The 101,443-nt window shown below is 45.8% G+C and overlaps 4 protein-coding genes across 4 annotated transcripts; 3 read left to right on the plus strand and 1 right to left on the minus strand.

The window, feature by feature from the left end:
• Positions 1–521: 521 nt before the first annotated feature.
• Positions 522–4,000, plus strand: DUSP12 (dual specificity phosphatase 12; the record flags this gene model as incomplete). Its single annotated transcript, XM_084279056.1, has 6 exons — positions 522–805; positions 894–1,007; positions 1,097–1,215; positions 2,114–2,210; positions 2,735–2,921; positions 3,408–4,000. The coding sequence occupies 6 exons, from the start codon at positions 522–524 to the stop codon at positions 3,567–3,569; spliced, it is 963 nt and encodes a 320-aa protein (XP_084135182.1). The 3' UTR covers positions 3,570–4,000.
• A 1,332-nt stretch (positions 4,001–5,332) lies between these two features.
• ATP6V1A (ATPase H+ transporting V1 subunit A) lies at positions 5,333–37,324 on the minus strand. The gene is made up of 15 exons (XM_084272842.1): positions 37,277–37,324; positions 23,732–23,826; positions 21,950–22,078; positions 20,864–21,078; positions 20,003–20,140; positions 19,354–19,505; positions 18,391–18,553; positions 17,101–17,209; positions 16,170–16,292; positions 15,967–16,081; positions 14,807–14,870; positions 12,732–12,935; positions 10,833–10,927; positions 9,463–9,634; positions 5,333–7,542 (listed from the first exon to the last, which is right to left on the minus strand). Exons 2-15 carry the CDS (start codon positions 23,811–23,813, stop codon positions 7,450–7,452), a joined length of 1,854 nt encoding a protein of 617 aa, XP_084128968.1. The 5' UTR covers positions 23,814–23,826; positions 37,277–37,324; the 3' UTR covers positions 5,333–7,449.
• A 486-nt stretch (positions 37,325–37,810) lies between these two features.
• NAA50 (N-alpha-acetyltransferase 50, NatE catalytic subunit) lies at positions 37,811–59,271 on the plus strand. Its single transcript, XM_084270291.1, has 5 exons — positions 37,811–37,951; positions 50,734–50,870; positions 51,345–51,464; positions 52,384–52,450; positions 55,352–59,271. The coding sequence occupies exons 1-5, from the start codon at positions 37,944–37,946 to the stop codon at positions 55,530–55,532; spliced, it is 513 nt and encodes a 170-aa protein (XP_084126417.1). The 5' UTR covers positions 37,811–37,943; the 3' UTR covers positions 55,533–59,271.
• Positions 59,272–63,454: 4,183 nt separating this feature from the next.
• Positions 63,455–100,980, plus strand: USF3 (upstream transcription factor family member 3; the record flags this gene model as incomplete). The annotated part of the gene is made up of 7 exons (XM_084272058.1): positions 63,455–63,502; positions 81,003–81,067; positions 83,420–83,448; positions 85,494–85,576; positions 87,131–87,227; positions 88,369–94,928; positions 100,965–100,980. The coding sequence occupies 6 exons, from the start codon at positions 63,455–63,457 to the stop codon at positions 94,809–94,811; spliced, it is 6,765 nt and encodes a 2,254-aa protein (XP_084128184.1). The 3' UTR covers positions 94,812–94,928; positions 100,965–100,980.
• Between the last annotated feature and the right edge of the window lie 463 nt (positions 100,981–101,443).

Raw genomic sequence — 101,443 nt, forward strand, 5'->3', positions numbered from 1 at the left:
TTAACACGGGTTTGTTTGCCGGGCGGCGTCTGTAAGGAGGAGGGGCAAGGCGCGGGGGAGACCCCTCGATTTTAATAAGGGCAAGGGGAGGCAGACGCCCGTGGGTGCCGGGAGAACTGCAGCGGCGTTCTCAGATGTGAGTGGGCTGTGACGGAAATTATTCCTAAGCGACTGTTGTGGAGGGAAGAAAAAGCAGCGCCCTGGCGACAGCAAGCCCGTCACTCAGCATCGTTCCCCGTGCCTGCCAAGGCTGGTTCCAGCGCGGCCCTGCCCAGCGCCACGGCTGCAGCGCGGCCCCCTCCCTGCGCCCTCCCCAGGCGGATCCCGGCTGGCCCCTGCCGGCGGGACCGGGGCCGGGGCCGCGCCCGTGCCCGCGGGGGGCCGGGGAGGCCGGGCCCAGCGCGTCAGCGCCGGGCGACGACGCGGCTCCCGCCGTCTCCATGGCAACACGCCCCCCGCCGCCAGGCCCTCGGCGCCATGTTGGGGGCGGTGCCCCGCTCAGTCGCGGCGGGTCCGTCGCCATGTCGGTGGCTTCGGGCTGTCGGGGCGGCGGGATGGTGTTGGTGGTGCCGGGGCTCTATGTGGGCGGCGCGGAGTCGTGCTCGTCCCCGGAGTCGCTGGCGGCGGCGGGGGTGGTGGCGGTGCTGACAGTGGACGCGGAGGAGCCGCCGGCGGTGCCGGGGGTGCGGGCCCTGCACGTCCGGGCGCGGGACGAGCCCGGCGCCGACCTGCTGAGCCGCCTGGACGACTGCGCCGCCTTCATCGACGCGGCCCGGGCGGGCGGCGGGGCGGCCCTCGTCCGCTGGTGAGGGCCGGGGCGGCGGGGGCGACGAGGGGCCGGGGTGCTCGGGCGGCGCACCTCACGGCCCAACCGTCTTGTCCTTCCCTTGCAGCCATGCCGGGGTGAGCCGCAGCGTGGCCGTGGTGACCGCCTACCTCATGAAGACACAGGGACTCCCCTGGGAGGAGGCCTACGCCGCCGTCAGGGCCGCCAAACCCGATGCCGAGTGGGTCCCCGTCCCCCTTAAGCCCCCCTCCGCCCCCGCCCGCGGGACGCCCCCTCACCCCGCTCTCCTCTCGCCCACCTCCCCCGCAGGGTGAACCCGGGTTTCCAGGGGCAGCTGAAGCTCTACGAGGCCATGGGCTGCGCCGTGGACAGCAGCAGCGCCCTCTACAAGCGGTACCGGCTGCAGATGCTCACGGAGAGGTACCCCGGTGAGTGGCGGGACCGGCGGCGGGGCGGCCGGGCTGCGGTCGGTGCTTAGAGTCAGGCCTGGGGCAGTCTCCTGGGGAGGGTGGGACCAGCCTGGCCAGAAATTAGCGCAGAAGACGCTGAAAGTAGTGGGGGCCCGAGTTGCTCAGGCGAGCATTCAGATCAGATGGTTCTAGAGCATTGTAGCTCATCGGTGGGGAAAAGAAAAATGGTTCTGAGAAATAAGATCTATAAGGAGCTGTCATCTTTAGCAAAATGCAGAAATGGTAGAAGTCAATTTGGTATGGTTCCTGGTTTATAGGTACCTGGCTAGGCAAACCTATCCTCTAAAAGGAATTCAATGAAACAAACAAAGGCGCTACATGCAAAACTGAAATGAAAGTTGAAATCAAGGTATGGAGTTAACTTTCATACCTTAATTTGCAGAAGGGTGACTGTAGTAGATATGTGTGCATATCTGAAGTTTTATAATAATAACCCATCACTGTTTTGCAGGGCCTCAGTGTTGCATATTCAGCGTGATGGTGCTCTCTCCCTTTATGTGCCATTCTCCTTAGCAGCTCCCATTTGTAAGCTGACTTCGTGTACATGCACTAAAAGATTGGCAGACCTGTTCTAACTCCTCCTCTGCCTTTCTGTTTAAGTAAGAGCATAAAGCAAAACGCGGCTGTTTTACCATGGCCCCGTTCCTTGCATTAAGGGAATCCAAATCTTAGGGGTGGGGTGAGGCTCTTTCATTTTCAGCTTATACAGTGAAACTGGTGAGTGGACAAAGGAATGTGAAGAAGGTGGCTTCTGCATGCTGTGACTGGGGCGGAGACACGGTGTTGTCTTGTCCAGTGGAAATCCAGCATTTGCTGCATTGATCTGATTCACAGCTTCATACTGATCCCTCTGCAGAACTTCAGGACTTGCCTCGAGAAGTCTTTGCTGTCGATCCAACCAATATAAGTCAAACTCAGAGCGCGGAGGTTCTCTACAAGTGCAGGAAATGCAGGTACTGAAACTTTTCTATTTCTCCATAAAATGTCGTTTTGAAATCGACTCAAGAGAAAAACAGCCTGTGTAAATCAATGGGCGTGTCATTATTGCCAGGACAGGGATAAACTCCTGCCTAAGTTTCCATACAGTGTACACTATAAAAAAATTAGGTGTTATCTTATGAAATACAACTTCTTTGTTCCTTGAAGTTGTGCAGCACTTGTGCAGCCTAACCTAGTTGCACTTTGCTCTGTGAAGCTGCTTGCTGTGAAACTATTTGGCTTTGACAATCAGTTTCTCCAGAAGAAACTTGTTGTCGATTCTGGGGGCTACTGCGTTTTTAACTGCCTCTTGTGGCTTGCTTAACGTGAAGCTGAATAGTCCTGCCGTTTCCTTGGTGTAGGTTTCGTCTGGCACATGAGTGTAGCGAGTTCTGAAGTTTCAGTTGGCAGAAGTGGTTTAAAAATAGATCTACGTACGAGCATACCTGGTTTTCCCTGGAGGGGAGTGGTAAATCCCACTGAACTCCTTTCCCGGCAGGCGCGCTCTGTTCCGTAGCTCCAGCATCCTGTCCCACACGGAAGGGAGCGGACCGGCAGCCTTCGCCCACAAGAGGATAACGGACTCTGCTCAGCTGGCTGGCGACGGCCGGGAGAAGTGCACCTCGTACTTCACCGAGCCTGTGCAGTGGATGGAGCCTTCGCTGCTGGGAGTGATGGAAGGACAGGTGAAGGGGAACATGAGCTTTAGGTTTTGGATTTATTTTTTTTTTCTCCTGTGTGGATTTTGCAGCTTATGAACAGACTCTTAAACACTAAATATCCTTTTATAAGGAGACAAGCTGGTGAACTTCTTGGAGAGAGCACAGGCCAGGGTGTTGGATGGGGTTAATCTGCTGTTTGTTTTAAGAATGAGAAAGAGTCTGTGTGACTTACAAAACCTGTTGTGGTCTCAGGCTGATCAAGGCTTTCTGGTGTGAGGAAAAAACCACAGCAGGTCCAAGCAGTGCCTGCTTACCCCTCAGGGTACAACAGACACCAGACATGGCAATTTGGCTGTTGTTGCTGGTTTTTCAGCCCCTTCTGTGAAGTGTTAGACAGGAAGGAGCTGGCTCAGCACAGGCTGCCATAATGTGATGTACTGTAGAGGTATGTTTTGAATAGGGCTACGTTTGCCTGCGCCTCAGAATGGACCATGTGCCTTTTTCTTGCAGCTGCTGTGTCCCAAATGTGCATCCAAGCTGGGCTCCTTCAGCTGGCGGGGTGAGCAGTGTTCCTGTGGCCGCTGGGTGACACCTGCCTTCCAGATCCACAAAAGTCGAGTGGATGAAGTGAGGACGCTGAACGTTGGTAACTTCCAGGCTGCCAAAACGTGAACTCATCCCTTCCCCTCAATGGATTTCCTAACATCCAGAGAGAACTGCTGGCTAGTCTGCGGTTCTGAGGGGTGAGCTTGTGACGCTCGCCCCTTTGGAATGCAGTGAAATTACCGGAGCATTTGCCCTATTTGAGCTTTCTGTATCTTTAATATATAAAGCAGCAACTACTTCCTTAAAAAGAGGTGTTACAGAGTGGCCAAGTAAGTACAAAAAGCCTGAACGTGAGGGGCTTTGTATCTCTTGCTATGTACAGATGATCTCAACTCCTTATTTAAAAAGATTGCTGACAAGTTATGGCCAGCAGTGCTGCTTGTGTCCCGATCCAGAAGTTCAGATCAGTTTGTTTGAAACACGCAGCTCAGATTTTAGGAGGTATATTCTATAACATAAGGTATCTGAGAGGCAAATATTTCAAGGCTTGGCAAAGTGACGTGAAACGGTACAATTAAAATCATTGCATGGCAGCTGCTAGTGATGAAAACCAAGTTCACACTTAAATTACAATAAAAGTAGTCCTAAAAATCTCTACCCTGAGAATATTTGCTACACTGACTCTTCATAGAATTGGTTCAGTTGGAAAGAACTTAAAGAACTTCCACTCCCCTGGCTATGGGCAGGGACACCCTCCACTATGCCAAGGTTGCCTAAAGCCCCATCCAACCTGGCCTTGGACAGTGCGGGGGAGGGGGCAGCCACAGCTTTTCTTGGCAGCCTGTGCCAGGGCCTCACCACCCTCACAGGGAAGGATTTCTTCCTAAGGTCTAGTCTGAATCTACCTTCTTTCAGTTTAAACCCATTGCCCCTTGTCCTACCACCACGCTCCCTGACAAAATGTCCCTCTCCAGCTTCCCTGTAGGCCCTTTTAGGTAGTTGAAAGCTGCAGCAAGATCTCACTTCTTTTTGAGGCTGAATAAGCCCTGCCCTCTGAGCCTGTCTTCACAGGAGAGGTGCTCCAGCTCTGACCATCTTTGTGGCCCTCCTCTGGACTCCCTCAACCAGCTCCATGTCTGTCTTGTACTGCGGACCCTAGAGCTGGACGCAGCACTCCAGGTGATGTCTTGCCAGAGCAGAGGGACAGAATCACCTCCCTTGGCCTGCTGGTCACACAGTTTGTGATGGATTGAGTTGGCTTTCTGGGCTGCAAGCACACATTACCAGCTCACGTTGAGCTCCTCATCCACCATCTCACTTCCTTCTCAGGGCTGCTCTCAATCAATTCTCTGCCCAACATATGGTTGTGCTTGGGAATGTGCTGACCCATGTGCAGGACCTTGCACTTTGCCTTCTTGAACTCCACGCAGTTCATGCAGGCCCACCTCTGAAGGCTGTCATGGTCCCTCTGGCTGGCAATCCCTGGTGCTCCAGCAACACAGTTTGGTGGTGTCCACAAACATGCTGGGGGTGCAGTTGATACCCCTGTCCATGTTGCCGTCAAAGATTTTAAGCAGCACCAATCCCAACGCTGACAACCGTGGAATACCACGTGTCATTGCTCTCCACTTAAATGTGCACTATCCCATTCCTTATACACCAGGCAGTCCATCTATCAAATCCATGCCTCTCCAAACTGCAGAGGATGCTGTGCGTGTGCCAGGTCAAATGCTTTGCACAAGCCCATTCAGGTAATAACTGAGGAGATGACACAAGCTGTACTGGAATGGGAGAACTGAGGTAAAAGTCTGCCCCATTGCTGCTTACAAATGGAGTGAGATTTTAAGGAAGCACTGTATCTTTGCACCAGAGAACAGGACAGACAGACCTACTTTAAACCCATTTTATTCTCATTGACTTCAACTTTTTTTTTTAAATTTTCTTTTACACAATTTCCAGCAACATACATTATGAAATATACAAGATAAAGTAGGTGGTGGGGTTCTGCCCATCTTGTAATTCCTCCCACAGCTGTGGAGGGAAGACTTGAAGGACACAGTGAACATCAGAATCTCAACACTGAAAACAGACACAAAACAAAAAGACAAAAATATATATGAAACTGTTTGAACTGGTCACACTTCAGGGCCAGGTACAGCACAATAAATATTAGAACTGCATTATCTTAGACATCTTCTGTAAAGTTTATAACATCCTCTATTTAAAGAGATAAGAACATCTGGTTTCTAGCATGAAATGCTACATAGTACAGTGGTGAAGGGTACGAACAATGAGGAATCCAGCAAGGGCTTGGATGGTGACTACTCATTCACACGTGCTCATTGGTAAAACAAGCAGCATACACCAGAACTTGAGAGAGCTGTAAACTTAACCATCACTACGAGAACATCAGCTGGAGGAGCAGCTTCTTTCGGGAGAGCCACAAATAGTCAATCCCTTTAAGTTTCTCCCTGACAGACAGCAAGTTGATACCATAGTAGGTGGCAGCGTTTGGTCCATAGCACAAGATCCCTTTGCATCACTACTGCTAGAGGCTGGCAGCTGGTGGAAAGACACAAGCACAGTTACACAGCTTAGGTAGCCATGCTGCTGCCACAGTGTCACTACAATGGCTACTGTTTCATCACCGCTGGGCACCAGTGCTGCAAAAAGAGACAGCCCTGGGTGCCACCTGCCACGAGCGAGAGGGAGAGACTGGAGAGGACGCCAGCACTTTCCCTCTCTCCCTCTGCAGTGCTGGGCTCTGGGGCTTTGACAGAAAGGCTGCTCCGTGCGCATCTCATGCTGGTTTTGCCAATACACAAGCCCAAGAGACAGCAGTTTCAGCTGCTTGACAAGAGTGCTTCCAGAGGACAAGACCAGAGCCACTGGTTTCTCTTGCATTGTAATCAAGGAGGCAGGATTAAAGATGCTGTACTCATCAGCCTCCCCCCTGCTCATCCCCCACCCCCACAAGTGTAGCATCATACATTCCTCTTATGTGAGAGCTGGGGACCTTCTGTGCTGCCGCCAACCAGGCCACGTGCGCACAGGGGGGGAGGAAGGTCAAGCACAGGCTTTCCTTTCCTTAGCGTGACCCAGGCATCGCACTGGCAGGCAGAGCACCACCGAGGAAGGACGGTCTTCCTGGTCCATACACGTAGCATCACTGTAACAGCGATGTCACAGCAGCAGTTGTCACAAGCTCCACAAACTAAAGCAGCCGAGCATCATGGAATTTTATGGGGTGAGTGGGAGGCAAAGAAGGTAAAGCTGCTGGAAGCTGAGCACCTATGGCTTTGATTTTAGCTGATGCCAAGTCCAACAGTCCCATCTGTATTAAGTAGGAAAATAAAATTCTGTTTCTCCAGTGTACAAAAGCATACTGGCTGCTTGTACATGCTCATCTTCTAGTTATCCCCTTCTTGGGGAGATCCAGAACTACCACCTTTCTATACCAACAAACTCAGCTGAGGGTTGCGGAAGGGAGAGTAGTGAAGAATTTTTGGTTGTATCAACATGTCATCAGAATATGGTCAAACATCCTGTTTGAGAACAGGGAGTTCTACGCGTGATAGTCACTTAGCTGAGTGCCAGATCTAAATGCCCTTATCACTGCCAGCTCAGAACGTACCATGTGACTGCATTAAGGTCTGCACCTTCTCTGCCAGTACAGCTCAACTGGTTACACCTCCAGGTGAAAGACAGGTTACCAAGAGAGCTGGGAGAGGCAAGGTGACATTCTTCCCACCCTAGAAGTGTACAACAGCATTTCCTCACTCAGCCAGGCCCATTCACACGCCACGCACCATTTCAGACACACAAAGCAATGCCAAACACAAACTAAGAGGAATGTTTTTTTAAGGACACTCTCAGAGTATGAACAGGGAAACATGGGGCTATTTATCAACTCAAGTACTGTTGCATCATTCTTGTAAGGTAGGGAAGCAGAGGAGTTGAGATGAGGAATTGAGAGGACAAACTGGAGTGGTCACAAAGGTTGAGTCTAGTCTTCCAGACTGCGAAATGCATTCTGCATATCCTCAAAGAGCTGAGCATAGTCCGCCTTGATTTTTGTTTCACCATCTTTGACCGGGTCCTGAAAGATAACACAGCAGATGAGCCCCAGGCCCTTCAGACAGCCCTGCTTTGCCAGTGCTGTAATTTTTTGACCTCAGGGTTAGCACTTGCTAACTGCAGAGCAGGCATCATAGCTCCATCCCCACTTCCTATCTGTCTTGCCAAGAGCCACAAGGTTTAACTCTCATCCTCCTTCCACATCCAGGAGCAGGGAGAACGGATACTGGACAGAGAAGTTGTGTGCATGTGTGTCGTGTCCCATGTGTGGTGTTCTCCCACCCTCCCTCGTGAGCAGTGGTTACTTTATTGAAAAGCAACTGATGTGGAGAGGATTCAGTAATACTGAGGGTCTTAGTTAATGTTGTGTGAAGCCAGAGCTGCAGCAATTAATACCAACTCCCATCCCCACATCAAATGGAGTAGGGATCTTTGACTCAGAAATGCTCTGCTGTACTTCTTGGGGTGCAACTCCAATAAATGCAAGAGTTACTCTGCCATCACTCAGAGGTTTTTCATTCCAATTAAAATTATAACAAGCTCAAGGACATCTTTGCACAGCTTCATTTTCTCAGAATACTTTTCATAGAAGACAAGAGAAAAAAACAAACAAAAAAGTAACAACCAGCTTTGCTGTGAAACTGCAAGGCATTCCCTGCAAGCAGCATGAACTGCCAGGCTGTGAAATCTGTTTTGCATCTTACCCATTCCCCTTGGCACCATGTTCCTCTGGATCACTGTGGCTCTGGGGAAACACAGAGCCCCCAACACATGTGGATGCACTACTACTATGTTGTCTCTCCAAAGTACGCAGACCGCAGGGTGCAGGACATGCAAATTCTCATGCCTTTTAGACTGTTACCCAGGAAACAAGATTTTCCTTTCATAACTATTACTTTATTAGAGGGCTGGCTCCGCTTCACATCCCTCTGCACTACCCTTCTCAGCCGTGCTGCCCACTGCTGCGCTGTATGCCAGATGTCTTCTGGTGGCTAGGGTCTGTAAGAAGTGTGCTACTTCCCTCATCTCTACATAACCAGCTCTCAAAGACACTCATGTCCCCAAGTCTCCTCATGTTCGCGATGCTTTGAGAATATAAACGAGGGATCTGCTTGCTGCAGAAACAAGCCAGTATCCTGCAGTAGCAGAATACCCTGGCACACCAGAACTCAACTTTAGGTGTAATTTCATCTTACGGTTCTTGTTCTTGAAAAATTTGCAGTATTGGCTTATAAAAGTTGCAACAGAACAAGCATACTTGAGAGAATGTTCCTTAGCTACTTTAACGATCAGCCAACACCACACATTACTATCCTAGCAGTAATTGCTAGGCTAGCATACTTCAGATGAGCTTTAGGAAAGCTGTACCCTAAAAGTTGGCTACTGAAGTTACTCAGAGTAGGTGCTCCAAGCCACTTGTTTTCCCTTTAGCTCATGTTGAAGTTACTCCTCCCTCCCCCTCCAACTTACCTGCTCTAGGTCCTAATGCCAACCACAGAGGACATCCCACATTACCGCAGAAGACTCATTTCTTTCCTTAACTTCTATTTAAATACCTTCATCAACTTTTCTATTGGTTTTTAGCACATTGCTGAATCTAAACTTAGGGCTCCTTTTATCTGCTAAAATAGTCTCCTTAGAATGCATTATAACTTTTTTTTTTTAAACAGAATTTTCTTACAAAAATACCAAAGCAAACAAATCCCAAACGTAAGAGATTACTGAAGGTGGAGCTCCCAAGGCTCTGCAGCCAGGTTCACCCAACTAGATTTCTGTACTGACCACTCCTGTGCTCAAAATAAAACCAGCTCTTCAGACTATTCAAAATCAGTTATAAAAAGTCTCTGTTCATAGACCTTTATCTAAGGCAATTGATGGCCACCTCTGAGTAACAGCCTTCCAGCCTCACTGTCAGCTCACAAAAAGCTCCTTGGAAGCATACCTTGAATTTCATGGAGGTAAGTCTGTAGAGGATTTCGCTCATGTTCTCTCGGATGATGGCCCACGTGATCTTGTTGTCGCTCTGGGCCGTGGTTTCTACGGCGCGGCGTGCCATGTCGTAGAACGCTATCATGTTGGAGAGCATCCCCACCGTCTTATAGAAAGGGCAGAACCTGAGGGAACAGAAGAGGATCTCTCTGGCATTTTGGAAGAGATAAGCCTTTGCTCCTGACAATCACCACAACTCTGAATGCTCACTGGAAAGAGTACCTGCTTTACTCTGAGTATTTCTGACACATGCTGCCAAAGGAGAGAGACTGCCTCTAACAGGTCCCACAATTTTAAATAGGTGAATTATAGGTTAAGACAATCCTCCTGAAGTGAGGTTTCTGAATCACCACCAAAGCTCTGGGCAAAACATGAGAGAACAGGAACCACTGCTGTACAAGTCTCACATTTCAATCTGTGCCAGATCGACAAAGGGAAATTAATGACAAAGGGAAAACACCAAGAGCAGCCAACAGAATTCCTCCTTCCTGTTTTGTCCATCATGGGAGCAGCCTGGGATGACCTGACAGCTCTGCAAGTTCCTTTGCTCACAGCAAAGGGAGCATTACCATGACAAAGCCACTCTACACACAAAAAGCTTCACTGTTAACTGGAGGATAAATGCCAGGGAAGGTACCTCATTATTATTTATGCATGATATTATTCTACATTCTGTGCTTTCCTACTGCCTACAATCACACCTGACCTTGTAACCTCACCAAGGGCACACCATTACAGAATGATGTATGCCTAAGCTTCTGGTGGTGAAGTATTTCAAGACCACCTGATCTATCTGGGCTGGGAAGGAGGGCAAAGTACAAAAGGCCCTTGTCAGGCTGATAAACACAAAGATAGCATGGAAAGTAGCAAAGCAGACAGGTATAAGAAGCACTGCACTACGGAAAAGATCCAGAAAGGTATTTTTTTTTCTGGATCCAATGTACTTAAGAATTAAGAAACAGTAACTCAAAGCAGACTCTTGCAGTCCCCAACACATTGCTAGAATAAGCAGGAAGACTTTGGACCACAATACAGTGGTCCTCTCCTTCTCAGGAGGACAAGTGGACATGCTACTGCAGAAATAGTGACTGAGCAATAGATGGGGGCCTAAGAAACTCACAGGGTGTAACTGTGTTTGGAAGAGGTCTGCACACCTTAGGCAAGACAATGTGAATACAGAGTCTGATGGCCTGCCTAAGCACAGTTCTTCCAGTTGTTCATGGTGAGTAAAATTAACTTCTGCACTGATGGGTTTCCAGGTAAAACAGCTTTGTCAATCCAGACTACACAGAACCAAAAGGGCAGTGGCGAGTCAGATCTTACCTGTCATAAGGTGTATAACCATTCTGTTGCAAGAAGTCATCTTTTATCAGCTTAGCAACCTCCAAGGTAATTTTATCTGTTTCTGCCAAGGATGCCTAGAAAGGTAGGGTACACTGTTAGTTTAGTACTCAAGTCCACCATAACACTGTGTGCCCTGGCCAACAACTGTTAGCTCTGAGTACCTGTTTCCTTCCCACCCTCTTAAGATGGCTTCCAGCAGAATTCTGTCTTTTGGGTATGTCCCACTACCTGCTATAGAGCAGCCAATTTAATCCATAGCCAAATTAAGATGGTCCAAACAGTCAGTAAGTCTCCTTTACGTTCAGCTGATGATAAACAATGGAAAGGAAACTCTTTAAAAACATGTGGCTCTGCTGTGAGGCACACTGAACCATTGCCTTCCTACATAAAGGGGTAAACTCATTTTTATCTTCCTCAACCCTCATGTCCATGGAAGAATGACTAGACATCAGCATGGCAGATCAATCTTAAGGATTTGCTACTAGCCTCCACAGCTACCCATGGGCCTTCCCTGTCTGGCATTCCAGAAAGGTAAAGGAGTTGGTGGCAATGCAGTCATACTATACAGGACAGCTACAAACAACCCTGGTGCACGCTGCTGTTGTTGGCACCACAGTTCTACCTTTGTTGTCCTTTTGCTAAAGGGGGCAGACTGAGTTTTAGGTACTCCCACTTGCTTTCTAGACAGGAAGTTTGTTTGGACCTTCTCTCAAGGACACAAACTGCATTCAACCCAACTCATTGGTTTTCCACAATTCCCCTTTTCTAAAGGTTTGCTGAACTTGCTAGCCAAGCCCAGACTGAAAGAAACTTAACACCTCTGAGAACAAGTTCACAACTGGGTTACCAAAATCCCTTCCACACTATGGAACCAAGTCTACCCTGCTCTGTAAAGTAGTCTTTTAGAACATTCTTGCAAAGACAAACCTGCAGAGGACCCTTTTCTTTGAAGGCATATCTAGAGGAGAGCTCTGCTAGGCAAGATGTGGTTGGTGAAAGGCCCCATCTCAGCTAAGCTAGGACACCAGTGAATAGGCAGAGCACCAGGACCAAACTTTCTCCAAATAGCTGTAGTTAGTATATGTCAACACACACCACCACCAGGTAAATTAGCACAGCTCATCTGAACACCACGGGATTAAGTTACTCTCCATTATGTGCTAGGCACCTGTCAGCCACCATATCTGCTAAGCTGAAACATGGGTCCCTTTTCAGAGCTCCCTGGGGAAATTTTCCTGTCCAGGTTCAGCCTTCTCTCCGAAACAGTGCAGTGAATGAAGGTAGGAAATGAGAGAATGCTTGTCAAACGAGCTGTGTGCCATTCACAGAGCTCCACAGAAAAACTGGGCAATCCTAAATCCTTAGGAAAAGCAGACATAATTCCTGTTTCTACCAGACAGCCTGTAAATGCAACAATTCTGTTCTGCAGCTGGCAGCACCATTTCTAATAACCTGTAACCCTTCAGGTCACTTCAACAGCAAAGATCAATTTGCATCATTTCCCTTACAAAGATTACACCTAAAGGAATCCTACTGTAAGCTGCAGCAAAGGGCATTTTCAGCAGGACTAGAACACCGAAGCAAGTGAAGTCTCTGAACTCCAGCACTAGATGCCTGGCAATCTAGTTTGCATGAGAACAGTAGCATCAAGCCAGGGTTGGAAAATACTAAAAATGTGTTTGCTATTAGAAGTTAATCAACATGTAAGAAAGTTGGAGTACAGCAGAGTTGGGTGCAGGAGAGTCTGATGTCTCCCAGTGACCATTTGCCTTTTTTACATGTTTTTTGCACAATGCAGCACCTGTCGAGTCTGTTCTATGGCACCAGCAGTGAGGAAATGGAAGATGACACCCTGCTTCCTCACAGCTGGTCACTCACCTTCCCCACAAGCTGCACAATCTCTGCAAGGTCCTCTTCCTCCTGTAGGATCTCTTTGGCCTTTGTCCTTAGAGGGACAAACTCTGTGAAATGCTTATCGTAGTACTCATCCAGAGCACGCGTGTATTTGCTGTAGCTGATCAGCCAGTTGACAGAGGGGAAGTGCTTGCGCTGTGCCAGCTTCTTATCCAGACCCCAGAAAACCTGTCAGAAGCCAGAAAGGTCCATCACTGTTCCAAATCAAATCCAAACCAAAATAATTGAAGGCAATTAAAAAAAACCCCACACCACCACCAATACTGAAAGCAAATCTGAAAGCAAATAGCATAAGGCAAAGGCCATCACAAACCAAAGCCTAGACAAGAAAGATAAACCCTGCCTGATGTTAACAATAGCAGTGACTTTCACAAATACATTTCTCAACAAGTGATGCAACCTAAGATGAGTTCAGATTTACTCAGCTTGAGACTCCTCATGAGGGAAAAGTCAGCTGAAGTCTAATTAAGTGTTGACCTAAGATATAATCATACAACTGTTTAGGTTGGAGAAGACCCTTAGGATCATGAAGTCCAACCCTTAACCTTGCACTGCCAAGTCCACCATTAAACCCTGTCCCTAAGCACCACATTGTGGGTTGGACCCGACGATGTCCCGAGGTCCCTTCCAACCCCTACAATTCTGTGATCTACATGTCTTTTAAACACCTCCAGGGATGGTGACAACCACTTCGTTGGGCAGCCTATTCCAGGGCTTGACAACCCGTTCAGTGAAGACAATTTTTCCCAATACTCAATCTAAACCTCCCCTGGTGCTATTTGAGGCCATTCCCTCTTGTCATATTGTTCGTTATTTGGGAGAAGAGACCCCCACACACCTGGCTACAACCTCCTTTCAAGTAGTTGTAGAGAGCAATAAAGTCTCCTCCATCAGAGTCCTTTTCTCCAGGCTGAACCACCCCATTTGCCTCAGCTGCTCCTCATAAAACCTGTGCTCCAGACCCTTTACCAGCTTTGTTGCCCTTCTTCAGACACACTCCAGCACCTCAATGTCTTTCTGATAGTGAGGGGCCCAAAACTGAACACGGCACTCAAGGTGCAGCCTCACCAGTGCCGAGCACAGGGTGATGATCACTTCCCTAGTCCTGCTGGCCACACTATTCCTGATACAGGCCAGGATGGTGTTGGCTTTCCTGGCCACACTGCTGGCTCATTCACCTGGCTGTTGACCAACACCCCCAGGTCCTTTCCACTGGGCAGCTTTCCAGCCACCCTTCCCCAAGCCTGTAGTGTTGCACAGGGTTGCTGTGACCCAAGCACAGGACCTGACACTTGGCCTTGTTGAACCTTCTACAGTTGGCCCATCAGATCAATCCAGTCCATCCAGACACCTCTGTAGACCCTTCCTACCCTCAAGTAGATCAACCACTCCTTTGTTGTCTGCAAACTGACTGAGGGTGCACTTGATCCTCTCATCCAGATCATTGATAAAGATATTACGGAGAACTGGCCCCAGCACTGAGCCCTGGGGAACACCACTTGTGACCAGCCACCACTCCATTCACCACAACCCTTTAGGCCCAGTCATCCAGACAGGTTTTTTACCAAGCAAAGCATACACCAGTCCAAGCCATGAGCAGCCAGTTTCTCTTAGGAGACTGATGTAATTCCTTTACCCAAAACAGGGCTACAACCAGTTGCAAGACATTCTTCTCCTAATCAGCTGCCCTAGGGATTATTCTGTGGTTTTACTGCACCCATTAAGAGCAGTTTACTGAGCTGAGAGTGGCCCTATTTGAAACACAGCTCAAAGGGCAGCAATTTGGAAGCATGGGGACATTCCTAAAAAGTCAGGAGTGGAAGGAATTACTACCTTCACTGTCTCTTCGAAAGGGATCTCAAACACATCAGTTCAGAGACCATCTCATAAAGTCACCTTTTGCAACGCTGGAACATCTTCCAGAGCACCCTACAAAGCTGCCTGTGTCAAAGCTCTCACACCCCAACCACCAGCACAAGTGCACTGAAGCACAATCGTTTCAGGTCTACCAAAGGCAACAGCAGCGTTGTGGGACGTACCTGAACAATGCCCAGAGTAGCAGATGTGACAGGATCAGAGAAGTCACCACCTGGGGGAGAGACACTGAGCAGGAAGAGATAAGGAGAAGTTATCAGAATTGCTTTCACAGATTTAACTGAAGTAGTGAACATATGACTGCACAGCTCTGATCAAAGAAACCTGAAAAATAACACAACTTTAAGTAACAGATTGCAAGCTTCTACTACAGGCAGCATTTGATGCATACCCACACAGGTGTAGTACCAAGCATAACCACAAAGTAGTTATAGGTATGACTGATTGACAGTAGGAAGGTATGATTTCAGCCCAATTTGGATTATCAAGCCTATCTCAACCAGAACAGATTGAGCAAGTGTGCTGCTAGGACACCACGAAAGATGGTGCAGTGATTATTTTACAGAAAACACTATCCCAATTTGGAATTAATGCAGATATTCACCTATACAATAACCACTAACTTCATTTGGGGCTGACACCATAACACATGCTTTCTCAGAAACTAAAATAAAAAAAAAAAATCTCCCAACCTCAAAAGCACAATGCATTTGTGTATGCATATTGTGGACAGAAGAACCAAGCAGAGCCAAGAATGGACTCTAGGTGTTCTTGCAGATGCCAGAGGTTCCCCTGACGGCACAGTGGGGAGAGGGGAAATTCACTTTGCCCACAGTATGATATACAAATCAATATAGCCTAGAACATCATGTGGGGACCAACAGCATGCTCTGCACAGCCCATTTCAGCCCGAGATATGCTGTAGCTCTATCAAAGCAAGGGAATCACTATTCATTATGCCCCCAAGCACACACACTGCTGCTCTAGCTGCATCTTCTTTCATGCTGAGTATTGTTTGACATACTTTTCAGTGACAGCTCTTAACAACATTCTTCCCTGAGCCATTTGCTCTGCGGCAAGTGACTGCGATTCCGCCCCTCACAGAACTACCTGTCCACATTCATTCTTTCTGCCCTCACACACAATCTCACAGCAGCTCTGGGTGAACAGAGATGAAATATCTACCTCCTCATTCACATAGTTTTAGTTCTGCAGCTGTACAGAGCAACCAGACCTTCTTTTTGTCTGAAAAACAGGTACTTTGATAGACAAAAGCAGAGGAAGAGCTGCAGCCAACACAAAGCAAGAGAAATGCAGCACTCACGCTCCGACAATGCTGACGCTGCCTTCCCTCTCAGGATTCCCCAGACACTTCACTCTGCCAGCCCGCTCGTAGAAAGAGGCCAGACGGGCACCAAGGTAGGCTGGGTAACCACTGTCTGCAAGCACCAAGACACAGAAATCCAGTCAAAGGCTCAGAGTTTAAAGGGTGCATTGACAGGACTGGACTGAGAAAAGGCTACTCACCAGCTGGCATTTCAGCCAGTCGCCCTGAAATCTCTCGGAGGGCCTCGGCCCATCGGGAGGTGGAGTCTGCCATCATACTGACATGGTAGCCCATGTCCCGGAAGTACTCGGACAGGGTGATTCCTAAAACAAAGAGAACAGCGTGCTGCAGGGTACAGTTCAGGCAGGAATTCTACACTTGTGTCTTGTCACTGCGGTGCAAAGAAGCCAAATGGTTTAAGCTTACATTTTGACAGAAATAGACACCAGAAGTTGATCTTTCCCCCCACCAGATCACGTCCTTGCTGTCTTTTTAAAAAATTTCTTCTTATCCTCCCCATTTTTGCTTATGAAGCACTAACTCATCTTACATTCCCATGTATTTCTTTAAAGAGGCACAGCAATATCACTGATGCTGCTCTCTGACTCACTGAAGCCATGAACCATGCCGCCTCTTACTGGGAAAGATCTCCTACCCTTTCCAACTGAATATAAGTGAGAAAAGGTCATATTTTATCTTAATTACCTGACAGCTTTTCATAAAAGAGAGTTAAGAAAAATCAAACCAACCTCTAAAAGGCTGCAAAGAAAAGAAGACCAGCCTGCCAACTTAGAGTACTATTCCTGCCCATTAAGTGCCTCTGTTTGTCAGCAAAATATCTATTCACAAACAGAAGCATACATAATTAACACACTGAGAAAAACTACATGAGAGCTGCTGCAGCAAGTTCACCTTGTAAGCAAAATTTATTCAATATTCAGGAACTGTAATTATATACAAGCAAGCCAAGTTCACTTAAGATACTAGGACTTCATGCAGGCAAGGCCCAGAAGAGTTGACTTCTGAAACTGCGCAGGTTTATTGGCACTGACCATCTCAGGAACTGAAAATACTGGAGCTTGATGGCTTGATCTACACACATGGCCTTTCCCAGCCTCCTAGAAATCTTACCAGTATAGATAGAGGCTTCTCTGGCAGCCACAGGCATGTTGGAGGTATTTGCTACCAGAGCTGTTCTCTTCATGATGCTTTCTACCTTGCCATCAACTTCCATTGTTAACTAAAAAGCAAGAAAAGAAGAAAAAAGGTAACTAGCAAGGGGCGCTTTTTGTTGTTTTTGTTTGTTTATTGCATTATTTGCCGTGTATCAGGATAGTCTCACAGCTCCTGTACCAAGAGCAGAGAGTCGATCTGAGATTTCAGGCTACATGCTGGTTTGTCTTCCAGACTGCACACAGCTTAACTCTAACGTACGTGTCTCAGCCCCATCTCATCATCTGCAACTGGCAATTCCCTGATAATTCCATTCAAATGAGTAATAACAAACCCACTGGGCCAAGAAGTACATTATCCTCTCTCAGCTTAATAGGCTGGAAGAGCCAAAAAAACCTTAACATCCTGTCATACAACCATCAGGAATCAGAAAGAGCTTCACCCCTACCCCACCGTCTACACCAATCCAAGTTCATTTTTGACAACTGGACATAAAACCACATACATAACCCCAGAGAAGCCACACAAGCACCTGAACAACAGAGTCCTGACATTTGTGCAGAACTCGATTTACAAATACCCTGGGATTCACCATTTCCATGGCCACCTCAGCTTGGTTTTCTCATCTTGTGATCAATCAATACACCCAAGCTTTTTACTACCCCTTATTTTTGACAGAAGAATTTCAACTTAACAGGCCAGACTATCTGGCTTCTTTTCCATATTTTACAGAGGCTGTGCCACAACCAAACCACTAACATATAACATCAGGTAGAAGGATTAGTAAACCTGTTGCACTTTGTTGTTTGGGTTTTATACAGGCATTTTCTCATTCCTTCAGAGGGTATCACAATGTCTAGCTTGGCAAATTAATGTCTGGTACCTGTTTGTATCAGCACCCTGCAAATATAGATTTGCAATGCATGGTTAAGTTAGAAAAGTTAGAGATGCTACCAGTGAGAGGTAAGGTGATTATAACTGTACTAAATACACACCCTGGCATTCATTTTTATTTTAAACAAATTAGAAGGCACACCCAAAAACTAGTCCAAACAGTTACTGAGGGGCCACTGAAATTATTCCTGAATGAGCCAAAAGGGATTTCTATTGCTACAGCCAGAACTTACAGCAGGGAAGCAAGAAAATTTCAGGTCGCTCTACCAACATGATATTTTATTCAGTTACACCACCAGTACAATAGCAAGTCTTCCCAAGAAGGTTTATTCTCCAGGATTTCTCCATACTAACCTCAGGGAAGTCTCTCAGTACTTCAGACATTTCATTTCCTCGTTCTCCACAGCCTACATAAATGATGACATCACTGTTGGAGTATTTTGAGAGAGACTGCGAGATCACAGTCTTCCCACAACCGAATGCCCCAGGAATCGCTGTTGTACCCCCTTGTACACACCTGAGTAAAGAAAAAGGACTCTGATTTGCAAGGAATTCAAAACCAGCTCTTTCCCATCCTCAAGTATGTTTTGCAATAAAACTCCTCAAATGCAGAGCAACAAGAGTCACGTTCAGCTCTGGACGAGAAGCACAGAGCTATTTCATTAAACCAAAAGGCTGAGGGAATAAACTATCCTTTTCTTCTACTGCCCCTGAAGCACATGAGTTATGCTTGTACAACAGCTACATATACAGTCTTTAAAGACAGCAGTTTTCAAGTTTTCACACCTGGAAGTAAAGATGGAATGCAAGTGCTTAGAAAAGAACAACTGCACTATGCATTATAAGAATAAGCAGTATAATATTTTAGGACTGATGTTACTCCTTAAATAAGCACTTTGTTTTATAGGTAGGTGCAACAGTTTTTGTAAGTGGTGACCCCAAAATCATTTTGAACCATATACCCTCAAGAACATGAAAAGATACTCCACTTGTGTGTTGAAATGGAGGTATCAAATGGGAATATTCTAGCCTTTCTTCAGATTTGGCATGATTCTGTTAAATTTATGCTTGTCCATCCTCTTCTAAATTAATGCACAGAAGGTATCTTATTAAACTAATCTTCCTTTTTCTACTCCAGCCAAGTACAGAAATATGGGGAATTCAACTAAATATTTTTGGAGATTGCACTGTGAAAAGATTGGGTCTTTTTGTTTTGCCCTTATTTTTTAAAAAAATGTAATAATTAAGGCCTCATCCTTCCACTTCCCTCCAAAGAGGGAGACTTTCACATACTAGAAAATAAGAGGTAGTACTTACGGGAAGAGGGCATCCAGGACCCGCTGGCCAGTTAGTAAAGGATGATTGGCTGGTAACTTCTCAGTAACAGGACGGACTTGACGCACAGGCCAGACCTGAACCATAGTGAACTTCTCCTTCACACCTTCAAACTCCAGCTCCAAGACAACATCCTAACAGACAGCACAACTGAAGTAAGCAAACAGCTGCACGCTGGACCAGCGTGCGCATTCTCATCTCAACTGCTCTGCACAGGTCGGTCTTCGACACCACCAGAGATTTCTCAGAACTTCAACACACTATCACCCCCTATCAAGGGAGGCTCTTTCCCACACTTACTATACTAGTGGGGAAAAAAAGTGCAAGGTGAAGCTTCAACTAAAAACATGCTTTTGAAGAGCAATTGAATTTTTACATAGTCGTAAGATACTGTAAATCCCCACAGAACTCAGCAAACATGGCACACAAGTGCCATTGGGAAGCCATATACTTAGAAAGTAACTGCACAAGATAATCACGTAAACCCTGCAGGCAGGGTAGCAGAAGTCACCATTACCTCAAACTGTTACTAGCAAAACTTTTTAGCTGGCACCATGCAGAACAGAAAGAGTACATCAGCCTCCTGACACAGGCATGGAATACAACAGCAGCTACTCTTTGGGAGACTTACTGAAGTGTCATAGTTCCCCGGCGGAGCAATGTATGTAACTGTACCCCTGTTCCGTGGAGGCAGCATGATTTTGTGTTTGATAAGAGAGTTTTCATTCACCACACCATAAATATCTCCACCAGTGATGTGGCTCCCAACCTAAAATCAGAACACATCTATTAGTCATAAGTGAGAACTCCAGTTTTTAAAAAGCACCCCAACAAAGAACAGTGTAAAATAACTATAGCTATTAAGTCTAGCAATGTGATAACTCCCTTTCTAAATGCGTGGTTACAGCACAGTGGCCCATTTACATAAATCATTACACTAAGAGCATGTCTCTAGCAACACTATCTGAGTTCAGATGCCTTTCAGAGCACAGACAGTAGCAATTACTGACTGATGCAGGGAATTTTCCTCATTTCTTTTATGCCTCTCAGCTTAACATGCGAAGTAGAAAGGATAGCATATATTAAAACCTGCAGGGCTGGAAAAAGAGGTGACGCCAAGGGCTAAAGCAGTGACATTTTCCAGTTCTGAGGCTATCCTCACCATTAGCAAAATGTGTGCTGTAGCTATTCTTTTTGCTCATGTGACATCTGCTAATGCTTAGTTCGATTCCACTAAGCTCTTCACAGTTTTGTAAATACATTAAAGCTTTGCAAGTTTCTCATATGCAGCAACACACAGTAAGTCACACAAGTAAGTTTTGGTGATCCCCATCCTGTCTCATACACCACTACTGCTTCCTAGCACCCCTTTTCACAAACTTAATACAGGATTTACCATTGCTCCCAGCAGTTACAGCCTTGGCACTCTGCTGCAGCTCCAGGCTGTGGGGGTGGAGGAGCAAGAGGGGAGAACAGGTTTGCCAGAACCTACCCGCAGATTTTTAGAAGGTGTGAAGTCCCATTTCACATCTCGGCTTAGAGCTGACACATTGACACCTCTAGGAATATAGATACTTTTGGTCAGAGTGCTGATGTCTGAGAGGGGCCTCTGGATACCATCAAAAATAGCCCCCATAATGCCAGGCCCCAGTTCCACTGATAGGGGTTTGCCGGTACGGAGCACAGGATCTCCTACAGAGACACCAGCTGAAGATTTGCTGAGGAAATGTTTATTCAGAAAAAGGGAAAGAAATAGGGCAGCAGGCATCTCATTCATAACATGACAGCTCTAAAGCACCTTTCTGTCTTTAAGGTAATATTTTTATTACTATGTTACACATAATTGTTTAAGAAGCAGGCAGGCTTTATACTAAACTCAAGCTGAAACTCCTAAAGCAACAAAGTTACTCATCCTCCAGAGGCTAAGTAGTAGTAAATAAATTAATGATTATAAAGCAGAGTAAGTAAACTGCGTGGCTGAGTTTACTGGGGTGCCAGGCATTTCTAAATCTTCAAACCTAGAAAAACAGGCTTGATTGTTAAAGTCAGTCAGTGTATGAAACATAACGTTTTTCACTTCAGAGTTTAAGAGTGCACAACTGTTCTGACCTTGAGCCTTGCACAGCCTTTATAACAGCATTCTAATATTAAAGGGAGTTTGCCTAAGACCAGTATTTTTCTCCCCCTCTCCAATATAAAGTTGCCCAGTCTATGCACTGTTATACCAACACAGTTTTCAAAAGTGAAGGGGAAAAAAAGAAAGAAAAAAAAGAGACAGACAAATACTGCTCAGTAGTTGACAGTTGTCAATATTTTAAGTTAACTTAAATTCTAAGATACACATTATTTTATTTCCACAGAAAATAAGTTATGCTCAGTACAGAGCCAAGCAAGATAAGATTCACCACAAAACCATCAGAATTCACAGATGATGTACCTCTGATGCTGGCAGGCAGAAACATCTGTTCTGCACCAAGCACCAGGCCCAATCAGCTCTGTCTATCTCCTCCACCCTAATCACCACCATTTTCTGGACCACGCAGTCTGGCAGGCCCAGAGGGATCAGCAAAAAGGATACAGGTTTCTTCATACACCTGGACAGTTGCCAAATCACCTTCCAGCCGGATAATCTCCCCCACCAGTTCGCTGTGGCCTACTCGTACCAGCTCATACATAGCAGCACCTGCCATGTTGCACGCCGTGACCACTGCAGAAGACAGACACGTGGGTGAGTATTTTGCCTGCAGCTCAGAAGATTCACTCATCAGAAGCTGTAAGGACTTGCACAGCACAAGCCTGGTATTCACCCACATCAGAAATACACTGCTGATTTCACAAAGGGCCTGACTCGGCCGCCACAAATCCTGACATTCCCAGTTTAAAAGCCTAAAGTTTCCCTACACTTCTCACACTGCCCCTTCATGCTCAATAAGAGGACACTATCAGAATGCAGTTGTTCAGACACTTCACCCCGTAATTTCTCTTATCTATCTTGACAGATGGTGTATGTTTAAGATTCTAAGAGACACAGTGAACTTTGGCAGACATGTTACATAGGGACTTCTTTCTTTCAGTTAGCTTGGCCACATTCCCACATGACTAAATTAAAAACATTCAAGAAAATGGCAAAAGCTCACCTGATACTTAAATAAACCTGTGGTTGTGGACCAGCATTTTCAAGCTGCTCAGACTTCAGTTTACCTTGGTAGCATCCAAGCTAAGCTAATAAACTATTTCCATGTATAGATCAAGCCAAGGTGTCTGCTGAAGGCAATATATACCACCCTTGTATCTACAGTAGCAGATGCTTACAAAGCCTTTACGGAAACACTATTTTGATGTTATACTTTGTAGAAAAGTGATGTATACCTTAGGGCACTTAAATTAACCTTCAACAGATGAAGACTGTTCTATAGCATGTTATGAGTTAGATTTCAGCAGGACATACATGAGACTTAGCTGCTTTAGGACGAAGCGTGTCATGTCTTACATTCTAACATCAATCTTACGCACAGGGTTCGTATATTTACACCCCAAAATAATTTTCTGCTTCTTATGAAATAAACCTGTATCAGTTAAAAATTGCTTTTAAGCATCACTTTTGGAGTTAAGGAATCAGCAGTTAAAGAACAGGCATTTATTTAGGCAGACATGAGCCAAGGGAGATTCTTATTCATCAGATAAGCAACGCTAACAAAAACACGTGCTAGTCTTCTATTCTCACATTCCCATCCCTTCCTCATCTCTTGAAGAGAATGGGAGGGGGAGGGGAAACACAACAGGACAGAAAAGGCAGCACAGTCCACATGCACTGAAAAGCTGTTAGAGCCTAAAGGAACTACTGAAGCTGATGATGAAGGTGGAAGAGCCCCCCTCCCCCTTCTAGTTGCACTGCCACCTTCCCCGGCCCTTACAGCTCCTTGCTGAACTCCAGCCCACGGTGCAATAACACAGAACGGACTGACACTGGCCAGGGAATGAGTGTTCTGGAGAGCACAGAGTCAAACTGCATCACAACAAGAATGGACTATGCATCTCACACCCTTTTAGAGAAGGTGTGGGCCTACAGCTTTCTGACCAAGCAGTTTTCCAGGTTTACTACCTTTTTATTTATTTTAGTCAGACTGCTTCTGCTCATTGCATCTTTAAATAAGATTGATTAGCAGAAACATCATTTGTGTATTTCTTAACATTTATCAGACCAAGTCAGTGATCCTTCTTAAAGTCTTCCTCCCCAATAAAGAGAAAAAGCCCCACCCAGAGCTCTACTGTACCTCTCTGCTTGGCTTCCAAGTGAACATGATTAACAAGTCAGTAGATGAAACAGAACCTATTATTTACTTTACAAAAGAATACTTACCAGGTCCTGAGACTCCATGGACATAGCCAACAAAAGCTTCTCTGTCTTCATCACGAATTTTGGGTAACTTGGAGAAGTCCATTTTGCCTGTTCAACTGTAAAGAATGAAAAAAATAACGAGCTTTGAAGAATACACACATTTAATAAATACTTCTCTTCCTCCCCTCTGCTCTCTACTTCTTTCCAGTTAGAATTCTGAAGAATTCTGAACTCTATAGCCTGAAGCACCTTAACCACACTGACTTCTAAAACTATAAAATGTTAGGTAGTAACTCATTTAAAGAAACAAAAGAACTAACATCTCCTACTGCAGAAACACAGGGGTGGAACATCACTCTAATACCTCCACAGAACACCACTAAATGCAACAGTTACACTCCAAACAAGCCGTAACACAACTGGACTAATTCCAGTCAAAATAACAGAATACTTAAATTATGGAGAATCTCTTCTGTCTCCCAAATGTGCCTACCTTCCTTCAAAACATGGAGTTTTCCATGATTCTGAGTGATTTGCTGGCTACTAAAAGTCAGAGGATGAGAATGTTCTGGGGCTGCTTTACTGCCACCAGTTTCCAAAATGCAATACTACATACACTAATGGTGAACATTCTATTTTTGTTCTCAAGCTGCTGAAGCAGAGCATTCAGAAGAAGAACCATACATTTCGACAAGCAGCAAACAAACACTTGAGTCCTCTTTATAAGCCTCACAGATAGGGATTATGCACGTTTTGCTGCCTAAAACCTGGGACCTGTGAATGAAACCTGTGAGGCATTATAGAATTGTGCTGAATAATGGCCAAAAAAAAAAATCCAACCTGCAACACTGACATATCTTGCCAGTGAGTGCTAAAGAATATAAACAGGCATGGGAAAAGCTGTATAAGAAACACACCTCCTCGATCCCCATTTGACCTGTAATCCAACAGTTGGGCTGTCCTGCTACCCATAAGAGTATTTAATGGTTTTGCATCGTCAGCCCTTACCGTGCTTTGCGTTACCTTGGAAACCGATCAGTGTTAGAGAACTGTAAGGCAACTCTGTACCCATTTCTACTGTATTGACACACTTAGGACACAGCGCTGGTGAAAGGAGCGGTATATGGCAGCCCCAGCATACAGTGCTCCCTGCATGCCAAGGGGGCCCATCCAGCTGAAGCCTGTGGTTCGGTGACAGGGACCGTGTGAGGCATCTGTCGACACCCAAGTCCTTCCAAGCAGCTTAACATAACCCAGCACGTTCCGAACGGCAGCAGACACAGACAGGTACTCAGGCGTGAAAAGCTGCCCCCTGTACAACTACACTGCCAACCCTCTGACGGCTGTTGCAGGATGCTTTCCTGCCTCTTGTTCAGGAGCAGTAGGTAGCTGACATTTGCTGTTCCTAAAAGCCTTGTGACTCTTTCCCAGCTTTCTAACACTACACTGCAAATCCTTCCCTCCCCCCCCTCCCCCCAGTCTCTTTAACAATCGAAATGCTTTAGATCTGCGTTTCTGTTCTGTATGAAGAGGATCTCGAGTGACTCCAAACTGCTATCCATCCTGAATGGATAGTGTCTTCCAGGCTCCATGTCCTGCTGGAGTGGATTGTGTAACATGGCTACCACTGATTCATTTCACAACAGCCACCCCGACAGTTGATCGTGACTCAGTCACCACCAGCCCGGAGTGGAACTGCCAGCCTTCCAGCTCGAGAGCAGTTAAGTCAGGTATCAGTTAGATCCCTCTATTCTCCACAACAATAGCTTATCCTTTAACCAGCTTGTTGTTGAGGCCCAGAAGAGAATTTTAATTTCACTGCTTATCTCTTGCAAGTCTCCTCTGACAAATGGCATTGGGAGGCCCTTGCAAGGCAATCTGCAGTTGGTAAGAGCTGGTTCTGATCAGAATAACATAACTACCTCATCTTTTCTTTTTTTTTCTTTTTTTCTTTTTTTTTTTTGCTTTTAACAAGTAAAACATTGCAAAACTCAAGCACAATTACTGTTCAAATTGAAAAAAAGCAGCTGGTCACATAAATCTTACTCCAGAGACCTACTGTCAAAGTCTTCCATAGAAGCACAAAAAAGAAAGAGCTAAACCAAATTACCACAGCTGAATTAATGATGCTGTTTGGCAATTAGTACAGGGCCCTGTATGAAAGGGTCAATTTATGAAGGCAAGGAAAAGCAGGGAGAACACCAGTCACTTTCAATTCAAATTAACTTTTCTACATATCCAAAACCTACAGGTCAGCTGACTGCCACCTGAAGCAACTGTTTGATGTTCAGGGAGGCAAATAACCTCAGTCATTCTGCAATTAAAACTGCAACATCTTGGTGCCTAGCACCTGTCCCTCTTGTTCCTGTGGCTGCTCTGCTTCCTCTCTTCCCACAGTCACCTTCCCCACCTACTGGCCAAGCCAACTAGGACAGAATGGGATTTCTCCACTAGACCACCTAGGCATAACGCCAATAAACCCTTGTCTTTGTCCTGGTCTTTAGCATCTGCACCAACTGCTTTTAGACACACACCTAATAACTATTTCAAGTGTAAAAGATGCAATGAACTCTTCCTCAACATTCTTTGTTCCACCTCCTATACATCTCTCAACAAAGTACAGTCTAAAAAGCCAGTGCTCACCCAGTCAAGCTGGCTTTTTTGCATAGAATCATCGAATCTTTAAGGTTGGAAAAGACCACTAGGATCATCAAGTCCAACCATGTGTCCAATACCATGTCAACTAAACCATGTCCTGGAGGGCCACATCTAAATGTTTTTTGAACACCTCCAAGCACGGTGACTCCACCACCTCTCCAGGCAGCCTGTTCCAATGCCTGAACAAAGGGTTGCATATCTATTAACAATGAACACAAATTATTGGGGGAGTGGAAGCTATTATTTACCTCTGCATAGTTTCCTTATGCTTTTGTATTAGCCCTTCAGATTTTCATTTTAGACAGAAAAGCCCCTGAGGGCAGAAATGTTGATTTACCTACCTACACTGTTAGACATCTTCACTTTTAGTGCTTGGAAAGAATGAAATTCCCTAAAGCACATCAGGATTTGCTAAACACAGCGTCACATGGGTGCAGAGGGTACGTACTTACCCCAGAAGCCATGGTGGCTAGCCATTTAGAAATCTAACGAGTTCCTGCTGTCTTTCATAGGCCTCTTGCCAGTACAGGCACTACATGCAATCTGCTCCTCCAAAAATCCATTAGCACACCTACACAGGTTATTAGCTTAATTTTAATTCCCTTATGAGCAAAGATGCATCTTTTATCCTTCACAACGTATAATCAGGAATCTTCCTCATTTTTACAATCAATTGTTGAACTGTTTAACATGCTTTTAAGCTCCAGCATGGCTATACTCTGCATAACAGCGCCAGAAATCAAAGTATTACCTGCTGCAGAACCACCTCTGAGTGAAAGGTGATTTATTAGCGTAATTTTATAGACATAATTAAACAAGGAAGAGCCAATGACCTGAGTTTTCTATCTTTATTTCTCCCCAGCACAGTAATTTGGCTACACAGTACCCCCAAAAAATATAACTATCCTGCTCTCAATGCTGAAGAAACCTGTTTTCTATTATAGTTCCTTGTTTTTGCTTCAAACGTTTTTATCAGTCCCAGAACTTAGACTATGAACTGCCTTACCACAAACATCTCTTAAAAGCTGAGATGTTTAGAAGAAGCCTTCTTAGAGCAAGGAAGAAAATCCACAGCTATTTTATCACATAAATACAGATTCTTACCTTATTTTGCAGAAACAGGGAGGATCAAAAATCCACAGGCCCAATGAAGCAAAGCCAGAATTCAGCAGTCAGGCACCACCACTTACAAAATAATTGTCCTTCTAGTGCCCCTACACAGAGGGATGAGAAAGCCTGCTGCAGAGGGGAAAGAAATTTCTGACACACAGCAGAGGCATAACCACCTGACTTGATGAGTCATCAGTCTCTCTCTCTCTCCCACCAGCACCGAGGAATGCCGCAATAGCAAAGCAAGCTACCTAGAGCCCAGCTGAACTCCCCATCTGTGCCCTCCTTACTGCACAGGACCAAGCAGAATAAATCAAAAGAAGCCTTCAGCATGCATATTAAGGACATCCTACAAAGCCAGTTATCATGATGTCCCAAGTGGTACATGCTACTACACAAAAATCCTTGAGAGATACATGCTTTCTGCTGGAATCAGTTTACATACCAGAGTAATACATCAGTGTCAGTGCCTACTCTGCTTAAGAAGAGCTTAACAGAACAACCGCTTAACAGCCAACTGCACAGGGGCCACGCTGAAGACACCGCAATACTAATTGCTTGCCTGTGTATAACAGGTATTGATTCTTGTCAGAACAGTCTTATGGGCTCACTTCTGCTACTTGAGAATCCCTTCACTGATGGGGAGTCCGACTGCACAACATCCAACTGAGAAGCAGACTGATGCACCCACCACCTTGAGTGACAGCCACTAGAATCGTTTGTCCTGTACGTTGTATGCAAGACAAGCAGCTATGTGGGTCCTCCCTCAAGAAGCCACGTGAGTTGAGTTCCCTGCAGCCTTCACAACTCCTCAAGAATATCTCTGCAAGTTCTAGGACTAGAAACACATCAAATTGGCACAAAAACTTAAATACACCCTAACCAAAATTGGAATACATAGCACGATTAAAGCAAATCAGAAGCAGCAGCATTGCATTCATAAGTCACCAGTGCTAGGATTCATACTGCTGAAGTAACTTTAGTTTGAAGTCATAGATTTTACTCTAACTGAAATAGACTAATGTGCTTTGACTTCCCAAGGCAGAAAAATGGAGTAAAAACATAAGCCCTTACATTCAATGTCCAGGAAAGCTTAACAGGCATACACAGTTTTCCAAAGAAAATCCCTCCTCCACTTCTTAGTAAAAACCTAGAAATTCCAGGATAGCAAAGGTCACAACCCGCACTGGACACATTTTAAACCTTATTTTAAATCCACACGCATTTTAAACCTTACTTTAGAATCAAAACTACCAACATTTACTGTGTTCACCTGAGCAGACTTTGATGCAGTGACAAGTCCCATCCTCCAGCTATATGAGGATGTGTTGTAAAAACCTCAAAGGATAATCACTGCCATACACTTCCTGCAACTTGGACAGTTTATACTTCCCCTTCCAGCAGAAGATAATTTTAAGAGGAAGTATTTAAAAAAAAAAAAAAAAAAAAGAGACTGTGCCTGTTACTAGACAAATGCAGAAGTTACCCAGTATTTCCACATATAGAATCTGAGATACTGTCCCAGAAGGAACAGCACATCTATCAATCTACACAGGTCACTTGGAAGGGAAGCCAAGTAGTATGGTCAGGAAATCTGCTCCCGTACACTACAGAGAGTTACAGTTTTACCGTAATACAGCAGGGAAAATTACACCAGATTTCTCAGTCACTGAACAGCAGAATCACTGAGACTGGAAGGCACCTCTGGAGATGATCCAGTTCCAAACCCCTGCTCAAAGCAAGCTAGAGCAGGCTGCTCAGAGCTGTGTCCAGATAGGTTTTGATTGCCTCCAAGGATCTCCACAACTCTGGCAAACTTGTTCCAATGTTCAGTCCCCCTTACAGTAAAATGTGTTTTCTTATATTTAAAGGCAATTCCCTGTATTTCAGTTTATGCCCAATGCTTCCTGTTATTTCAGCAGACACCACTGAAAGAGTCTGACTCCATCTACTTCGATCCCTCCCACTAGGTATGTATATACTTCAGAAAAGAATTCTCGGAGCCTTCTCTTCCCAAGGCTCCGTACTCCAAATGCCAGCTCTCTCGGCCTCTCCTTGCATGAAAGATGCTCCAAACCTTTAACAGTCTGTGTGACCTGCTCCATTATGTCCACATCTTCCTTCTAATGAAGGGCCCATAACCAGACACAGCACTCCAGATGCGGTTTCCCCAGAGCTTCCTCACCCTGCTGGCAGCATTCTTCCTAATGCAGCCCAGGACAGTGCTAACCAGCTTTGCCAGAAGGGCATCACCAGCTCATGTTCAACTTGGCATCCACCTGGACCTCTAGTCCTTTTCTGCAAAAGCTACTTTACAGCCAGTCAGCCCCCAGCCTGTAGCAGGGCGTATGGTTATTCCTTCCCAGGTGCAGGACTTGGCATTTCCCTTTGTCAGTCTCCATGAGATTCCTGTCAGACCGTATTTCCAGTCTGTTGATGCGACTGTACAGCAGCACAGCTCTCTACTGTATCATCTTTCAATTTTGAATCATCTGGACTCTAAAGAAACCAGGCAGGAGTCACCTCTGTGCTCAATACCGTGATGTGGCTTAGTCTTCTCTTCACACAGGCATTGAGAAGCTAGTAATACCAATCTTTTTACCATAAGCTCCGAGTTAGAAGTATCACTGTTTCTTAAACTCATTCTTCTGTTTAATTATTCATACAATTCCAGATGCCACAGGGCACTTTGTGGCCACCTCTGCTCTCAATGGGTCAGGAATTGTCCAGAGAAGGGCAACCAGGCTGGTGAAGGGGCTGGAGGGCAAATAATACGAGGAACAGCTGAGGGAGCTGGGGATGTTTAGCCTGGAGAAGAGGAGGCTGAGGGAGGACCTTATCACTGCCTACAACCACCTGAAAGGAGGTTGTAGAGAGGTGGGAGATGGTCTCTTCAGCCAGGTGACAGGAGATAGGACAAGAGGAAATGGCACTAAGCTGTGCCAGGGCAGGTTCAGATTAGATGTTAGGAGAAAGTCCTTCACTGAAAGAGTTGTCAGGGCCTGGAACAGGCTGCCCAGCGAGGGGGCTGAGTCACCTTCCCTGGATGTGTTTAAAAAAAGGGTGGATGAGGTACTTAGGGATATGGTTTAGCACAGGACAGGAACAGTTGGACTCAGGGATTTTAAAGGTCTTTTCAACCCTGTGATTCTTGCTTAAGTGATGCTCAGCTACACACTGTGGATCCATCTGCAACCGTACAAGAAAACTCATCTTTCATGGAACTTCTTTCTTGGGTACTATAAAGCCCCTCCCTCTCACATGAGGCTTGCTACTCCGCACATGTACAGGTAAATCCAGGTGTATTCAAGAAGGTAGGAAACAGAATTATGTTGCCACTGTCAGCCCAGCACACAATGGCTGCAAAATACAATATGGTAATTCTGAAGTCTGTCACAAGCACCTTCTGCCTTCTTATTCAAAACACATAGGAACTTACCTGTAGGCATGCCAATACAAGCCTGCTACTTCAAGCAACCAGCACTAGATATCTATATTTATAGCTATTTATATAGTTATAAATATTTATATTTATATTTATTTTTATTTATAGCTATTTATATAGTTATAAATATTTATATTTAAACAGACTCTCCCCTATCACAAAGATGGTGTGTGAAGTCCACTCATGCAAAAAGTACCACCACCACAAACTGCTGTTCAAGCAGCCAAGCTTTTATTCAGAAGTTTGGGAGATTCCTTCAGTTAGCCCAGAACAGGGCTAGAAAAAAGGCTGTGTTGGAACATGACTGAGAAGTTAGCAGCAGCAATGCAACTGGATAGAAAGGCTGGCAAGGCATTCACTGCATAAGTGGTTTGATCCACTGAAGATTTGATCAGCTCAGTAGATAACTGGTCTCCTGACTTCACACACACTTCTCATGCTCTATCCAGAATTACTAAGATGCTAGTTCCATCAACTAAAATACTCCTGTTACTAGAGAAAAAAAACACGCTGTTCACATGATAAAAAAGTCTTTATCAGCTGACTGGTTATATGCTACAGTTTTCCATAATAGGGTTTTCTACACTGATTTTTTCCTCTGGGCAGGCTTCTCCACAGGATGTCTAGAGGTGGAAATGGAGGAGCCTCCCCCTTATTTCTTATCTGCAACAGTTCTTCACAAGTGTCCTACTGCAAAAAGAGACATTCCTTTCAGCCTGCCCCTTTTCTTTGGCTTGATAAGACTTTTACACAAAAGAAAGATCTAATGCAACCAAGATCCAAACTATAACACAGAACATTGATACCATATTAATTTCTGTGTTCCACAGTGGCCTGCTTTTCTTACCCTGATCCTGTCACCTAGCTGCTACAGCTGAAAAGTTCTGCAGCCATCTGCTTAGTGCAATGCTCAGTCATTTCCTCTGGGTGAGCAACTTTTTCATTAACCTTGCTAATATTTTGCTATGGAAAGTTAAAATCCACCCTTGCCTGCTGTTACTGAATCAAAGTCACTCTACTTTTTGTGGTATTTGGCATTGTTACTTGATACACTTCTTGTTGCTGTAACCTTTAAGATGACAATCATCAAGATGAGACGAATGCAAAGCCGTGAGCAGTTGTAGCAGCAAACTTTACAACAGCTTGGTAGAGCCACTTCTGAACAGCTGAAGATTCTTACCTCAACAGACACCAGGTGTGCAATTTCATAACCCACCCATCACTAGATGTTTAAGTCAGGCTCAGTTTTACATGCAAAAACCACAGTAGTAATCTGGACTCATTAAAACACATCAGCTCCTCCATGAGCCTCACCACTGCCTAACCTCTTGTCCCTAAACGCCACAGCTAAAATGAAATGCTTATTCCAAACTTGTGCTCAGTATTATTACATTTAACTTTCAGAGCAGCCTTTAAAGTTGGGACATTACGGAATTTTCAGTTTTACTATGTGACGTGTTTCACAACTAGCTTGAAGAGCTGACCCAGGAGTAAGTTTGCATGAAAGTCTTTGGGAAAGATCTAATAACCCCAGCAGATAGGAGTACATTTTTAGAACACTTCAGTATAATGAAACACCTGGTTGGAATCACAACATACACATTGGCATTGGATTCCAGTAAAAGGAAATTAAGTTGAGGTTGACTTTTCCTGTAATGGAAAACTTCATCTTTATGTTTTAAAGCAAGTTAAGCCACGTTTGGAGATTTTTATGTTCAATTACCTGAAGTATTTACAGCTTGTTTAGAACAGCCTGAGCCCCTCAAACATTAAATTTAACATTGCTTAAACTACATAGTGTGGTAGTTGTCTGAGTATCTAGCAGGCGATTTATTGCACAGTATTAAAATTTATCTCACAATAACAAAACCCTCAAGATTTCAATGATCTAGAGGAAATTCACATAATAGAATTGCCTTTTTAGAAGGCCTCAATGTTATCTGCATTTAGCCAGAAATACCATTTTAATTTTTTTTCCTGAAGAGACACTTTTTAAGGTATTACTTTCATAGTTATAAACAAAATAATGGCACAGAGCAATATTGAGAAGAACCAGTTGATTGTCCCACTAACTGAACTTGGAAGATGCTGTTTCTTTGATAGAATATTTAAAAAAACCCAGCCAAGTCATTCTTCAGGCTGTTAAAAAGGAAGTCTGCATACCTGAAATCTTTTGTCCAGCTATAAGCAGCAATTCTAATAAAGGCAGTTTTCTCTCTGTAAAACTAATGCCTTCTCCCATAACCATGCTATCTCCCATCACAACCCACAGCAGGACTTAGGGCATGGAATGCAGATCCCTATTATAGACATTCAGACCTCCCAGCTTTTACATAGTCTCAAGCAACAACCACATCCTTAACTGAGCACAGCTTACAGCACCCTAAAGACAGGACACAGCAAGGGTAACATGGCACCTTCATAGCGTAGATTTTGGCATTTTTCTTGGGATGGTATCTGGCAGGAGCAGTTAGTTGGATAGGCTGGTCAGCTGAAACTCTGCAGCCTGCCAGCATTTCAACTTGGCCATAACAATACTTACAATATGAACCCTCTTCAACTGATTAAGAAGGACAAAGATAAGACTATTCCATTACAGAGATACTTTCCAGAAACTCTGCTTCTCTCAAACATTTGCACCTGCAATGAGTCTGTATTTGGCAGACAGTTCATTTAACTGTTCAGGGTGAGTCTTGGCCCACCAGGGTAGCAGAGGTCTTCAAAATTATTGTTCTCATAACTAAATAGACATCAGGCAGCTAATTCAAAGCCCAGTGCTATAAAAACATGGCCATGGTGGCTGCATGCCTTACTAGTTTTAGTACTTCCTGATTACTTCTGATTTGAACATTTTAAGACACCCACAAGAGACTCTCCAAAATGCTGCAAATTACGACAACGATACAGAACCGCAGGCATTAGGTCACCATCAGACAAGACATTTCTGAAGAGAGCAGTGACACTGAAATTTAGTGTTACACATGCTCAGAAGACTAATCAAGCTGATGAACCAAGAAAATAAATTCAGAAGCCAAAACTGATCTTCATCTGCCATTTGCTTAAGTGATAGCAACAAACATGTTAGACTAGGCCTTTCAGGGTCTATCCTTGTACATCTGACTGGTTTTCCAAGTAAGTGAATTCTTTCAGTAAAGACAGACATTTTAAGGCAAAGGTTGTTATAGCTGCTGTATAACAGAAGTCTAAAACACTAGCAGCGAATGGTCAGTCTTTCTAAGAAGAGGGGGGGGTGTGTGTGTGTTCAGCTTTGGGATAATTTGACAAACACAGGAAAAATAAATGCATTGATAAAATAAAGTAACCAAACAAAAAATATTTACAAGACTGTAGAATTTATCCACAGGAGATTTGACCTAAGCCAAAAAATTTAGCGTAAGCTTAGCTGTCGACTTTCAAAGGTGAGGAAGGAGCAAACACAACAAGAACAAAAACACCTTTTCAGAACATAAAAGAAAGTATAAGAGTGACAACCAGAAGATCCAGTCTAAGCAAGTTTTGCACACTGAACCTTTAGGTGATTACTGGCTTAATCGGTACAGGAAAAAGGTTGAGAAGTTTAGATTTATTCCACTTCCTCTGCTGGAGCAGGTTCCTATTTCTCTCTGTCCAGCTAGATGTCTAAAGAAATCACATGCTTTGAGATAGTGAGTAAGAGTGAACAAGCATTATATTCCAGTTGACTATATTCTGTTTTCCTTGGTACTGTTCCATTAAAAAAAAATAAAATCATGTGGGTGCCACTGTTCAACAGTACCTCAATATTTCCAAGTCTAAAATCACCCACTTTTCTTTGTAACCAATGATAAAAGCATGGAGGAAAGAAAATCCACTTCAGTTACAGGCAATGGAGGTTTAATAAATAAATAAAATGGAGACCAGAAGAAAGGGTGACTATTACTTGGCTAGCAATAGCACACAACATTTTCTGGTCAGTGTCAGAGTAATCAAAGATATCAATTAGGCTATTCTGTAATCCTTTTACTGTTTTTAAGTGGACAGGTATGTGCATTTAGGAACAGACATTTAGTTCATAAACAAGCAGCTTAGAAGCACGAGGGGACAACATTGGTAGGAATTTTCAGAGCTCAGGAACTCAGAGATGCAGTATTAGATCAAAACTGAAGGGGTGAAGCACACTGCCTCTACACTTATCTCCAGCAGTATCACCTAGCGATCTGCTGGTCTATAGTGACTTTGGATGACAACGTTTAACACCAGCACCCACGTGTGCCTAGAAGATAAATGCACCAAGTCATACTGGGGGAAAAATTTAAACAGAAGCACAACGAAGGCTGCAAACTTTAACTCAGGATTACTAAATTATACAGCAGTTACTATATGCTTAGATCCAGATAACAGCTAAATTTAAGCTAACGTATCGATGTAACACTAATTGAGGTTGAACTTTTATATTAGCACTATACATAAAAAAAGCTCTTGATTTAGAAAATGGAAAGGGTGCATTTACAGGAAACAGAGATCTTGTGTTACTATTGCAACACAAGACTTCAACCCCCATTTGAACAGTCAGCAGACACCAGCAGTAATTTTCCAGCATTGCCTTAATTTCTCCTTCCTCATCCTCTCAAGTTAATGTCCATCGTGGTTTATAATGTTTGAATGCCATGCTTTGTCCCCGAATACAAAACACTAGGGAGTTTTTTCCACCATGTAAGTACTGAAAACTGTTTTCAAGACTTGACATAATAAACTTACAAGCACAGCAAAAATAACCCGCAAAGTTTTTGGTAGTTCAAAGACCTGTAGACACCAATATCACTTCATGTGTTCATGAGCAGAAAAATTAAATGTAGATGCTATTAATTATTTATGCTTGCTACACATTGAAAAGTCCTTTAAAAGTACTGTACTGAGAAGCCAACATTGAGTCGTTGCAGACCTGCAGAGTGCCAAAGTCAGCACAAACACAGCATCTTTGGCAGGGGGGTTGGACCTGATGATCTCTCGAGGTCCCTTCCAACCCCTACAGTTCTGTGATTCTATGATATACTGAGGACCTGCCTCAATTATACAAACTTCCACTTGCACATGCCAGCCTACTCTGCACATTCTCGCTGAAGTGCTACAAAAGGGTGGGCTAATAAGCCACCTCAAACATGCTTTCATCAGGGTTTCCTCCTTTTCCACATCATCAAGCGGTATTAGCATTTGAAATACCGTGCCAGATCAAATAGCCAGTGTACTTTGCTGAAGTATTGCCTTACAATGAATAAAACTATCACCAAATTGATTTTATTCCCAACTGAAGCACAAATTCTAAGAGGGAAACCAGTAAAACCTTAGGAGAAAAATCATTTCGGGCAACTGCACTGAATGGACAGAACTTGACACGTATCATATTCCTCCAAGTCACAGCTGTACGTAACACGTACAATACCACCCAGAACCCAGACACGTAAAATTTCTTTCTTGCCCTTCAGTGAACGCCAAGCGTGGCGCTTGGAGCACCTCACCAGGATTTTGTCGCGGGCAATAGGAAGAGGAACCACACTTGATTTGCCATCAGTATTTTCAGCCGTGAAACAACAGGGGGGCCCTTTTACACAAGGGTATCGCAGCCAGGAGCCCGGAGCGGCGTTCCCGTTCCACAACCTCGCTGCGGGCTCGCTCGCCGCGGGGCTGCGGCCAAGGCACGGAAAGATTCGGTTCCATCCAAGATGGTGGGGAGACCCAGCACGGGAACCAGTCACGGCCACAACTGCTCCTTACAGCGCCCGGGACGCCTTCCCGGGCGCCTGTCAGGGCGCCCAGGAGGTTTCTTAGTCGGGAAAGCCCTACTCAGGGGGCTGCTCTGCTCTCCGGGCCTTTTCCCCCCTACGAAAGGGGAGCTGGGAGAGCACAGCCGCCGGCAGCCGCCTCTCCCGCCGGGGAACGGCCCCGTGCGGGCACGGCACACGCGGCGCTACGCGCTTGGGCCGGAGCCCAAGAGGCGGCAGGCTCGGCCCTGTGCCCTTCCCGCGCCCCGGGCAGGCGTGGCGGCAGGTGAAGGTCGGCCGCCCAGGAGACACCCGCTGCGCGGGGCGCTCTGCGGGCCCCACCGCACCCTCCCCCAAAGCCGAGCCCCCTCCTGGAGAGAGGGAAGGGAGGGAGGACGGGGTGGGCGGGCGACCGCGGGGGCCCGCGCAAGCGCCCCCTGAGGGGGGCGGCTCCGCGGGGAGACCACCAGCCCTCCCGGGCAGGTAGCGGCCGAGGCGCCGCTTCCCCCCGCCCACCCCCTCGCATGCCGGCGCGGAGGGAAGAGCAGCTGCCGAACTCGCCTCGGGAGAGAAGGGAGCGAGACGGGCAGGGGCGAGGACGCCCGGACACCTCACCTGCGGCCGCTGCGCCCGACACCCCGCTCCGTCCGGCGGCACCAGCGCTGGATCAGCTGATGCCGGCGCGCTTGCGCATGCGCCGCGGGCCACGCCGGAAGCGCCCGGCGTAAACCGGCGTCCCCACGCCTCGTTCCGGGCAGGGCTTCACCCTACCCCTACCTCCCCCCCGCCCTCCCGGGCTGCTTCCTGCCGCCCACGCCAGCAGGCAAAAGCGAGCGGCGCGATTGGCCACCTCTGCACCACGTGACGAGGGCGTGACCACCTCGTGCCGCGCCGCCTCCCCGCCTTCCAAGCCACGCGGGGAGTGCCGCGCGGCGGCGGCGCTCCGCCCTCCGCCCTCCCCCCTCCCCTTTCCTCCCGGCCTCTTCCCGCGGGGGGCGGGTATGGCGCATGCGCGGCGGGAAGGCGGGGGTGCGGGGGTCATGCCGGCGCGGCGGCGGGCGGGGGCGCGCGCGGCGTGAGGTGAGGGGTCACGGGGGCGGGGCCGCAGGCAGGCGGGCGGTCGGGCAGTCGGACGGACGGAGGCCCATGTGGAGCGGGCGCGGGAGCAGGAGGAGGCTGAGCCGCCCGCGCTGCCCGGGCCGAGGAGGGGGAGGCCGGAGCCGCACCCGCACCTGCACGCAGCCAGCACGGACGCCGGTGCCGGCCAGGCCGCGGCCGCGCCATGAAGGGGTGAGTGCGGGCCCAGCGCGTCCCGCGGGGGTTCGGCGCGGCTGTGACAGGGCGGCGGAGCCCGCCTGGGCCCGTCTCGGCCGCGCCGCCTCGCCCGCCGCCGGGTGGCGCGGGGCGCGGAGCGGGGCGGGCCGCGGGCGGCGCGGCCCAGGCGGCGCGGCGGGCTGAGCGCGGGGCGGGCGGCGCCGCGCCTCGGCGGGAAGCGGAGAAGGCTGAGCGGTGCCGCCGGCGCTGCCGCCCGCGCTGCTCCCGGCAGCCGCCGTCGCCTCGGCGAGGGGTGGGGAGGTGGCTGGCGGCGTCTCTCCTGCCCTCTGGGAGAGGGGCCGCGGGGGGCTGGCGTCAAGGGAGCCCCTTTTGAGGCAGCCAAGCCGGCGGTACCCCCGCTGCTGAGGCAGAGCGCTCTGCGGGAGCCCCCCTCGCTTTAAGGTGTGTTCTGCTGCCAGAGTGAAAGCTCTCCCCGCTCAGCCCTGCTCTGCCGAGCCGGGGGAGCGCAGCGGCTCATCCCGCTTCCAGGCAGTTTCGGCTCCTGGACGCTACCTGCCTGCAGAGCCATGGGGGGAAGGAGCCAGCCAGACGCGGGAAGCTTGCTGCTGGCTCTCTCCTGCTCGTCTGGCGGCAGCGGAGGATCGCGGCTGGGTCTGTGAGAGAAAGCTGTCGGCCTCGGACAAGTAGTTTCTGCGGCGCTGTCGTTGGTGCCGTACCCCTAGCAAGCGCGGATGGGCGAAAGCGAGCTGCGTGCCGTGTCCGAGCTGTGCAGCGCCCTGCTCGGGGCCTGGCTTCGCTTCTCAGCCGCCCTGGGAAACTCCGCGATTTCAGATGCTGAAACGCTCCAATTCCCGCTCGGTGGAGGCAGCGAGGTGCGGCGGTGCAGGGCTTGGCGTCGTGAGGCTGGAGGCCTTTAGACTCGCTGCTCTGCTCTGGAGGCAGATGACCTACCTGACCTTGCACAGGTCACTTTGGGACAGGTTTTTCGGTGTTGGTTAGGTCACCTGATGTTTATTGATTTCAGCATCACCTGTGCTCCACAAAACGCGATTCTTCCACCCTGTACCTCAGTTTCCTCATACACACCAGGGAAGCTTTCCACAGCTGTTTCTCTAAGGAGTATTAAACCCATCCCCTTGAAACTGGTGTTATGCAATGCTGGGTATTATTATTCCAGTTTGGCAGCTTAAGACCGGGTGAATGGAAGCTGAAGCGCTTAAGCTTTTACTAAGAAATGGTAAGGGGTTTAGCTTATTACCAATTGGGGTGAGGTCACACAACAAGACTGCTTGATAACAGGTACTTAGCTACTTCTTACAGCATATAAGCAGCTTCAAACATCGTGAGGGGCTGGCAGGTATCTGTAGAAAGAAGTTCAGTGGTGATTTCAAATAAACTGACTCTCATCTGACATGAAATAGGTGTGTTTGGGATGTCGGGAAATCCTTTATTCACCTGCACCACCCTACATGAAACAGGGCATCCTGCTTCTTAGTCATCTTATAATGAGGATGACAGAGAATAGGAGAAGAGCAACAGCACTGATCAGCCAAGTTGAAGTGACAGTTGACGCAGTCATTGTTCAGCAGCACTCCTGACAAAACTGGTTTTCCTTTTATCATCCATTGACTGTTCTGCTGGTTTTTTCCAGCTTAGCCATGCTTGGGCTGTATGTCATTTGTGAGTTGAGGGGCAGGGTTACCAAGGCCTGGATGTGTGACATGGGTAGTGATCCATCCAGGCATGTCAGGTCAGAGCTGTGGAGGTCTTCTGGCAGGTTGTAGCCAGAGCTGTCCACCATGCAGTGGCGCTCCCCACGGGCTTGATGCCTGGCTTGTGCTGCTCAATAGTTCTCATTTTGGGGACCTTTGTGCTTTTTGTAACTTCTTTTTTTTTTTTAAATAAAAAAAGCCACGCAGAACAAAACCACACACCCTCCTCTTCTGCTTCCAGACTACCAAACTTCTGTTACTTTACTTTCACTTACAGGTGGCTTTATCACCGATTCAAGTTTAGAACTTACATTTTGGGTTTTATACTTGCATATTTCTGTTTTTCTGGTACTGCACCTCACCAAAGAGCAACATGTTCCTGTCTTGTCAAAACACTGTTAGCAGCACGCAATAAGTTCTTGTGCAGAATCAAAAATCTTCATATTGAATCCAGGTGTTCTCTAAAAATTCAGAATAAGGCAAATAGGACAGTAGAATTCAAAGTGAAAAAACCCACCAAAACTCAATTTAAGTACAATGAGCTAATCATTGTATTTTCATCAGACCGAGAGTTCTGAAGGAATATACTAAATTACATAAGAATGCTCTGGACAAAACCAAATTCTTAGTCAAGTTACAAAGATCAGAGCAGGTCCCTAAAAAGCAAGTGCTGTCAGAAGATGGATCCAAAAATAGATCTAAAGCTTCAACTTCCAACATACAGAAACTAATGTGGTGTTTGAAAGGATCTGATCTGTCTTCAGTATTGAATCCAAAATTGTGGATCAGTTCTTCTGGACATACTGACTCCATCTGAGAACTTTTCCTAGGAGTGTGCGTGTGTTGCATAGTAACCCACACCACAAAGACCCATAAAATCAGCTGTAATTATGAACAGTCTGCTTTGGCAGAGAAAGCACTGAAAAAAAGAAACTAGCAAGTTCACTGATGTTTTGAAATTTCAGATCTAAGAGAGATTGTGTAGTCAGCATGTGTTGCGTGCAGCCCTCTTTCTTAGCTCTCCGAATTCAAAATAGCACGTAGCAGTGTGTTAATAATGCATGGGTGCTTGTAGTGTCCCTGTCATCAGGGCACTTGAGATTAGGTGACTTCTTTTACAGAGGGCGTCTGGTTTCAGAGATTGTGAAAGATTTTTTTTGTTGTTTTCTGAGCTGCTTGTGTGTCTTCTCTTATTTGAGGAGTTAAACACTGACTGTTGAGCTCACGTTGCTATTACTCTTACTTCCCACTTCCATGCTTGGTTTTTATATTCACTCTACCTTCATCTTCTGAACTATTTTAGTAGTTTAGATACTTCTTACGTTTCTTTTTTTGCTTTTTTTTTTTGTTTGCTTTAACATCAGCTGAAAAACTGAGGTAATTCACTGTTCTGTCAGTGAGCTTCATGATTCTCTAGAGATTCATTTCTTTTTTCATTTATTGTATTCCTAAATGTTTTTATTGTTAGTTCTGGAATTTGAAAATCTATTTTAGAACTGGATTTGCACAAGGAAAAATACCAGTGGGAGGGACGTGGATTCTACTCACTGTAGTAATTTGGCCAGTTTTTGTAGAGCAGATATAAATAATACTCCCTGCACTTTACTGCTTTAGCAGTTGTTGATTCACTTGCTGCTCAGTGTTTTTATACTTTCACTGCAGTTGTTGTGGTGCTGGTTTTGAGGAATGAAAACTGAAAATCTTGCATCGTTTATTGAGCATTTGCCGGTCGCTGTTTGTGGCCTTTTGGTGTCAATAAGGGTGCTTCCCCGACCTGGTTCAGGTGAAGCTTGTGAGAAGAAGTCATCCGGCCTTTCCCCTCTGCCCTTACCAAAAAACCACATTGTGCAAGGGGTGGGGTGCAGGACATGCACGCTCCCTTTTATGCTTGTACCTGATGTGTGGTCAGTGTCAGCTCGTGTGTGGAGCGTGTAGCACGCACGCTACAAGCGGGGCCTGGTTGATGCCTGTGCTCCTGTGTATGTGGGTTATTGTGTCACACTGACCAAACTGCTTTCTGGTTTTGAAGGGAAACACCTCTGGGACTGTAATTTGGCAGCATACACTTAGCCACGTGATGCAAAACTGATCGAAGCAGGGAGCAGAGTGCTGCTGTGTGTTGTGCTGCTGTCTTAGGAGGTAACATAGGTGGTTTGGGTTAGAAGGGACCTCAAAGCCCATCCAGTTCCAACCCCCCTGCCTTGGGCAGGGACACACTCTGCTAGACCAGGTTGCCTGGTGCCCCATCCCACCTGGCCCTGAACACTGCCAGGGAGGGGGCAGCCACAACATGCATTGCTTTTCTGTGAATAAATAAACCCCCTCTAGGAGCCTGCCTCTAAACTTGTGTGTGTTGCAGTTAATTCTTGGGCTTTGTAGTTCCCGCGGGTCCTGCCCTGCTGCGGAGGAGCGCGTTGCGCTAGATGAGACACAAAAGGTGTCTGCTGCCACGGAGAGCAGCTGTAACCCAGTGGCTCTGCAGGGCAGTGCTATTTGTGCTGCCTTTGTAGAAGGGACATCGCAGCTGGGGAATACTGACCCTAACGGAATAGCAACAATACGTGTATTTAAAGTACGGTGAGTAGTTACGGGTGAGCTCTGATACCTCTGCTTAGTTTGCCTGGATTCACAAAGTAGACCCTTCAAGGTCCTGAAGCTGTCTGTGTGTTTCTCATGAGGACAGGGAGGTGGTTTTTTTGGGGTTTTTCTTTTTTACTAACTCTTCTGAGTTAGTATTCCAGAGTTCGTGCAGAACTGTTGGTTTGTTTCCACTTGCAAGGCACAGTGCTAAAGTTAACCTGGAACTTCCTCCCATATATGTTTATGAAAGAACTGCTGAATTGTCATATGCACTGGAGGCAGGACAAAAAAAGGTAATCGAGCTTGAAAATCATTGTTTAGCTTTAGGATTTTTCTGAGCCTAGAAATGTCGACGTGTGAGCTATACTCTCTGCATTTAATTTCATGGATGGTAAATTTAGACTTTGCCTATGTACAAGCTTACAAATAGCTTAATATCTTCAAAGCTAAGCTTGTAAAAACTCAGTGCAGTTTATTATAGGTACTTGAACTAATTTATAGCTCTTACACTTGTTTAATTCAATAACCAGCTTAAGACATTCCATGAAGTAGTAAGGATTGTGAGGACAGGAAAGTAGCATAGGGATCTTCGCCGCTATCAAAGCAGTTTAGAACCTGGCCTTGGCTTTTGAGTGGTGCTGACCATTCTCTTCTTCGTGTATACGTGGCTTGTTAGTATATGGATTTGCTTGCTAGGTTGGGACATTTCTTCTGTGAAAAATGTAGCACCTTTAGTTGATCAGCAAATGCCATAGACTCTGCTGCCATCTCCTGAGGACAAGAGAAATGATGCGTCCTCCTTTGCCACACTAAATCGCTTCTAAAATGGGGAATAATGGGTGATGGTTGAGCCAGAAAAATACTTTTATCCAAGTGGAAATGATTCAGAACTTGAAGAGCCTGCCCATCTGGCAAGCATTACAAGTGTTCAGACCAATAATCTGAGAAGGCGCTAGATATTTTTACCCGAAAGAGGAGGAAAGGGCAGGAGAAGTCAGATCTTTATATTTGTTTGGGAACTGATAAGAGCGAAGTACAGCACCTCCTTGCATCTCATCTGCTCTGAGGCAGGCAATGTCAGGGTTATTTTCTGCTTCATGCTAAAAGGGAAAGGCAAGAAGTGACCCATGTGGGGGCTTTAGAGCAGCAAAAGTTTGTCAGAAGGGAGGTTGGAGGTGAGGAAGCCAGGTGGGTGGAAGAGAGAAGCAGTCTGTGCATAGAAGAATTGCTGGTTCTTTGAAGACTCTTGGACCTGAAGACCTGAGAGCAGAGAAGCACGGCACTGAAATGGGGTAACTCTGTGTTTGTGTCAAAGCATATTGAATTAATTCATTATGGGAAGGAAATGAAATGAGGCTTTGTAAAGAGTAGAGCCAAAACTATTTCCACAACACTGTCACTAGGTGACTAAGAGTAAGATATTTGAATTTTCCTGGGGGCAGAGTAATTTATTATTTTTTTAAATGAATCGAAAATACCATGCTGCATGGTAAGATCTTGATGCATGAAGTGCTTCCTGCCTTCCTCCTCCCTTTCCTCATTCTTTTCCAGGCTCCGTGTGATTTTTGGCCTTTAGCAGACAAGAATATTGAACTCTGAAAAAACTCCACATTTCTACCATCTGACCATTGTGTTTATCTTCTCTTGAGAGTACGGGGTGAGACCCGGGGCAGCAATTTAAGGCCTGTAAAAGTTTTCTCTGTGTGGCACTTGGATTTCTTGTCAGTAAAGATCACAAATTAGGTTGGAACTTGCAATTAAAGGAGGTTGCTTATTTTTAATAAATTGGTCTTCATCACAAATTTTCATTTGAAAACAATTCATTCATATGCAAAACTTGGAAAAGTAAAGGTGGGGGAATAGATTGTTGTGCTTGGTAAGTTAGGGGATTGCACTGATTGTTGCATTGGAAGTATTTGAAGGTAGGTGCATAAAACTAATAACACCCTTTGTTAATTATTAACTGTATATTCTTTATATAATGCATGGTTTGAACACCTCAAAAACACCAACCCTGGAACTGAAATCCAAAGCATAGGCAGGAGACTCATAATAACCCTCCATTTGTTTATTAATCTAATGGACACAGGCAGTTGTAGGGGAAGGTGTTTCAGTGACTTACAGGAATAGTCGGTGTGAAGCAGAAAACGCCTTTCTCCTAGTATGTCAATTCTATAGTTTCTTACCTAGTAAAAGTACAAGTAGTGCCTTTAAGAGATACAGACTTATGTAAATAAGGCACTTTGTGAACCCAGCATCCTTCTGTTTGAATTTGAAGGTAAGCCTCTGTTCTCACCTGAGAATTGTCAGGTACTTCATGAACATTAGTTAGCAAAGGATCATGATCTCCTGGGAGGCAAGTAAGGGTTATAATTGTTACATCCAGGACACTGAGGGTATGAAGAGGGGCAGTAACTTGTGAGATGTCTCTGGGTATTGGTAATGGAGACACAAAGATAATTTTGAGCCAAGTTGTTTCAAACTGGTAAAGTACTTCTGTTTTGCAATCATGGTTCAAAATCTGAGTGTTCTTGTGAGCTTACTTGAGTAATAAGGAGAAGTGATTAGACCAGCAATGGAGAGTTAGGATTTCTGGCAGCTCTTTATCTACTGAATGATTGCAAACAAGTTGTTTCCTCTTTTTACCTGACTTTGCACCTGGGACTGCCAGATATAATGTAGAACCTTTTACCTCAGGAGGTGCTCTGGAGCAGCAAAGTGTTGCAGGCTACTGAGTGATGTATTGTGGCTGCTTTTCTCTTCTAGACCAATTACATGCAATTCTGGTATTTTGGAGTTTGAAAATCATGTCAGCTGGGCATGGTGAGTCCTGCTCTTTGTATCCAGCTGCAGCAATGAGATAGCTTTCCGTTTTCTTGGGAAAGTTTATTTTCATTTGACGCGTGTGGAAATTACCTCACTGTCTCCCCCTTGCACTTGCCTAATCAGACAGCCGGGATGCTTCTTGGTTGTACTGCTGCTTTAGCTTTAGGGTTGGGTGGGGGGTTTTTGTTTGTTTGTTTTGAGAGATCAGAGGTCTAGTGCAACTCTCAAAGAACATGTTTCAGCTGGGAGAACTATGATGCTATTGTAACATAACTGTTTCTTGTATGCAAAGCCAGTGGTCAGATTTTCTCTGTTGAAGCAGACTGAACTCTCCAAATACAATGAAGATACCTTGACTGTAGCATGATGTGTTGTGGGTTTTTTCTTGTTGTTGTTATGAAAGAGAGACATGAGGAGGGTCTGAAGGATGTCTTGGGAAATTGCAATTCATGCCAGTGAAACCTGTTTGCACTGAAATCCATTTGAAACTCAAGTTGTGAGTGATGTCTTCTGTTAATTCTGATTCTAAAATTGCTTAGCTAGCTTTCTTCAGTACATCAGTGTGCCCTTCTACAGTCCAGCACACAGCTAGGGGTAACTTCCAGCAGCGTATCGAGTGTCGTGCAAATACATGTTTTCAGTAGTAAGTGTGGCTAAAGAAGATCAGGGGAGCTCAGAAGCAAATCAGTAAGACTTCTTGCATGCTAGGTTTGTACTTATCCTTCAGGTTTTCTGACAAGTGAAGCAGAGTAGATTTACAGTCCACAGATCTAGATAATTGAAAACATACCCGTCTGCCTACAAGAACTAGACTAACTTGTGTGCCTAGCAATACAACTCAAATTGTTAAAAAAAAGATAAAAATAAATACACACACACACACACACACCCCAACCAAAAAGCAAAACCAGGACTATGCCTGCCAAGAACCAACCAAAAAAAATACCCAAACCAAAACCCCCGTAGAACACTAGAGAGGCCCGATTGGTGCTGGAGTTGAATCTAAGCAAAGACACACCCTTCAGGTCTATAGCTTTCATAGCTCTGGTTTGGTTTTATTTTATGAGTGGATTATCCTGTCTAGACTCCTGCTTTGACTTGGAAGCCAAAATAGAAGCAATAAAGCTAGTTGGCCGCTTAGAGGGTGACAAACCTTCCTGAAGTCCTCTAATTTGTTAGGGCCCTTTTCTCCCCTGTGCTCCCTCTCCTGACTGACGATACCTCGGTAAGTTTTGTGAGTTGCAGATGCAGCTCTGCTAAATTTAGCATGCCAGATGCCTTCAATAAGCCTGAGCCCAGCTATCAGTTACACCGAGATCTGTTTCAGTCAGGCACATCCCTCTGGGGAGAGGCTTGCACTATTTAAAGTTGAATGAGACTGAGATTCTTACTGCATTAAGAAACTTGGAATTCCCCCTTTTTCTTCCTGATACTGGTTCTAAACCAGTGTTCAGCACTTGCTATTCCCTGGGACTGAATCTGTGTTTCCTCTTGAACTCTTAACTCTGTAAATCAGCTTTATCTTGAGCTATCATTTTGTATAGCAGTTCTCCTTTGGTATACATCACAAAACAAAAGGCAGCCTTAGCATAAACAAACACCAACGTCCCCTTTAGCCTGTGTTACTTCCATTCTGAATTTAAGACCTCACAGGGAAAGGTGTTCAAATCACAGCCCCGTAGTAGGCTGCAGATAAAGGAACGTAGCTGCAGTAGGACTAATTGGGTTGCATTTGGTCCTACAAAATGTGTGAGGCTTTTTTCTAGCAAGTGCTTGAAGGATATTAGGGCTCTGGCATGCAGGAGCATTAATGCTGGTGTTCTGGGTGTGTATCCAGTTTCAGTAACCGCTCCATGTCACCTCACTGAAGTCCCACTTCCTTTGGGATTTTTGGATCGCTCTTTACTTCTGCTCTTACATCGCTGGGCGGCATCGCTGTGTGCTTTTAAGTAACAGCAGCCTTATGCACTAGAAACTGGTTCCCTTCACTAGTGAAGCCTCAGTAATCAAGTCACAGTATGTCACAGTGGTGAGAAATGCAAGCATCATCCTAAAATACCTCAGGAAAATCCTTCTGGTAGAAATGGGAAGCACTGCTGTTGTATAAAGCAATAGTAAGTATTTGGGGTGCTGTAAGCCGTTTTGGTTAGCCAAGTTGGAGGAAAATTAACTTTAATGTGAAAGAATGGAAAGCAGAGCTAGTATGACAATAGAAGGAATTAAGAGTCAGTCTTAAAAGCAGAGGCCAGGACGTTTGTTTTAGTTACAAGAATAAAAGCATAAAGAGGTCATAGTAGCTCTCTGGAAAGGCATGTGGGATAGGGTGCATTGGTACCCATCAACTACTAAGCCTAACGAGCAAGGAGAGACAACATATGGGTACCTCTAAAGAACATTTTGAATGGGACTTGGAAGAAAGCTTAAATGTAAAAATGGTGGGAACAGCCTTGCAACAGAGGACGTTTTAAGTAGTGTCAGAGAGCAGATATTCCATCTAGGAAAGGGTGTGGATTTCAAGAGCACTGTAGTAATAAGAGGCCTGATGTGATGAGCCAAGTGTCCATCATTCCTTCATAGAAAAAATGGTTGCATGGGATGGGGTGACTGACTTTGGTCCAGAACATTTGACACCCAAGGTAAGTGTAGTTGACTGTTGTGTGCTCTGTGGAGTGCTATTTGACATGTGGGGTGGCAGAGATAGCTGTGTATCTCCTTAGGAATATTACTGGGATAATAGAATAAAATAATCTGTTAACACATGTGCCTTCTGGGTGCTCCAGCCCTTTGCACATCTTTGTTTTCTATAATCAAACCATAGCTGATTCACTAAACATACAAGAGGTAACTTGAAGTAGGTCTGCTTGTGGATAGCTATTAAAACCCCACCAAACAACAAACCAAACCCAAAGCTATTTGGGGAGGAGTGGCCTTCTCCTGTCCTTGTTGCAGGTGCTTTGCCTTGGATCTTTTGAGGCTGGGGTAGTTTTAAGTCCTTGGGTTCAAAGTGCATGTTGTTCAGTAAGTGGTGAGGTGTGGTACAAAATCACTCAGACGCTGAATGAACCCTGTGCTCTTGCACAGTGCTTCCACTTTAAACTGGGGTAGGGTTGGCACTTCTGTTGGTGAACCAGTCAGTTCTGCCTCTGGCGATCTTTCTCGTCTCTATTTTATGCTGGCAGAACACTTGTGTAGTGAACCTGGGGGCTGAGGTAGGTTACAACTAAATTTTCCCTCTTTTGGTTAGGTTAGATTTAATTGAGGTTGGCTACCCATTGCTGCACAGATGTCTGTGCCAGCAAGAGGATGGGAATGAATGGCTTGGGGGCAGCAAGGCTGCTGCTTCCAGCGGCAGTGCCAGCCTTCCCACGTTTTTACTCAAGGCCCCAGTGGCACTTCTGCCACGTGGTCCTCAGGTAAAGTGATGACCTCCCATGATGTAGATCTTCTTTCCATGTCCTCATCTGATTTTAATAGTATGTTCTCAAACAATAAATTGCTTCCATGTATAGCATTAGCTGATTAAATCAGCACCACATCTATAACACACAAGAACATATAATAATTAAATAGATGTATTTAGCATATTGATTTACACTTCCTGCAGTGTTTCTCAAACTTTTTTCATAATATCCTCCAGGATAAATTACTGGCCCAGGTGCAGCTCTCGACCAACAAGGGAACAGCTAGTGACAGAGCACAGGAGGCAGGCAGAAGGAGATGGCAGGAGGCAGCACGAATGTGGCAAGCGGTGAGAGATAGAGGGGGCAGCCCAAGGGCTCTAGTAGATCTGTCAGCAGCACCTTTTAGCCACCTGCTACTGGAACTTGTTTCTCTGGGCTGATGCCAGCCTCAGAGATGATGTCTTGGTTCAGCGATGCTCGATGTCATGCTTTTTAACCTCTTTGGCAACTGTGTGATGAAATGTTAGACTTCAGAGTCAGTAAAGTTCAATATTTAATACCATCTATTAATTCTGAGTAGTTAGATTAATTAAGGGAAGGCTATTAATCTGATGGAGAATTACAAAATCATCAACAATCCATTTGTTAATGCTAGATGGTTCTATAAAAAGTAGGCCCTATGTACAAACTGTCTAGCTTCTGTGGGGCTCGCCTGGGTGATTGTCTGATCTTTGTCATACCGGAGTGTGGGCAGTGGTAATCTTGATATGTGAGGCTGAAATAGCTTTGCAGAACGAAGGCTACGTTCTTTGCTGAAACGAGAAGGAAAAAGTGGGTGTGAGGGCAAGTGGTACTTCTTGTTTCTGCTCTCTTCAAGGCTCTAGCTTTTTCTGATAGCTTTTCAGGCTGCAGTACAATGCCTAGAAAGCATTGTAAATTTATCACCCATCATTGTTAACAACAATTAAAACTAATATGATATCTGGAATAATGATTAAAGGATTTTGATGTGTAATCAAAGTCAGTTAATAAACCAGACAGTACTCCACATTGTTTAGTGCAGTGCTTGAATAAAAAAGCAGTTGGTTATTGCCTCTTATTTGTTTCACTGTATTATGTAAGTTTTTCTGTGCTGTTGTGCCCTAGGCATCAACCTATGGGGGGAAAAAAGCAAGTTGCATGGGGGAAAAAAAAAGGCGGTGGGGGGGTGGGGTGGAAAGCAGGTACTAGGATGAACTTTGAATCCTGGCATACAAGGATCTTGGATCCCTTTTGAAAACAGAATTTGACCTTTTTCTTTTTTTTTAAGTCAAATAGTGTCTTTACTAATGTTTGGACAGAATGCAATCTGGTGGCCTGGATTCGGTAAAACCAGTCTGAGATGAACCTGGAATTGTGTTTCTAATTTGCCATGCATTGGCTTTGTACCTGCCTAGGTATTCTGGTGACCATGTGGGAAAAGATTTTGATTATCTTGGGGGTTTATTTTTTTATTCCTGTAGTCCTCATTAAAACTCTCTACCTGCACCTAAGAAATTGGCTTGGGCAATGTGAACTCCTAATTATATTATTTTGTTCAGTATGTGTAGTGTTTCTGTCAGGAAGTTAGAAAAGGGAGAAGCTTGGTCTGTTTCTTTTCAGTATAATTTAGTGCAGTACTGGTGCTTCAAGGTGGTAAATCTGCTCTTGGTCAGCAGGAAGAATGACTTCAGTGGTGATCACAATAGAGGCGTGTATCACCTTGAGAGTGGTGCATGGCCTTAATATGAGTTTGCTGCACATAGTACTGTTGCTCTTTAGAGACAGATGTCTTATAATGACTTTGTCTAAGCATAAGCTTTATATTGATAGATGGTAAAATTAATGCTGTCTTTGAAGCATGGGTAAGGACTTCATTCTCTTGGTTTCTTGTTTTTCTCCTTATGATCTTGATGATCAGTGAGGAAATTAATGGGATAAAGTTAAAGCTAATAATTGCACAGAGATTAGCCTTCTCCTGTCTTCCACCCAATAAAATCACACATACCATGATCTGTCAGTGTTAAGTGTGGCGTGAGAAACTGCTGACTGTATGGTACAGACTGAAATTGGGTTTGGGAGTTAAATCAGTCACCAACAGAAGACCTAATTGCATGGGCTGAACATTGCAGTTCAGGCATGCATTTGAACTGGTGATTACACGGGACAGTCTTGTAAGCATAAATGAAATAATTTCTTTTCAGTGTCCTTAGGAATTTTGCACTGTGTCAGATGTTAAGCATGTTTTGATTTGTTCCAGTAGCCGGATCGAGCTGGGAGATGTGACGCCACACAACATTAAGCAGCTGAAGAGGCTAAACCAGGTCATTTTTCCTGTCAGCTACAATGACAAGTTCTACAAGGACGTACTGGAGGTTGGCGAACTAGCCAAATTAGGTACAAATGTTCTTGCCAGTAATTGTGGGCTATGGTGGCAGAAGTGCTCATCACTGCTATCCATAATGGTTTTGAATAGCAGATCCTTATATTTTGTTGTTTTATGTAATGAAAAATAACTGTTTGGGTAGCTCAAAAAGCCACATTCCCAACCTCAGAGGGTTTGTGTTCTTAGTAGATTCCATTTTCCTGGGAATAGGCGTATTTTCTGTTACAGCAGAATACTTGCAATATGTGTGCTGCCAGCTTACCTCCTGATGTCAGTGCAAGTGGGCTTGGACTACAATAAGCCCCACAGTGTGTCAGAGCACCACTGGTAACTTCATTCCGAGTGTTAAGCCATGCTGTAAGATGTTTTATCAGGTTGGGAGAATTAGCAGGAGGGAAGGAAGGAAAACAGAGGGTGTAAATGAGGGAGCTGCATGTACAGTTTGAAACTTGAGACTGACAACAGTTTGTTTCCCTCCCTGGCAGCCTATTTCAATGATATTGCAGTGGGAGCAGTGTGCTGTAGGGTGGATCACTCCCAGAACCAGAAGAGACTGTACATCATGACACTTGGATGCCTGGCACCCTACCGAAGGCTAGGAATAGGTAAGGAGGATCATCTTTTGTATCCGAGTCCTCAAAGAAGCCAGGTTGCTGTGCAGCCTCCTAAATGTTCTCTTCAGATTTTCAACCAAGTGCACTTTCAGTCCACGAGTACGATTTATGATCTGCTCTTTTTTCGTGCCTTTCAGAAATTGACTTTTGGTAGAACTTTTCTAATTCAGTGTTTCACATTATTTTAATCTTAATTATGTTATCACACTGTGATACAAACGCTGTGCTTCTACAGATGTGAAAATGGATGCACAGAGTTAGGAAATAATTTCAGAGTTATGCAGCCAGTATGCAAGAACTCAATGTTCCTTCATTGGTTTCTGTCTTCCCTCTTCTAAATGAAGGGATTTTGTCTGTTTATTTTGTCTTCTTCACTACTGATTATTGCTGCTCACAGGTAGTATCAGCTTTCTGTCTGCAATTAGTTCTTTTCTCCTTGTTGCAAATCGGTTGATCAGATTAATCAAGACCTTAGAGTAACCCATTTGCTTTGACAAATTGGAATGAAAAGATAACTTTATTTTACTAGGTCTTTTATTGGAAAAAAAATAACCAATGCTTTCACTGCTTTATACGTTGTTTTGACCATATTTTCAGGTGTGTTTGAGACCTTGAAGCTAGTATTTGAATAAGCTGCTGTGTGTATATATGCTCTGGGCTGTTGGTTGTTTTGGTTTGGGGTTTGTTGGTTTTTTTGATCCAAAGAAAGAACTAATTAAATTTTGTGAGCAGTCAGAAAGATAGGTAGATACTTATACACCATGTTTTATTTGCCTTTCCTAGTTCTCACCAGCTCTGTCATTTTAGCCTACCTTCAGTTAAGCTGCCTCTCTTCAAGAAAGCCCTTAGCTAAGTACTGACTTGATTGTGCACTTCAGTTTTTCTTAATTATCTCTTTACCTTTTGGCAGGAACGAAAATGTTGAATCATGTCTTAAACATCTGTGAAAAAGATGGCACTTTTGACAACATCTATCTGTAAGTAAATGAGTTGAGCTCATGAGTTTTTGGAGGGATGATGGAGATATATATGGGCTCATAGGGAGGGGGACCCAAGGGCATTTTCAGTCTATTTCAGTGGGACCATTAGACATCTTGGGAGAAGTAGCAAGAAAGCCATGGGTCATATGCTGGGCTTGTTGAGTGATGCTGAGAAAACCAAGAACTTGCTTGTTGTAGAAAGACTCCTGCAAATTTGCTGAGTTTGAAAGTAGTTTCATTGCAAAATTATGTTATATTGCAGACTTACAATGCATGACTGAACATTTTTGAGAGACTACTTTTTTTACCATACAGTGTCAGCCTCAGAATGGAAAATACTGCAAATCTTGCAATTTGATGCATTTGCTGTCTGTATTTTATGACAGTACCGTATGGGTTAGAATGTCAGATCAGAGCTGCTGCAGGCACTCTATGTTAACATTGAGTAGCAAGGCCCAACTACTCACTCCCATTCTTGCAGTGTATCAGGTCAGATATTTGTGCAGCAAGGCAGTAAAGTAGGGCAATGACCTGACCAAGCTGGGGAAACTGCGTTCTGGGTTTTTTTCCTGGGTGTTTGGTTTGGGTTGGGGGTGGTGGTTTTGTGTGTGGTAATGGGGGTTTTTTTGGTTTTGTTTGGGGTTTTTTGTGGGGTGTTTTGTTTGGTTTGTTGTTTTGTTGTTTGGTGTGGGTTTTTTTTTTAAACCAGCTGCATGTATACATAAGGGCTTGACATAATGCAGGCATGAGAACAGGCACTGGGGTAGAGGACAAGGCTGCTTAAAAGAGCACCCCCATCTTAATGGATTCCCATGGAATTAGAGCCTGAAATCCACAGATGCCAAAGCTTTGCTTCCCCTTTGCTGTTAGCTGCATACTTCTGCTTCTTCCTCTGCATTGGTGTCTGTAAATACCCAGTTTGCTGATGCCAGTTCTGGCCAGATTGCTTCTCTGAGCCAGCGTCTTCCTTGTCTGTCACTGCTTATAACTGTACAAGTACAGTGCACTGGTGGGATGCAGGTACAGCTTGGGTGGGCTTAATGCCACCACAGAACTGCACCCTGAACTCTTGCCAGGACCACTGTAGACGCTTAGTGAGGAGTGTTTCATACACTGGTATCACTCGGTACAAATGGAGAGGCTTTCTTCTCAAGCTTGGCCCACCTCTGCCAAGGAGGAGCAAAGTCTTCCAGGTTCTTTACTGTTGCAGTTTTGTTTGCTCTTTGTACAAGGAACAGGGTTTTTCAAGAGGAGTCTGAATAAAGCTGCCTGTGGCTTGTATTCCTGCTGTCCCACCTCAGAAGTAATGAAGTCTCTCCGATGTAGCAATGCATTTTGAGAGGAGTGGGTTTTGTGGCCCACCCAGATTTATTCCTGACCCCCATGTAATCAGGCCTGGGGGAAGGCAGCAGCGACGTGTCAGTATGCAGTAACAGGAGAGCAGATGTCCGTGAGAACAGGAGCTTGCAAGAAAATCCACGAGATAACAAGCTGCAGGAATGTTAACAACTGCCTTAGAAAGGAACAATGTGACTGTGTAGCCTCAACCAATTATTAGCAATAGTGAGAGACACATGTAAGACAGGTGAATGGGGCGTCTAACCAATAGCAATGTAATGCAACTCGTGTACTGATATAGAAACCTACATAAGCTCTGTGTGTGCTTCAGTAAACGAGCTCAGCGTTGATCACATTGGTCCGAGTTGAGTCCGCAAAACTTCAGCTCCACACACTCCGAGATGCCTGCTAGTTGGCACAGGCTTTCCTTTTTGCATGTCACTGTGTGCAAATTGAAGAAACTGCTTGCTGGTTTTAATGCAAAAAGCCAATTCCTTCATAATCTTCTTTCCACTTTCCAGAGGAGAGTTCTGAGATGACGACAAATAGTCCCCAAAGTTGGGCATAACAGAATTCTTCCAGTGGCCTACTGATTTTATTACTGTGTGTTGCTTGTGCATCTTGTATCTGAACATATTATGCAGCTTAGCACCCACTTTGATCTCAATGGCTAAATTTGTCGTAATTATGAAGTTTTCTTTTAGCTATTTGACATTTATGGGGCTCAACGCGAACATTTTTGTTTTGTTGTGCTGTTGCTTCCAGAGTTGCTTTGGTTCTGTGGCTATGCAGCATGTTGTCATGACAATGATTCATGACTTTGTGCGGTGTCCCCTAAATCTGGGGAGTGTTTAATGAATGCTTTTTGCTGAGCCAAATGTCATTTATTTATTTTTTAACAGAACTTCTTCAAATAGCTATCCTAGTCACTTAGGAGGAAGGGCTGGTGGCTGTTTCTTTTGGAGGCCTTGAAACTTGTGGAGTATATACTAGCATCATCTGTTGAACTGGAGGGGGGTGGGGAGGGAGATAGATAAGAGGAGAAAGGACTTTTTAAGTCCATAGGGCTTTTTTGTGCCACCGTAGCTTTTTGTGATGAGAGAAGGGTAGTGTGCAAGGAGTTAAAATCTTACCAAACACCATTGCCAGTTTTGTGTTGGAGTGTGTAGGGATCATCACTCAGGCAACTGTTTTGGTCATCTGAGAAGTGTCACTATAGGAAGTTAAAATTGGATCTAGAATGAAACTTTGCTATGTATTCCCACAGAGTATCTGTCACAGAAGAATTGAAATTGCTGAGTTAGTAAAGCTTCAGAGTCTCTCTGCTATTTGTGTTCCTTTACTGAGGGGAAACATTTGCCACTTCTCAGAATGATTGCCACAGGCAGTGCCGGAGCTGTGTGTTCGCTCAGGATTAATTAGGGCAGACCAATATTCCTGAACTCACACCATCGTTCCTGTCTCTGTAGCTCCTTTTCTTGTCTGTTCTGGGTGTGGAGGTGGAATGCTGTACCGCAGAAAGCTGTGATACCAGTCTCTCTGTCCTCCTTTCTGCCCCAGGCATGTCCAGATCAGCAACGAGTCCGCAATTGACTTCTACAGGAAGTTTGGCTTTGAGATCATCGAGACGAAGAAGAACTACTACAAGAGGATAGAGCCCGCCGATGCTCACGTGCTGCAGAAGAACCTCAAAGCCCCTTGTCTTGGCCAGAATGCAGATGTGCAAAAGACCGACAACTGAACAAACCCCCAACGAACACTTTCTTGCACTTGCTTGTCGCCAAATAAGAAAAGAGAGGCCTCTTGAGTTCTATTTTTTTTTTTAACTCCACCCCTTTGTCCTTTTTTTTTTTTTTCTTGACCTCTCTCCAACAAAATGTAATGCTTCTTCCAAGGATTGTCCAATCATGTTTGGGGTTGTGTTTGGATTCTGGGGGCTTTTTTTGAGGGCTTTTGGGTTTTTTTCTTTTTTTGAAGGGGGGTGGGGTTTTTCGTTTGGCTTTTTGGTTTTTTTTGGGGGGTGGGAAAAGGTGTGCAGATCTCTTAAGTTTGAGGTGTGGAGGGCTTGAGCAGGTTATCCTGATGACAAGTTTCCTTCAGAATTTTCTCTTTCAGTAAGCAGAATGTAAATCCAATGGGGGGAAAAAAGGAAAAGCAATATCTTGTCCTTTGACTCCTACATTATTGTGTTTTTTTATAACCTACAGGGTACTTTACTTCCCCCCCCTCCAACCTTTGAATGTTACTTCATTACTTCCCACTCTTCCTCTTAATTCCTCCGCCTCAAAAAGTATGTTTAGTTCTTCCCAGTATTTTTGAGCGTGGCTTTTTTCCTCCATCTTTTGCTGAGAAGGGCAGGCTCCTTTACCATACCTTTTCACTCTGCCTGGGATGATCTTTTTGAATGCTTTCTTTAAATACTCCTCACCCAAGCTGGTGCTACACTTCTTAACTGACTGAGAGGAGGGTTTAGAGTGGTCTTTGTTTTATTTCATATTTTCATTTACCCAGCTCCCAGCAGACTTCTGCTAGAGTAAGCTAGGTCTGGTGTTGGCAAGAGTAACCTTGTTAAAATATCAATCTTGAAACAAGATCCTTGCTTTAAAAATGGGTGAAATGTTGTAGGGCCTATTGAGTTAGTTTTATCTGTGTTGTTGGGATGGGAAAAGTGACTGCAACCACTTTAAGCAGCTCTGATCACATAAGGCAAGCACCCGTCTCCGGATGAATTTGTTCCAGCTTCTAAAGCTGCGGTGACAAATCTGAGATGAGGCAAGGGTTGAGAAAACCAGGCAGCAGGGCTGAGAAGGGAAACACGAATCTGACCTGTTTCACTTAGGTTTGCAGGGTTCTCCTGGATTTGCTTGGGATTGGCTTGGCTTGCTGTGTTTCTGTGCTCCTCTGGGAGGAGGTGTTCAAGAACTGCACAGTCTGCTCCGTTGAAGGTTCTTTTCCTCTTTGCCCATTGAGTGGTAATAACACAGTTCTCTTGTGAGAAGGTGTTCATGGAGCACCAGAGAAAGCAGCGTATATTAGAGCATTTTATGGGTTTGGAAAATAGGCTGACTGGCTTCTTTCTAGTACTGTAATCTCAAAGCTACAGTGAACTCAAGCAAGCTCTGCTTTGCATCCTTTCATGCTGTGTTCCTTTCTATGCACTGCTGCCAGCGATTTCATGTATGCCAATACAAATACCAACTTGAGCTTGGACTCTTCTCCAGGCACCTGGGAAAGTGCACTGAGCTGAGACAACACCAACCTGCCCCATCCCCCAAGGAGATACTGAGCTGCATTCCTTTCCTGTTTGTTTTTTAAAGTTTAAATTCGTATCTTGGATTCACCCACTTTGAAAAGCCTCCAACCTATAATGCTCATTGCAGCATATATCTGGTTAATAGATGCTGTCTGGTCGTTCAAGGGTGACTTGGGAACCAAGGATTTCAAGGTGGGAGTTGTGGTGAGGCCAGGGACGGCACGCCTCGTTGCACATCTTGGATACTGAAGGCGTGATTGTACAAACTGCTCCCGAATTACTCCTCCTTTCCCAGAGGTGTGTGGTGCTTGTTGGTGTGCATCTTGACAGACCTATGCTGGAAAATGGGTACTCTGTTTGCTGGGTTTGCACTAGCTGAGTCTTTGGGAGATTGCTAACAACAAAAGCCCCTCTGCATGGCCTGAGCACCTGTGTTTGCGACTCTCGGTGGCAGGCTCTGGCTAAAATGACATAAACGGTTTCCTTGGCCAGAGGCAGCCTAGTTTGGACAAAATCTTATTTTCAGTACTGCTAGGACCTGCTCACGCTGGCTACATTGGTAGTTCCAACATCTCTCTATAAGAGGGGGATGTATTGAAGCACAATTAGCTTGTCATATGCCAACAGTTTCCCTGGCCATACTTAGACCAAGCCAAGAGAAGTATGTGGAGGGAGAGAGATAGTATTGTATGTGAGGATGTTTGTGCAGCACAGCTGTAACTCAGACCATAGCTGCCTCTGGTGCCAAGCAAAGTGCTCTTCATTCTTCTAGAACTAAGTGGTAAGTGTTTGGGTTGGGTAGATGGGTGTGGGGATATGAACTCTTAGGATTTGCTGTTGTTGTAGGCTTCCACAAATCAGTGTGTTTCACAGACAGTTTTCCTTCAGGTTTAAAAGTACAAGTCTGATGTCTGAACTTACTTGGATTAACCTTTGTTTCTGTCTCTTTTTTGCTTTGGGCTGCCATCATTCTATGAATGTATCCCTGAAAACAATTCTTAAAGCTCCTATTCCACAGCAAACCTGCCTCATTGTAACTTGTGATAAAGTGTTTTGTAGGATGTGGAAGAGAGAGTAACCACAAATCTAAGACTCCTTTTCCCAGGCTATTGATCCTGGAAGACGGTTGTTGAATCTTGAATACAAGGTTTAACCTGAACCTCGGAGTGAGCTGTGTTCCCTGTGCGTGGATAAGGGCCAGTGAGGGTCAGTAGCTGCGCATGACAAACAGTTGCATTTTATTAGTGCACCAGCCGTGTTGAGTGTGGGAGGAGAGCGCTGTGGCTTAGTGCTGTTACCCAGAGACAGTGAAATTGTGAAGCGTGAGTTCACTGCAGAGAACTTCACTTAATTTGGTTGTTGCTGCAGTAGAACTTCCTCTTCGTTGTTTATAAGCTGTTGTTTGCAAACTAACTGTTTTTTAAAAAGTTGGGAGTTTCAGTGTGTGTGTAGGGAAAGTGCCAGTGCTTCCTCTTCTGGATGAAGATCTAGCAAGAAAAATACACACCACTAACAGTTTCAGAGTGGAAATTCTGTATATATGCGCTACTCCTGAATCTCTGCAACTGGTTTTGTCATACATCGGTTGAAGCATGAAGATATCAACAAGAAGACTCCTACTAGAGGAAACCACGGTACGGGGAAAAAAAAGAATCATCCAGGAGAGAGATCCCTCATTTTTGGGAGGGGGAAGGGAAAGATTTTATTTTGTGTATACAGAAACTGGCTGAGTTTACATGATGCAGCTAATGGTTAAACCTGCCAACTAAATATTACATACTGTTACAATTGAAACAAACTTATGTGATATTTTGTTAAATCTTGATGGTGCCCTGTGTCCAGTAAAAATTTGATCCCCCAAATTGTTTTATCCTCCCTGATGTTGTAATCCAGGGTCAGCTGCTATGCACAAAGTCTGTGTTTTTGTAAAGTGTTTGCTGACTTGGATCTTTCTTTTGAATCTGCAACTGCTTCCTGATTGATTTGGCTAAGACCACCCCTGGTCTCTTGAGTTAAGGTTTAGTCAGAAGTATGCCCTATGTAACTTACAGGCGCATTCTCAAGGTTGCAAGTTCAGTTGCAGGGGGAGCAAATTCTTTACAATGAGACGGTCCATTTTTAATCTATATCATTGCCCTTGTTGTACATCAGGAGCATGTTTTTGGGTTTTTCTCAAACTCTTTAGAAATACCGTTCAAAATAAACGTGCACTATTTGAGTTACGTCATTTACCTCGTCACGTGCATTTCTTCGCGGTCCAGCTGTTTCTCTCTGAAATGTGGTAAAGATGTTTCATAAACTGTGGGACTTGGAAGGTCTCTAACATGAAGTGTGAGTGGGGCTGCCGTGCTGAATGCTGTGGGTGTCTAACTACTGAGGAGAGTGGGCTCTGTCTGTTTTCCTTGGAGTTACCAGCTTTTTCTCAGAAATCCTCTGCCTTGTCAGTTGAGTGGGGGGAAGGAGGAAGGGGAGCTGTCCTGGAATATTTTTGTGTTGACTAGTGAGTGGTCTTGAAATAAATAGAGCAGGCATCAAGAGGTGTGTTTTGGGCTTTGAAGGTTAAATATTTTGAAGTATTCAGATTAATTGCTAGCTATTGCAAATCTTGACAACAATCTTTGGAAAACTATGGTTTGTACCAGTAAAAGGAACAGGTCTTACAAAGTAGTGAGCGCTCCTTCATACTGACTTTTCTCAGGTATTTAAGTAAAACTCATATCCTTAACTGTTCCATTTTATTAAAGCCATTTCCGTTCCTTTCTTGCTTTGAAGTGCCATTTACAAAGTGGTAAAGTTGTATTATGGTATAGTTTCTGGAGAAAAAGAAATACTACTTTAAAAATGCCACAGCATATTCAATACTCCACTCATAAATTATTCTACCTGCTTATTTAAGTTCCTCTGGAAGCCACTTTGTCAGTAGATGGAGTTGCTGCATTCCTTAGAACAGCTTGCAAAAGCAAAGCTCAGGCTCTAAAACTTGACTGTGGTGTGGTCTTGAGCTGCTGCTACCAGCTGTCTTCCCTGACCTCTGCTGGAGGTCCTGGAAGGCACAGCTGCGGATGAACTGCCACCAGGAGTGCAGCTTTCATCACTCCGGTCTCATCAACAGTGGCAGAGGCTGGAAAAGTTTTGCTGTACTCCAACTGTTGCAACTGTTCTCCAAACTGTTTAGCCTTTGGTGGTCTCTGGCATGTTTGTTTCCTCCTCTGCCCTCAGTCACCTCTTTAACAGCCTGTTTGGTTTTAGACAGTTACTCTCTACAAGGAAACCAGCTGATAGGCCTGGTAGTTTGTGCTGCCCTTCCCCAAAGCAGTTCTGTTCCACTCACTCTATTCAAAACCTTGGGTATTTATGGGGTTATTGTAATAACTTTTTATGTCCTGTTATCTCTTAGTTGTAACAGTATGGGTTTTTTTTTTTTGGGGGGGGGGGGGTTGTTTGTTTGTTTACAAAGAGGATACATTTAAAGAGCAGTTACAATGCCAGGATTCGGTAAGCGAGTGGGGCAAGTCAAGTCACTCACTTCACAGGATCTCTATCCCTGTGAGGACCCTGTAGTAGCTCAGAGCTTTGGGCCACGAATCTTTTATTTGAATTCCTTTAGAATGTCTACCAAACCAGTCTGTCAGCTGTGTGCTGTAATTTCTTTCTGGCAATAGTATTTTGGGGTTCTACTAATCTATTCAACCCTTCTAGTCCAGATGCTTTGTATGGCACACATGGCTGTTGCCCTACGTCCTTTATCCTGCCTTCATTCCTCCTCCCCGATGCTTCAGTACTGTGAAAGCATTCAGTTTTACTACCATTTTGCCTAAAGGCTTTGTGGCAACACCATCTCAAGCTTCCCAGGCCGTTCAGTGAGCTGCCAGCTTTCTCTGTCACTCCACTTGCGTTTATATGGCCGGTAGTCAGAGAAGCACCAGCGCCTGGGGAAAGAGGTCTTCTGATCGCCTTTCTGTCAGCTGCTGTAGCACATCATGCAGACTTAGACCACTACTGTTCACTAGGTCACTGAATCCACACCTGCACTAGCAGCCAAGTATTAACACCTTCATTCCTAAAAACACATTCAAGTTCTTGTTGGTTAAGACTATTTACAATAAAGCTGCAGCAGCTCTTCACCTGTCACACGAATGGCAGATCATCTCATCTGCTGAACATAAAGCTCTTCCAAATATTTGTGCGAAATCCATTTTGTTCAGGGTGGGGATTTTTTTAAGCTATATTGCCTTATAATTGATATTCCCTACCAGAAATGGATGCTGCTGCTCACAGATTTCCTGTTACATACGATTTCACCAGTGGAGTTTTTCCTCCTGCTGGGTTTCTGATACTGTGTTTCAGTTATCTAACACTGCACTGGTAATATGAAGATTTATGAGCTGAAACACCCCAGGGCACAAAAGGGTGGCAGAAGGTAAACTTTGGTTTGCTGCTTTGGACAGGGTGTACCTTTTTAGCAAAAATCTTCACTGAAAAAGCACGCTACCCTTTAAAAGGGGGGTGGTGCGTGTAGCTTGGTTTGTACTGGAATAAATCAATGGAGCACTGGCATCTCATTTCATTTCTACTTTGTGTCATGTCAGAACTAAAAAAATACGAAAACTGAAAAAGTATTTACACTGTGAAGTTGCCATTTATGCTAACTTTCAAATTTCTCTGCAAAACCAGATAGAGCTTTACATTTTTTCACAGCTGGCAAATGAATCTTCCACTTACTGTCAGCTTTGAGTAGCTGCTGCTTGCCAAATAATCTTAAAATTAAGTGTTGGGGGTTTTTTTCCACATGTAATTGCTACTATGACTCATTTCAGCAACAGAAAAAGTCCTTGGATGCTGCTTCAGAAGCTTGTCCCTGCTCTGTATTATGTTTTAGGATGGTATGAGGATAAAAGAGGATTTCTGGGAAAAGGGCATCTACGTTTTCCATAAAGCCTAAACATCACAGTTTGTTCTTAAGCAACCTAAAAAGGCAGAAGCGGCTTTGCGGCTCCAGTTACCAACTACAGGTGAGCAGAGAGATACGATCATAGAATCGTAGGGGTTGGAAGGGACCTCGAGAGATCATCGGGTCCAACCCCCCTGCCAAAGCAGCTCCCTAGAACATATCACTCAGATAGGCATCCAGGCGGGTCTTGAATATCTCCAGAGAAGGAGACTCCACCACCTCCCTGGGCAGCCTGTCCCAGGGCTCTGTCACCCTCACTGGGAAAAAGTTCTTCCCCATGTTGGTGCGGAACTTCCTGTGCTCCAACTTGCAGCCATTGCCCCTTGTCCTGTCCCCACAGACCACTGAAAAGGGGCTGGCTGATTCCCCCTGCATCAGATAATTATAGACTTTAATTAGGTCCCCCCTTAGTTTTCTTTTCTCAAGGCTGAACAGTCCCAACTTACTCAGCCTTTCCTCATAGGGAGATGCTCCAGGCCCTTAATCATCTTTGCAGCCCTTCTCTGGACTCTTTCCAGGAGATCCCCGTCCTTTTTATACAATGTACTTGTAAATGGTAGCTCCCACTTGTAAAATACATTTGAAAAGAGTTCTAGGAAGTACCTGCTGCAGAACACCGAAGCGGCGACGGAGCTTCGCTGGGGCGCGTCCGGGCAGCCGGGCCCAGCGCTCAGCCTGCGCCAAGCGCGGCTGCGCGGGGCGCTCTCCCGGAGCGCCGCGGCGCTGCCGCTCCGGCGGGACGCGGCCGTGAGGCGCCGGGAGAAACGCTCTGCGGCCGCGGTTACCTGTGACCGCCCGGAGCTGCCCCGGCGCCGCGGCCCTTCCCTCTTCCAGCTCTTCAGCGGCAGGCGCGGGGCTTCCAACAGCCGCCGGCGCGTCGTGCTGCGGCCCCGGGGTAGGAGCGAGCGACGGCCACCCCGAAAGCGGGGGCGGCAGGGCGGGGCGGAAGTGCGACTGGCCGGTGGGGACGGGGGGAGCGGGCGGGTTCTAAACCGGCCGGGGAGGGGGAGTTTTGAGCCCGCGCTGAGGGAGCGCTGAGGCGACGCGGAGCGCCGGTGCCTCCGCTTCCCCTTTAAGGCTTTCCGCCCGCCTCTCGCCTCTTCCGGCGCCCCCTTGCCTCGCCTCTCATTGGTCGGCTGGGATGCCGGTCTCCTACAGTTCCTGTTTCGGCCACCTTAACTTGTTGACGGCTCGCACGCCAATCTCAATCTCTCCGGGTTTTGATTGGGTCGCCTCGCCAATGTTTGTGGCGGCGATTGGCCTGTGCCCGCTCCGCCCCGCCCCATTGAGGCGGGCAACGCCTCCCTCGTCCGGGCCTTCTTGATTGGCCTAGGGCGCTCAACCCGTGTGCTCTGATTGGTCGTATGGGCTGCGCGTGTAAGTAGCAGGGTGCGCTGCGCGGGAGGGGATTGGAGTGGAGGCAGCGGCAGCGCGCTGACACGGGGTGTCCGCTCGGAGGATGGTCCCCGCGGTGGGGCTGCCGCTGCTCAGCCCGCCCAGCCCCCCTGTGAGTGCCGGGCGCTGCCGCGGGGGTGGGCCCGCTGCCTGCGCTCAGAGCGGAGCCTGGTGAGCGGGAGGGGGGGGAGGAGGAGGAAGAGGAGGAGGGGGAGGAGGGGCGGGACGGGGAAGCGGCAGCGGAGACGGGGCTGAGGGGGTGCGGGACGGGGCTGCCGGTGGCCGCTGCTCGCCCCTCCCCCGTGGCGGCCGCCGCCGTGACGAGGCGGTTGGCACAGGGCGCGCCCTCCGCGCGCGCGGGGCTTCGGCCCTGTCGCCGTGGCGACGGCGGGGCCGCGGGCCCTCTGCCCCATCCCCGGCAGCCGCCTTGGGCCTCCCCCAGCCTCCGCCGCGGGGAGGGGGGAAAGGACGGGGCGCTGGGCTGGGCTGGGCCGGGGGCCGCTCCCCGCCCTTCTCTCCCCGGGACGCTGGTGGCGGCACCGCCGTGGGGGCGGCCAGGACACCCCTTTGTCTGCCGGTGCCGGTCCGTGTGCCCGGGTGCGCCCGGCCCGGCCTGCCCGCGGGCACGGCTTGGGTAGGGGCTGCGGGGCCGGAGCAGGCCGGGGCTGTGCAGCCCCCCGCGGGGAAGCGGCCGGAGAGTGCGGGCGGCTCTTTGTGGTGCGGCTGGTTGCTGCCCCTCGGGCGCTCCGGCAGGCACGGTGGCTACGGCCGGGCTTTGCTCCCGGGGTTCTCTCTCTTCGGCTGCCAGAGTTGGCCGGCTCCCTGCCCCGCGCCCGGGGGGGTCTCTCGGCGCTGGTGCCTATAGCCGGGGAAAGGGTAACGGCGCCCGCTCACGGGGTTTGGAGAGGGAAGCGCTTGGAGCTTTCGTCGCCTTGAAACCTCGCTGACCCGAGACAGTCGGCTGCGCGTAGCTGCTGTTCAGAAATGCCCTCTTCTTCGCAGAGTGAAGCGCGGGCACCGTTTCTCACCCATAGACTCTTTTCGGAATAGCCCGGGATAGAGAACGTGCTGTGCATCTCCTCTGCGTGCTTCCCTTGTCGTGACATCCCCACCTGGAAGCCTGTCAGCTCCAGAGCGCAGAGTGAAAGTTAGGCTTTTTTCACTCAGAACTCGGTCCCTGTAAACTTTGCCTGTTGGTTGCGTCTTCAGCTTGGCCTCCGAAGGCAAGGCACCGTATGGACACGCTCTGCCTGTTCCTCCTTCACCGGCTGATTGTAGCGCTCTGGCCAACTTCGATCAGATTTGCCACTGGCAGAGGTCTTTAACGAGATTGAAGCCCTTCAGTTTGTGGGGATCGACATCTGACAGACCTCAGAAGATCGGGGGTCGTTTCTCATGCTAAGGATAGGGCACCTGGAACCCAGCTCCTTGTGACGGACAGCACAGGTGAAGCGAGTCCGTCCACGGGCATGTGGCTGAACCCAGCTGGGTGTCCAGGGGAGCCTGTAGGAAAAAGGTAGAAGTCGGGAAGAGTAGAAGGAGGGGGTAATGATGTGTTGAGTCACTGGCCGTGAGTACATGGAAAATCACATGTCTTTATTTTTACTTTTCACGTAATAGCTTGGCCTTCTATTAGACTCCACCCAGGCATATGATTATTAAATACTTTAGGGAAAGATAAGTTAATGGCTGCACGGTTAGCATTTGGAAGTCAGGTAACGTAATTGCTTGGTTTGAAGCATGATTTTAATTTTGCTTTTGCATACACATGGCACGGGGACAATCTTAATTATGTGATTATATTGCACAGCACTTTAACAAACTGCTGTGTGTAGTTTCTCAGTTGTCAGTGGTGTGCAGTAATGAGACAAATAGGAAGGAAGAAATTTCTAATGGGGAAATGGTTATTATAAGGGTTTAGAATTTTTAGTTCTGACTTTGATTCAGTGCTGTGATAATAATCCACAGGCATCTCTTGAGGTGAAATAGATTTGACAACTGAAAATGGAAAATAAGATTTTTAAAATGCTTGTGTGGCCATGATTTTAAAGGGCATGTATTAAAAATAACATATCAGGTGTGTGAAGCAGTAAGAGAATAGTTGCAAACTTTGAAGTATTTGGATATCACTTATACCCTCAGAGACTTACTTATCTCCTTGGGTTGTAGAAACATGGGAAGGTTTCACAGAGTAAGGTGAACAATGGTGATGGGTCCTGGAGGGGTCTGACAGCTGCAAAGAAATCATTAGGCTTTAAGTGCTTGATGGTGGCTCTGCTACTCTGATTCCTGGTTTTCCAAGTAGTGTTTCAAAGAGCTGACCAGGGATAGACTGGAGAGACTGGCGCTCAAGTGGCACTGTGATGCATGCCTGACACCTGCCTGCTGAGCACATAGCGGACTTGATGTGTGTAGCTGAAGTTTAGTTTTAGTCTGAAATTCCAAAGGCATCTTCTGAACAAGGCAGCCAAAATTCAGTGAATGTGTTCTGCTGGCTGAGCACCTCCAGCTGCTTTTCACCTTGTCTCTTCTGGCGTGAACCTTGGGAAGGTTTCTGTTTGTTTCTTTAATTCATCCCTTTAAAAGAAACACAGAGCTACTTTTTGTGGTGGGTTTTGGTTGGGGTTTTTTCTTTTGGTATTTTTTTTTTCACTCCATATGTGGAAATCAGAACACCTGTGGCTTGGAGGTAGTGAAGTATAACAAATCTGCAACAATTTGGGATAGTGCTCTACTCAAGTATCCTTTCACTGTGCAAAGTACTTTGGTGTGTGACATTATAACTGATCACATCAAGCTCAGATGTGAATGAATACAATGTATGGGTTGAGGATACTATGTAGGGTAGGAGAAATAAATATGGAGAGAAGCCAAGAGCTGGAAGGTGCCATATTTGACAAGAACCATCCAGGAATTTAAGTTTCGTACGGCGGTGCTTGTGTTTTTGTAATGAGCTTTTGGATCTGAGGTGGTCTTAGGAATAACTTTGTAAATGACATGTGGCTGGCTTGAGGGATAAGTAGAGCAGCATTTGATATGAAGGGATTCTCAGTGAATCATAGTTGTTTTGCCTCGTAAGAACTTCTGAAAACTGTGGTGAAGTCTGTGCCGCTTCAGAGGGCAGTATCACAGCTCAGTGCTTCAGCTGAGGCAGCTTTCAGTTAAATAAAAGTATTGACCATGGCCCCCAAAACAGCCAGCGTGGTGCCTCGCTGTGTGTACAAACCAGGTGTTTCGATGAATGTGGGTATACGAAACTTGTGCGTGCGTGGCATCTGACAGCTTCAAAGGTCCTAAATGTTTCATGATGGGTCTAGTTGTAATCCTCAGGCTTCTGAAGAAGCCTTATACTTGTCTCCAGCCTACTTGCCCTTAGCATTGCCAGTCGCTTCCTGTGCTGGCATTCTTCATCTCCGTGTTTGTGACTCCTTTATTCAAGCCGAGTCCCTCGGGAACGCATTTGCCTGTTCCAAAGGCTATCGGTCTTAACGCGAGTTCTCTGCGTGTGTGTTCTGGGAAGTCAAGTGAAAACAGATTGAGTGGTCGGGCTTCCTCTCTTTCAGGCTGTAGCAAACCATGAAAGTCACAACTCCCTGACTCAGAAATGTCGTGCAGCGCCCGCTTCGTGTAACGCTAACCTGACTTGCTGGTTAAAATACAATTCCAGGTTTTACACGTGCGTATCATGTGTCTCAAGTGTACTTTGGTTTGACCTTACAAGCGCAGCGCTGCTGTTGTGCTCCAAGAAAGCACAGGAGTGATTCTGCACTTCTGAGTGAGTGTGCATAGGATTGACACATTGTGTGTAAACCAAGTCTGTTATCTGCATGAAAAGCCGTGGCATTAGTCTTTTAAGGTGAATGAGTTACTTTTACAACCATGGCATATGATAGCAGTCTTTTGCGTTGACTGTGCTGTTGTGATACAGATAAGAAGAAAAGTAGCAGGCTGATAAAAATGTTTCATGCTTCATCTTAAGAAGCGCCTTGTTCACTCAGTTATCTGAACTTCTGTCAGGTTAATTGACCACGAGGAAGGCCGTGAAATGAGATCAATGCTCCCTGAAAGGGCATCTCAGTCATACCAGTAGTCTTGACATCAAAGTAAGTCCTTTGTGGTCCATCCCTTGTGAGACTGGAATTATCACAGAGTGGATCTACTAAGTTTAAGGTCCAGGTGTGGCTTTCTCCTGTCTTGTGATCTGGAAGTCATCGGTGTGATGTGCAGTGCTATGAAAAGATTATTGAAAGCATTGTTCTCTAGGTTGCTGACACTATTAAAGGAAGTGTAAAGGCGTTATGGGAAGAGAAGATCTTGAAGAGGAAACATTTTTTTTTTTTTTTTACATTTAAGTAGCTGAAGTTTTAAGCAGTGGAAAAAAGTTGCCCATTTGGGACACCTGCCTGCTCTTGTAGTCTGTAACGAAAGGGTGGCTTACAGGGCAATTAATTCATGCCAGCCTTTAACCTTTGAAGTTGGACTCCGCATTGCTTTCATGCACCAGTGAAGGTGTTAGCTAGAAATTGAATGCAAATCTTGCACTGGTTGGAAATTACCTTTTGCTCCCTACTACAGTTCTTCACTTTCTACAATAATAAAATGGTGCTGGCCCAACACCGAGCAACCCCAAATCAGCAAAATGATAAGGAACACCATTTCATTTTTTCCACCACTGGAGAATCCATAATATTCAGAGATGGTGTTTAAATATTATTTATTTATAGTAAAAAATGTTTGGTTCTTCTACTTGTCTCTCACTTGTAAGTTCTGAGGATTCCTGTATAATTGGAGAAGTTTAACTAGTGTTGGCATCATCTTGTGTCATAGTTCCACAAACATTAAGCCAGCTCTTAAGCTGTTCCAGTGTCCTTGTTTGGGAGTGGGGAGCTTCTTTGCTGTCTTCTTGCAGACTGGATTTTTAAGTTGAACAAAGGGTCTTGTGTGAGTGCCACTGGAGCCAGGTAGAGGCTGCACCTCTTGGCATTATTTTGGAGCAGGAAGGACAATAGGGAAGGTAACCATCTTATTGATTTTTCCTATTGCCACTGTAAAGGCAATTTGCTAACTAAGGAAAGTCAGGCAGCTGGTTTAGTGTAAGTCAGTGACTTCATTAGCATTCAGGTTCTGATACACACACGAAAATTGTTATTGTACAGCGCATGGAGTTTCAACTGTAGGTTGCCTTGCAGAGCTTTGTGTAGCTTAGATCTCTGCCAAATTTCAGTTGTGTTGAAGCCAGGCTGAATGGCTGGGCCTGGAGAGTGGTGATCGGCAGTGAAATGTCTATTTGGAGAACAGTGACTAGTGACCTATTCCAGTGGTTGATTCTGGGTCTAGTCCTGTTCAACATCTTCATCAATAATCTGCATGATGAGGGTATGCCCTCATCAGGTTTGCTGGTGATACCAAATTGGAAGGAGTGGCTGATACACCAGAGGGTTGTGCTGCCATCAAGAAGGGCTCTCACCAAGCTGGAGAAGTGGGCTGACAGGAGGCATATGAAGTTCAACAAAAGGAAATGCAAAGTTCTGTACCTGAGGAGGAACAACCCCATGATCAGGCCACACAGGTGCAAAGCTGTGTGGCAGAAAGCAACCTGAGCATGTTAGTGAACACCAAGTTGAACATGAGCCCATAGTGTGCCCTGGGTGCAAAGAAGATGAATGGTATCCTGGGCTGCATTAAGTAGAGTATTGCCAGGAGGTCAAGGGACATGCTCCTTCCCCTCTGTTCTGCACTGATGTGGCCAAACCTGGAGTCCTGTGTCCAGCTCTGGGCTCGCCAGTGCAAGAGAGACATGCACATACTGGCGAGACCCCAGTGAAGGGACACAAAAGTAATGGAGGAACTGCAGCATCTCAGCTGAGGAAAGGCTGAGGGAGCTGCGACTGTTCAGCCTGGAGCCGAGAGGGCTCAGGGGGCTCTCATTAAGATACACAAATATCTAAAGGGAGGGTGCAAATGGGATGTAGGCAGGTGTTTTTCTAGCAGCTTTCAGAGACAAGACAAGAATTGATGTGCACAAACTGGAATGCAGGAGACTCCATCTGAACATCAGGAAACACTTTTTTTTTTCCCGAGAGGGGGTCTCCATCATTGAAGATACTCAAAAGCCATCTGGACATGGTCAGGGGCAGCAGGCTCTAGGTGGCCCTACTTGAGCAGATGGGTTGGACCAGATGACCTCTGGAAGTCCTAACCTCATCTGTTCTGTGATTCTGTAACACTCTAACCTGCTTCAGAATCTAAGAAGCCTGCAGAAGAGTGCATACCGAAAAAGTCAGTATTTATAGTGCTGTAGTCGCATCTTGCTTATGTGACCTGTCCTTGCTGTGTTTAGTTACAACTGCAGCAGTTGGCATTTGCATCCAAACTATAAAAAACCCCAAACTGTGACACTTTCTATGTGGTAGTCACCTGTATTTGGTTGGCACCCGTGAGCTCTCTACTTCCAAGGTGCAGTTTCCTTGCTGTGCGGTATTAGCTGGGGGCTGCAGCTCTGCCTTGGAGCTTCTAACCAGTCGTGCACCTAACACTTGCACACCCTTTCTTCTGTCTCGCTCTCTCCACGGCTCAAGGTGAAAACCTCTTCCATTGGAGGCAGTTGCCAGGTTCTTTGCTGGTGTCTGTGGTCATTTAAGTGAAATTGGGGCAGAGCTGAGGGCTTCTTGGGCTTGTTTCTTTCTAAGTCTGTGACCAAAAGTGATGCTCAGTCTGAACAGCTGATCATTTGGATGATTAAGTATTGTCTTTATCTGAAGCAGGAGTGTCTGTCACAGTCATGTTTAATATTCTCTGTGGTTGGCCAGTTATGCAGAGTTTCTAATGAGGCAAAATTTGCAGGATCGTGAGCCTTTACCCATTCCTTTCAGAACTCTGCAAATTAATAATTTGGAAATCTTGGTTTCATTTCTGCACTATTGTCAGTGCCAAACTTCTACAGTAGGCTTATTTGGTTTTTTTTAGTGCTTTCAGAAATATTTATTTACCCCTTGATAGTTCATGCATAGTGATTCTCCTACATAAAGAGTTCCTAAAGCAGTGGAATTAATAAATCCAGGTTTCCTGTGGATTTGCACCTAGTGGTTCCATTTTCTGGTGTCTAACATACATTGATGTTGCTTTTACATTTCTTCTTTGTAAGTGGTTGCTAACAAAGTGCATCTGCTTTCCCTGGTCACCTGGGCTCAGATAGCTTCAGTCTGGACCTCTCCGTTAAATCTAGCGAAAATAGTTTGCAGCTTTATCCCCACCAGTACTATTGAAATCTGTCTGTCAGACATCCAGATCTTGAGATGAGCCCTTTATTCCTGGGACTGGAGCAATTGTCCAGTGAAGCCACTTTCTATATAGAAAAAGCTCTGAAGAGCAAAGGTGCGAGATGGCATTGAGGTTGTGAAGGAGAATGAGACATCTTCTGTCTGCCAAAACATTTTGTGAGTAGCCTGGAATGAAATGACCATTGCAAGGCTGTGGGGGTTTTTGGTTTTGTTTTGATCCAGGAAGATCTTCAGGAAAAGAGGGAAAAATACGAGCTTTGGAAGAAGGGGCAGGTGTCTTGGGCCGACTTTGGGAATTTAGTAAGATCATGTAGGGAGAAAGTCAGAAGGGCTAAAGCTGAACTGGAACTCAGACTGGCCAGTTCTGTAAAAGATAATAAAAAGTCCTTCTATAGGTATATTAACAGTAAGAGGAGGGTCAAGGAGAATCTCCAGCCCTTATTGGATGCTGAGGGAACATTAGTGACAAGGGATGAGGACAAGGCTGAGGTCCTTAATTCCTTCTTTACCTCAGTCTATAATAGTAAAGATGGATATTCTCTGAGTACTCATCCTCAGGAACTGACTGACAGAGAGGGGAGGAGTAACAAAGTTCCCATGGTTAAGGAGGAAATGATTAGCGACCTGCTTGGCCAGTTAGATACTAACAAGACAATGGGGCCAGATGGGATTCACCCAAGGGTGCTGAGACAACTGTCAGATGTGCCTGCCAAACCCCTTTCCATCACCCATCAGCAATCCTGGCAGACTGGGGAAGTTCCACTCGACTGGAGGCTGGGAGATGTGACACCCATATACAAGAACGACTGGAAGGAGGATCCGGGGAACTACAGGCCTGTCAGTCTGACCTCAGTGCCGGGGAAGATCATGGAGAGGGTCATCTTGGGAGCTATTGTGCAGCACATGCCTGATGGCCAGGGGATCAGGCCTAGTCAACGTGGGTTTACAAAAGGTAGATCCTGTCAAACTAACCTGATCACCTTCTATGACAAGGTGACCCACTTAATGGATGAGGGGAAGGCTGTGGATGTGTTCTACCTGGACTTCAGCAAAGCCTTTGACACTTTCTCACAGCATTCTGACTGAGAAACTGGCTGCCACTGGCCTTGACAGGTGAACCCTCAGCTGGGTTAAAAACTGGCTGGATGTCCAGGCCCAAAGGGTGGTGGTAAATGGAACCAAATCCAGCTGGAGGCTGGTCACAAGTGGCATCCCCCAGGGCTCAGTCCTGGGTCCAGTTCTGGTCAACATCTTTATCGATGACCTCGATGAAGGGATTGAATGTTCCCTCAGTAAGTTTGCAGATGACACTAAGATGGGAGGAAGTTTTGATCTGCCTGAGGGTAGGGAGGCTCGTCAGAGGGATCTGAACAGACTGGACCAATGGGCTGAGACCAAAGGGATGAAGTTTAACATGGCCAAGTGTAGAGTGCTGCCCACGGGACATAACAACCCCATGTAGCACTACAGGCTTGGGGGAGGTTGGCTGGAGGGCTGTCAGGAAGAGAAGGACTTGTTGGTGTTGGCTGACTGCAGGCTGAATATGAGCCAGCAGTGTGCCCGGGCAGCCAAGAAGGCCAATGGCATCCTGGCTTGTATCAAAAACAGTGTGGCCAGTAGGTCTGGGGAGGTGATTGTGCCCCTGTACTCAGCATTGGTGAGGCCACACCTCGAGTACTGAGTGCAGTTCTGGGCTCCTCACCATGAGAAGGACATCGAGGTCCTTGAGCGAGTCCAGAGGAGGGCAGCCAGGCTGATGAAGGGGCTGGAGGTCAAATCCTATGAGGAGCAGCTGACGGAGCTGGGGATCTTTAACCTGGAGAAGAGGAGGCTGAGGGGAGACCTTATCACCACCTACAACTACCTGAAAGGAGGTTGTAGAGAGGTGGGCGATGGTCTCTTCAGCCAGGTGACAGGAGCTAGGACAAGGGGAAATGGCACAAAGCTGTGCCAGGGCAGGGTCAGGTTAGATGTTAGGAAAAAAATTTTCACTGAAAGAGCTGTCAGGGCCTGGAACAGGCTGCCCAGGGAGGGGGTTGAGTCACCTTCCCTGGATGTGTTTAAAAAAGGGTGGATGAGGTACTTAGGGATGTGGTTTAGCATAGGACAGGAACGGTTGGACTCAGGGATCTTAAAGGTCTTTTCAACCTTGTGATTCTGTGATTCTGTTTGGGGGCAGAGTGCATGTGTGGTTGGTTTTTAAAGCTCTTTACAGCTGGTAATAACGAAAGCACTTCTGGAATAATGTGCTGGCCTTTTCTGAAGGACATGGTAACATGCTGTCTGGGCAGGTGCTATGGAACTGTTTTCATATGTTTTGCAAGTTTTGATGCTTCTGAAAGTTGAAGGCAAGTTTCATTAATTTTTCAAAGATCAACATGGTTAGAATTATGTGTCTTAACAGTGGAGTTGGGGGGTAAATTTGGTCAGCTTATATATTAAAACTGAAATAGTGTTTTATAGTAGCTATTACCTTGGCCATTTTTGCCTTTAGCCCCATTAAGATTCACAGGGAAATCCTTTGCTCTGGAAGGTCCATGTTTGTAACCAAATCTCAGGGTGGATTTCTTCTGCACATTGTAAAGGAGTTTTATAGTGAAGATTCATACAATATTGCTTCCTCTGTCGTGAACCCTTGACAAGTTCTTATTTATGCCAGATTTCTCAAACCTGAAGCCTATAAAATGTTCCAAGAACTTGACTGTGTAATGCTTTGTACTTAATTGCAAAGAAAAGATATTTTTTTAAAAAAATGACACGATAACTATCTGGATGTCCTGCACATTTAGGTTCTATATTTTGCACTGCTTGTTAATTAGGGTCTTCAAGAGCAGCGAGTTGGTTTAGCATGTGTCTGCCTTAGCTAGTGGAGAATCAGTTGATACCTCAGATGATACTTCACAGAGTTTTATAAACAGATAAGGTGAGGAGCCTTTGGAGTCACACAACATAAATGAGCTCAGGTTAAAACAGAAAAATGAAGCAGAGAATAATATTCTGATTATATCAGTGTGACCAAAATGGAAGTTTTTGTTTTGGTTTTAAATTGGTCATCAAGCCCCGTGACTAAGCACAGTTCTTTGAATAGAGATTTCATCTGGAGGTAAGGTGACATCAGAAAGCAGAATTAGACTGGCTCTTGCTGAAGCTGTAGTTTCTGCATTTGTCCAGCTGGTCTTTGGTGTTTCAAATAGAGCTTTCATAAGCACGTGGCTTCCTCAATTCTAAGTAATCATCTTGGTTCAGAGCCCATGATGACTTGCATGGTGCAGCTTTTTTGGCTTTTTTTTTTTTTTTTTCCTCCCTTCAGGAAAGGGAATTATTTGTTCTTTAAGCAAGGCATTGCCAGCAAGGTGTGTGTTCCAAGCAGGTCCTGAGTGTGCTCCCACTCATCCTCAGCCACAGTACAGGCAGTCTCTGTCACCTAATACAGGTAACCTCACCCGCGTGGAGATTGCTCGCCTGTTACAGAAGGAAGTTATCTGCAATCCGTTTTGTATCCTCTTAGCCTTCGCCATCAAAACAGCCTTCTTGGCTTCGTCAGGTGTAGCTTAATTAGGTGTCTTCTGTTTGAAAAGAGTTTTCTATTTCTAAGGGTGTTGCAGGTCACTGTACACTGAACACCAAGGAGATCAGCACTCTTGCAGTGTAGTGACAGTCCTCGTATTTTCCTCACTTCCTTCATGAAACTGGTATGTGGCAAAGTAGTGTGAATCTTAGTTAAATGTATAAAGAACATGGAGATCATGAGGATTCCCCTCACCATTGCTTTCTGATTTCCCAGAGGACCCTTTGATCTGAAGATGTTCTTTAAGGTGACAGCTCTGGTCTTTGTGAGTCTAGCTTGTGCGTTACCCATTTGCAGCTCTTTACCTGCCACATACCTGCTTCCATATAACAATTTACCCAGAGCGTGGGCAATAGTTTGCATAGGCATCTTCCTTTATTACCACTCTGTGCCACTTTATTGTGTAGTACCAGGGTTGGCCATGCAACATGTGAGAGGAGCAGCAGCTCACACCTGGATGCAAAATATCCAGAGATACCTCTCCTTAAATAGTTTTTGTAACATCATCAGCAATTAAGGGACTTGGTTGAGTAGCTGTGATATTTTTGTCTCTGCCCCTACCCTATGATTTAAAAATAAATGAGGTTGTACTAACCTACGAAGATTTGAGGGACAGCAGTTGTATAACAAAAAGAATAAACTCAAGAGGTGGATCTTCAGGTGATGAATAGGAAAGTTCATATTTTCTGAAGCAGATCTGCTCGGGATTTCTTAGAGGAATGACCCTACAACTATGCTGTCCTGAAGCTGCATGTTAGTAAAGGGGTCATGAGCAATAATGACTTTAGTATTATAAAAATGATAAATAAACCCAAAAATTAATGTAGCTATTAGGGAATGTCACTTGAATGATAACCCTGCTTCTTCCTCCAATGTTGTTATTAAAAAGAGGAAGTTTACTATCCAGTTCTCTTGCTGTTCTTATAGAATAGACTTACTGAAACTTTTCTGCTTTAAGTCAGCAGGTGGGAGAATACCATTGTATTTGAGTTTAGAGTGTACAAACAAAAAGAGGCAAAGAAAATCTCTAAAGAAATGTTTTTCCGTCTGTTTTGTTGGGGTTTTTTTCAGACAACTTTTTTAAAAAAAGGAAAATAAGCTGATTTTATGACAAATTTTGGCTTATTGGCACTGTTTTTCTGTTTTTTTAACTAGCAGAAGCTCTGGAACAGTCTGGTTGCTCTAGGAAACTGTCAGCTGGTTTGCATCAGGAATGTGCTTTCTGTGAGAAGTCCAGGTATCTCTCTCCTGCCCTTTAATCCCTCATGCATCCCTCAGAAGAAGTTGGTGTGTGTTGTAACCGGTCTGACACCAGATGGTCAGCCAGCACGTCTGTGCAACAGAGCTGATCATAGACCTGAGCAGTATCCAGTCAATTACCTGTAGTATCAGCCCTGACCTCACTCCTCCTCCTCTACCCAGCCTCAGGTTTTTGTAAACATCTGGCACCTTCCTATCCTTGAGGGGTTTCATTTAGGTTGGTTAGTGGGCCTGGCTCTTTTTGTGAGCGGGAGGATGAAGAGACACAATGCAGAACCAAGAAAAACTTGGTTTCCGCAGAAACCAAACTGAAAGATATCAAAGGTTTTGGGGTTGTTTTGGGTTTTTTTTCTGGCTCTTACCAGGAAAAAAACAGTCCTCTTCAATTTCCTGCACACTAGTCTCAACAGGTTACTTTTACTGGCAGAGGCAGTTGGTACGTGCAGGTAACAATCACAAAGGTAAGCTTTTGAGTTTAATTTCCTGTAACCATTTTATTAGGTAAGTGCAAAATTAGAATTCAGGGGGAATAAAAAAACAGCATTAAGTGGTGCCTTTTTGTCTTAAGGGCACCTTGCTTGTGCTTAAAAGCTTGGATTAAGGCCCTGGTTGAAGCACACCTTGTTTTAAAACACATGAACAATCAGAAGAAAGCTCCAGCAGTCACTTGAATGAGGAGGACACTGTCTTGCAGGGAAGAAAACAGCATTTGAGTAGTTATTATCCAGGCATTAGAATTTATCTCAGCTGTAAATCATGGCTGACTGTGAGGTGTACAAAACTAGTAAGAACTGTGAGACTGTAGCAGTGTAACAGCATAAGCTTGCTGAAGTACTCTAAGAGGAGGGGAGATTTGGACTGCTCGTAGCTTTACAGAGAATGTATAGTTTCGCATTAAAAAGATACTTTTTTTCTGCCTTATACAGAAGAATGGAGTAGCTTTACTAATTTGATTTGTAGAGCCAAAGATAACAGATTTGAAGAATTATTTTGTTATAGAAATAAAGGTTGGAAATGCTTCCTAAATAACAAGATAAAAGGTAATGTAAAATAAAATAATCTAGACTAAAGTTTCTCTTGAAAAGCTGAATCTGACGAGTGTGTTTGTTATGAAGAAAAGATTTCCTAAAGTAAGTTGCCAAATACAACAATTTGGTTTTGAGTTTTCTGTCCTTTTTCAGAACTGTAGAAGAGATTAAATTACATCAAACTGCAATCTCCAGAAAAGAAAATATCTTCTTATTTCTGGGAATGGTGTTGCATTTACATTAAAGATGATATCAACCTGAACTATTAAAAGAGCTATAAACTCCATGAAGCTTGAGGGAACCCTGCTACTAAATAAATATAAATGTTGAATTGCATTGCTTCTTCATCTGGCTAAAGAATGTAGAATATGCTACCTTCTTGCTGCAGAAGGCATTCAGCTGAGTCAAGTGAGCACGTTTGGTGAGTGAACTTAAAGTGCACCTGTCCTAGAGCTTACAAAGCAAATAACACGTTTTCTGCTTTAGACAATCAGTGAAGGAGTCTCTCCATGAAGAAGTATTACTTAAGATGGAAGAAGTAAAGAGAAAACCCACTGTCAAAGCTCTGGTGATAGAACAGCTGCAAGGAAGAGTTGGAGATGAGATAAATGTTATTCTTCGACCTGCAGAAGTCTCCACATAGACAATTTTAAAATTTTTTGGCTTTATTCTGCAGAGCCCATATTTTCCACACCCCCTGGTGTTGCCAGCTCTCACTGCTCTGAGGAAAACACAAAGGGTTTTGACCTTACTGAGTAAGAATAGGAGAAAACTTGAGGCCACCGTGTTTCTTACAGTACAATTTAGCAATAGAAACCCCAGAGGTCCATGCAGTTGCTCTTTAACAAACTTAACTGCCTGGTAGAACATCAGAACTTGAAATAAACCAACAGGTTAATTAGATCATGTGTACAGCCTTGTTTTTTTCATATCAATCCCACAAAACTGCTTTGAAACTTTTTTTGAGAAACATTGGTTTGATGATAAACTGGACTTAAAGCAATTCCACAGTTAAGTGAAGTTAGAATGATGTTTCCCCGCACTGTCTTCTGTATGAAGTGGGCTGTAGATCCCAGTAGAACTGAATTATATCAAATACAAATTCAAAGTTATTTGTGTTTGATAGTTTGAGTTCTATATGCTCCATGTATATTGAGTAGCATCTGGCTTGAAATGTGCAGGGAATGGCATCAGTTGGACATAATTTTTAAAAAAACATGCAGGGGAGGAAGAAAGAAACAGGGAGTATATTTAACACTTTTGTAATAAGGGGTTTACATGTTTTCAGGACCAAAAACTGGCTACAAACTTAGCTGAAATAAATTTCAGCACAGACTGCCTATCTCCCCAGTTATTATATACAGTGTATTGCTGAGTCATGTAAGGCAATCTGCTCAGGAGGAAGGAATAAGGTGATCAGAAAACTGTAGATCCTGACTTTGAGAGGTAGGGGTGGTGCTCTTAGGGATAAGCATTGAGCTGAGGGGACACAGACCCTAGACAGAAGAATACAGGAATATGGAGACGGGGAAGTGAGTGCTCTGACCTGGGGCAGGGGAGGATGGGGTTGTGGATGTGATCTGGCCTGTGTGGAGGGAGAAGTGGGTGCAGTCAGAAGGGCTGTGTCTTTTCTAGGGGTAGGTGGGTAATTGTGGGTGGGTGCTTTTTTACACCCTTTGTCTTCACACAGTTGTGCTTTGTCTGGAGCCCTGTCTCTGGCCACCTAAGTTCATGTTAATGCTTTTTGTGTTAAATATTCCTTTGGTTCTGAGGTTGTATAAATTTGGATGATTTTTTTTTTTAAAGGTTGCCTGGTGACTATATTAATTAGTCTTTCAGAAATGTTAAGTTCACTAAAACTAAGACATTTTTCATATTTTTGCTCTGATTTCCAGTGTATTTGCTGTGATTTAGTAATGCCCAATAACAGATACATCACATCTGTCCTTGCAGATGGTGCAGAAAAGTAAAGGAACTGGGTATATGACTGTCACACTGTGCAGTCCAGCATGTTCCTTTTTTTAAGTGTAATGTTTGTGAGCTTTGCTGTACCAGAACTGTGTCCAGACACTCTTGTGTTCACACCCTAACCCTGCACAATATACAGTACTGCATACACACTAAATTAAATGACCCCTTTGCCCTCTTGAGTAGCTATTTTACCTGAACCACAAGGCATTGTCTTAATGATGAATATATAAGAGTGTAGCATGGCCAGCCAGGTACTCTGCTTCTAGTGTCTTTGCTGGTGGTAGCCTTAATGGGTGTCAGTTCTGCTGGACTGGTTTGGCACAACTGGAAGAAAAACCCAACAACAAACAACCCAGTGAATCAAGCTGTGCTGACCTCAGTCTCTCAGTGTACGTGCAAACATTGCTCTGGTTGCCAGCAGTATAAAAGATGCCTGGGCTCTAACCAGATGTACTTTTTTTCTTAATAATCAGAACTGTATGCCTGCTCAGCTCTCCTAGGTAACCCTTTCAGCATTCAGTCCAGCCACCCTGAATATGATGAAGAATAAGTAAGCACCGATAACCATCAGCAGCCGTGCACAGGAAGGATAAGTTATGGGGTGCCGTGGGTGGGAAACAGGCCTTCAAGAGTTGTGAATTTTCACTAACTTTGAGGACCTGAGATGCCAACTGGGACTAGTCTTACTACCCATAAACAGTACTGAAGTTGTTAGTGAATAAAGCGAAATAAATTTAAAGGAAAATAAATCTGTTTTTAAGATGAAGTAACACACCAAGGTAATTTGTAAGAGAGTGAATGAAAGTGCTGAAGTTGCACTGCTACTTTTTCCCCACAGTAGAAGACTTTGTTAACTTCATCAAGTTTATTTGTAATTTATGCAGAGCGTGGTCAGTGACAAAGGAGAAAACAAAGCCTTTCCAGATAAATAACTATAATGTGGTGCTCCCACTGACAGGCTGGGGAAGCCTTTGGTGATCGTGTTTCAGGCAGGCCCACTGGAGCAGTATAGTGCTGTAACTTGTCTTGGGGGATTGTGTCTAATTTTGCAGTGCTATGAACACCGTTTTTTAAGTGGAGGAGTTAAATTAGGTTCTTGAAAACTTCAGGCACTTTTGAGTTCCCAAAACTGGATCAATTAGTAGGATGTCGACTGTTTGCTGTACTTCGTGGTTTGCCAAAATTTCCTGGGTCTTCACAGGAACAGAGAAGGTACTTGAAGGGGTGAAGTGATAAACAGCATCAGTTCATGTGTTTCTCCCAAGTTAATCTTTACTGAATGACAGCACAACGTTCAGCTCACTTTTTAGAGTATAAAGGCTGGAGAGCAACAACCAAATTCTGCTCTGGCACAGTCAAGGTTGTTTCTGTTAACGTTGTGCACACGTACACGTGGCCCTTTCCAAAGCGTCTGCGTCGGTGCTTTGGGAGCTCTGTGGATGGATGGCTTTCTGGTTCCTAAAGAGAGACTTTTTCTTGATTTTGATGCCAGTAGGCTGAGTTTACATTAAGAACTGCTAGGTGTTGAAAGCTGTATTAAATCCACCCCAACTCCCTTACAGTACAAATTACCCTAAAGGTACAAAGCCTCTTAAAAGAAGCCCATGAGCTTTCCAGGAGGAGCCAGGGAGAGGTTAAAGCTGGAGGAGGCTGAGGGCCCATGGGAAGAATTGGAATAACAGGTTGGTTAGGGAGAGAATCAGCAGAAAGAGAAACTAAGTACAGATCTCAGCCTTACCAAAAAACAGATTTATTTTTTTTTCCTCCTGTGTCCCCTACAGCATACTTCATGTAACTCAGCCGTTCCCTGGTAGCTGCGTATTCGACCCTCATTGACTTAATCATTACCTTTTGTTTAGTATTTTCATTCTGGTTTTCTCAGTACAGGCTACTGATTTGCTCAAGATGAGGACAAGTGAGGTGCAATTCGTTAGGCCCCTATATATAACTTTATTTCGTAACTTTATTTTTAACTGATTTATATGTGTATGAGAGAGCATAGGGCATGATTTGGGGCCATTTTAAGCATGTTAATTCAGTAACAAGTTTTATAATTTGCTACGTTAGCAGCACTCTAAATTTGTCTTTACTAAAACGTCCTCATCAAAACTTCATTTTGCTTAACATTCAAGCTTTGTTTGGAACTGGGAATTGAAGGCCTGCTTGGATAGGAGGAGCTGTACCTCCTCCCATTCAGAAAGCAATCGTATGCTAATTTTCCTCCTTGCTTCCTTGATGTAGTTTGGTTTGTAGTTTGGTTTATAGTTTGGTTTATATTTAAAGCAATAGAGGACCTGCAAACCAGTTCATCATAGACAATAGGAGTTCACGCTGCACCCAGCTAGGCGAGGTACTTCATTTTTAATGCTCACTTGACAAGGTGTTGTACATCAAGGTGATGGACTTCAGCGTACGTTGTGGTCAAAGGCAAAACCACGTGACAAATGCTGTGTGCTAAGAATTTGGAAGACTACAGGAGTTAATTCCTTCCACCATTTTCTTCAGGCTCCCTTCTCCGAAACCATGCCAGAGATGACAGAGAATGAGACACCTACGAAGAAGCAGCATCGGTGAGTTTCTGTGGGAAAATGACTGCTTTGTAGTTCTCAAGTCTGTGGCCACGTTACAATTATGAAGTTTCTAAAAAGTTTGGCAAAAGCTAAAAGTTTGGAAATAAGGGTTTTGACAAGAAGTTCAGAGTGTTGACCAGAGTTGATCCAAAAGTTTAGGAGCTAGGGCTGAAAAAATTCCCTTTCTTTTTTTCTCCCACCTATGCCGAATTATTTGTCAAAGACATGCTTACCTGGGCCACCTAGGCAACAGAGATTCTTCTATTATTGCACTGACTACTCAGGCATGTATAAAACTGTGTCACCACCTCAGTTAGAGTGCAGCCTGTCTTACTGCAGAGACTTCTTGTAGATATTGGGGGGGGGAACTGTACTCATTTTGACAAAATAATTTAGACCCTTTCCTCAGCTCCCTGTGGCATCTGGATCTTCTGGGTCTTACTCTCAGAATACATCTTGAGGTTGAACACTGTGACCAGAATTTGTAATGAAGTGACTTGGAGCTCATCACAACTTTTACATGTTTCCATTCCTTTATAGCAGCATGTTGATCAGCATGATTCCTCTTCTGGTGGTGCAAGTTTTCCATGAGCAGAAGGTTCACCACTTCTTGAATAGTTCTAGAACAGATGCGTAGACTTCAGCTGGCGTTTATGTGACTTGAAAGTGTTCATCTTTAGGCATTATTTCTTAGCAAATGTCTCCAGGTCTGACCACCTGTGTTGGCATTAGAGTCTAGTCATGGTTACCCAGGTTAGTCTAGATGCACACACTCCTTTTGGTGAGTTACCAGAAATAAATGTGTATCAAAGTGTAAAGGATGTACACTCCCATAGTGATCACACGTGTCATCCACAGGTATCTTGTGTTCTCACTTCAGATTCCTTGTTACCCAGACTGGGCTCCAGCAGTGGGAGAGGAGAGCAGAATATGCTACTCTGCTTTTCGCCATCTCTGGCCAAGTATTTAGACTGAGAGTAAGCTGCTGGACAGAAATCTCCTGAAAGATCTTTATTTTTCTGGCATATTTCTTTTCCAGAAAACACATACTTTCAGGAAGTACAGTAAAGCAAAGCATTTGGCTTTCTGTATGTATACAGTACATGTGATTTGTGTACGTGGAGTACACATTTGGGATATATCAACTGGGGCTTGTTCAGCCTGCAGAAGAGAAGGCTGCGAGGGACCTCGTTGCAGCCTTCCAGTACCTGCAGGGAGCATGCAAACAGCTTTTTAAAAGGGTAGACAATGGCAGGACAAGGAGGAATGGATTACAGCTAAAGGAGGGGAGGTTTAAATTGGATATTAGGGGCAAGTTTTTTTACAGAGAGAGTGGTGCTGAAACAGGCTGCCCAGAAGAGGTAGTGGATGCCCATCCCTGGAGGTGCTCAAGGCCAGGTTGGATGGGGCCCTGGGCAACCTTGTGTAGATCCAGGTCTGGAGGCTGGTGGCCCTGCCAGTGGCAGAGGGGTTAGAATTCTATGATCCTTGGGGTCCCTTCCAACCCACACCATTCTATGATTCTACGACTACTTGAGGTACTGCAGAATGATTCTGACCTGATTGCCATCAGTCCAGAAAGCCCAAGTGCCCATCTGAAAACAAAAGAATCCTTACATGCCCAAATTAGGTTTAGACAGAATTTTGAGGAAGTAAAGAACCACAACTGCAGAGGAATCACACAGAATGTTAAGGGCTGGAAGGAACCTAGAAAGATCATGTAGCCCAACCCCCTGACAGAGCAGGGTCACCTAGATTAGGTCACACAGGAACACGTCCAGGTGGGTTTTGAATGTCTCCAGAGAAGGAGACTCCACAACCTCTCTGGACAGCCTGTAGTTCTGGTTTCTCAAGCAAAGGAAACATGTTTGAAACTAGGAGGTGCGATGCTTGAACATAACATGTCTGAAAAACCAATTTGCACAGTAACATATTCTCCTCTTTCCTTGATTCAGTGAACATAAAAGCAATATTTCAAATAAATGCTTAACTATCTTCTTAGTAATTAGTTCTATTTTTTTTTAATATTTTGCCTTATTGAGCACTGGATAGCACAACAGTTGTCACTGAACAGAAATGTAAAAATCCAGCCCTGGCCTATAAATAGGTAACAAAAATCAAATTGAGTATTACGCTGTGCCTTGTTATACTGTAATTGATTTACAGGAGTTAATTTCTGTTGGAAACTATTTAATACCAATGTCTAAAGCCAGTCTTGTAAGTGTGACTTCTTTCTTGTTCGCAGAGCAGAATATTTAGTATTTTTAGATGTAATGGAAATAGTAAAAGAAACATTTGTCTGTAGATTTTTTCTTCTGTTTCACATCACTGTTTTCCCTTCACATTTCACAGAAAGAAAAACCGTGAGACACACAATGCAGGTAAGAGCATCATGCTTTGTTGTTTGGTCTGGAAATAAGCACAGAACACTCTGAACTATTAGAACACTTTTTGCATGGAGAGGGTTCCTCTGTAGGAGTTTATCATAGTAAAAAATCCCACCTTACTAAACCCCTTCTTGTGCTCTTGCCTGGAATATCTGCACAGAAGGCTTTTTTGGTTGGTGTCTAGTTTGCTCTTTTCTACAACACAAGGTTATGGTAGCAGCCCAGGCATGAAAGTAGGACCATGCTCCTGGCTTTTCGTTGCAAGTAAACCAAGAAGTAAACAATTCCAGTTGTGTTCAGTTCTAAAGCAAAATAAATACACAGGCATTCATGCACAGATGATACCCTTCTCCCTTAATACAGGCATGGATGTCCAACCTGAGAGATTTAGAGGTTCCCTGGATTAGAAATATTCCTGTAGCCTGTTCCTGAGGCTCTCAATTGGATGTTGGCATCCCAGAAATTCTGTACCAGTAGTGGCTGTATGTTGCAGTTACAAAGTGTTCATTTACTGTGCTGAACTCTGCAAGATGTGGGGACCAGCTCCCGTTAACCCTGTAGCTTGCTTGGTCATTAACATCTGGACAAGCTGAGTAGAGCATGGAAAATATAATCAGAACAAAGGAATAGTGCTTCACAACTGCTGTGATAGCTGTACGAATTAGATATGTAAAAATTAAGACCCAAGGATCATGTGTTTTAATCTTTATACAGCTGCTCTGATTGATATGCCAAGTTTGTTGCGGAAGAGACTTTGTCTAGCTGTGTTTACTGTGTTTAGGCCTGTCTCTGTCAACACTCCCAGTCTGTTCTGAAATACAAAAAATAATTCAGTCCTTTGGAAAATGTAAATTGAAGCGACGGGCTTCTGAAATTTTAAATTAAATTCTGAAATTTGAAATTGAATTGCTAAAATTAAATCAGTATGTCCTTTGTAAAGGGGTGCAATAAAATGTGCTCACCTGCAGATCACGGTGGGTTTTTGTGTGCCACCAAAAGCCGCCCGGCTGCGCCAACCACGAGGCGACACTCAGCACAGCGAAGAAATGATACGTCGATCTGAATCTTGACAAAGCCCTGACATGACAGAAGCTTTTTTTCAGGCTCTTTGGGGAAAAGGCACCTGATAGTCTTAGTCTGCATAGAACACCAAAACAATTCACTCAAAAAAACCAAAACAAACCCAAACACCAAAAAAAAAAGGCAAAAATAGCTCTGTGAGACTGATCCATATTTGAAAGAAGCTGATGCTGGTGGGTGGACAACAGAGAGATTAACACTGTCTGAAAAAAATGTGCCCAGAAGTATTTACACTGCCAGACTTGTAGTGTAGACACTTTGTGTCAGTGTTTAGGCCTTGTGAAGAGGTGAGTGAATGTCTCTAGAGAATTATAAATGAAGCATTTTCTGGCCTTTTTGAAAATAGGTAATTCACTGGAAGTACTGTTCATTAAACATTTGCCTCACTCCCAGTCATCATCAGACCTTGCTGAACAGTTACACTTTTGAACATAAAAAAAAACTAGAGCTTCTGCTATAGTCAGCGTTGGCTGCTCCACCAATATAAATTATGATTGAAAACTGGTAAAACATAAATTATTTCTCTTCTGATGCTAAATGTGACATTAGAAACCCAAATTTCCTTTCTAAATCTGAAATTGAGTCTTTCTGTGACCTTGGTTCATTTGCTTTCTGTATGGCTGAAGTTAATCCATCTGCCTCTTGGAAAGGGTTTCCTGAAACTTGGTAGAAAGCAGTATCAAAACCTGAACTTTGGGTTGCAGGAACTCCTCTTTTCCACATAGAAGTCCACAACATTTTAAAGATATTACTTCTTATCTTACAGCTCTTAATTCTGCTGAGTGTTAATTCAATAACTGAGGTTTATTTTCAAGGATTTTTTCCCAGCTCTCAAGCTAATGAGGGTTCCAGCACCTCATGAAATCCTGTGTTTCTGAGCCTTTACATTGCTATGGGCTGTGCTGCTGCTGTGCTGACTTGCCCAACCAGCTGACACAGTACATATTCTCTCTCCTCAGTGGAAAGACATCGAAAGAAGAAGATTAATGCTGGGATAAACAGAATTGGAGAACTCATTCCCTGCTCTCCAGCACTTAAGCAGGTGAGTGCCCATTCAGAGGTGCGTACAAGCGTAAAATGCTTGTGTATTTCCTTGTCTGCAGAACTGCAAACGCTTATTTTGCTGTTGGTCTTAGGAAGAAGGCAGAACTGTCTGAATTAATACGCTCAACAGTCTGAAGTAGTTACTAGTATTTTTTAAATTGTTTGTAATAGAATTCCTTTGTGGAAGTGCAGGGACACGTGGATGTAATTAGGCAGATTTTGTGCCCTTTGTCTGAAGGTGTTGCGGATCGCTGCCGAAGGAATGAAACAGTACGAGTTGGACACGTGCCTGCTCTTCTCCTCACTGCACCCCTGCAGTATTTTGGTGCAAGCCCAACTAATTTGCCTGTAGCGATTCGGTCGCCTTGCTGATGTCAGCTTGTGCGTTCGATTCACAGCTTCCCAAAGTCCTGGCTCCGGGTGCCTGGACCTTAGTAACAACAGAAGGACAAAATGATGTATCTGGGCTGCCACCTGCCCTGCTGCATTGAGCACAGCACAGCTGGCTGCCTGCTCGTCCTTTCCTCCCTAGGTGGGGTGGCAGGCTAGGCAGAAGTAGGTTTGCATCTGGACAGCGGGTTGTTGGTTACATTGGGCATCTCCTCTCTGTCAGAGTCACTTGCTAGTGATGCTGTTGAACATACCCTGTATGACACTTGATTCAAGTTATGAGTTAAGCGAGATCATTTTTTGGGTCATTCTCCAACCCCTTCACCTTTTGCTGGCAATCACTTTGTGTCCTAAGATGTAAATGCAACTGCATGCAGGCTTACTTTTCTTATCTTTTATAAAATAAGGTGAAAGGAAACGATTCAGAAAGTGATATAATAGTTAAGATGGTGTCCTTGTGAGAGATGAAGCGAGACAAATGGCTTTGAGGTTGATGCACAGAAATGTCTTTTTCAAAACAGAGCCATCTGCAGCCAGGGCTGTTCCTACAGAACTGTAGAACAAGAAAGGAATTAAGAAATGAATGAGGGGTTTTGCAGACAGAATGTCACAGTTTCATAAAAGGAAGATGAGGGAGGCGTTATGGCATATCTCCTCTTCCCATATTCTCCAGTATGTTAGTTTCAAAATTATGCACACACCTCCCTGTTTGTTTCTTTCCTAATAAAATATTTACGAGGCAGTATCCTGGAATTTTCGTGTGATGTATATGTTTATTAGTGAACACAAATTTTAGGCCGCTCAGCAAGAAGTGATGCCTGCTGTTTGGGTTCTGTGACCCTGGTGTCTGGCTTTTGGCATAGGAAAATGTCAGCTCCAGCACTGAAAATGTTATTCTGTAAAATCTTGTGGCGTTACAGGGTCAGTATCACTTGTGAAATCTGTGGGTCATCAACAAAAAGAAAACCAACAGAAAAACCCCATAACCCACACCAAAAGACAACCCAAAGCAAAACAATCCCACCCAACAATATTCAGAGAATCATTCAGGTTAGCACATTTTTAAAGTTAAGGCCTCTTGGAGCAGCTGCGATCTCATCACTAATTAATCTACCAATGATAGACCTTTCTTCTAATTTTATATATATGTTTTATTTTAAAGAGCAAGAACATGATCCTGGATCAGGCCTTTAAGTATATAACAGAAATGAAAAGGCAGAATGATGAGCTACTCTTAAATGGAGGGAACAACGAACAGGGTAAGTACCAGATGCTGGTGGAGGCTCTAGAATTTCTCTTGCTTTATTCCACTGTGTGTCTGTCAGTACTGACCAACAGCAAAGCCTGGGTCCACCAAGACACTGTGCTCATGCAGGAAAAATGCCTCTGCTTACACCATCTGGAAAGAAAGAGCCAGCAAAACACCCAAGTGCATGTTCTTGCACATAGCCCTGAGATAACGAAGCAATCACATTGTGATGTACAGTAAATACAAAGCTTACAAATGATGCAGCATCGTCTGGTAGATTCTGACCTGATTTATTCAACTGTAGTGGCCAGAACAATTTCTAATGGACTTGAGTTAGATTTTTTTCATTGAAAACATAGAGTTTCCTTCACAAACAGAGCTACAGGGTTTTTTTTTCATTTGAAATGCTGTAAAAGTATAACAGCCTATTTTTAAAAAATATAATCTATCATATAAAATCTTGAACAGATGCATAAAAATACAGTGATGGAGCTATGACAGAAATAGTCTCAGAGCTAGTGTTGCATTTGTGGTTTTTATTTCTACCCATAGAAATGGAATTCTAAATAGTTTATTTTTATCTTGTCAATGCAATTGGGTTTGAAAAACTTAGGTGATTTTTCCTAGCTAGATGAACTGTCTCCAGGTGTATTGCTAGCTTTTGTGGCTCTACACAAATGCGTTGTATTTAACTCTGACTGTCATTTTTGGATGTAATGAAATGTAATTGTCATCGAAAGCCATAAGATGATCAATTAAATATTAAATAAGAAGAGGTTCATAAAGGAGCAGGGAAAAAGAAATATTAATGTGTTCCTATTCCCTTCTGTAATTAAATGTTTTGATTAGTGCTCAGCTTCATCCAAGTTAGTCCTGATGCTTTTTTCTGCCTAAGTAATTTGACATGTCCTGGTACTGGTACAAAATAGCCTGTGAAGTTCATTCCCTTTCCCGCTCAGTAGAGGGGTTGATGAGGATAAGAGCCTTCATTTCAAATGGGTAACACGTAACATAAGAGCACGTACATTACTAACAATTTATTTCTAACAATTTACTTCGGTACTGCATAGTATCTCCAAGTCATGTGGGAATAGTACCTACTACTGTGCTGTGTGGTGCTGATGTGATGGAGTGTTCTCATTGTTTTGTAGCTGAAGAGATAAAAAAGCTCCGGAAACAGCTGGATGAACTGCAAAAGGAAAACGGGAGATACATCGAACTACTGAAAGCCAATGACATCTGCCTGTACGATGACCCTACGATCCACTGGAAGGGAAATCTCAAAAGTGCAAAGGTCTCGGTTGTCATTCCCGGTGACCAGGTTCAAAAGAACATCATTGTCTATTCGAATGGGAGTCAGCCCAATGGAAATAACCAGGGAGCGTCTGTCCAGGGAATAACGTTTAATGTTGGTCATAATTTACAAAAGCAAACGGCCAATGTCGTGCCAGTCCAGAGGACTTGCAACCTCGTGACTCCTGTGACGATTTCTGGTATTTACCCCACAGAAAACAAGCCCTGGTCGCAAACTACAGTGTCTCCTCTGGCACCCACTCAGCAAGTTGCAGCAGGGAATGTTCTTGAGCTTCCCACCACGGAGAACGAGCGAGGTGCGCTCACTGCTGCTACTGCCAGCTCACAGAGCGCCGCTCGCCCCGGCACAGAGCAGGAGCTGCAGAGTTCTTCAAGTAACGCGCCACCGAATGATCAAAACCTCCCCAAAAGTAAAAACGATGATGAGGGCAGTAAATCAACAAGGAACACGCCTCTGCAGGGAGCCGTCCTTCCTCCCGCGGCTTCCACGGAAGCTTCCCGCGTCCAGCAGGCGAATGAAACTTGCTCGAGTAGGAGTGACGTTCAGGAAAGCTGCGTCGCGTCATCCGCGGATGCGGCTTGCGTGCCATCTGTGAGGCTGTCTAGTGCAGACAGCTGTCCCTCCTCTGTAAATGTCCTCAAAAGCACGGACTCGGTAAGTAGTGCGGGAGCGCCTGTGACTTCTGCAGCAGACGGACCTAAGGCTGTGACGGCAATAAGCACCCTGCCTGCCACTCCCCTGGAGAACTGCTGGTCTTTTTCAGGCTCTTCGGGTGTTGGCACTTCAGACTTGAAAAACATGAGTAGCCTTACACGGATGCCTTCAGCGGGCAACACACAGACCACGTGGACAACCCTGCAGCTAGCGGGAAACACTGTTCAGCCACTGAGCCAAACGCCATCCGGGATAATGACTGCGCTGTTAAACGAGCCGGTTAACGGGGCCGGGGCCGGACCTTCTGCACACAGCAGGCCTTTGACTGCAAGTATCAGTTTGAATCCTTCCCTGCCTGGAGATGGCCAGGCAGCTGAACAGATTGTAGTTACCTTGCCCTCCTGCCCACCCTTACCTATGCAGCCGCTCATCAGCCAGCCGCAGGTGAAAACGCAGGCTGCGGGAAGCATCCTTCCGTTGAATTCAGCTATGCAGGTGATTCAGATGGCTCAGCCGGTCGCCTCAGCTGTTACAGGGGCGCCAGCTAACCAGAACGTCATCATCCTCCAGCCTCCAAACCCCACTCCCTGCCCTCCAATTGTGAGAGCGGAAGTTCCCAGCCAAAATGTTAGTCAGCAGATTGTAATCATACAGGCTGCTAACCAGAGTCCTCTTCCCCTGCTCTCCGCTCAGCCTTCCGCTTCTGTAAGGGTTCCCGTCAACGGGCCGGCTGCAATTGCCAACTCCAGCAGCTCCGTACAAAATGCTGCTCTGCCACAGACCTTTGGAGGGAAACACCTAGTCCATATATTACCAAGACCGTCCTCTCTGCCGTCTTCTAGCTCTACACAAACATTTTCTGTTACTATGTCAAGTCAGCAGCATCCTCAAACTATCTCATTAAACGGGCAGCTTTTTGCCTTGCAGCCTGTGATGTCTTCATCCGGAGCTTCAAATCAGGCCCCTATGCAAATTATTCAACCCACCACCAGCGAAGATCCAAACACCAACGTTGCCCTCAATACGTTCGGTGCTTTAGCTAACCTCAATCAAAGCATATCACAGATGGCTGGTCAGAGCTGCTTGCAGTTGTCTCTCAGCCACCCTACCAACCCCACAACTGTCAACAACCAGATCGCCACAGTTAACTGCGTGTCACTACCAACTTCTGTGGCATCCTCAGCACCTGCAGAGGTTTCAGTACTGACTAACACATCTAATTCAGTACATGCTTCCCCCAAAAAAGTGGCTGCTGGCTTGCCAACCAGCGCCAAATCAAAAAGGACAAGCAAAAAGCCAAGTACAAAGAAGCACCAGGCAGCCAACAGCAAAGCATCCTGTCCAGCAGCTCCTTGCAAAGATGCAGGGAGGGTGGACTCTGCTCCCACGGAACCAGCGGCGAAGCTTTCAAATGGCGAGGGGCCGCCTGAGAGTGCTCTGGCGGGATCACAAGCTTTAACGATGTCGCAGGCGAGTGGTACAGCGGCATCGAGTGGTGTCAGCGTTTCTGACTGTCATTCCAAAGAGGGGTCAGGCTCTGAACAGGCAGTTGTCCCCGAGCAGAGCTCGGCAGAGGCAGCACCAGCTTCCTCGCCACTGGCGCCTGTGGTGTCAGAGCAGCTGGCGCTTGTCCCACCAACTGCCAAAGATGCTGCTCCTCGTCAGCAGGCCGGTGGGGCTCAGAACCATCCGCCGAACGGCTCTGCCTTGTCAGAGTCTCCCAAACCCTGTGAACCCCCCAGCACCTTAACGTCCTCTTGCCCGGAAGCACAGGTGACACATTCTCAGGTTGCGGGGACATCCGCAGCACAGAGCAGCACAGCGGGTCATACTGCCAAGGCAGGAACAGTTTCGGAGTCCTGCAACATTGCACAGGATTCCTCAGTGGTAATGCAAGACACGGACTTGTTAGAGGGACAGGGTCTAACCAAAATGCTGTCTGATCTCACGAAAGAAAGAACAGCTGTGGAAAAACCCTCTTCATTTGCCGTTCAGGGGGAGCATTCTAATTTTCCCATGGAAAATGCTAAGTCAGCAGAATCAAGTGTTGATTTGCCTGAGAAGCAGGAGCTCTTGCTGATGAACACAGAAGGTGATACCCTCTCCCAGCATCACTCCTGCATTGCTGATCAGGAAGTAGTCAGCGCTTCCCTTATCACTAGCAGGCAGGCAGACTCACCGATGTCGACTAGCTCTGGCAGCAGCAGAGGCTTCTCAGTTGCATCCATGCTGCCAGATACCACCAGAGAAGACATTACTAGCAGCACCTCAACCAGTACGTGTAACAGCTGCACATTTTCAGAGCAGACTGACATTGTAGCTCTCGCAGCAAGAGCTATTTTTGACCAGGAAAACCTTGAGAAAGGTGGAGGAGGAATGCAGGTTAACATGAGGGATGCCATCTCTAAGTCAACTGAGGTTGCAGCTTTGGAGAGAGAGCAGCAGCCTTTTAAACCTCAGCCAGTGAAAGAAAACAATACAGGGCCACGGGAAGCAGCGCCAAGCAAATTCAGTACTCAGGATACAGTACAGACAAGCGTCGATAGGCAGGTTGAAAAGCCCAGCTGCTCTGTAGGAGGTGTGGAAACATCTAACACTCTGCAGATTCCTGCTTCCCAGTCGCCAAGCATAACCAGTTTAAGCGTGAATAATCTAATACACCAGAGCCGCATTGTCCATCCCCTCGTGAGCTGCCCAAGTTTACCCCAACCTTCAGAGCCAGCAAGCGTCCCTGCAACTGTGAGCCTCCCCCTCCCACCCAGCACCTACGTCAACCAGTCTCCGGGACCCACTATGATGAGCGAGTACACTCAGGAACAGCTCAATGCCCTTAGAGCAAGCACCATGCAGGCTCCCCAGCTGCAGGAGTCCCACTTGAAGCAGCAAAGTCACGAAGGCCGCAAGGACTCTGCCAAGCGGGCTGTTCAAGATGACCTCCTGCTTTCTACGGCCAAGAGGCAAAAGCAGTGCCAGACAGCGCCCATCAGGCTGGAAGGGATGGCGCTGATGAACCGACCGCCGGAGAGCATTGCTGATCAAACACAGATGCTAGTCAGCCAGATTCCTCCGAATTCATCCAATTCAGTGGCGCCAGTGAGCAATCAAGGGCACGTGGACAGCCTCAACAGGCTATTCCCATCGAACAGCAACTTCATTACACCAGCCTTGAGGCAAACCGAAGTTCAGTGCGGTTCTCAGCCATCGCTTCCAGAGCAGCAAGGGCAGCACTTGCAGCCAATTCAACATGTTTCTGCTCAAGGCATCTCTCACCTTCACAGTAATCACCCGTACTTAAAGCAGCAGCAGGCTGGCCAGTTAAGAGAAAGGCACCACTTGTATCAGCTGCAGCACCACGTCACTCACGGGGAAAACTCGGTCCACTCTCAACCCCACAGCGTCCACCAACAGCGGACAATACAGCAGGAGGTGCAGATGCAAAAGAAACGAAACCTCATCCAGGGAACGCAAACCACACAACTTTCTCTACAGCAGAAACACCACGGAAGCGATCAAACACGGCAAAAAGGTGGTCAGCCTCATCCCCACCACCAGCAAATGCAGCAGCAGATGCAACAGCACTTTGGAACTTCCCAGCCTGAAAAGACCTGTGAAAATCCTGCAACAAGCAGAAACCATCACAACCACCCTCAGAGCCATATAAGCCAGGACATCATGCATCAACAGCAGCAAGAAGTTAGCAGCAGACAGCAAGGTTCGGCTTCTGAACACGTGTCAGGGCACAATCAGATGCAGAGACTCATGACCTCAAGGGGCTTGGACCAGCAAATGGTGTCCCAGGCAAGTATCGTCACCAGACCATCAGATATGACGTGCACCCCTCATAGGCAGGAAAGAAATAGAGTTTCCAGCTACTCTGCTGAGGCCTTGATTGGGAAGACGCCCTCTAATTCAGAGCAGAGAATAGGAATATCTCTTCAAGGCCCTAGGGTTTCTGACCAGCTTGAAATGAGAAGCTATCTTGATGTTTCTAGAAATAAAGGGTTGGTGGTTCATAATATGCAGGGCCGCTTATCTGTTGACCATACAGTTGGCTCAGATGTGCAACGGCTTTCTGATTGTCAAACATTTAAGCCAGCTGGACCCAACCAACAGCCAACGGGCAATTTTGACGTACAGGCTTCAAGAAGCAGCGAAATTGGTAATTCTGTGTCATCCCTCAGGGGCATGCAGTCACAAGCTTTTCGAATCGGTCAAAACACTGGGCCGTCGTCCATAGAAAGACAGAAAAGATTGCCCTACCAGCCAGTGCAGGGTATCCCAACAGGGAATACCCTGCCATCCAGGGAAAATGAAAACACATGCCACCAAAGTTTTATGCAGAGTTTACTTGCCCCTCACCTTGGAGATCAAGTAAGTGGAAGCCAAAGATCAATCCCAGAACATCAAAGGAATACGCAGTGTGGCGCCTCCTCCACAATTGAGTACAGCTGTCCCCCAGCACGGGAGAGCGTCCACATCCGAAGAGAGGGCGATGGCCAGAGTAGGGAGAGCTGTGACATGTCTATTGGTGCAATTAATACAAGGAACAGTTCTTTGAATATTCCTTTTTCAAGTTCTTCTTCATCGGGAGACATTCAGGGTCGCAATACGAGCCCGAACATCTCTGTGCAGAAGTCCAATCCCATGAGGATGACGGACAGCCATGGAACCAAGAGCCACATGAATACGCCTGTTTCTAGCAACATGCATGGAGTGGTGAGGCCAACTCACCCTCACCCGGCCGTTTCTCATGGAAACGGCGAGCCCGGGCAGCCTTCTGTTCGTCAGCCAAATTCTTCAGTCACTCAGCGGTCGAGGCATCCTCTGCAAGATACTGGAGGTTCCAAAATACGTCAGCCCGAAAGGAATCGATCTGGGAATCAAAGGCACGGAAACGTCTTCGACCCTAGTCTTCCCCACCTCCCCCTGTCCACCAGCGGCAGCATGATCCTTGGGCGGCAGCAGTCTGCGATAGAGAAGAGAGGAAGCATTGTCCGGTTCATGTCCGATGGCCCTCAAGTCTCTAACGATAACGCGGCCCCTGACCAGCATACTCTCTCCCAGAACTTCGGATTCCCCTTCATTCCGGAGGGTGGCATGAATCCACCGATAAACGCCAATACCTCCTTCATCCCGCCGGTCACGCAGCCTAGTGCCACTCGAACACCAGCTCTAATCCCGGTCGACCCTCAGAATACCCTGCCATCCTTCTATCCTCCTTACTCTCCGGCCCATCCTACCCTTTCCAACGACATTTCTATCCCTTACTTTCCCAATCAAATGTTTCCGAACCCCAGCACGGAGAAGCCGAGTAGTGGAAGCTTAAACAATCGATTCGGGTCCATTTTGTCTCCTCCCAGGCCCGTTGGTTTTGCTCAGCCCAGCTTTCCTCTGCTCCCAGATATGCCACCCATGCACATGACCAACACGTCGCACTTATCCAACTTCAACCTGACGTCTCTGTTCCCCGAAATAGCCACAGCTCTTCCTCCAGATGGTTCAGCAATGTCGCCTTTGCTTTCCATTGCCAACACATCTGCTTCAGATTCTTCCAAGCAGTCCTCAAACCGACCTGCCCACAATATAAGCCATATTCTCGGTCATGACTGCAGCTCAGCAGTGTGAAAACTGATAGACTGACTGCAGTCCGATGCGTCGTGATATATTTAAGAAGGAGGAGAGTGGATCTTGCCGGCATCCCTGAAGAGGCCATTCACAGCATCACTGTTTGTTTGCCTACATGTATGTACGTGGGTCCTTTCCCTATTTATATATACATGCTGTATTTCCATCCACCTTACGAACTTTAAAGCACCAGTGCCTATAGCAATGCTTACTTACTAGTAAACAGTAAGGATGCAACATTGAGAGCTGCACAAACCTTGGTTGTTGATTTTCCAACAATCCAGTTTGTCCGATGGTTCCAGAGTAAGGGCCACCCTCAGTAATACGTGGATGTAAAGGAAGGAGGGAGAGGATCTGTACAGGAGACGGGAAACAAATGGTAACGGTTTCGTTTTGTGTCTCTGATGCGCTTACCTGAAACCACAGGTGAACCTGAAGCGGCTTGGGTTTCTCTGTTTCCTTTGTGAAACACCTTCAGGAGCCTCAACAGAAGTCAAGTCCGTGTTAACCCAGCGTTAACTGATAAGGACACTTGTTGTGCGGCGCTTGTCACATGCACTTGACTGAAGGCTGACTTTACCTGGCAGAAATTACTGTGTGTTTCCCTGGTCAGCAATTAAAAATACTGGTTTAGAAAATTTGTATTTCTTTAGCCCATGGCTTTCTGTTTCTAGGAGGAATTTTGTTTGGATCTGTCTCAGCCGCGGCTTCAGTTACTGCTGGAATTGGTCAGCGTCTTAAAGTAGCTTACGAGTCCTTCTGGTGCAGTCAGCGGAGACAGCAGTTGTATTTATTGCCATTTCATTGTTTGTATGCTGCAAGTTACCTCAGGGTGGGTTTTGTACCTTGTTTAGCACCTTCTTAATGTCTTGTTTTCGTTTGGTTTGGTGTCCGTCCCCCTCCTTTTCCTCTGGCCCACGCTCGAACACCAGCTGTCTGGTACCTGTGAGTGGCGGCGCCCGGGAGGAGGAGCGAGCCTGTGGCAGCCCGCGAGCGGCGCGGCCTTCCCCGCGGGCACAGGTGGTGCTTAGCGCTGCTGACAGGACCAGGCCTGGGTGAACATCGCTCCTCTGCACTGGAACGCACCTTGTGCCCAAGCACGTGTTACTGTGGCTGGAGGAGGAGCCCCAACGCTGCAGACCAGGGCGACGCTGGGGTCCGAGCACCACGAGGAAGGGGGACACGTTTGTATGTGCGGGAGAGGTGGAGTGAGTGTGCGCACCCTGGCTGTCTCCAGCATCCCCACAAAGTTTGGTCCCATTTCTTCCAAAGGAAAGGGCAGAACTAGGTAAGTTATTTATTTAACAGCTCTGCAGTGTGATTTTCTTTTTTTATTTTGTCTTAAAACAAGGCAGAAATATTTTTATTTTTATGTGCTTGGAAACAATTACTCTGGTTTTGATTCTTCAAATAACAGTAACTTCAGGTCTCCTTGTCCTCTCTTTGCCAGCTGGGGAGTGGCAGAAACTGTCCTGGGGCCTCCTTTCTGGGTGGGGTAAACTTGAAACACTTGTGTGTTGCCCATCTTGCTGCTCCCCTGACCCATCGCAGGTTCTTCCCCAGTGCCTCTCCTCATGGGGAGGTTGGGGGAGAACAAACCTCCTGAGATCTTTTAAAGTTTGGTATTGGATTTATTTTTTTTTCCTTAAAAAGCAAAAAAGGAAGATGTTCTTCCATCTCCAGCAACAGGCCCCACAAAAGAGGGGCCTGGAAGTTTTTTCACAGCGTGACTGCCCAGGCCTCATTTTTGATATGTCCTTCTACCCTGATCCAGGGAAGTAAACAATGTCTGTAGTCAGGCGGTGTCTGTAGTCAGCCTCCACTCATGTAACTGAGGGTCTGATGTGTTCCTGCAAAGTTCAGTAAAATGGTTCTGATTCAAATTGGGAATTGCTGTTTAATCCAGTATACCTTAGGAGGCCAAATCTGAGCGGTGCTTCGGTTCTCTCTGTTTATGAAAAATAACAGATTTAATATTTATTTCCCTTCAAAGCCAGGAGGTTTGTCAGAGTTTGGGCAACCACCTGCCAAGGTGCAGTTCCCAGCTTGGTGGCGAGCGGCCCGCACCGAGCAGGAGGGGTGGGAATGAGGATCAGTCCTCAGCAACGACTGAGCACGCTGCACCGTGGGGTGGTAACCAGCCAAACCAATTTCCCTGGCGCAGTAGGTCCCGAAGGGGCCGCAGCAGGTGGTGAGGTGGATCCCATAAGAGTTGAGTGGCTCTGTGGGTTGTGGGTGACAAGGATGGGGCATCGCGTCAGCAGCCGCGCTGTTACATACGTGTCTGGACCGTTAGGAGGGAAGCAAGATGGCCACTGTCGCTCGCCTTAAATGGCACTGGGTGTGCAGGGGTGTATTGGCCTTTCAAGACAAATCAGTGAAAAGTTGATCCCTGGCTCCCAGGTCTATATATAAAGTTACTAATCCTGCTCATCGTTCCAGGCATTTCCATAGTGCCACGTTAGTCTCCTTTGCTGGGAAAACTACACTCATTCATGATGTCTTTGAAAACTGGAGCGAGCTTGTAAACTTACATGGACCAGCTGCAAGTTCATAAGCCCACAGGTCCTGATGGGATTCATCCCAGAGCACTGAAGGAGCTGGCAGATGCTATGGCAGAAGCCTAGGGACATCCCTGCTGACTGGAAGCTATCTGGTATTAGTCCCATCTACAAAAGGGTGTGAGGGAAGAGCCAGGGAAACTGCAGACCTGTCAGTCTAACCTCAGTTCCTGGTAAAATTATGGAGAAGATAAATGCCTTCCACTGGTATCCAGTATTAAAGAACAACACAGTCATCAGGCACAGGCAGCATGGGCTCACCAAAGGAGAATCCTGTTGAACTGGTCTGATTCCCATCTATGATAAGGTGACCCACCCAGCAAGTGGGTGTAGGCTTCTTTCTGGATTTTGATCCAGTAAGGACCCTCACAGGATCCTTCTGGACACGCTGCCTGACTGTGGGATGAAGAGGTTCATGGTGCAGTGGGTGAAGAACTGGCTGAAGGGCAGAGCTCAGAGGGTTGCAGTGAATGGGGCTACATCTGGCTGGCAGTTGGCCACCAGTGCTGCTCCTCAGGGCTCAGTTCCAGGGCCAGTTCTGTTCAACACATCCATCAGCGGTCTGGGTGCAGGAGCTGGAGGCACCAGGAGCAGGTTTGCTGACCGTACCGAACTGGGAGGGGCTGTTGACTCTCCTGAGGGACAAGAGGCCTTGCAGAGGGACATGGATGGACAGGAGGCAGACCAGAGCGTTGGGCTGTGATAAATGGGATGGAATTTAACAACTCCAGATGCCAGATTCTGCACCCGGGCAGGGGTGATGCCGGGCACGGGTGTGAACTGGGAGAGGAGCAGCCAGAGAGCAGCCCTGTGGGAAGGGACCTGGGGGTGCTGGCTGGCAGCAGCTCAGTGTGAGCCAGCAGCGTGCCCTGGCAGCAGGAGGGCAAACCACATCCTGGGGTGTACCAAGCACAGCATGGCCAGCGAGTGTCCTGCTGCATTCAGCGATGGTGTGGCCCCACCAAGCACAGCATGGCCAGCCAGTGACTGTCCCCTGCGTTCAGCGATGGTGTGGCCCCACCTGCAGTACTGGGTGCAGGTCTGGGCCCCACAGTATAAGAAGGATGTGGAGGTTCTTGAATGCGACCAGAGGGCAACAAAGCCGGTGGAAGGGCTGTCAGGCATGTCCTGTGAGGAGCGGCTGAGGACCTTGGGCTTGTCTGGTTTGGAGAGAAGGAGGGTGAGGGGCGGCCTCTGAGGTCTCTGCAGCTCCCTGAAGAGGGGCAGTGGGGAGGGAGGTGCTGAGCTCTTCTCGCTGGGGCCCAGTAACAGGACACGTGGGAATGGATCAAGGCTGAGCCAGGGGAGGGTCGGGCTGGACATGAGGAAGCATTTCTTTACAGAGAGGGCGGTCAGACTCTGGAACAGGCTTCCTGGAGAGGTGATTGATGCCCCAGGGCTGTCAGTGTTTAAGAGGCTGTTGGACAGTGCCCTTAGTGCCATGGTTTGTCTTGGTCCGTCCTGGAGTGGTCGGACAGGTGGACTAGATGGTGGTTGTGGGTCCCTTCCAACTGCAATAGTCTGTTCTGGTCTGTTTCTATATGTTTATTTCCTTGTGCTGATTTCAATGTTCATTTCCCCATGTTATACTGAGGTTAAATGTGATCCTGAGTGCTCACAGGGGCAGCCGTGTTACCGGTGTCAGTACTTTGTAATGCTGTGTATTGTTTTCTGACGAGGCAGTGGCTCTGTCAGTGGCTCCCATGTGCCCTTTTCCCATTTACAAAGACCAAACATAATGGTTTGGGATGCTCATGGGACACCTGTGGTGCAGGTAAGCACGACACAGGCATTTCAGTGGTATAAAGACTATAGTGATTTTGTAGGAACCACACAATTTTGTGGTGTGTGGCTCGAAAGTAATTACAGTGTGACACCCCACACACACACCTGCTCCCCCCAGTCTTCACTAAAGGACCGAACCTGGTGGTGTTGGGACAGGGCATGGCAATTCTGCCATAATCCCCCTGCCACGGGGTCATCATTCTCAGGGGGGGCTGGGGAGGGGCAGTTCTGAAAACTGCCAAGACCAGGATGGACAAACACCATTTCACTTCCCTCCTCAGATGCGTCAGTCTCTGCTGAAGCTCACCCCATACCAGTGTGAGTCCTCTCACGTGCCATAAGCCGTGCGAAATGCTCCTGTGGGAATGATGTGGGGTCGGGAAGGCTGCTATAAAAATGAAGGCAGGCAGACCCAGCTGCAAGGGCTTTGTATAAATGCATCTGTCCAAAGTCTGTTATGCTGCTGACTGGCTTTCAGATCAGTTTAATTAAGGAAAAAATGGGCTCTGATGTGCAGTCGTTTGGTCTGACTGGCTGTTCAAGATGGTTTTGAATGCTGATCCTGGCCAGGTCCTCTGGCTGAAATGCAACTTGCAGGTTTGCCACAGATTTCAGCTTCTATGCGCTCACAGTCGTAAGTCTTTAGGAAAAACTGTGGCTGGACTGGATCTTTCACATGAAAAGAGAGGAAATTAGACTTGAAGTCATTTTTGTTAGTTTTCACTTAGGAAGTTGTTTTAGTTTTCCTCTTCACCATAAGCTACTCACCCCTGCCGTTCCACGCTGACCAGGCTGCTTGTGTTTAGTGTTGTAGGTCATATGGTGCCAGGGACAGGTCAGCATTTCAGCTTCCCAGTGCTGGCCCTTTCCCAGGGCTTTGGGTTCTGCCCTTAGGAAGAACAGCAATTGTAGCACCTTTGCCACCAAGAGGAAACTAATTCTTTCTTTCATTTTTCCTTTAGTTTTCTTTCCCCCTACTTTTGAAGCTGTTGTGTTCAGGTGTGAGGCTGTTAAGATGTTAAAGCAGGCTCACCCTACCTTTATACAGGCTGGGGCCAGGGCAAGGAGGTTTTAAAACTCAAATACTCTTGTCATCGTTAACAATTCAACAAGCAAATTTGTTCTCTTCAGCAAACATCTATGGCAGCGACAATTTGTCTTTTTCTCCTAAGAATTACCCAAGGCAATTAATTAGCAGCCCCTTTGGTTTTTCAGGATCCATTTGGAAAAGATTTTTAAGGTTTTTGTCAGCCTGAGAACAGCATTTTTTCTCCTCCATAATGCCTTTCTGAAAAATTACTTACTAGTTTACAAAGAAAGGAAAACTACCAGGGACTCTTTTAATGCAGCAAAATAAGCAGCAGAAGGGGAAGGTTTGGCACTAGCCCTGGGGTGGGGCTGCCACTGCTGACACACATTGTGTATCCGCGGCCTCCAGCTTGGCCTCCAATAGCCAACGGGCTAGAGCGTGTGCCTGCCAGTGTCATACTCAGCCCAGGAAAATAAGAGCAGAGTCAGACTAAGCTGAGAACAGGCAATGAAGTAGTAATGGATTAACAGTTATATTCCTTTCCATTGGGAGAAAGGGCCTCATTTATGAGTAGCTACAGCAGCCCAGTACTGAAGAGAGTTGAGCTGAGCCTCACTGGGATGTGTGTTCTGTCTTCCAGTCACGGCCCCGCTGCCCAGGCAGCAGGGTGCCTCTCAGAAGGAAACAGAACGCTGTGCTGGGACAGGGTCTTGCACAGGTTTCCTACTGCACTTTAAAGCGGCGCTGCTGCGGTCGGTGACTGTCGTGCCGTTGCAGGAACCCAACCCTGTGGCAGGGCACTTGCAGAGGGCACGGCTGGAGCAAAGGGGTTGTGGTGTTATTTCTGCCCTCCTGTCGCCTTTTCGTCTTGAGAGGTGCTCGCACTGTCCTGGCTCAGGGGCTGGGTCACACACTCACACTGTAGCCTGTTTCTGGATGACTGGGTGTCACGAGCTGTGCCAAGAGCCTTGATGTCTTGTGCTACTCCCTCAGTAAGTTTCACATTCAGCACTTCATTAATGCTCTCACTTTGACTGGGAAGACAAGAGTAGCGGTGAATCTGTTTATACCAAATCAGTCAAACTTGTGTTTTCTGATACAGTGATGTAAGGAGCGCCGTTCTCTGCCCTCGCCTCCCCCCGCCCTGCTGCGCCCCTTCTGCCACCGATGCAGCGCGAGCAGCAGCCACCTGGACGGGAGGTGCCACCACAGACACAGGGTGGGTTGCAGCCCCCGCTGCCTCGGCCTTCCTTAGA

Source organism: Gallinula chloropus (genome assembly GCF_964237585.1).
Source record: "Gallinula chloropus genome assembly, chromosome: 1".
Classification (NCBI taxonomy): Eukaryota; Metazoa; Chordata; class Aves; order Gruiformes; family Rallidae; genus Gallinula; species Gallinula chloropus.

Coding starts and splice junctions, on each gene's coding strand:
- ATP6V1A (XM_084272842.1), bottom strand. CDS start 23,813: ATGGACTTCTCCAAGTTACCCAAAATTCGTGATGAAGACAGAGAAGCT. Junction 16,293..17,100: donor AGAAGCCTCTATCTATACTG/GTAAGATTTCTA, acceptor TCTTTGTTTTAG/GAATCACCCTGTCCGAGTAC. Junction 16,082..16,169: donor ACTGGCTGAAATGCCAGCTG/GTGAGTAGCCTT, acceptor TGGTGCTTGCAG/ACAGTGGTTACCCAGCCTAC.
- NAA50 (XM_084270291.1), top strand. Junction 50,871..51,344: donor TGGCGAACTAGCCAAATTAG/GTACAAATGTTC, acceptor CCTCCCTGGCAG/CCTATTTCAATGATATTGCA. Junction 52,451..55,351: donor ACTTTTGACAACATCTATCT/GTAAGTAAATGA, acceptor TTTCTGCCCCAG/GCATGTCCAGATCAGCAACG.